Genomic DNA, 144,179 nt, shown 5'->3' with positions numbered 1-144,179 from the left:
GATAGGGCCACTGTACCTCTCAAACAAAGATTGTTCGATGTACCCTACAAAGAGGCAGGCATAGCTAGGGCCCATACACGTGCCCATAGCTACGCCTTGTATTTGGAGGAAATGGGAGGAGTCAAACGAAAAGTTATTAAGGGTAAGGACCAGCTCCGCTAGGCGGAGGAGAGTATCAGTAGGCGGGGATTGGTTGCTTCTCCGGTCGAGTAAGAAACGGAGGGCTTTGAGACCTCCTGGTGGGGGATGGAGGTGTAGAGTGACTAGACATCCATGGTGAAGATGAGGGAATGGGGGCCTAGAAAATGGAATTCATGGAGTCGACGAAGAGCGTGTGAGGTGTCTTGAACATAGGTAGGGAGGGATTTACCCAGGGGGGATAGGGTGGAGTCGAGGTATGTGGAAATAAGTTCAGTGGGATAGGAACAGGCAGAAACAATGGGTCTGCCAGGACAGTCAGGTTTGTGGATTTTAGGGAGAAGGTAAAATCGGGCCGTGCGGGGCTGGGAAAGCAACCTTGTCTTTCTGCCAGTTACTAGACTGGTATAAGAAGCCATGGATAAGGTACGGTACTGAGTAAAATGGAGTATTGGGTAAGAATATGAATCTGCATGAGAAATAGTGAAATGAAATGTATTGTAATGCTCTCAACTATTGCTTGCATATTTTAATCACTTTTATGGTAACTGGGTCATATTTATAACAATTCTTTGCAAAATTAATCAGACAAAAGAACAAATCTGATTCAAAGAAGGAGAATGGGTTACTGAGAGATCAACAGTGAGGTGTTCGTAATTGAGGAGGCAAATGGCAGGCAAGAGGCTGAGTTTTACGATGGAAATTCCAGAGCTTGACCTGCACAGCAACATAATGTGAGGCATAAAGGGGTGAACATGCAGGAATCTGGAGTTAGGGGAGAGACAGAAACTTGGATAGTTACAGACCTTAGAGCTACACTTGAAGGGAGAAGTGGAGCTGTGGACAGCTTTGAACGTAGACAAAAGTTAAAACATTTTAAACCATTGTTGGGCAAGAAGTCTATTTGGGTCTGACTATCAGTGCCTTAGTCCAGTATTTGGTGCTTTCTCCAATCAAAACTTCCCTTCCAAGAAACTACAAATGATGGATTGTGAACTAAACATAAAGTGCTGGAGAAACTTGGCGGGTCAGGCAGCATCTGTGGAGGAAATGGGGAGTTGACGTCTCAGGCCTGGACTCTTCGTCGGGGTCTGTAGAAGGGTCCTGACCCTAATCATGGACTGTCCATCCCCATCACAGATGCAGTCTGACCTGCTGAGTTCCTCCAGCATTTTTTTGTTCTCCTCCAATTTTTATTTGAGTGTTCATGGTCTAAATATACGACTTGTATGGCTGTATTTCTGGATGTCTAACATTATTACTTTGGACTTCTAGAATCCGATGGGATGACATTTGCTTCTGTGCAGCTATAGTTTACCAATCCATAGTGTGTCACCAGGGTTTACCACTGTGCAGTTGCTGGCAGTAATACATCATCAAGTTAACACATGCTGCTATTTGATGATTCATTTGCATTGCTTTAATGATTTGATATTTGGTAAACTGTAGAAAATGTGAATGTAGATTATGGTAATATGCAACTGCATTCCATCCTCTCATTGCACTAGGTCATTATTGAAGTGTAGGAATGAAGACATGTTTCAGATTGAAAGACCATTGGTTTTATAGTGCAGTACTTGTCATTTACCAAATGAACTGCCACACTTCCCTGCCATTTCTTTCTAAATTACCAAATATTGCAAAATATCCATCACAACTTCCTCCTTTCGCTGAACCGTGTGGAGTTTGCACGTTCTCCCTGTGCCCTTGTGAATTTCCTTTGGTTGCCCTTCCACATCCCAAAGATGAGCAGGTATGTAGGCCAATTGACCTCTGTAAATTACCGCTGGAGTGCGGGGAGTGCATGTGAAAGTGGGATAACGTGGAACCAATGTCAACAGGTAATCAATGTTCAGGGGGGACTCAGTGGGCTGAAGGGCCTGTTCCTGTGCTGTATCTTTCAACTAATTCAAATGAAATTTTTAAATTTCAGATATTTACCAGCTTTACTGGACATAGTCAGCTGGCCAGGCAGCAGCAAGAAAAATATGGTTAATGCTTTTGTCAAAAAGCACTTGTCGTGACAAAGGATCTTTGACTTGAAACATTATCTATTCATCTTTCATTTAATGCCTCCAGGCATCTGGATTGTTTTCAACATTCTCTGTGAGGTAGATGTCCAAATTATTCCCCCCCCCCACCCCCCACCTTCTGTATGTATTGAAGCCTGGATTTAATTACATAAGTTCTGAGGCTGTTTAATATTTGTGGTTATCTATATTACTAAAAGTCTGATCTTGACCGCTTTTGGCTCGCTGTAGTGTGATTTCCAAGAGAACGCCGCCACCTATAGCCGTCATTTTTGGCCACCTCGCTCAGAGCCCCCCCTCCGCCTTCCGGGACCGGAGCATTTTTCCCATTGATGAGAAATCAGAGAGATATTAATGTTTTTAAAAAAATCTCCATTCTCTCTGCTGCCCTCGTTGGCAGCATGGGGGAGGGACTATAAAACCCGGAAGTGTAGTCCCTCACAGTCTCTGCCAGACCCAGGAAGCGAGAGGGTCATGGCTCTCTGAGCTGTGAATAAAACTGAACACACGTCTACTCCACGAGTCCCCTCGATGCGGCTGTAAGGTGGCTGCTGCCCAATTGTTTGCCTCGCCTTTTTTAACAAGTTTGTGTTCACAAAATGAATTTTGGTTGTCGGGTGTCTGCTGCCCAATTGTTTGCCTCTCCTGTTTAAAAACATTTGTGTTCACAAAATGAATTTTGGTTGTTGGGTGGCTGCAGCCAAATTGTTTGCCTTGGCTTGGCTTTTAAAATCGTTGCAACAGTTGGCTGCCAGCCCAAGAATCCATTCTGCCCACAATGTCTATACTAGCCCTCTGGAAACCAGTACCTTCAGCTCGCAACACCCATACTAGCGCAACAGAAAGCTCCCCCCCACTGGCGAGCAATATTGGAATTGGTGGAGATGTGGAATATTGCGTTGGTGATCAGCTCTCCCGTGTGATGCTGGGACCCAACGGGTCCCACAGTCTAGTATTGTATATTTTTAAACATCATGTAGGCATTGTTCTGCCTGCTTTAGATTACAAGATTCCTAGTTCTGGAAGTTTCTTGTGATGGTTCACCACATTCATCAATGTACTTGTTCCTGCGAGCTTTTTTCTAAAATAATGGATGACATTTTATACAGATGGGTGACAACAGACAAAAACACTGTACAAAACAATTATAACCATATAACAATTACAGCACGGAAACAGGCCATCTCGGTCCTACAAGTCCGTGCCGAACAACTTTTTTCCCTTAGTCCCACCTGCCTGCACTCATACCATAACCCTCCATTCCCTTCTCATCCATATGCCTATCCAATTTATTTTTAATGATACCAACGAACCTGCCTCCACCACTTGCACTGGAAGCTATTCAACATGCCACTCTCTGAGTAAAGAAGTTCCCCCTCATGTTACCCCTAAACATCTGTCCCTTAATTCTCAAGTCATGTCCCCTTGTTTGAATCTTCCCTACTCTCAGTGGGAAAAGCTTTTCCACATCAACTCTGTCTATCCCCCTCAACATTTTAAAGACTATCAAGAACCTTCTGCGCTCCAGAGAATAGACCTAACTTATTCAACCTATCTCTGTAACTATATTTGAAACCCAGGCAAGATCCCTCTTACTCTCTCTGTCATACAATTGATTTACTACTGCTAAATGTGTCTGAGCTGCAATCTTCCAAGTTTTAAAATTTGTCATCACGTGCATCAAACGTTACAAGAATTTGTGCAAATGTTGAAATTCAATGAGGTGGGAGGATTTTCATTTGTGTGCATCCTGTAGTGGGTCAAACTATAGAAGCCACGCACAGATCCTTGTCCTATTTTCCAGACAGATCCTCTTTAAGTAGACAATGTAATAGCTGCACGTTTTAAAATGTAGTCAAGATCGAAACTGAGTCTCCGGAGCTGTAAGGAGCAGCTCTATCACTTTGCCACTGTGCTGCCTCTATAGGGCATGTGCCAAATTTATGTACAGTATGTTTAAATTGAAATGTTAAACTACCCCAAATTTCATTCTAAAATTAAATTTCATCTTTCCTAAATGGTGGAGAGAGTAAAGTGTTTTATTGTCATGTGTCCTAAAACAGGACAATAATGTTTTTGATTGCAGCAGCACAACAGATACATAAACATGGAACTTTGTAAACACCATAACAAATAATAAAAAATGTAAGTGTATATATAAAAAAGCAAACTAACAATCATGCAAAACTAAATCAATGTCTGCCAAGTCTATGTAGTTAAGAGCTTATCTGGAAGTTGTAGCTGGAGGCCAATTCATTGAATGTATTCAAGAGAGTTGGAAAGCTCGGGGCTAATGGAATCAAGGGATTATGGAGAGAAAGCAGGAACGGGGTACAGATTCTGGATGATCAGCCATGATCATATTGAATGGCGGTGCTGGCTCGAAGGGCCAAATGGCGTACTCCTGCACCTATTTTCTATGTTTCTAGAAGCTGCTCCTGAACCTGCATGTCAGTTTTCAGCTGCTACCCTCCTTCCTGACAGCAGGAGTGAAATGAGAGCATGGCCAGGGTGGTGTGGGTCTCCTGAGGCAGCGACTCCTGTAGATCCCTTGGATGATGGGGAGGTCAGTGTTTCCTTGGACCTTGCTAGCAAAAAGCTTTCTTATGATTTGCTCGGTGGTTGCAAAGGAGCATTTAATTAGTTGTGCTGCTACAGGCTTGTCACTTTAAAATCCAATAGTCTGTGAAGCAATAGGCATTGTGCTATTGAATCATCCATGCCCGAGGTGAGGCCTTTTATTTCCATGCTATATTTGGGTAGAATTCAAAGCCTATATCAGACAAACTGATGTGGGCAACTTTGTAAGTTCTTCCCAGGTATTTTGGAAACCTGCTACCCTGAAGTTGAATCTGGACATGTTACACACTCGGTGAAGCCCCCAACAAATAAATGCAGACTTCATAATCTTTATGGTGTGTCTCAAAATTTTTGTTTGTTTAATTTTCATTAAAATATAATTCCTTGATAAACAATGTGATGTCATAGAAACCCACGACTTGGCTACTGCCCCTTAAAATGAGCAACTCTTAATTTTGCAACTAATCCATCAAATGTAATTGAACATGTCACTGTTTTGTGATGCATATATTAAATACAGGCTCATTACTTCAGCTCATTATGTTTGACGACAATACCTCTATGCTGGAGCAGATTTCTCATTTGGCAATTTATTTTAGACTTTGGAGCTGCAGCGTGGAAACAGTGCTGTAGGCCCATTGAGTCCGCACTGACCAGCGATCCTACACATGAGGGGCAATTTACAGAAGCCGATTAGCCTACAAACCTGCACGTCTTTGTAGTGTGGGAGGAAACCGGAGCACCCAGAGAAAACCCACACAGTCGCAGGCAGAATGTACAAACTCGGTACAGACAGCACCGGAGTCAAGATTGAATTAGATTCTGGTGCTGTAAGGCAGCAACTATACCACTATGCCACTGTACCGTCCCCTAATTATTGCAGTAATGAACTTAAAGTGATGCTTAGTCTTTCTAAATCAGCGGTTACAAAATAAACAAGTAGTTAACCCTGCACACTGGCAGTGGGTTATATCATTGTTATATTTCAGAGCACAAGTATTTAATTAAAAGATACGAGGCAAGCTATGTAACAAGAAAGTGAGGGTGTCTGGGGTTATGGGAAGAAGGCAGGAGAATGGGGTTGAGAGGGAAAGATTAAATGGACCTAATGGCCTAATTCTGCTCCTATAACTTATGAACTTATGAAACTAGTATCTTGGGAGCAGAATTGCATCCACCATCTTTGGAAGGATGGGCGAGGATTTAAAACATATTTCAATAATTATTAAAATTAGGAGTGAGACTGCACACAAAAAGTAAAGTCTTATCTTCATAGTTCCGTTGGAATTAAATTTATTGCAACAGTAAAAATTCAATTTCACTTTAGTTTTAGAGATGCACTTGGGAACAGGCCCTTCAGCCCAGCAGGTTTACACTGACCATCAATCACCCAGCAAGGGCTCTAACCTTTAACATTGCAACCTTGGGAGAAAGGTTCTGACTGCCTACCTTATCCGTACATCTCATAATTTTATATGCAGTCAGGTCTTCCTTTAACCTTGGCAATTCCAGAGAAACTAATCCAAGTTTGTTTTGTAAAGGGAGAACCAGAACTGCACAAAATATTCCAAATGCAGCTTAATCTCCAAGTCATTTATACATATGTTACAAACAACAGAAGTCCCAGCCTTCCCAAAAAACTCCAATGATCACAAACCTGCAGCCAATATTACACCCACCACTATCCTCTGTCATTTGTAGGTAAACTAGTCCTGAATCTAAACAACCAAGCCACCTTGGCTCCCATGCATCTTAATCTTCTGGATCAGCCTACCATGAGGATTGGCATGGTGGCGCAGCAGTAAGGTTGCTGCCCTACAGCGCCAGAGACCCGGGTTCGATCCTGACTACGGTTGGTGTCTGTTCGGAGTTTGTACGATCTCCCCGTGACCGCGTGGGTTTTCCCCGGGTTCTCCAGTTCAACAATCCAAAGATGTACAGGTTTGTAGGTTAATGGGCTTCAGGAAAAGATTGTAAATTAATCCAAGTGTGTAGGATAGTGCGAGTGTATGGGCATCGCTGGTCGGCGAGGACTCGGTGGACCAAAGGCCTGTCGTAGTGCTGTATCTTTAAACTAAAATTAAATTTTATCAAAATCATTGTAAACAACGTTCACTGCACTAACCTCGTCAATCACACTCCTCAAAAAACTGGTCACAATTATACCACTCTTCCAAATGCTGCTAAATTTAGCAGAGATCATAACATTCTTTTTTGGAAATATTGTTACCATCATTTAGCGTCAATATCTCTCCAGTATACATTTTTCCTTTTTTTTCAGACATTTTGAATGATGCTGTCTTCGATGAGGACCACGATGAAGTAGTTATTGTGAAAGATATTGAAATGTTTTCACTTTGTGAGCATCACCTAGTTCCTTTTTTTGGCAAGGTTAGTATACAACTTGAACATCTATAATCTATGCATTTTGCATTAAACCAATACCAATATCTTGATTGCCCTACCCTGGGAAGAAGACTCTTTGCATTAACCCTGTCTATTCTCCTCATGATTTTATACACCTCTATATGATCACCCTCTGCCTCCTGTGTTTCAAGGAATAATGTATTAGCCTGCCCAGCTTCTCCCTATAGCTCAGGCTCTCAAGTCCTGGAAACATACTTGTAAATCTTCTCTGCACTCTTTTCACTTTTTTAATGGCACCTTCCCTACGGCAAGATGATGTAAACTGAACACAAACTCGAACAGTGGTATCACCTATGTCTTGTACAACCACCATTGTCTTGTTAAACTTGCTTGATATGAGTATTTTCTATTTATTTGTTCCGTTTATTATTGTCATTTGTACTGAGGTAGAGTGAAATGCTTTATATTAATATTTTTGAGCACCAACAGTGTGTTTTTTTAATGTACTTGCAAGGTATAATGCAGTCTTTGTAAAAATGCATGTGCTTTTCATTGCATGCAGAATGCAAAACAAAAATGAAAGGCAGAGGTAAATAAATGCGAGGATTTATGCCGGAATCTATCAATGATGCACAATTTTCTAGTTCCAAAATAGCAGCAAAGAAGATTACTATAGTAACACTAGTGTGCCAGTATTCCAGTGTACCAGGACGTACCTTTAGAAAGGAGATGAGGAGGATTTATTTGGCCAGAGGGTGGTGAATCTGCGGAATTCATTGCCACAGACGGCTGTGGTGGCCAAGTAATTGGATATTTTAAAAGCGGAGATTGACAGACTCTTGATTAGTAAGGGTGTCAAAGGTTACGGGGAGAAGTCATGAGAATGGGGTTGAGAGGGAAAGATAGATCATCCATAAATGAATGGTGGAGGAGACATGGTGGCTTAAATTGCCTAATTCTGCTCCCATAGCTTATGCACCTTCTGCCCCCTTCCCATTCCTGAACAGTTACTCACCACAGTGACGTTTTGCCTTCTCTAGTGGTTTCTTAATTTTGTCTCACTGTTTTAGCCAATGTGAAAGCTTTTATAAGCTTTCAAATGAGTCGAGGGCAATGTAACATGAAATCTTCTTTATGATTCTTTACTATATTTATTTCTTGATTGCAGGTTCACATAGGTTACCTACCAAATAAAAAGGTTGTTGGGCTCAGCAAACTAGCAAGGTAGGTAAACTCTAAATGTGATTTCACACATTTAGTTACATTCATAACATCGGTTAATTCATGAATATCCTTTTGCATGAGAAGATGAAGAAAAACGCAAAAGGAGATGAAAAATAAAATTTAGGAGGAATCGTGTTTATTTTGAAACAGAAGAATTACAAATGCAAGGGAGGTGCATGGGACTGACCTCGAGTCCTTGGATCAATAGCGAGGCCTCTTCATTCAACGGGATTCATGGGTTCAGCAGGTTCTCTGTCAATGTGACACTTCAGAGATGCGGCCTGATCCACTGAGTTGCTCTAGCATTTTGTTTCTATTTTCGGTATAAACCAGCGTCTGCAGTCCCTTCCTACACAAAGTGAAAGGCAAGAGCGGAACTCGCTATCAAAACATGGAGGGGACGGGGGACACAACGTTTTGGCGGCCACGCGCGCATGTGCACGCTCACACACGCGCGAGGCTTCGGAGGCTCAATCCAGCGCTAAAAGTGGAGATTTTAAAATCGGGATTACAAAAATTTGGGGGGGGGGATGTCCCGCACCTCTCAAAATAAGGGGGGGGACGTGTCCCCTCTGGCCCCCCCCCCCCCCGGGTTTTCCGCCCCTTGTGAAAGTCGATGGGTGCAGTGGATGGCAGCCATTTGGCCCATTGAGCCTAGCCCGTCTCTTTGGCCAAGCACCCTCCTTTGGAGGGTGCTTGGTCAAAGAGACGGGCTAGGCTCAATGGGCCAAATGGCTGCCATCCACTGCACCCATCGACTCCAGCAGCAATATTGGTGCCAACCGCACCTCCCTGCATGCCACCATCTCCAGCGCAGCACAACCCCTCTTTCCCAACACCACCCTCCTGCCCCAACACCCCTCTCTTCCCCCCCCCCCCCCCACCCCCCCCAACCATGGCGTAACCCACCCACCTGGGGCGCTCTACCCTCCCTCGTGTCATGGAGTACTACATGTGCCACCCCATCTCACTGACGCTGAGCCCCTCCGTCGCCCCATCCATCTACATGCCCGGAAACACAGAGGTAAATGGAGTTGGCGCCGGTGCCCGGTAACCAGTACCTCAGTGACCTGTCGCCCAGACCCCCCGGTAACCGGTTCCCCTGATACCTGGTACCAGGTGGCCGGTGTCCCAGGTAGGTGGGGGATTTATCCCCCCATTTTTTGAGGTGGGGGGTGGCTTGTTATCCCCCAGATGGATTATTATCCCCCAGTTTTTGGAGGTCGAGCAATAACAAAAATAACAATCACCTGTTCCTATCTCTCATGTAGGCTCTACATTATCTTTAAAAAAACATTGAAATCATACTTCTACGATGCACCAAAACATGATTTTAATACATCAAATTTACAAAAGTCCCTACCGTGTGACCCTCTCACCCCTCACCCCGCTCCCTCGCTAGTACCCCCCGAGGCCAGTGATCAGTGGTCGCTCAGCCCCCCCCCCCCATCCCCCCCACACTTTCAAAAACACTCCGCGGCCCCTGTTTATTGTAGATTTATTCAAATTGATTCTCCTATTCTGGCAGCTTCCTGAATTCCGCTGGCTTTTTACATTTTCAGCTCCATTCTCCCGTCTGAAGAAGGGTCTTGACCCAAAACCATTCCATCTATCCAGAGATGCTGCCTGTCCTACTGAGTTACTCCATCACTTTGTGTCTATCTTCGGTGTAAACCAGCATCTGTAGTTCTTTCCTACAGCCCCATTAAAGATGCTTTGTGTCCATTGTATCCTGGTTGCCAGTATGATTGGAAGCAGTGGTAGCCTCAAGCACTCAGTCGATTATATTGTATTGTATTGTATTCAAATTTATTGTCATTGTCTCAATTTGAGACAACGAAATGAATTTCACTTACAGGCAGTATCATAAAAAAAATCACCAAAAAATAAATAAATAAAAAATAAATAATGAAACATATTAAAAATAAAATTGAAATTGAATTTAAAAACAAAAAAAAAAAGAAAAAGAAAATCAGGGCGACTTCTGAACACTGTTCTAAGCCACTGTTCTTTTGGAATCATTTGTTTATGCAGCGGTGGCCGTAAGGATTGCTGATTTCAGTTCATGACGCGGAATAGAGCTACCTCTTGCCGAATACAGATTTGAAAATTCTCTTTTAAGGGGCCTTCTCTTCTATTTCCTTTCTTATACTGCAAGAATGAAGGACTTTCTTATGTTGCCTTCCATAATCTTCCAAGCATCTAAAAGTTCTTCTGCAGTTGTATGGGGATCTGGTAAGACCACATCTGGAGTATTGTGTACAGTTTTGGTCTCCTAATTTGAGGAAGGACATCCTTGTGATTGAGGCAGTGCAGCGTAGGTTCACGAGATTGATCCCTGGGATGGCGGGACTGTCATATGAGGAAAGATTGAAAAGATTAGGCTTGTATTCACTGGAGTTTAGAAGGATGAGGGGGGATCTTATAGAAGCATATAAAATTATATCAGGACTGGACAAGCCAGATGCAGGAAAAATGTTCCCAAATGTTGGGCGAGTCCAGAACCAGGGGCTACAGTCTTAGATAAACGGAGGGCCATTTAAGACTGAGGTGAGAAAAACCTTTTTCACCCAAAGAGTTGTGAATTTGTGGAATTTCCTGCCACAGAGGGCAGCGGAGGCCAAATCACTGGATGGATTTAAGAGAGAGATAAATAGAGCTTTAGGGGCTAGTGGAATCAAGCGATATGGGGAGAAGGCAGGCACGGGTTATTGATTGGGGACGATCAGCCATGATCACAATGAATGGCGGTGCTGGCTCGAAGGGCCGAATGGCCTCCTCCTGCACCTATTTTCTATGTTTCTAAGGTTCAGGAGGGAGGACTAGAAAATTGCAAATACAGGGCAGCACAGTGGCACAGCGGTAGAGTTGCTGCCTTACAGCGCTAGTAACCCAGGTTCGATCCTGACTATGGGTGCTGTCTGTATGGATTTTCCTAGGGCGCACCGGTTTCATCGCACACTCCAAAGACATACAGGTTTGTAGGTTAATTGGCTTTGGTAAAGCTTATAAATTGTCCCTAATGTGTAGGATTGTGCTTGGATCGTGTACGGAGATCGCTGGTCGGCATGGGCCAAAGGGCCTGTTACTATGCTGTATCTCTAGACTGAAAGATCACTCCTCATCCTCCTGCACTCCAAGGAATAAAGTCCTGGTCTGCCAAATCCTATAGCTCGAGCCCTAGATCGTGGCACCAACCTCGTAAATCTTCTCTGCACCCTTTCACAATATCTTTCCGATAATAAGATGACCAAAACTGAACACAATACTCTAAATGTGGCCTCACCAATTTCTTGTATAACTGCAGCATGATCTCCCAACTTCTATACTCTGTTCTCTGACTGATGTGCCAAAAGCATTTTCCCCCCCGGGTCCTATAGTTTTCTCCATGTTATTAACTAATCTTTTCTTTGACATTTTCTCTTTGGGTTTCAATTATACAATTATAGTCCATGAGCCCTTTGAAATATGGGAATCTTGCAATGTAATGTTCAGGCAAATGACGTTCAGTTATTTCACACTTGCACTGAGAGATATTAATACTAATAATCCACAGTGCCAGACTCTGACATGACAGTGTTCTTTTTCTTAACAGGATTGTTGAAATTTACAGCAGAAGACTTCAAGGTACCATTGGTTCAAAATTATATATATTTATCACATATCAATATAACGGCCATGTTTTAAATTTCCACGTCAACCCCTCCTTGCAATATATGGGGGGCCACTTTCCATTTTAACATGGGTCACAGGTCAGTTGCCTAGTACTCTTCTATCCAAATATATTGGCCAATTAGGTGACAATTCAAAGATTTGGACAAGGATCAAGACTTGAACATACCTAACTTTTTAAAAAATGTTCTCATGCTTTCCTCATTCTCTACATTCTTCTTCCACATGTATACATCAAACTTCTCCTTTACAACAATATTGTATACATTTGCTATTAAAAATATGGTTATGATGTATTAATAATGGGGTACTGATTGGGGATGATCAACCATGATCACATTGAATGGCTCGAAGGGCCAAATGGCCAACTCCTGCACCTATTGTCTATTGTCTAATAATATACAGTGACCAGAAAATGTTTTTCCATGGTTTCTGATCCACTACCTGCTTGAAATGTAAACTTTGTGCATATTAACAATGTATAAATGCCCTTGTTGGTTGTCTATTTGAGGCATCTACAACTTTAATATACCAGTAGTTTGCATTTCTAAATGCTTTGGCTCATTCTTTTGCTATTGCTCCTGTGAAAACCTGTTTGTGAATGATAACAAATATAGTTATTTGTTGGCGGTGAGAACTGACAACTTTTGTTTTCTTGCATTCTTTCCTTGCAGTTCAAGAACGGTTAACTAAGCAAATTGCTGTAGCCATCACAGAGGCTGTGAAACCAGCTGGAGTAGCAGTTGTCATAGAAGCCACGTAAGCAAGCCTTGAATTGATTTAAGCTCTCAGTTATACTATGTCTCTGCCTTTGTAATATTTTACATCGCATATGAAAAGGACTAAATTATTTTGATATTAACATATCTTTAAAAAATGTTCTACCAGTTTTGCATGGCATTAAATTCATTACAAGATGAAATACGACATAGATCATTACGGCAGTTACAGGCCCTTCGACCCACAATGTCCATGCCGAACATGATGCCAGGCTCAACTAATCTCCTTTGCCTGCATGTGATCCACATCCCTCCATTTCCTGCATATCCATCTAAAACCTTAACCTTAATTGCCTATCTCAAACCTTAAATGCAACTATCATAACTGCCTCACCAACATCCTTGTATTGCATGCACCCACACAAAAAAAAAACATACATCTTTAAATTTTGCCCCTCATCTTAAAGCTGTGCTCTCTAGTCCTTGAAGGTTCTAACTGTCTACCCTATCTATGCCTCTCATAGTTTTATGTACTTCTATTGGGTCTCCCCTCTACATCTGATATTCCTAAAAAATAATTTAACTTTGTCCAATAGAAAATATAGGATGCCCGGATGTTCCTGGACCCAGCTCACTTCCAGGGGTCATTCTTGTCTGCCTTCACTTCATTCTCTGGACCCAGCTCACTTCCAGGGGTCATTCTTGTCTGCCTTCACTTCATTCTCTGGGGGTCAGTATGTTTGGAAAAGCGACCATTTTTATCACCCATCCCAATTTCCCCTTGAACCTAGTGGTGAGTTTTTACTTAAGCCAGTGCAATCCATGTGGTAAAGGCATTCCTTCAATGCTGTTGGGCTGTGAAATGTTGGATATTGATTTGATGTCTCTGAAGGTATGGTGTTATCCAATGTCAGGATGTGTCACCTGGAACTAGGAGGTGGCAAATGTCTGTTCCCTTTGTCTCCATAGGTGGTAGAAGCTATATGTTTGGAGATGTCATTAGTTGTTAGTGAAGGATAGGATGAAAATTTTGAGATGAATACTTGAGATGTGCTTGAATAGAACACTCATATGTTTTATAATGTGACACCTTTGTGGAAAGATGCACATTTGTGCCAATACAATCTTCCACAGCAAATATATATAATGCTTCTTGTGCCAATACAGACAATGACTCTTGGTCTGGACCTGGCCACAACCAAATAAAGTCCTGCCCTTGTTCACTTCCAACAGCAGCAAAGCAGATTGACCTTTATCCTTAGCTTAAGATTGCTGTTCAGAAAAATCGTAACATCCTGGCAGGAATCCAGTTAAAATCAGATGAGAGCACAGATAAACAAACAGTGCGAGCAGCATTTGGGTCAAGTGTTTTAATGAGTTACCACGAGGAAAAGACCAGTTAAGCAATAAATATATTTACCTGCAAAAGTCACAAGGCTCAGTCATGAAGTGCAGACAAAAGGTGTAGGAATGAGCTGCAGATGCTGGTCTAAATCGATAGACACAAAAGATGATCAGTCTGAAGAAGGGTCTCAACCCAAAACGTTACCCACTCCTTCTCTCCACAGGAACTGATCCTGAATCTATTGAACATTGGAAAATGATTACCAATGCGTCCACTATTTCTAGAGCCCTGAGGACCCTGGGATGCAGACCATCAGGCCCAGGGGATTTATCATCCTTCAGTCCCATTAGCCTACCCAATACTATTTCTCGCCTAATGAAAATTTATTTCAGTTCCTCTACCCCCTTAGATCCTCTGTCCTACAGTACACCTGGGAGATTGGATCATCTAGTGAAGACAAGTACCAATTTCATTGTTGCCCATAATAATTTCACCCGTGTCTGCCTTCAAGGGACCCACATTTGACTTTTCTACTCTTTTTCCCTTAACATATCTAAAGAAGCTTTTACTGTCCTTCTTTATATTCCGGGCCGGCTTCCCTTCGTACTTCATCTTTTCAGCCCGTATTGCGCGTTTTGTTTTCTTCTGTTGTCCTATGAAAGTTTCCCAATCCTCTGGCTTCCGGCTACTCTTAGTTACCATTAAAGAAAGAGCTGCTATTTTAACATGCATTAAGAAAAGAATGTTTCATTGCTTTCTGTATTATCACGTGTATTAAGGTACAGTGGAATACTTTTTTTTTGTGTATAGATCAGCAAGACTATCACCGTACATAAGTACAATCCACCGGTTAGTACAGAATGTACAGAACAGCCCACTCAGTCTCTTTACAAGCGGTGCCATATTTGCATCATTTTACAGTTCAGCCACAGTTAGCTGCAGAGGCTTGTTGTGGCCATCGCCTCCATTCCGGTTGTCAGCCTTTGTTGCCGACTCCCTCCATCCTCCTTTCCGATTCCTGGTCTTCAGGGGCTTGCAGGAGCTGGTCTCACTGAGTTTCGCTCTCGGGAGGGTTCCTGCCTCCGTGGCGGGCGAGCCAGGCCTGCCGTTTGGGGCTGCGGCATTTCGGGGAGATCGTCTCTGGCAACTACCGACTGAAGTAACAAATTTTTTTTTGCAGGCACTTGTGCATGGTGATGCGCGGTGTGCAGAAAATGAACAGCAAGACAGTGACCAGCACAATGCTTGGAGTTTTCCGTGAGGATCAAAAGACACGGGAAGAATTTCTCACATTGACGAAAGAGTAGAAGGACTGTTTTCTAAGCAAAACTCTCTGCAGCATTGGGAATAAATTCTGGCCTGTCCTGAAAATAAGGTGTGCATTGAAATTTCAAAGACTTTCAAAGAATTTCAAATTCCTGCACTGATTAAATGCTGAGGATTCCATTTGATTCAAGCAACAGGCCAACAATTTCCAAAAAAATACTAAAGATAAACACAGTTGTCGTGCCATATCTGAATAATAGAAACCACATTACCACCAGTGTGTAGTGGTAATACACTTTGTACCTGTCAATATCTTTGTTGTGACTCGGTGTATGATTCTGCAGTTTCAGTCAACGTTCTAAAAATATTTCTAACTTCCTACCGTTTTATTTTTTAATAATAGTAAGTATTAAACCAACAGAGCTGGCAGCTTATTTGATTAATTCCCAAGCTTCAGGTTCGGGCATTAGACATAAAACAAACGAATGTGCGATGTCATTGCGTACTAATCTAATCAACTTATTTTTATCTGTTTAAAGTTCAAAGCCAGGTTAGGTGATGGCCGTCTACTTGTATCTGCGTTTACTCAGCCCAAACTGACAAATCAGCAGTTTCATCTTTCTGCTGACTTCAATGCTCTGGATGTGAACCAAATTCTTTATTTCCCACCAACAGGCAATATTTAGACAGAAGGCATGCTAAGTGGAAAAACATCTTGCTAGGTGCAATTCCAGTTAAATTACATTTTCGAGGACCAAATGTAGGAGGATTCATTTAAATCCAGTCATTCTACCTGGAAGCTTTTGACTGTGTACATAAAATATCCTGTGAGCACAAAACTATTTTTTTAAATGAGTGAAATTTTATTTTGAATATTGTTCTATTGGACAAGATTTATTTTAAATGTTTTTAATAGGTTTACTTTTTTATTTGGATGCTTCAATCTTTTTGTGATTTATTTTCAAATTTATATTTTCTTAGCATCATTGCATCCCTGCTGAACCTACAGTTACTGAAAGTATAAGCCAGGGTTCATAGTTTACTCTTCAGTCTGGTGGTGAGTTGGCTGAGCAGTCCCCAACAATCCTGAGGGGAAAACGTAAGCAGAAATCCAAGAATAATCACCCAACAAAGCTGAGCCCAAAGATCTTAGAGCAGAGCTCTTTGGCTGAGCCTCCAGAATATTTTAGCTGTAGTTATAAGGATGACTCTCTCAAAGCAGGTTTTGTGCTCTGGGTCACCATCCACCTACCCAAGCTGAACCTTCAGAGGACAGTGCGAGTCTTGATGATAGTCTCCTCTGTTGTTGAATGAACTAAAACTATTCACAGTCCACACTGACTCAACCTCAGTCAGCGGCTGGTGAATCTGTGAAATTCATTGACACAGATGGCTGTGGAGGACAAGTCAATGGATATTTTTAAGGTGGAGATTGATAGATTCTTGAGTAGTACAGGTGTCAGGGGTTATGGGGAGAAGGCAGGAGAATGGGGCTGAGAGGGAGAGATAGATCAGCCTTGAATGGCAAATGGGCTGAATGGCCCAATTGTTCTCCTACAATTTATGAACTGATGTGTAAAGTGGGCTGTTTAAATGGAGAATGCCTTTCACTTATGGAATTGTAGCTCAACAAGAATTAGAGCCTCATGGAGTGGAATGGAGATAAAGATGAGGAAGAGACAAGTCTTTTCTGAAATTGTTCACTAATAATTCGGCTACAACAGTAATTGGTCTGCAATGACACACAATTTAAAATAATGGCTGGTGATGTTAGAAATTAAGAAATTTGCTCAGCTTGTCACGTAAAATGGATGAAAACCAGTCGGCAGCCTAAATTGCACTGTAAATATTTTCCTGATAACGTCAGTGTCAATGGAAGCTCAACATTTCTGTGTTTTATTGTGTAGTTTTTACTACTTCCCTACCCCCTGCAAAAAAAAAAGAAATCCCAGTCTCTATGTGTTCATTAACTCCTTTGTCTGAATACTTTAATGGAGATATTAAAAGTGCTTTCATTAAAAATAAATTTATGACTCCAACAAAATATATTTATAATAATGGAGGATTATAAATATATGATAAAAGTAATACATGTAATCATTTCTCTCACTGGTCTTAATGCTGTATATCACCATGGTCTTAATGCAAAATCTATCACCATAAATTGGATCAAAAATAGACTGCTTAGTTTCTCCAATTGTACGAAGACTTATGTTAACAGTACATATTTTAAAATTCTCTGTATACATTTTTAGGAGAACATAGCATTTTATCAGTGAAGTAATTTGAACCTCCGTGGTTAATATAACAAATGCTGAGACCATCAATCTATTGTTATGTCTCTTTAAAGAGAAATAATTTGCATTTGCAGAGCATTACTTGAAGGATGTCCTAAAGCACTTTTCAATCCATAAAGTTCCTTTGAAATGCAGTCACTGTTGCAATGTAGCTGTCAATTTATACACAGCAAAGTGACAGATAATCGGGTAATCTGTTAGATATGGTTTGTGGGAGAGGGCAAGGGTAATAGGGAGAACTGCTCTGCTTTCCTTGTGTCCTGGATTCTTTTGCATACACTTCCCAAAAGATAACAAATATAAAATTTACCTTGCATACATGTGGGAATAAAGCCCGAGCCCTTAACCTTCTTATTCAGAAATGAGAGTATTACCAGTAAGCCAATATGCCAGATATAAAGATAACATATATTTAAAGGATAATGCTAAACTGGTGCTTTGAACCATAGGTCATTTTCCAAAATGACGTACTATGAGGCCTTAATGAGTTTTCATCGCATTATGTAAAATGTTTGAACTACAGAAATTAAACAAACATTTTAATGTTCTGTCAGCCACTATCAACTAAATGTTCTGTATTTCTACTGCGGATATTATTACACTTTTCATGATGTGTTATTATAGTACTAAAATTGATTTTGTAGCCTTGTCACCATTAAATTAAAAGGCTTTAGAATTTAAAAAAATGTAATCACTGTATACCTGTGGAAATACGTTGTGCCTTTATAATTTGTGCAATATGGAAAAGGTGTTGATGGGGATTGTTTCATATATCATTATTTATGGGGAAAAAAGTAGAACTATTTTAATTTGCTGTTGCTTGTCTGTACCAATGTCAGTGTTCTCGTGAATTATTGAAGATATACCAAAATCTATGTTGTATCTATTAATAAAATGATTTTTTCATAATTAATACAATTAGAATAATATTCTTATTTTCTTAGGTGAAAACAACTCATAGTTTTACATTTTATAATGGATAGAATTGTAAGATTGTACCATGAGATCATTTAATAAATTCTATTCCTAAATTTATACTAAATAGGCAATTTCATGTAAAATGAGAAGAAATATTTATTTCAAACATATTTGATGTTCATATTCCAATGTCAGAGAGTACAGTTTTTACATTGTTGTGACCTTAACCAATACCAAAGCTTCTTTTTTTTTTAAATTAAAAATATATATTTTATTTTGTTAGAAGTAAGTACAATCATATGGCACCAAAGTGCCTAAAATATATTTTCATAATACATTTTATGTACAGCTTCTTATTTTTTTGTTATAATAAAGAAAGATGAGAATAAGAAAAATAAATTAGATAGTAAAGGATAGAAAGACGTGAGGTATATAGTGTGTGAAGAAAAAGAAAAAAGATGAATGAGTGAAGAAAGTTGAGGAAAAGAAAATAGAAAAAAGAGAATAAGACATAAAGAAAAAAAAAAGTAAGGAGATCATTGTTTATAATCTTGACCATCCCTCGTCCAGTCCTGAAACAGTTAGCTTTTACAATTGTGTTGCACCATATGATTCCAAAAAGACGACAAATGGAGACCAACTCGTTATGAATTGGTCTGATTTATCCATTAGGAGGAATCGCATTTCCTCAAGATGTGCGGTGTCCAACATGCTTGCAATCCACATTTTAAGCGTTGGTATTGATGTATTTTTCCAAAATTTAAGTATTAATTTTTTTGCTATTATTAAACCATAATTAAAAAATAAATTTTGAGATGTGTTCAATTTATTCCCATCTTCCATTACTCCAAATATAATCATTTCAGTATTAGGTTCCATTCTTATCTTGAATAATTTTGTAAATATTTCAAAAATATCACTTCAAAATCTATAAAGTTTTATGCAGGAAACAACGGAGTGTGTTATAGTTGCATTTTGGGATAAACATTTATCGCAAATGGTGGATATATTTGGATAAAATTTATTCAATCTTGTTTTTGAATAATATAATCTATGTAAATTTTTTAATTGAATTAGATTATGACTTGCATTAATCGAACATTTGTGAATATATATCAAGTACTTTTCCCATGTAACCTTCGTAATTTTTATCATTAGTTCCCGTTCCCACTCTTCCCTAAGTACTTCTGTCGATGGTAGGTCTATATTTAAAATACTATTATATAAATATGATATTAATTTTTGTGAGTCAGCTTTAATATTCATTGCTTCTTCCAATAATTCAGCGGTTATTTTTTGATATCCTTGTATATATTTTTTCATGAAATCGCAAATCTGAAGATATTTAAAATATTGGTTGTTTTTCAGTTTAAATTTTAATTGTAATTGTTGGAATGATAGTAGGTTTCCCGTTTCGTACATATCCCCGATCCTTCTAATTACGAGACTTTCCCATTGGTTATATGTTTTATCAATAAGAGATGGTTTAAATAAAGGGTTATTCGCTATTGGCATTAACAATTATAAATTTCTTAATTTTAAAGATAATTTTATTTGTTTCCAAATTCTTATTGTACCATATATAATTGGGTTCATCTTAACAGCAAAGCTTCAAGAACCATATTATAGTCGCTGTAGAATTGAGGAATTTAAGGGAAACAGGAAAGTACTTAGAGAATTAGATGGGCTGAAAGGTACCATGACATGTCCTTGGTAAATAGGACTAAGGAGAATCCCAAGGCATTTTATGTATATATTAGGAGCAAGAGGTTAGGAAAGGGTATGTTTATTCAAGGACAAAGGAGAGGATTCATGAATGGAGCCAGAGGAAGTGGGCGATGTACAAAATAAAGACATTGAAGTGGTAAAGTTTCAGCAAGGAAACTTTCCAAATTAATATAGATAAGTCACACAGGGGGCATGGGTAAATGGAAGTGGCGCCCCAGGAGATAGTTGAGGAAAGTATTATAACAACATTTAAACGATATTTGGACAGGTACATGGATGGGAAAGGTTTAGAGGGAAGTGGGACTGACACAGTTGGAACTTTGTGGTTGGCATAGGCAAGTTGGGACGAAGGGACTCAGTGATGCATGACTCCATGACCTTACGCATTTTGATATTAGAACCCTCAGAACCATTGATGTAGAAAAGGATCTTGTCCATAGTAGGTCCGTAGTTCCCTGAAAGTAGCAACACGTGGATTGGGCGGTAAGGAATCTACACATAATGCTTGCCTTAATCGTGCGGGGCATTGAATATAAAAGTTGGGAAGTCTTGATGCGCCAGTGTAAAACGTTTGAGCAAAACCTTGATTTTGCTAGCCCCAATAGCTAAATGTAACTCTCTCTTGAAAACATCCAGTGAATTGGCCTCCACTGCCTTCTGTGGCTGAGAATTCCACAGATTCACAAATCTCTGCGTGAAGAATATTTGTCCTCATCTCAGTCCTAAATGGCCTACCCCTTATTCTTAAACTGTGATCCCTGGTTCTGGACTCCCCCAACATCAGGAACATTTTTCCTGCAGTTACAGTAAGTGGAAAATCTAGCAGGCAGGTAGGATGCTTTCTCCAACCACCCCCATTTGAATGCTACTATCTTACACTGCTTCTACCCAGTGCTTGGTATCTACTTCCAGCAGCCACTGGTTGTCCTCCAGGATGCACCGAGCCACAGCCTGGTCCATGCCGGTCACCAAGGTGAATTCAGCGCAGAGACTCTCACGGCGCCTCCGACGGCCCGGGTGGCTTGCACTGTGGCTGCTCCATGGCCAGAGCTGCAGCGAGCGATTCGCCAGCCCGGCAAACACTCGCCAGCCCTGGCTCACCGTCCGCATAGTGGTTAAAACCCCCCCAGTTCTGTGGCCCAAGGGGCTTTACATAACAAGATCGCTAACTAATCCTTCCTCATTACACAATACCCAGTCTACAATGGCCAGCCCTCTAGTCAGTCCTCTACATTTTGGCTTAAAAAACCATCCCATATACATTCCAGGAAATCCTCCTCCTCAACACTGTTACCAATTTGGTTGGCCCAATCTATATGTAGATTAAAGTCACCCATGATAACTGCTGTACCTTTGCTACATGCATCCCTAATTTGCTGCTTGATGCTATCCCCAACCTCCCTACAGCTGTTTGGTGGTCTGTATACAACTTCAAACAAGCGTTTTATGCCCTTGGCTATTTCGCATTTCTACCCATACTGATTCTACAGCATCCAAGTTAATGTCTCTCCTTGCTATTGCATTAATCTCCTCTTTAACCAGCAATGCCACCCCACCTCTTCCTTTCTGTCTATCCTTCCTGAATATTGAATATCTCTGCATGTTTAGTTCCTAGCCTTGGTCACCCTGGAGCCATGTCTCCATAATTCCAACTATATCATATCCCTTAACTACTAACTGTGCAATCAATTCATCCACCTTATTACGAATGCTCCTTGCAATAAGCCACAAAGCTTTCAGGTTTGTATTTCTTTTCTCCCATTTACCTTTTGCTTCTGTCCTCCTTTTATGGGCCCGTCTCCTTGCATTGGTTCCCATCACCCTGCCCTGTTAGTTTAAACGTGATCTTTTCACTCTTTCTCGTTAACTGCATGCATACACTTCCATGTTGCTGACCCCCCCCCCCCACCACTGTTTATTGGGGTGGGAGATTGCAACCTTCACGTGGCCCGCCCTGTTTCGATGAATGCAAAGCACAATCAAATAAGATCAAATAGAACAAGTTGTCCTACAACTTTGGGCTGATCACGCCATATGCAAGGAGAAGACTGTTTAGTTTAAACCCACCCGTGTAGCACTAGCAAATCTGCCTGCCAGAATGTTGGTCCCCCTCCAATTAATGTGCAACCCGTCCCTTTTGTACAGGTCACCCCTGCCCCAGAAGAGAACCCAGTGATCTAGAAATCTAAATCCCTGCCCCCTGCACCAACATCTCAGCCACACATTCAGCTCCCCTATCTCCCAGTTCCTGGTACTGGAAACAACCCAGATATAGGCAACCCACCGTAGAAGTGCTGTTTTTCAGCCTCCTACCCAGTTCTATATACTCAAGTTGCAGAACCCTCTTCCTCTTCTTATGGATGTACATTGATCTGAAGCAATAATTTTGTTTCTCTCCAAGGATACTGCCTGACTTGCCTGAGTATTACCACGATTTTCTTTTTTATATCAGATTTCCAGTATCCAATATATTTTGATTCTGTATATTACTTGTTGTCATCTTTTAAACAATGCCTATCAGTCAGGACTTTAATAAAACAGCGCAGAAACCTGCAGATATGGGAAATCTGGTAACAGATCAGATTTGTTTTTTTTTTAATTTATCAGAGCACATTATGAATGCTATTTCTAGGAACTTGATGCATCAGTGGCAGATTTCTTTGTTAATATGATATTAAATAAGCTGCCTGCAGAGTTCATGGGAAGCCTTAGCCAGACCTAACTAATCTCAAATTAAATCACTGCTTTTATTGAAAGCACAAGATAAAAAAGTTTCCATCCAAGAGAAAAAAAACTATTTCACAACCATAAATAGCCCAAAGATGATCATTTCGACATTTGATATTTTCAATTGATTACTTTCAACTTACAGATGTTCTTTGACAACTTTAACTGCTATCAAAACAGTTACGTGCATTACCTGATTATCCTTAATAATTGTTTGATTTAAAGGAGATATACAGCTCCATTTCAGCAGTGTCAACAGATTTACGTGCACCATTTCCAACCTCGTCCTTGGCAAATGGTGTTCCCGATATGGCCTCCTTTACATCAGCGAGACCTAGCATAAACCAGGCAACTGTTTCGCTGAATAAATTTGCTTGGTCTGCCGAAGCCTGCAGCATCGCCTAGTTGCTGACCATTTTAACTCCTCTTCCCATTCCCGTACTAACCTCTCTGTTCTGGGCCTCCTCCATTGCCAGTGTGAGGACGAGTGCAAACTGGAGGAACAGTACCTCATATTCTGCTTGGGTGGCTTACAACCCAACGGCAGGAACATTGAATTCTCCATTAAGTAACACCCATCCTTTCCCTGAAGAAGGGTTTCGGCCCGAAACGTTGCCTATTTCCTTCGCTCCATAGATGCTGCTGCACCCGCTGAGTTTCTCCAGCTTTTTTGTGTAACCTCCCATCCTTTCCCCTCTCTCTTTCCTATGCCCCCTCATCCCAATGCACACCCACTTGTTCCATCTTTCCCCCATTCTTTATCCCATATCCCTCCCACGCGCTTTACATCGCATTCCTCTTCTCTCCTTCTCTGACACCTTTTTGTCTCCTTTTCATCTCAAGCTTTGGTCACTTATTCCACCCATCTGCCCCTCACCTGTATCCACCTATCACTTGCCAGGCCTTATACCACACCCACTTCTTTACCACCTACTACAATCAGACTGATGAAGATCCTGACCCACCTAATCATGCCCGCCACAGATGCTGCCCAACCTGTTAAATAACTCCAGCATTTTATTTTTCAAGATTCCATTGACAGTTATTTTATTCAATACCAAAATCCTTTGCACTAGTATCATTTAATTAATTCTGTCCTCTTGTGTATATTTATTAAGCAAGTAACTGCAAACATTTGGTTCATTCACAGTGACTGCAATGTCACAGGACACAAAGACAAAGTAACAGTTTAATCAATTTTACAAAATATGTAACCACCATGAATCACTGCTTGTGATATGGAGTTTACAATGGGCAGAATCCTATGTCACAACAAGTGCAGCTCCTACAATCAACCTCTAACCCAAAGAGATCAATGCCATGTGAATTACTGATAAAGAAACATATCAGGGTGAATGGGTGGGCAGAAATCCATCGATTTGCAAATGCTAGAGCAGAAATATCACAATGCAGCTGCATTTGCAATCCTGCTCCTAAGCCCGGCAGTAATAAACCATAATCTGCAGCATGGAGTGTAGAAACTAGGAACTGCAGATACTGCCTCACAAAAACAAAACTCAAAGTGCTGGAGTAATTCAGTGGGTGAGGCAGCATCTCTGGAGAACATGGATAGGTGATGTTGAATCAGGATCCTTCTTCAGACTGAGAGTCAGGGGGACCTTTTGTAGGCGGAGTTGGGGATAGGGTAGTGGGAGTGAAAGCTAGAAGAGGGGAGGGACATGACCTTGCCTGCTCGGTTTTATCCGTGTTCTCCAGAGATGCTACCTGACCCGCTAAGTTACAAATATTTGTGAAGATGAATTACATAGAAAAAATGCATAAGAAGGAACTGCAGATGCTGGTTTAAACCATAGACACAAAAAGCTGGAGTAACTCAGCGGGACAGGCAGCACCACTGGAGAGAAGGAATGGGTGACGTTTCAGGTCGGGTCTGAAGAAGGGTCTCGACCCGAAATGTCACCCATTCCTTTTCTCCAGAGATGCTGCATGTCCCACTGAGTAAAGGGCCTGTCCCACTTTCACGATCTAATTCACAACCTTTTTTACTCGTAGACATTTTCCATCAGGCTAGAAAAAACGCCGCGACCTACTTGATGCCACGAGTACCTACGACTAGCATCATGACCTGCTACGACCTACATACAACCTTCTATGACCTGCTGCGGGTACGAATCAAGGGCAAACTCGGCAGAGGTCGAGAATTAGGTTGTGAAAGTGGGACAGGCCCTTTACTCCAGCTTTTTGTGTCTACGTAGAATAGATGCTGCTAAAGTTACCATTATAATGAATATACTGCCATCTTGTGGCAATCCTGGTAAATATTTTCTGCAAAATAGATGGCTCTTGGTGCCCAAAAGTATGAATGAGAGGTGCTCCTACCCAGAGGAGTATTAAAGGGGTATTCTGTAACAATATATGAAGGGGAAAATAATTAACTCGTATGCTTTCTTAAAACTATCCAAGTAGAGGTTAGTGCACTAGAGCACTGTGGCAGTAGATAGGAGGTGGACTGAAATTAGCAGAATGTTCTTTCATGGCAATGAAGAAGCTTCAGGTGTGCTTAACAATTTGAGCACTGAAGACGATCAGTATTAAGCATAGTATTAACATGCCAGAGACCAGGAATACAAAGGGGTCTTGGGATCCAAAAGTTACTTTATTTCTCAAAATGGATAATCAAGAGTCTGTTACATACCATTGAGAAAAATTAAAAACTTTCCAAAATTATTTAGGAATTCTGTAACTCAATAATTCAGCCTCTGTAATGATAAAAAGTTCAAATTACAGAATTCTTGATAAATATTCTCATTTCCCAAACTAGGAGAGACCAAAGCCAAAAAGGAAACCACCATTTATTATTTATTAATTTATTATTTCACAAAATAGCCAATGTTTCAGTAAAGCTAGTCTTACAGCAAAGCAAGTTCCATCATTTGTGACTTCACTAAAACAAAACTGCACTTTCTACAGCTCTTCTAATTGAAGTGTTGACAACCACAGGAACACTCATTTAGAGCTTGCAGGATACGGAAAGGTGGACGTAAGCCATCAAGAATTATAAGCTTCAACATTCAGCTGAGGTAATTAAGTCTCCATTTCACTTGGACACTGCCAATACCACTGTCAAGTCAAAAGCCACGACAATTCAAGGAATATTTTGCATTTAAAATGCATCCACTAATAGATGCTAATAAGCAACTATATTTAGATCTGATGTTGTTTGCTTTTCTTTTTCTGCTCTAGTTATATACATATATTTTATCTTTCAGGTACAAGACCATAAGTTGTTAATGTTGCTATAGCACATTTTTCAAATTATTCAACGATATCCAGAACACCCGAGCATAGTTTATACTTCAGTTATACAGATGTTTGCTTGTAGTTCTTGGTATCCAATATTTTTTTACCACACATTGCACAGATGCCTGCAACAAGAGAAAAATAAACATTTGATAATTCTGTTGACCTAGATATTAAATTTAATCAAAAATACAAAAATATTCAGATTCAGATTCATGATACAACGAGACAACGAAATGCATTGCGAATGATACAACGGTGAAAGAAGAACAGAAAATGGCATAGACATTTAATTAAGTATAATAGGCAGGTTAGCATTCTTAAATTTTGATTTTCCACTGGAAATAGAAAACAGTACCAATTATTCCTCCAAAGTATGGACCAAACATTATTTTATAGCTTTGATCTTAATGCAGCATTTACAGGGATCAATTTAAACATAGTTTTAAATTATATAACATGTAGCTTATTTATGTTAACCTTTAGTTGTGAACAAAAATGAATGAGCTGGAAAACATTACAGAAAGACTATGAAATATTTTACATGTAAACAGCAGAATGAATTGTATCTAAAAACAAGTAAAAGATAATTTAGTTTAATGTTTTCTAAAATTAGTGTAAATATCATGTTCGGCTCAACTGAGAGCACTAATGTTTTCAGCATGATCTTATGCTTGATGAAATTAAATTTGAATATTCCTGAAAATGAACATGTTGGCAGCTCAAAATAATAAAATAAATCAAGACAACCAACCCATACCTTTTTTGTATGCACAGCCTTGACAATAATTGGAACCAGCCTGATGAACTGCACTTTTACAGATACGACACACTGAAAATCTGCTCTTTCCATATGGATCAAACCTAAAGAAAAAGGAATTCTATATTTTTTAATTCAACAACTTCTGACAACAAAACTTTAAATCCTTTATAAGATTCTAAGATTACAAAGGAGCTGAAGAAACTGGAGTGGGAGGGATGAATGGAATTAATGAAAGATGGTCAAAAACAATCCAAAAGATACTTCATAGCACAGAACAGTTATATATTCATTTAAAGGGCAAGACTAGCAGGGATAAAGGGCTGATCTTGGCAACTGGCAAGGTGATCAAACTTAAGATTGCCCTTAAAGTATAAAACTACATTTGAACTAAACAAGTTTGGGAAAAGGTTAAACAAGTTTAAAAAAAAAAGTAAAACCAAGGGAGCATAACAATTCAAAATTAAATAAACTGAATGAAATGAGGTAATATTGTGCATGAAGAAAACAGGTAAATTCAACAGCACAAGAAGGAAAACTGGAAAAGATAAACAGAAAATACTGGAAACACTCAGTCTGACAGCATCTGTGGAAGGAGAAAGACTGAACAGGACATTCAGAGTCCAGGCACGAAATATTAATTGTGTTCTTGTTTTATTTTACAAAAGCAAATATATTGCTTTGTTTCCTTCAGAGAACTTTACTAAACAATTTTTTTTTAAATGGACATAGAAATATCAAGTTGAAAAATACAGGACTAGCAAATCAAGTTGCAGTTTTTCTGGAATCCCAGTGCAAACTTAAATTCACCCCATTGTTGATCTGTAATAGGACAACTGATCTGGACAACTACTCCATTTAAAATATCTCATTCTTCTTTTAAAATCTATTTGTGGCATCATACGTTCTCATTGCTATAATTCATCTAGTCATGTACAATTTGAGATCTCCGAGCTTGCTTAACTCTGGCCTCAGTCTTAAGATAAAGACACAGAAACATCCAACTTCCAGGTTCACAGATCAGTACATCCAAGGGATCACTGGCATTAATGGGGAGTCCAACATTTGCAATTGCAAAGGTGCAAGATTATAATGATACATGGGATTTGTGAATGACTTGAACAGTGGATGGACAACAAAAAGGTATGGGTAATTTTGCTATACTGCACGTTGCTATAATACGAATTGGATATAACATGACTGATGAATTAGGGAACACTATTTGCATTAGGTGGGCCGAATTGGTTATAAATCCATATCAATGGGGAACTAGAGGCCCAGGACAGCAAGGTCGGATTCGGAATGTGAGGGGGAGTTGAAATGCTGAGCCACCGTTAAATCAGGTTGGTTATCGCGAACCGAGCGGAGGTGTTCGGCAAAGCGATCGACAAGCCTACGCTTGGTCTCACCGATGTAGATCAGTTGACATCTAGAGCAGCGGATGCAATAGATGAGGTTGGAGGGGGTGCAGGTGAACCTCTGTCGCACCTGGAACGACTGCTTGGGTCCTTGAATGGAGTCAAGGGGGGAGTTAAAGGGACCCCTCAAGGTATTTCTATTGTCCAGTGTTGATTTTCAAAATTATTTTCAGCAATATTCCAGAGATTCTCTTCAGTGATTATAACATAGCATATACATTTTTTTAAACTTTGGTTTAAAACAATAAATCCATTGTACAAATAATGCAAGTCAAAAGATTTCATTTAAATGTTATTCCAGGGTTATCGATCAAATAGAAAATTGCTGAAATTCCATAATTCTGGCAGGCTTCTCATTCCCAATTTTAACTCTTAGTTCCCACTGTAAAACAAACATCTATACTCCAAGACTGGATGTATAACTATCTACATGGGAGAAGTCCGAAACAAATACTGCTCACTTAGGACCACAATGGGAGTGCTAAAACCTTTTTATAATTTTAGTCAGGGCAGGCGCTGCCTACCTTGCCTACCCTGACGGCACGTGCCAGCTTTATACTAACCTTGCCTTTTTGGAAGTCAAAGCTTTGTTTTCATTGATCTTACGGCCACCACTTTCTGAATAAATAAAATTACAACTTTGATTAAAAAGCCAGTAGAGTAGCACAAGCATTTAAATTCCACATGGAGCCATGCAGTAAATTAATTTCATACCCATTGTGTTCCTTGATCCATCTTTCCAGGTGTCTGGAGTAATAACCCTTCCCAACTTTTTTTCACCTACAAGGATAGAAATACAGAAACAAATAAAATCATCAATAAAGCAGAAGTAATTGACAATTTGTTTCTGATGTTGGAAGACACTTTCTGTCACCAGAATTGAAGTTTTTAAAACAAAGTACAGGCTCTTGTGTGATTAAAAAGTAAACAAATATCAATAATTCATGAGAAATCAGTGGCTGAAGGTGAAGCAATTTTGGGAAGTATTAATAAGATAGGATTGAGTTTTCTGATGAGGGTAGAAGGCATCATATTTGCTTATAGAACTATCTGATTAACAGTTCAATGAGAATGGAGAAAAGGAATACTAAGGGAGCCATTAAAGCAGTGAAATACAGGTCAGAGCTGCTGTTAAAACCTATAATGAAAAGCAGAATGCTGTAAATGCCTGTCAAGTTTCCTCTGGAAAAACTCTCCACAGATCCAGTAAACATCAAAATCACAGTGGTAACCTTGGTTCCACCCAATCAGAAATATTTCCTCTGTTCTATCTCTGCCCCCCCCCCCCAATCACACCTTAAAAAAAACGACGACCCCACCCCCCATCACACCTTAAAACGAAATTACTCCCGCCCCCCCCCTACTCTACTTTATCATCTCCTCCTTGTTCATCCATCTTCCAATCAACCCCTCACCTGTATCCTCAAGTCATCCTATCAGTTCCACTGCCCGCATTCTTCAATGCCTCTAGGTTTACACCGAAGATAGACACCACAAAGCTGGAGTAACTCAGCAGGTCAGGCAGCATCTCTGGAGAAAGGGAATAGGTGACATTTCTGGTTGGAACCATTTTTCAGACTTTAAACATTTGGAGGTGGGTGGAACTGCAGGCAAGAAAAGGCCAAAACAAATCAGGGCCAGTAACAGATGGCAGATGGGTGGAGCTTATAAAGGATAATTGTTGGCTAGGGAAGATGTGCTAACCAAAGATCCTATAGCAGGGATCCTATAGCAAACATCTTTGGTGCTAACTACTCAGTCTGACGAATCCTTACTCTAAACATCGCATACCCGTGTTCACCAGAGCTCAAGATTCAAGAGAGTTTATTGTCAGAGCTGCTGCCTGACCCGCTGAGTTGCTCCAGCACTTTGTGTCTTTGTCAGCATTTCTTGTTCAGTTTTAATTTCAGATCAGCTGTAGTTTGACAGAGGCAGAGGACGCCCCGGTCCTGGGGACTGAGACGTCCCAGGCCCCGGGGGTGGACAAGCTGGACGGGAGGGGGGGGGGGGGGGGGGGGGGGGGGGGCCGGGCTTCGGTCTCCGGGCTGGGTCCCGACCCTCGGTTAGTGGACACGCCGCAGGGCCGGTCTGGACTGGACGGGACGGGACCGTCTCCCAGCCCAGTCTCGGTTACCGTGGGCTGGACTGGGCCCCGGGTTGGGCTGTGCCGGGCTGTGCCGGGCCGGAACGGGCCCGGTTACCGTGGGCTGGACTGGGCCCCGGGTTGGGCTGTGCCGGGCTGTGCCGGGCCGGAACGGGCCCGGTTACCGTGGGCTGGACTGGGCTCCGGGCTGGGCCCTGTGCTGTGTTGTGCCGGGCCGGGCCGGGCTGGGTTGTGCCGGGCCGGGTTGGGCTGGGCTTTGCTGTACCGGGCTGGGCTTTGCCGGGCTGGGTTGGGCCTGTTGTGCTGGGCTGGGCCGGAACGGGCCCGGTTACCGGAACTCACATTTCTCACACACCATCCTCTCCGCTCACTCACTTCCGTCAATACACGCGACGCGCTTCCGCCCCGCGATGCAGCCTCCTCATTGGCTGAAAGCACCAGGGTCGGCCGCTGGGTCCTAGTGCCCCCGGGCTGCCAATCATTCTGCATCATGACGACCATGGAGCAACATCAGAGGGCTTTGCTCTCACAAGAAGAAGAAGCCCTGTTGCTTGCAGCAGCCCTCATCCTTAAAGATCAGCAAGACAGAAGGACAAGAGGAACGGGGAAGAAGAAGCCCAAGAAGAGATCTGTGTGGTTGAAGCCCTTGTCCCTGAAGAGACCCAGGTTGGCCCAGTATGACAACCTGATGACTGAGCTCCAGCAAGAAGATGAGGCTGCCTTCAGAAACTTCACTAGGCTCCCCCCTGAGCTGTTTCAGGAGATGAAGACACGGGTGTTCCCTCTCCTGGAGAAAAAGGAGACCTTCATGAGGAAGCCATTAGATCCAGGCCTGCGCCTAGCCATCACCCTCCGCTACCTGGCATCGGGAGACTCCTACAAGAGTCTCTCCTACAGCTTTCTTGTGGCCCACAACACCATCAGCAAGGTTGTCCGAGAGACCTGTGAGGCCATCATCAGTGCGTATCAAGATGAAGTCATGGACTGCCCTAGTACACCAGATGAGTGGAAGAGAGTGGAGCAGGGCTTTGTTACCAGATGGAACTTACAGCACACGTGTGGGGCAGTGGGCGGCAAGCATGTGGCCATCAGATGTGCACCCAAGAAAGGTTCTCTTTACTTCAACTACAAGAAGTTCCATTCCATCGTACTCCTAGCTGTGGTGGATGCAAACTACAACTTCCTGTTTGTGGATGTGGGCACACCTGGCAGTGTCGCAGATGGTGGGATCTGGAAAGAGACCTCCCTTGGGCAAGCACTGGAAGAAGGAAGAGCAGGCTTTCCTGATCCAGAACCTCTGCCAGGAGAAGCCAACCCTGACATCCCCTACACACTGGTTGCAGATGATGCCTTCCCACACAGGTCATGGGTAATGAAGCCATACCCTCACAGGCAGATGTCAAGGGAGCAGAGGATCTTCAACTACAGGCTGTCATGGGCTAGGAGGGTCGTGGAAAACGCCTTTGGCATCCTCGCCAGCAGATTCAGATGTTTGCTGAATACGATGGAGCAGGATCCCAAGAATGTGGAGACCATTGTCTACGCAGCATGTGTCCTCCACAACCTGATCCGTACCAGAAGTGCAGCAGCAGCCATGGAGGAGGGTGACCAAGTGGACAACCAGACAGGCAACATCACACCAGGCTCATGGAGAACTGGAGGACAGGCTGCACCGATAGTGGGACTGGAGATATTGCCAGAAAACACCCCGACCAAGAGAGCCGAGGACCAGAGAGACCATCTCTGCAATTACTACAACTCTGAACTAGGCAGTGTACCATGGCAGAACGACATGATCTGAAGACCAGCAGCAAACAGCCCACACCACCAACAGAAGTCCATCACTTGGGGACGAGAGGCTACAGATCACAAGATAAGTCGCTTTTCAGGGACACCCACATCCTCCCAAAGGAGTTTACTTTTCAATGCAGTGCACTGCTTGGTGTTTGTTTTCTTTATTGATCAAAATATATGAAAATAGTTTGCTTTTCAATGCAGTACAATGCTTGTGTTTGTGTTTGTTTTATTGACCCAAATATATGAAAGTAGTTTGCTTTTCAATGCAGTGTTTGTTTTATTGATCAAAATATATGAAATTAAAATATTTGAAAGTGATGCCATGAGATTACTCTGAATTATAATATCTCCGTACATCAATTTAACATTAAAATGTCAAGCATTTACTTTATTGATATTGAAACAAACAAAAGTTTTAACAACAAAAAAAGGTTGATGAGAACATACAACAGTGCATACAAAAGTATTATAATCACATAAAATTTGAAATTATCTACAATAAATCTATAAAGAATCATCAACTCAAGGAGGGGTGCTCATTGAGTTTCAATAAACTTCAAACTTTAAACTTTAAACATAATACAAGTACAAAAACATACAAGACTTAACATAATTTATGGACACATTACACTGATGGATGATCTATCCATTAATCCTGTAAAACTCAAACTCAAGTCCCCACTTGTGTCCTGGATCTCTGTTCCGTGGGTACCCTCTGGTGTTACTGGTGCAGGGCTTGGTGTGTCAAGGCTGGGGTAGTCTGTGAATGCAGCTGAGAGTGCAGAGTAGCTACTCAATTTTGCAGGCTGCAAGGCAGTGTATGTTGAAGTAGTGGCTACCTGCTGTGATGGTGTTGATGTGGGCTGCCACTGCTGTTTCTGTGCTGTATCTGTGAGTACTGTGGCTGTGAGTAGGGCTGCTGCTGTCCTGTGGAACTGGGTAACTTGCCCATGGGTGAGGTGGCCATCGGTGAGCATGACAACATTGGTGCTGGCATCTGTGGTGGTCCCATCAGAGACTGGCTGCAACACAGAAACATATCAATATTAAGTAGAAGGCAAATAAATTAAAACTTTTCACAAGCTGTGTGTGACAAAGAATTTTAAGTTCAATTCACAAAATGTATTATCAATTTAGATACCTGGTGAGCCTGCTGATGTGGTGGTCCCATTAGTGGCATCTGTTGTGGTGGTCCCTCCCATCTGTGGCTGTCCCATCTGTTGCTGTCCCATGTGTCCCATCTGCTGCCGAGACTCCAACACACATGAATTCATTGTGAATATTTCGTACAAAAACATAAATTCTAAGGTCAAATATGAAAATCAAATGTTCCCAAAATTCCACAAAAATGACAAAATATTTACCATCTGTGAGAAGTTATGGGCCGTCGCCATGGCAACCATGGTGTAGTTGAACCAAACGTTCTTTGGTATCTTGAGCAGCACAGTTTTTAAGAATCCCTGGAAGGTGTCAACATGCCTCTCATGTTGATGTCTTTATAATTTATTTTACTCCGATTATATGTTTTTTACTCTTGTAAATGAGTATGATACAGGTAAGTAAATTTGGGAAAAAAGATGGATGGATGAGAAGAGAAATCTGCCAAAAAATTCCCCCAAAAGTACTTACCGCCTTGATTAGCTCCTGCTGACTTGCCTTTCTCTCCTCTACCTCAGTTGCTGTTGGGATGGAGCCTGCAGTGGAGCGGGCAGTGGTCCTGCTCCTCTTTCTGTGCTGGTTAAAGTAATATTTAAAAGCTTTAGAATGGATCTCAGGCTTCATGCTAGAATTTGTTTTATTCCAATTAATGTATTTGTAGTTTTCATTGTTTTTCATTGTTTACTTTGTTTTAGCATTGTGAGAATTATGTTTTATAAAACAATCAGTAGTTATTTCATAGTATCAAAATATTCACCATTATTCATTTGTATGAGCAAATACTGCAAGAATTTGTGAAAACAAAATAATTGTAGAATCATAAAATTAACTTGTTAATTCCAATTGATACTTAACTTTTCGCTGCTCATGAAATATGAAATTTAGTCTGCACATGCTACAAAAAAATAATTGAAGGCTCTACAGTGAATAAACTATCTTGGAAGGCCCTAGTCTGATTAAAGTATATATAGTCAGGCCCGAGGTGGCTGGGAGGGGGTGGAAAAATCAATGAAGGAGCTGAAAGTGTGAAAACCCTTTTTCCACATTGAATATGGAAACACCCAATGCAGGAGATCAGGGGAGTCAGGGGAGGGGTTGTCACACATATTACCCCCCACCCCCGTATTCCTGCAAACCTGGCTGTGGCTTATTGAAATTTAAAAGTACTTTTGCTCTCTTGAGGTAGAACTGCATACTGAACTGTCAATGGCCAAGCAGAGAATTTCTATTATAATTCATTTATTCATGATGTAACACATATTTAAAAAATCTAACCACAAAATGTAGACAAAATTGCTTTGTGCATCCTAAGTGCTTTTATATCTTATGGATATACACAGCTTATTTATTTTACTTTTCTTTTTCATCGGTTGGAGCTGCATACTAAATATCGTTGCACTGACGTGCAATGACAATAAAATATATTATTATTATTACTACCTGTATTATTATTATTATCCAAGAAATTAAAATTGAAAATAAAAGAACTGAACATTGATTCCAGATTTAGTTTAACCTTTTTTTAAACTGTTGATAACATGGCATATTTATGAACCAATTTTTCTCGATAACCATTAATTTTTTTTCCAATAATTTGCATTATCAAGTTTCTGATTTTAACGGTGATATTCTAGTTTTTAGCTTCTCACTGCAGAGGAATCAGGAGTGAGCTGAGCTATCACTCCTTAAGACATTTCATGAAATTCGATGAACAAATAGAAGTATACATGCATGTAAAATGACTTACTGCACACACACAAGTCTTTTACTGTAACTATTTATTTAGGTAACTGTTTATCACTATGCTGTAGCTGTCCATGGTCATCACTGGAGCTAGAGAGCGAGCTAGAGGTGGGGACACTACAATTATACTGGAGACAATGGGGAGTGGTTAGTAATACGGGAGGTCACTATGGTTAAAGGAACATGCACTGATCTACATCCTTCCTCTTGGAAACAAAAGCGTGGCAGGTACTATACAGAGTGACCACGGCTCATACGCTACGAACACCAACCGCACCGGCAACAGTACAATACTCTGCGAGTTCCCCGTAGCGGACAGGCGGCCTGACCAGCCGGCCAGAGCGGGTGCGTAAACCGCCCTCCTCCTCATCGTCGGGAACAGAAGGGACGGCAGCCGGGGGATGGGCAGGGGAGGTGGGCGGAGGAGAATGCGGGGCTGCGGTTGGAGAAACAGGCTTGGCAGGGAGGGAGGTTTTGCGGGCGATGCTGGCTTGACAGGCGAGGCAGGGGAACGGGCGGACAGTTGTGAGGGTAGGGTGCGTGGCATGCGAGGTGTAGACGGGGCATGAGGGGCAACGGGAGGTCTCTAGAACTGTGCAGATAAGAGTTGCCTTACCCACGGGAACCAGGACGCCCCCCCCGTAGGCATGGAGGCAGGTGTCGCCAGGAAGAACTTTCTCACCAGATCTGATCTGCTTGAAAAGGCTTATTGACATAACATTGGCGAAGGCGCCAGTATCGACCTTGGCTGAAAAGGAATGGCCGTTCACAGTAACATGCACAGAGGGATCCGTAATCAGAGCAGGTGTACCCAAGAGTGAAAAAATAGTTGGATCTTCACGAGAGGGGAGTGCATCAGAGTCTTGGAGCTCCTCCAGCTCGTACTGAGGAAGCAGAGCGCTATCAGGGAGTGCAATGTTGTGTAGTTCGGCGAGGTTGTTTAGACTCCTTCTTGGAGCAGGGACTGGCTTCCCACGGGAACGGCAGGCGGCAGAAAAGTGGCCGAGTTTGCCACAGGAAAGACAGGTCTTGCCCTGTGCGGGGCAAATGTTTGAGGGATGAGCCGTAAAAAAAAACAGTTAGGGCAGCGTCGCGGGACAGTGGAGGTGGCGACTTTCATGGGGAGAGCCGGGGGGTTGCGTCGTGTAGTCAGGCGACCGGCTTGACCGGTGAAGTTAATGTCCTGGGGAGCCTGTCTGGACACGGAACCAACGGCTTCGGACATGCGTGCAGAATACATAGCATCCCGCAGTGTCAGATCGGGTTTCACTAAGAGCTGCTCACGCAGTCTATCGTTGCGGAGACCATTGACCAGGACGTCCCTAATTAATTCGTCAGGGGTGATTGTGTCAAGGCGGCAGCGCTGAGCCAGGTGATGCAAGGCGGCAATGTAAGTGCCGACAGGCTCGCCTGGCAGCTGCTGCCTCTGGAAGAATTTGAAGCGTTCGATGATGTTGTTGGTGGGTATATCACAGAGGGCAGCGAACTTATTAAGGAGACATACCGGGTCGTTGCGGTCCTCTCCGGCGGCGAAATGGAACGATGCATACTGATCCATAGCTGCAGGTCCCGCGAGGTTAAGCAATAGGTGAGCCTGTACAGCAGGAGTGGCATCAGGATGGGCGATAGCAATGTAATGCTCGTAATCGCGCTGGAACACGGTCCAGCGATGGACAATGTCCGTGTCGAACACCAACGTGTCTGGTCGATGACAGTGGTGGGACATGATAAAAGGAACGGAGGGAAGGACTGGGAGAAAGAAATAATAAAATAAAAACCGATGAACAGGAGACGCAAGTCTACCGCTGTGACACCATGTAAAATGACTTACTGCACACACACAAGTCTTTTACTGTAACTATTTATTTAGGTAACTGTTTATCACTATGCTGTAGCTGTCCGTGGTCATCACTGGAGCTAGAGAGCGAGCTAGAGGTGGGGACACTACAATTATACTGGAGACAATGGGGAGTGGTTAGTAATACGGGAGGTCACTATGGTTAAAGGAACATGCACTGATCTACAATGCACCATCACCCGGCGAAGAAGGGCCTGTAACATCAGCTCCCGTAGCGGAAACTGCAGAGGCCTCAATAGGCCCGACTATGGGTGGACAAGGGGATGGGGATTGGCTTTGTGCCTTCCCTCATAATGGGAACCATTGTGGGGGGATGATTTTTATGTTTATTCTTTAATGTTGTGTCTTATCTTTATCTGTGTGCTGCATGGCAAGACATATTTCACTACACCAATTGGTATATGTGACAATAAATGTCCTTTGTCCTTTTGTTTGTCCAGTCTTCCTCACAGCCTGCGACTCCAGCAATCTTGGTGTTATCTGCAAACTTATAACCCACCCCTTCTACATTTACGTCCTGGTCATATATATATATATATATCAAACAACAGAGAACCCTGCACAGATCCCTTTGGAACTTCATTGTTCAGATCTCCACCCTGAAATCATTGTACCACCTCAACCCTCTGCCTTTTATCAGTAAGCCAATTCTGAACCCATATGACCAAGTCCCTGTAAATCCCGTGAATCTTAATCTTTTGGATCAGCCTACCATGGGTGACTATACCAAATTCTTCCTAAACCCCACATAGATACCATTTACTGCCATACCTTCAATGATCATGTATATCACCTCTGCAAAAACCCCAGTCAACTCAAGTTAGTAAGACATGACCTGCCAGGTACAAAGCCATGATGCCTATCCCTAATTGACCCATTTTCTTCCAAACGGGAGTGATTCCTATCGCAAAAAATCCTCTCCAATAGATTCCCTATCATCTGGCACATGTAGCACACTGGCCTACAATTCCCTGGATTCTCAGTATTTTCCTTCTTAAACAAAGGAATAGCATTAGCTACTTCTCCACTCCTCTAAGGTCCAGGTCAGAATTTGCTTACCACCTTGACCTTCAAGGAGATTGTTGGGAAGGGAGCTCCAGGATATTCACTCAATTCTATGTACATGTTCAAGATATTTTAAGACATTGAGGGTAATCATGCCTCAATGTACCTAACATCCTTATCCCTCAATGGTTGAAGCTGTGGGTTTTGCTGGTGGAAGAATTGGGGCTGTTTTGAAAGCTCAAGAGGTTGCTAAGGGGAATGTTAATGAGGGTGCACTCCAGATGCATTAAATAGAGAAGGAGTGGATGTTTGAAGTAATGGATTAGTGAATCAAGAGGATTGCTTTGCTCCAGATATAGTTGAGGTTATACGCTTATCATTCCACGTAAAATATAATCAACAAGATAATGCCAACAAAATGTTGTATGGTGAAAACTTCTATATAGTGAAAGGTAAAACATGGGCTTTTGTTTGCAGTGGCAACAAAGACAGGAGTGCAACTTTTTGTAGTATGCGTGACATAACTAAAAATCAATAAGCCACTGACTGTGCATGACGAGGATAAGATTACCCCAACAAATGTTGCAGGTTTGAAAAAAGCAGAAGGAGGCTGAAGCAACAGCACCACCCTCCCCATAACAAAAGCTACCGTGTGCGTCTGTGTGAAAGCTGGTTCTCACCTGGTTAGTTCCCTCTCCAGCTGCTTTGTTGTTGGCGGCTGCACATGGACCATGATGCGACACACTGCCGTCAACCAATGGGCTTCCCCACAGACTGCACTGTCGTAAAGCTAGCTGTCAATGTAGCGCAAAGAGTAAATGTGCAAGGGACTGAAGACAGAGCGTGAGAAATTCTGTGATCAGCGTGAGAGCATGAGAATTGTGTGAAATGCGTGAGTCTCACGCTGAATGCGTGAGAATTGGCATTTAAAAATACACCATGTCCACACATTATAGTCACCTGACCACGTGGAGCGTTTCCTGACTTCCCTTGACGCCGGTACCTGTCGCTGGTTGACGTAGGTAGTCACCAATGGAATTCACCGAAGTCAGCACTGGTGACAACCTACGTCACCTGGTGACAACCTACGACAGCACTTACGTCAGGAGAAGTTATGCTACGCTCATTGGCGTCAAACGCACTGTCGCCAAAATGTTTTGAACATGTTGAAAATCCAGCGGCGACCAGAAAGACGCTACGACTCTTTGGGCGACTGAGGAGACGACTCACGACCATGCAGGCGACACCCCAGCGACTATGTGGTGACAGCGTAGTCGCCTGTAGTCGCCTAAAAAATGGCCTAAGTAACAAGACAAGAGACACTTATTGTCACATATACCAATTGGTACATATACCAATTGGAAATTTGTGGTCACCATACAGCCATACAAGTAAAAAAGAGCACAGAACACGATAGTCTTTAACATAGACATCCCCACCCAGCGGAATCAAAGTTTCCCATTGTGAGGGAAGGCACCAAAGTTCAGCCATCCTCTGTTGTTCTGTTGTTCACCCGTGGTTGGGGGGCTCCCGAACCCCTCGCTGTCGCCGCTATGGGCGGCCTGGTGTTCAGGCCCGTTCACCGGTGATGGAACTCCGACGTCGGAACAGGAGAACACTCGCAGCGGCTTGGAGTTCTGAATCGGCCATTTCCTACCAGAGACCGCGGCTCCCGAAGTCCACAGCCCGAGCTTGTCGGAGATTCACACAGGCGGCCCTCGGCAAAGGGATCCCAGGACTCCGCGATGTTGAAGTCAGCGCCGCCCGCGCTCGAAGCTCTGCAAACCACGAAGATGCGACTCGGAGAATAGTCACATCCTCGCCAGGAAGTGACTGAGAAACGGTTTTCCCCTTACCCTACCCCCCTCCCCCACATAGATATACTAAAAAAATCCTCCAAATCTTACTTTTAAACAAACTAAAAATAAAAAATAGAAAAACAGACAGAATGTAGGCAGAGGCTGCCATCATGTGGCACCCATAGTGGCCGACGTAAGACTTAAGGGCCTAAGAGGGACAGCCATTAAGTCTTTTTTGCAATGAAATGCTTTATTGGGAGGAGCATTATTTTTGTCTTTGCACTCTATTGTTTATTTGTTTTTATTGAACTACTTTTTCTAATTTATTATGGTGTCTACTTACATAGAAACATAGAAAATAGGTGCAGGAGTAGGCCATTCGGCCCTTCAAGCCTGCACCGCCATTCAATACGATCATGGCTGATCATCCAACTCAGTATCCTGTACCTGCCTTCTCTCCATACCCCCTGATCCCTTTAGCCACAAGGGCCACATCTAACTCCCTCTTAAATATAGCCAATGAACTGGCCTCAACTACCTTCTGCGGCAGAGAATTCCAGAGATTCACCACTCTCTGTGTGAATTTGTTTTTCTCATCTAGGTCTCAAAGGATTTCCCCCTTATCCTTAAGCTGTGACCCCTTGTCCTGGACTTCCCCAACATCGAGAACAATCTTCCTGCATCTAGCCTGTCCAACCCCTTAAGAATTTTGTAAATTTCTATAAGATCCCCCCTCAATCTCCTAAATTCTAGCGAGTATAAGCCGAGTATCCAGTCTTTCTTCATATGAAAGTCCTGACATCCCAGGAATCAGTCTGGTGAACATTCTCTGTACTCCCTCTATGGCAATAATGTCCTTCCTCAGATTTGGAGACCAAAACTGTACACAATACACCAGGTGTGGTCTCACCAAGACCCTGTACAACTGCAGTAGAACCTCCCTGCTCCTATACTCAAATTCTTTTGCTATGAAAGCTAACATACCATTCGCTTTCTTCACTGCCTGCTGCGCCTGCATGCCTACTTTCAATGACTGGTGTACCATGACACCCAGGTCTCGTTGCATCTCCCCCTTTCCTAATCGGCCACCATTCAGATAATAGTCTACTCACCAAAGTGGATAACCTCACATTTATCCACATTATACTGCATCTGCCATGCATTTGCCCACTCACCCAGCCTATCCAAGTCACCTTGCAGTCTCTTAGCATCCTCCTCACAGCTAACACTGCCCCCCAGCTTTGTGTTATCCGCAAATTTGGAGATGTTGCATTCAATTCCCTCATCCAGATCATTAATATATATCGTAAATAGCTGAGGTCCCAGCACTGAGTCTTGCAGTACCCCACTGCCTTTCACTAGTCACTGCCTGCCATTGTGAAAAGGACCCGTTTACTCCTACTCGTTTCTTCCTGTCTGCCAACCAGTTCTCTATCCACATCAATACTGAACCCCCAATACTGTGTGCTTTAAGTTTGTATACTAATCTCTTATGTGGGACCTTGTCGAAAGCCTTCTGAAAGTCCAGATATAACACATCTACTGGTTCTCCCTTATCCACTCTACTAGTTACATCCTCGAAAAATTCTATAAGATTCGTCAGACATGATTTACCTTTCATAAATCCATGCTGACTTTGTCCAATGATTTCACCACTTTCCAAATGTGCTGCTATCCCATCTTTAATAATTGACTCTAGCAGTTTCCCCATTACCGACGTTAGACTAAGTACTAAGATACTGAGTACTATCTTTACATTTCTGTTGTGCTGCTGCATGTAAGCATTTCATTCTTCCAATTTGGCAGAAATAACAACAAAACACTTGATTCTGTTGGTTGTATTCATAAAAATGTGCAAATATACAACACAGGGCAATCTTCATTTTAACTATACCTACAACTTGTTGTTTTATTTGTTTTTGTTTTATTTCAAAAATAAACTAAATTCAGAATAAATAATGTATGCCTGAACCAAAAACTGTGCAAAAACTGTTCATACATTCTCAGTGCCTACATATATTAAATAGTGTCAACCTCAGTGGTACGTGGAACATAGAGCAGTGCAGCACAGCAGCCGGCTCTCTGGCCTCCAATGCTTATTCCAAAAATGATGCCGTTAAATTGATCTCATCTGCCTGTACATAATCCATATCCCTCTATTCCCTGCTTTTACATATGCCTATCTTTAAGCCTCTATCGTATATGTCTCCAACACCACCCATGGGAAAGTGTTCCAGGCCGCATTACCTCTGTGTAAAAAAATTGTCCTGCAAACCTTCATTAAACTTCCCCCCTCTCACATAGCTATGCCCTCTAGTGTTGGACGTTTCCACTCTGGGGAAAAGTTTCTGATCGTCTATCATATTTATGCCTCATAATTTTATATACTTCTATCAAATGTCCCCTCAACCTCCGGCGCTCCTGATAGACCAATCCAAGTCTATCCAACCTCTCCCTGTAGCTGAAGCCCTTTAATTCATGCAACATTCTTGCAATAAAAAATAAATGCAAATGCTGGTTTATATCAAAGATGGACAGAAAATGCTGAAGTAACGCAGCGGGCCAGGCAGCATCTCTGGAGAACATGGATAAGTGATGCTTTGGGTCAGGAGCGTCACATATCCATTTTTTGTTCAGTGCATATATTCTGAACCTTTTTTTTGTTCATTTATATTGTTTACAGACTACTATGTTTACATATTCTGTTTTGCTGCTGCAAGTAAGAATTCTGTTGTTCTGTTTGGGGTCATATAACAATAAAACACTCATGACTCTCGAGATGAAGCGGAATTTCTCGTCAAAGGGTGGTGAATCTGTGGAATTCATTGCCACAGACGGCTGTGTCTATCTTCAACCAAGATAGTGGGTACTTTTAAGGCAGAGATTGACAGATTCTTGATTAGTAAAGGTGTCAAGGGTTAGTGGAGAAGGGAGGCGAACGGGAGGGAGGTGGGGGGGTGAGAGAGAAAGATAGATCAAGCATGACTGAATGCTGGAATAGACTCGATGGGCCGAATGGTCCAATTCTGCTCCTCTGACTGATGAACAGCACCTTACCCTCGGAGAGCTGTACTGCAACCAAAGATACTGCAGGAGCTATGGGATCTGTGGCTGCAACTGTGACCTTCTCAATGTATCCAATGTCAGTCATCCGTTGTTGCCAATGAGAGGCAGGGGGCGGGCGTTTCCGCTGGGGCCGGGCAGCTTGTTGGATGCATGATGGCGTCAATGGGGAGGTTGCCTTGCACTGTCGAAGAGGAAAAAATAATCCGTGTGGACTAATCCAAGCTCTTTTCCTCCCTGCATTGATCGTTGGTCTAATTTTTAACCGCCCCGACGATCTGTGTAACCAGCAAGATGAAGGACGTTGAGTTAAGAGGCATGTTCTCCGCGCACACAATTCTCATCCTCTCGGTCCTCTTTGCCACTTTTGCACCTTCCTTGTTTCTGGATGACTTTTCTATCATTGGGACGCACCTGCTGTGGCTGTGCATTTGCTCTGCTACCGTGGCGGCTGCTAGCATCATTGTGCATTCACTGCTGGAAACGAACGCTGTACCGAACAAAAAGAATTCTTTCAGTCACAAGGTAAGATTGTTATATTCGAATCGCACATTGGAAAACGGCGCATTTTGTTTTAAATATTTAATGTTCTCTATTTTTTTTTCTGCCAGCTCTCAAAGACCATGAAGTCCTGTTTGTTATTCTTGACTTCCTGTTTAATGTTTCACGGGATTATCGTACTATATGGAGCACCATTACTAGTGTAAGTAGATTTTTAAGACTTGTATGCTGCAAAAGTGCTTGCAATTCGAAAGAAAAGATGTAGATGCGTTTGATCTCCATTTGTTTTGAAAGGAGTAAGGAAATCTATGTAGGCCCTATGTAGTAAGTAAGGAAATCTATGTAAGATCCCCAATTTCAGATACAGATGGTATAAAATAGGGGGATTGTACGTAAGGTCATCGGGTTAAAGGGCATGACACACGGAGCAGCTTAATCCATCTGGAGGACATGACAACTTCCAGCATACACAGTTAACACACGAAACGCGTACTTTCTTACCTGTTTAAAAACTGCCGAAATGGTACATTTTTGCTCTGTAAATAATTGTGGAGGGTGACCGAGCGCTCTGAACCAAATGCTCTAGTATCTTTGCTCTGAACCCGAGCACCAAGGTGTAAACAGCCGAAGGAGCGCATCCCTCGGGACAGCCCCCACTCTCCCCCCAGGGTCAGTGCTGTCCGGCCACGGCCGCCCTCCGCCCACCTTCCCCCTGTGCGGCTGCACTGTCACGGGCTGTGGGTCTGCAGCACCCACACACATGGGCAGGTGGAGCGGGGCCACGGCTCCTGGCAGCGGACACTTGCGGAATAAAACCCGGAAAGGTCCCCGACATCTGCAGCAGAGTTGGGGACAGTCTGGTCCCTCTGCTCACCCAGAGTCACTGACCGCGCTGCATCTGCACCCTGCCCCCCACCATCCCCCTATCATGCTCCCCCCAACCGCGGACCACCCGGCAACATCCCTGTCAGCTGCAGCAGAGTTGGGGACAGTCTGGTCCCTCTGCTCACCCAGAGTCACTGACCGCGCTGCATCTGCACCTGCCCCCTGCCCCCCCCCCCCCCCACCATCCCCCCTATCATGCTCCCCCCAACCGCGGACCACCCGGCAACATCCCTGTCAGCTGCAGCCGAGTTGGGGACAGTTTGGTACCTCCGCCACCCAGAGTCACTGACCACTCTGCTTCGTCCTTCCTCAAATTAGGAGACCAAAACTGCACATAATACTCCAGGTGTGGTCTCACTAGGGCCCTGTACAACTACAGAAAGACTTCTTTACTCCTATACTCAACTCCTCTTGTTAGAAAGGCCAACATGCCATTCGCTTTCGTCACTGCCTGCTGTACCTGCATGCTTACTTTCATTGACTGATGAACAGGGACCCCCAGATCCCGTTGTACTTGCCCTTTTCCCAACTTGACCCACTAGGAGCGCCGCATGAAAGCTGCCTCTGCCTACAGTCTGTCCGTTTTTTCCATCTTTTTAAAAAAAAAATTTTGTTTAAAAGTATGTTGAGGAGGTTTCTTTAGTTTATCCATGTGGGGGAGGGGGGTAGGGTAAGGGGGAAACTGTCTCCCAGCAGACCAGTGTATTCACTGCAACCGGATGAGTCAACAGATGTTGCCTCGTTCCCAACTGCTAGTCTTCGTTCGTTACCTCGACGGAGAAGCCAAGAAGGAGGAGTACCTGTTCTCGGAGCCGTTGGCCACTACCACGTGGGGAGAAGATGTGTTCAGAATGCTGGAAGCCATCCTCATCAAACAAGAGCTTGTCTGGGAACGCATTGTCTGTGTGTGTACAGATGCGGCACCTTCCGCTGCCGGATGCAGATCTGGCTTCAAAGCTTTTGTGAAGGATGTCACTCCCCATGTCTCCTTCACCCATTGCATGATACATCACCATGCTTTAGTTATGAAGACTCTCCCTCTTGGCCTTCGAGAAGTGCTTTCAGATGTGGTGAAGATTGTGAACCATATTCGAGGGTGCGCAACAAACTCAAGAATCTTCAAAGCGATGTGTGAAGAAATGGGAGCCGATTGCACTGTTTTGACATTCCACACAGAGGTGCGCTGGCTTTCGCGTGGTAAAGTTCTCAATCGTGTGATTCTACTTCGAGAGGAAATAGCGCTGTTCTTGGAGGGTGTACCGAGAAGGAGAATCGGCTTAATGAAAAGATGCAGGATGAACTGTTCGTGATGAAGGTTGCTTACTTGGCTCTCTTCTTTGCCGAGGTGAATTCCTTAAACCTCCCAATGCTACACACAGCTCGTGACAAAGTGGCAGCATTCAGGAGGAAGATTCAACCTTGACACGACTATCTTCCCTGAGATGACGACTCTCCAGATGTTGAATGCCACTTCCACGAGGAGATCTCAACCCACCTTCTGGCAATTAGTGAAGCCATCGAACGTTACTTCCCCGGACTGGATGACCGCTCTCGTGAGGAGTGGATCGTCCAACCCTTTTCCATTGAAGATGGTGCCATCAACGATACTGACGTGGTTGCAAAGGTTGAATTTTACTGAATTCGTGAAGATGCGCAGCTCAAGAGTGCTCATGGAACAAGAGCTCGCCATGTTTTGGCTGAAAGTGAAGGACTGTCCTGTTCTTTCGAAGAGGGCCCTGACCCTATTGGCCCAGTCCCCCTCAACCTATCGCTGTGAGGCTGGATTCTCAACCATGGTAACTCTGAAAACGAAGGCACGCAATAGGCTTGTGATCAACGCTAACATGAGGTGCTGCCTGTCGAGCATTCGTCCTCGGTTTGATTGCCTGATGGCTGTGAAACAATTTCAGCCATCCCATTGACTGAGTATTGGCAGACATGTTTTAATAAATCGGGCTTTTTTTTCAATTTTTGTTTCGGGGGTCATGGTACTGACCAAGAATGTCTGATGGGGTCGTGGGACCAAAAAGGTTAAGAACCACTGGTGTAGATAGACACAAAAAGCTGGAGTAACTCAGCGGGACAGGCAGCATCTCTGGAGAGAAGGAATGAGAAGTGACCCTTCCTCAGACTCGACCCGAAACGTCACCCATTCCTTCTCCAAAGATGCTGCCTGTCCTGCTGTTGCTCCAGCGTTTTGTGTCTATCTTCGGTATAAACCAACATCTGCAGATTGCACATTGATCAATGTAAGTAGATTTAAAGATTAGAAGAATAAGATGAGATCCCATTGAACTGACCAAATTGTTTTAACATCCTAGATACAGTGAGGATGTTGCTGATGACTGAGAGCTTTGGAGAGGTGCAGAGTTGGTTTTCCTGAATGCTGCATGGATTAGAGAGTGTCAACTACAGGGAGAGGTTGGATAGAAGTGGATTGTTTTCTCTGGAATGTCAGGTTGAGGGGAGACTTGATAGAAGTATATAAAATTCTGAGAGGCATCGATAAGGTAGGCAGTCAGATGATATTTCCCAGTGGAAATCTCCCAACACTAGAGGGCATAGCTATAAGGTTAGTGAGGGAAAATTTAATGGAGATGTGCCAGGCAAGATGTTTACAAAGAGAATGGTGAGGGCCTGGAACACATTGCCAAGGGAGGTGGTGGAGGCAGGTATTATAGTGGTGTTTAAGGCTTTTAGAGAGGCACATGGAAGTGCAAAGAATAGAGGGATATGGATCATATACAGGTAAATGATATCAGTTTAACTTGGCATCATGTTCGGCACAAATGTGGGCTGAAGAGCCCATTCCTGTGCTGTGGCGTTCTATGTTCCATGTGCAGTTTCTTGTGTCTGCAGCTGTTCTTTATTGCGTTCAACCATTTCCAACTGCATATTTGCAGCTTTTGTTTCCTTTTTCACAATATTATATTAAAGAAGTTGGCAATGATTCCAAAGCCACGTGGAATCCCTCATGCTTGTGTTAACATTCCTCTCATAATTACTAATTACAGATCTGATGACAAGTTTATCTACTTCTGACTTTCATTGTTTAGTGTAAAACTGTGTAGTTATGCCAATGGCTTTGCCTAACAGTAATTTCAAATAAATTGACCTCCTTTTGAAGTAGCTCCATTATAATGCTGAAGCACACCAGTGTTTTTCTTGCTGTTGTCAATTCTAATCGGGGGCAGCCAAAAGAAATAAAGGGAAATGGGATTTGTGCCGGAAACTGAAATATCATTTAAAATTCCTGGGAGTTAATGTTTTTTTGAGACGTGTCCTGAGCCCAGCACGATGTTATCATGAAAAGTGCGGGCAGTGCCTTTACTTTCTTAGAAGTTTAAAGAGATTTGGCATATCACTGAATAATCTATCAAACATCTACATGTGTAGGAAATAACTGCAGATGCTGGTTTAGATCGAAGGTAGACATAAAATGTTGGTGTAACTCAGCAGGACAGGCAGCATTTCTGGAGAGAAGAAGGGTCTCGACTCGAAATGTCACCCATTCCTTCTCTCCAGAGATACTGCCTCTCCAGCTGAGTTACTCCAGCATTTTGTGTCAATCTTTGATATCTGCAGAAAGTCTCCTGATTCATTGCGTCATGGCCTAGTATGAGAATTCCACCGCGCAGGAGCACAAGAGACTACAGAGAGTGGTGGACTCGGCTCCGTGCCATCACAGGCACAGACTTCCCTGACCTTTGAATGCGTCTGCATGGGGCACTGCCACAAGACGGTGGCATTTGCCATCAAGGATCCCCACCATCCGGGCCATGCCCTCTTCCCGCTGTGACTGTTCAACAGGAGGTACAGAAGCCTGCAGTCCCACACCACCAGGTTCAGGAGTGGCTACTTCGCTGGAAACACCAAGTTCTTGAATAGATTTGCTTAACCCTAGTGGTGCACCTCTGTTGCAGAACACTATGCACAGCCTCTTGCACCACCATGGACTTGCTTTTCAATTTTAAATTGCACTAATTACTTTTTTTGCACTAATCTTTCTTTTCACTGTCTGGTAGAATTTGTACAACTTGTGTTTTTGTGTTGTCTGAGTCGCAGTGCCTGCAGTGCTGCAACAAGCATGATTTTCATTGCACCTGTACCTCACCATACTTGTGCATATGTCAATAAACTCAACTTGATTTGGCCATAGGAAAGATCGAACCGATGTATGGGGCTGAATGACTTGTCCTATTATTTAAATGGGGCCAGCCAAGCTTGGAGAAAACTGAAGGAGAGAAGGAAAGATAACGTTTGGCATTTTCACTGGGTCTTTTTGCAGTATTTATACACAAATCTTAAGTATTTTGTTCTGTCTGGGCTCCCTTTTATCTATCAGATTCTAACCTGATTACAGATATATTCAGGAGAAACTTTTTTTTACAGTTTGTGTGCTTGTGAAATATTTTTTTTTCTGTGCCTCCGGCAAATCCCCACTCATTATTTGACATTGTGCACCATGAATTTCACTTTGTGGAGTGTTTGGAACACTTTACATTCCTATTTTACAACTATGATAACTACCTAATTTCAGGAAATGCCCGGGTATGAATCTCAAAACCTGGTCTCGTAAAGACTTGACTGGGCTATACTTTAAATGCAATGACAAAATATGTTGATAAACACATGAAGAGTGTTTGACGGCACAGAGCCTGTACTCGCTGCAGTTTAGAAGAATGAGGGGGATCCTCATTGAAATGTACAGAATAGTGAAAGGCTTGGATAGAGTGGATGTGGAGAGAATGTTTCCACTAGTGGGAGAGTCTAGGACGAGAAGTATTAGCCTCCGATTTAAAGGATGTTCGTTTAAGATGGAGATGAGGAGGAATTTCTTTAGTCAGAGGGTGGTGAATCTGTGGAATTCTCTGCCACAGAAGGCTGTGGAGGTCAAGTCTGGATATTTTTAAGGCAGAGATCAATAGATTCTTGAGGTTACGGGAAGAAGGCAGGAGAATGGGGGAGGAGGGAGGGGGTCAGCCATGATTGAATGGCGGAGTAGACTTGATGAGCCGAATGGCCTAATTCTGCGCCTGTCACTTGTGATCTTATGAAGTCACCAATCATAAAAGAGTTTGTCATGCAACATTTTGTATTTTACAGGTCCTTCAAGGAGACTTTTTTATTTGCTGTTCTATTATCTACCTTCACAACATTTCGATGCCTATGTGTACGGGGACCCAATGTGCAGGCATGGATACGTGTCTTCAGTAAAAACGGGTAAGCAACAAAGTATGTAGAATTGATTAGCTTTCATTGTGGCTTTTTGGAAGAAAACCAGACCAGTGTGATTATTTTACATTCCACAGGCGCTGTTACCCCAATGATCTGAATAATAATTTCTTACCTCCTGTTGCCTCCCCTCTTCTTTCACTGAAGAAGGGTCCTGACCCGAAATGTCACCCATCCTTTTTCTCCAGGGATGCTGCCTGACCCACTGATTTACTCCAGCACTTTGTGTCTATCTGAATAATCAAAGTAGTTTCCATAGCACAGATCCAAGGACAGTCAGAAAATTGGGGAATTAGGTCATTCAGACCACAATGTTCACAGTGGTGCTCTGCCAAAGCAATTTTCTTGTCCAATTGGTCCTTCATATTCATGCAAAATTATATTTGCTGCATTTTATGCAATGGGACCTGCCTCCACCATATCTGCAATTACTTCTTCCATCCACACGCAATGTAAAAGTAATTATCCATTTAATTCTCTATTCATTTGCCCTTAAAGCTGCAGAAGCCACCTGCATCAAAGAGAACAACCTCCAGAGCTGCCAAGTAATATGGCTTTTATGGATTTTGTACGGAAATGCGATTAGAATACGGATGTACGATTTTGTGTTGTTAAATACGGATTTTAAATACGGAGTTCAGTTCAGTCTGAAGAAGGTTCTCAACCAGAAACATCACCCATTCCTTCTTTCCAGAGTCGCTGTCTGTCCCGCTCCGCTTCAGCGCAGTCAGTTTAACGCGTGGGAATTTAAACGAAGAACTGTCGGCTACAGCGCTATGGGTTCCAAAAATAGCGCTACCAGCTGGAGTGCTATGGGCTTTACACATAGAACTATGGGCTTTACACATAATGCTATGGCCACAGCTCTATGGGTCACAGACTGTTCAGGAAAATTCTCGTATAACAATGAGTCTTTGGAATTCTCTTTCACAGTGGTAGTTGACCCTTTGATTTTTCAGGCAGTGGTAGAATTCTGGATAAGCCTAGTGGTGAAAGGTTACCAGTGGGATTGCAGTTACATTGGGATTGGCCTTGATTTTACAGAACGGTGGGTGGGCTCAAGGGGGAGAGGAGGAGTGTGGAGAGAGGGAGGGGTGGAGAGAGGGAGAGGATGGAGGGAGAGAAGGAGAGAGGGAGGAAGGGAATAAGAGGGAGGGGGAAAAAAAGGGAGTTGGAGGGAAAGGGAGAGAAAGAGGGAGGGCGAGAGGGACGGAGGGAGGGGAGAGAGGAAGAAGGGAGAAAGAGAGAGAGGGGGAGGGAGGCTTCCAAAATGGCTTCTACATCATCATCTGGTGCTAAAAGCAGGAAGCAGCCGTTCAAACTGCAGTATACAAGGAGATAGCAATGAATGCACTGTCAAGTAAGGTGCGTAGACGACATGTCAATTGGTAGCAAAGTTATGCATTCTTGTACTCTTACATGAGTATGACTGCACATAAAAAAGAAAAAAACATTCAGCAAAATGGTACTGCGCAAAAATACTGATTTCCTCAGCAAAACTCTGGTTTTCAGGTACTAGAATACTGAAATGCCCTGACAAAACCCGGGCAGCTCTGAATCTCCCACCATCTACTCTGTCCAGACTCCTCATCACTTTATATGTCTGGATGTGTATGCTTCTAACAATATACGCTTAGTGATAAAATAAAAGAGGGCTTCTGTAACATTAACATTTAGCAAGCAGTAAATGAGATAGAGCAGGATTGTTTTTAGAGGTTATAGGTCTGGAAAAAAATTAAGAATTAACCCAGTATTGAAAAGTACAGAAGTGTAGTACATCTCACTTGGCTGATCTAAATTTTATTAATATTTTCAGAGAAATTAGATTACCTATTAAAAAAATTGTTCTATGTAATCCAAGTAAGTGGTGCTTACCATCATTTCTGCACGGTCAGAAAATTATTCAGGAATATAAAACCGGGATGTGAAAATGAAAACAGGGATGTCATGCTGAGGCTTTATAAGATATTAGTCAGACTGCATTTGGGGTATTGTGAGTAGTTTTGGGTCTCATTGGAGGGTGTGCTGGTGTTGGAGAAGGTTCAGAGGAAGTTTACGAGAATGATCCCGGGGATGATTAGGTTAATGTGTGTTTAGTGCTTGACAACTCTAGGCCTCTACTTGCTGGAGTTTAGAAGAATGAGGGGAGCCTCATTGAAATTTATCGAATAGTAAAAGGCCTGGATGTGGAGAGGATGTTAGACCACCAGGGGCGCCGGGGAGATGGCCAGCCCTGCCAGCAGTCGGTTCGTTATTTTCATCTTTTGTTATTTTTAGTGTTCGTTAAAAGTTTGATTTTATGGGGCGGGTGGACCGGGGGGGAAACTTTTTTTTCAAGTTCTTACATTCCCGGAGACGTAATCAAGTTTCGGATCACATTCTCCGCGCTCTGCGGCCTACCATTGCTGGAGCTGGAAGCCTCCTCGGACTGTCTTGAGCCCCACCACAGGGCGCAAACTTAGCATCGGAGCGGATCCCTTGCCTGGGATCGCTCCCACTGCGGCCTGCGGACTTGCCATCAAGGGCTCACAGTCTCGGGTGAGGCTAGTCGGGAGCTCCAACAACACCGCAGAAGGTTTGACCAGCCTCGACGCGAGGTTTGGTCATCCGGCGTGGGGAGCTGACAACTCGCCGATGTGGGACCTGAACGCCTCGACGCAGAGGGCCCGAACGCCACCGGCTACGGGAGTCAAGATCATCCCGTTAACGGGGGCTCGAGGCCTCCAACCAAGGAAGAACATAAGGGAAGAACTTGAACTTTTTTTTCGCCTTCCATCACAGTGAGGAATGTGTAGTGGTGGATGTTCATGTTAAAATGTGTTTTTGAGTCTGTTGCTTTTAATTGTATGACTGACCTGGCCAGTGAAATTCCTCGTATGTTGCAAAACATACTTGGCAAATAAAATCTGATTCTGATTCTGATGTTTCCAATAGTGGGAAAGTCGAGGAATCGAAGCGATTACCTCTGTGTAGAGCCACAGGAGATGGGCAAGCATTTCTCCTCTGTTTTTACCGTGGGGATCTGGAGAGACAGACGGGGATGTGCGATCTTGAGGTAGTCACTGAAAATGTGTTGAGAGGAGTCCGTTTTATGGTCACAGATGTGCTGAAGATCCTGACATATGAAGATAGACAAATCTCTCGGGCCTGATCAGATATATCCAAGGACACTGTGGGAAGCTAGAGATGAAATTGCATGGGCCCTTGCAGAGATTTGAATCATCGTTTAATACAGGCGAGCTTTCAGAAGTATAGCGATACAACAAGTAGACTGGAAGACTGGATGGAGGGGAATGTTGTGCCTCTGTTCAAGAAGGTCTGCAGGGAAAAGGCTGGGAACTACAGGCCAGTAAGCTTAACATCTGTGGTCAGAGTTACTGAGGGATACGGAGAGTATTCGGAGGGATAGGATATACATGGGCTTAGATGGACAAGGGCAGATTAGGGATAAGATCCTGTCAACATAATTTTGTACCTCTGTATGGAGGATGTGTCTCACGAATCTTGAGTTTTTTGAGGATGTGACCATGAAGGTAGACATTGTGTACATGGGTTTTAGTATGGCATTTGACAAGGTTCCAAGTGTAGGCTGCTCTGGAAGGTTAGATCCTATGGGATTCAGGGAGAAATAGCTGCATGGATAGAAAATTGGCTTCATGAAAGGAATCAGAGGGTGATGGTGGAAGGTTGCTTTTCAGACTGGAGGCTTGTGCCTAGTGTGTGTCAGGCCCCAGGTCCTGGGCCCATTACTGTTTGTCATCTATATCAATGATTTGGCTGAGAAAGTACTTGCCACGATTAGCAAGTTTGCAGATAACACAAAAGTAGGTGGTGTTGTAGATCGTGAAGGTGGTTGTTAAAAATTGAAGCAGGACCTTGATCGGTTGAGCAGGTAGGCTGAGGAATCTAATAGCGAAATGTGAGGTGTTACATTTTGGGACCAATAGCATGGGCAGAACCTACACTGTGAACGGTAGGACTCTGGGGAGTGTTGTGGAGCAGATGAATCTAGGTACATGGTTTGTTGAAAGTGGTATCACAGAGAGATGGGGTGGTCAAAAAGGCTTTTGGCACATTGGCTTTCATCAGTCAGATCATTGAGTATAGAAGTTGGAAGGTCATGTTGCTGGTGTATAAGACGTTGGTGAGGCCGCATTAAACTAATTTTCATCTTTGGGCACCATGTTACAGCAATGATGTTGGCAAGTTGTAAAGGGTGCAAAGAAGATTTATGAAATGTTGCCAGGACTCGAAGGCCTCAGTTATAGGGAGAGGTTGAGCAGGCTAGGACTATTTCTTGGAGTGCAGGAGGATGAGGGGTGATCTTAAAGAGGCGGACAAAATCATGAGAGGAATAGAGCAGGTAGATGCACTAAGTCTCTTGCCCAGAGTAAGGGCCTCAAGAACCAGAGGACATAAGTTTAAGGTGAGGGGGGGAAATTTTAATAGAAACGTGAGGGGTAAACTTTTCACGCAAAGTGTGGTAGGTATATGGAATAAACTGCCGGAGGAGGTATTTGAGGCAAGGACTATTGGAACATTTAAGAAACATTTAGACTTTCATGGATAAGAGGTTGAGAGGGATATGGACAAGTGCAGGCGGTCGGACTACCCAGTGTAGATAGAACATGATGGCCCATGCAGGGCTCTCACTTAACTTTTTTCTCTGTGTCCAGCCGGGCAACCTAGGCAGCTTTTTAGGTTGCCAAATGACAGTTTAGGTGGTCATTTAATACGGCTTGTATGACACGTGCGATAATGTGTTCGGACGAAATGCGTAGTTACCAGTCGGAATTATGTTCAATGAAGCATTCACATATTATTTCTACTTCAAATAAAGTCACAAACTAAACATATTCATGAATCAAGACATGGTATATATCACAATGGCATGCAGCAAAATTATAATACAGTATATACAGTATCTCAACTCTTTTTACACATTGCAATGAATGCAATTTCTATTATTTCCACTTCCAAACAAAAATGTGGTTGGATTATTCAGCGTATGACCAACCTCGGTGAGACCAAGCACAGGCTTGGTGATTGCTTCGCGCAACACCTCCACTCCGTTCGCAGTAACCAACCTGATCTCCCGGTGGCTCAGCAGTTCTTCTCCCCCTTCCATACCGAATCCAACCTTTCTGTCCTGGGCCACCTCCATGGCCAGAATGAGGCTCACTGCAAATTGGAGGAACAGCACTTCATATTTTGCTTGGGTAGTTTACACCCCAACGGTATGTATATTGGCTTCTCCAATTTCAGGTAGTCCTTGCTTTCTCCCTCCTTCCCCACCCATTCCCAGCTCTCCCACAGCCTACTGTCTCCGCCTCTTCCTTTCTTTTTCGTGTCTCCCCCACGCCATCAATCAGTCAGAAGAAGGGTCTTGACCCGAAACGTCGTCTATTCCTTTGCTCCCTAGATGCTGTCTTACCCGCTTATTTTCTCCAGCTTTTTTGTCTACCAATGGGATCCCACCACTGGCCACATCTTCCCATCTCCTTCCCTGTTGGTTTTCCGCAGAGACCGCTCCCTTCCATAACTCCCTGGTCAATTTGTCCCTTCCCACCCAAACCGCCCCCTCTCCTGGCACTTTCCATTGCAACCGTAGGAAATGCTACACTTGTCGCTTTACCTCCCCCCTTGACTCCATTCAAGGACCCAAGCAGTCTTTCAGGTGCGGCAGAGGTTCACCTGCACCTCCTCCAACCTCATCTATTGCATCTGCTGCTCTCGGTGTCAGCTGCTCTACATCGGTGAGACCAAACGTAAGCTTGGTGATTGCTTCGCCCTCATCTCCGCTCGATTCGCAATAACCAACCTGATCTCCCGGTGGCTCAGCACTTCAACTCCCCCTTCCATTCCGAATCCAAACTTTCTGTCCTGGGCCTCCTCCATGGCCAGAGTGAGACCCACAGTAAATTGGAGGAGCAGCACCTCATATTTTGCTTGGGCAGTTTACACCCCTGCCGTATGAACATTGATCTCCAATTTCAGGTAGTCCCTGCTTTCTCCTCCCCTTCCCAGCTCTCCCTCAGTCCACTGTCTTCACTTCTTCCTTTCTCCTTCCCGCTCCTCCCCCTTCACCCTCACCCTCACATCAGTCTAAAGAAGGGTCTTGACCCGAAACATTGCCTATTTCCTTCACTCCATAGATGCTGCCTCACCCGCTGAGTTTCTCCAGCATTTTTGTCTACCCATTCACACAAGTTCTGTTATCCTACTTTCCCCACCCACTCCCTAGACATTAGGGGCAATTTCACTGATACAAGTTAACCTACAAAGACGATGCGTCTTTGGGATGTGGGAGGAAACGCACACGCTTGCGGGGAGAATGTGCAAATTCAACACCGTGCCTGAGGACAGGATCAAACACAGATCCCTGGCATCTGAGGCAGCAAGTCCACCAGCTGTGCCACTATATTTTGATTTCCAACACACAAAAAATTATACGTTGATAACTTTGGTTACTAAAAAAAAGAAACTATCCATTTTCAGTCTTAAATCTCTAAGTGACGCTATGTCCCCTTTTACAGCTACTGTATGTTTTAATTCAGTTCAAGACAATGGGGCAGTACATTGGCCATAAAGTTACCGCCTGTGTGCGGCATAAACTGTGTGTCTATGCCGTGAGTGACTAGACTGTGAGTCTCCGTCGTGCTGAGTGAACCGTGAGTCTACGTCATGCTGAATGAACTGTGAGCCCACCAGCCGTGACTGACTGAACTGAGAGTCCACCAGCCGTGACTGACTGAACTGCGAGTCCACCAGCCGTGACTGACTGAACAGCGAGTCCACCAGCAGTGACTGACTTAACTGCGAGTCCACAGCCGTGAGTGACGGAACTGTGAGTCCAAGAATCCATTCGGCCCAAAATGTCCATCCTAGCCCTCTGGAAACCAGTCTCTTTGGCCCACAACACCCATCCTAGCGCTCCAGAAAGCACCCCCCCCCACTGGCCATCAATATTGGAATTGGTAGAGAGGTGGAATATTGTGTTGGGGGACCAGCCCTCCCATGTGAGAATGGGACCCAACGGGTCCCACTTAAGGGCCTGTCCCACGAGCATGCAACTCCATGCAGCAAGCGCGACCTAAGCGACTCCATGCGGCAAGCGCTACCTAACGTGGTCGCTTGAGCCGTAGGGCCACTTGGGGCCGGTCCCACTTCGATTGCCGGAGTCATATGGAGTTGTGCGGAGCTGGTCCCGACATTGCGCAGGGCTCCGACAAACTGACCGCGTTCAAAAATTCCGCGCAGCAGTGGCCTGTCGGCTCGCAGCCGCCTCGACGCCGTACGTCACGCGCGAACTTCCTGCGGACTTCGCTCGCACTTCATGTCACTCACTCAACCTCCGCGAGGCCCCAGCTTCTGGTTAGGTCGTGCTTGCTGCATGGAGTCGCTTAGGTCGCGCTTGCCGCATGGAGTCACATGCTCGTGGGACAGGCCCTTTAGTCTAATAAATTGGAACTCCCAGTTTCAGAAACAATTGTCTTTTGGAATTCACAAAGAAGTAAGGACTCGAGGTTTAATTTTAAAGATGTGTTTAGTAATTAATTCAAAGACGTATAGCATTTGATACATTTCGGTAATATGGAGGCGGTTACAATGTTTAAAAGACATTTAGATGGGTACATGGATCGGGAAGATTTAGAGAAATAATGTAACAAAATAGGACTGGCCCTGCTAGGTGCCTAGGTTGGCAAGGATGATTTGAGCCAAAGGGCGTGTTTCCATGTTGTACAAATCTATAACTTTTTATTAACATCAGTTACTGATGCTTAATGGTGAAGTTAACTTGAATAGGTTATTCATTAATGGGGTAAATCTCTTAACTGCAGCTTCTATGTACATTTCAGATTGCGTAGCCAGGGCCTAGCAAGCAGCAAGATAGTTGGATGCCAATAAAATCTCCTGTCATTACTGAACAGGTAGAATGTCAATTTGATTGAAGGTTTCAAAGGGATAAAAACATTTGCTGGAGAGGGCACCCTAGTTGCTTGTTTGCATGGTCTTCAATGAGATTTTTGACCAGGCCCCACATGAGGTATTTAAAATTAGTTATTTTTCAAATTAAAGAGTTCAGGGGAATCACATACTTTATTGTCACATGTACTTGGGTACGGTGAAATTCTTTACGTTTGCATACAGTACACAAAGTGCGCAAAGAGTCGCCACGCATCTGGTGCCAAAAAAGTTACAAAGTACTCAGAGTAGGGGAAAAACAGGAGATCTCTCCTGAATATCAGCCGTGACAGAATAGAAAACAGCCCTAGTTGTACGTTACTCCCAAAACACCTTTACAAGGTGGTCATCTGAAGCTGTCAGTCTAGGGTTTCACTGTGTTTTGGGTGGCACGGTTGTGCAGTAGTAGAGTTGGTGCCTTACAGTGCCAGAGACCCGAGTTCAATCCTGACTACAGTTCTGTCTGTCTTGAGTTTGTACGTTCTCCCCATAACCTGCATGGGGTTTCTCCGGCCGTTCCGGTTTCCTCGCACACTCGGAAGAAGTACAGGTTTGTAAGCTTTGGTTATATTGTAAATTGTCCCTCGGGCGTATAGGATAGTGTTAGTGTACGGGGATAGCTGGTCGCTGGCACTCGGTGTGCCAAAGGGCCTGTAACCGCCCCGTAACTAAACTAAATCTGTATGGCAACGATAGGCACAAAAAGCTGGAGTAACTCAGCGGGTCAGACAGCGTCATTGGAGAAAGGGAATAGGTGACCTTTCAGGGCGAGACCCTTCTTCAGAATGAGAGTGTGGGGCAGTTTATGGCAATTTGCAGCACAGTTTTTGATGTTAGTGGCAGGTTTTGTGTCGCTTCTGCTTGTGTAGTGGATAAATGTATATAACACATCTGTCTTTGAGGAAGGATGTTCTTCTCAAGCCTGAATAGGTGCTGAACTCACAAGGGCCTTTGTCCCATGGAAGTGCCCTCCACACAAATTCTTGCGGGTTAGGATAAATGAAAAAGATTAATAATGTTGAGTGACCTTTTCATTATCCTACCTTTGATGGGAGGCAGAGGGGATTAAAATGTGGTGGTGGAGTGTTGAAAGGGGGAAGGGATGTGGATAGAATATTGGTATTCGTGCGTGTATGCAGATGCATGCAACTGGATAAGTGTCTCGGAGATGCCTATCTTGCCTTGATGTGTCTTGCAAAATCGTGAAATTACTTATGACATTCTTGAAGTGGTAAATCATGGTCCGGGAGGAAACATCTCAGGCCACCTACTACCAGACTCTTCTAATTTAATACGCATCATTTCACTTGCAGGTCATCCACATAATGTAGTGCATGTTGGCCTTAGAATGTAATCTCTGGTGCATTGGATAAATCAAAAGCAGATTGTATTATTGCTTTGCACAACACCCATGCGGTCCACTAAGTATGATTGAGTTTCTAATAGCTTGTGGTTTTAATTTTCCATTTGACTCCCACGCTATCCTCCTGTCTATAGTCTCTTGCACTATTCCAACAAAGTCCAACATAATCTTGAGGAACCATACCTAATTTTCTGTTTAGACATGTTGCAGCTCTCTAGCAGCTTCAGATTACCATTTTTTGCTGTTCTGTCGCAACTGGCCAATTCTGACGCAAGGCACTCCACATTAAATATTATCTCAATGTTTTCTCTCTTCAGAGATGCTGCTGAGTTTTTTTCTATCCTTTTCATTTCACGTTCTGTGCTGCACCTTGGTGGGGCCAGTCTGTTCCTGGAGGTGCTCCTTAGGTTGACCAGTGTGTCATGGAGGGGGTGAGATGTATTGCCCAAGATGCTTCGCAGTTTGCGGAGCATCCTCCTTTCCGAGGAAGGTTTAGAGGAATAAGGGCCAAATGCAGGCAAATGGGGCTAGCTTAGATTGGCATCTTATTCAGCACGGACGAGTTGGGCTGAAAGGTCTGTTTCCGTGCTCACATTAAAAAAAAAAAAAATTTAATGCGTTGGAGGATTAATAGAATAACACCTGATAGTCCAACATTCGATTCCATACTAACTGTAAATTACTGTAATTTAATTTTCTCACATATGCAACCTTTAATTACATCAGTTATTTGTGCAATAACTTGTCCAAAGACCATCATAAATGTTCCACAATTTTATAAGAAAACAAAATTGATAAAAATGTTCAAAACCAAATGAAATTCCTGATATGTGTTTCAGCCTTGGCCTCTCCACCAGCATGGGAACCAGGGCCCCAGTGAATGGAAGGGACTGCAAGAATCTACAGCCAGACAAATAGGATCTAGACTTTAAAGAAATAGCCCGGAAACAGGCCCTTCGGTCCACTGAGTATGGGCCATCCACGATCCCCATACACTAGCACTAGCCCGCACACCAGGGACAATTTGCTATTTTACCAAAGCCAATAAACCAACAAACCTAATTGTCTTGGGAGTGTGGGAGGAAGCCAGAGCACCCAGAGAAAACCTATATGGTCACAGAGAAAACGTACAAACTTTGTACAGACAGCACCTGTAGTCAGGATCAAACCCGGGTCTCTAGCACTGTAAGGCAGCAACTCTACCGCTGCCACCGTCTGCTCTATTTCTGAATAGATGGATTTCGGATTGTTGGAAGTTTATTGTGATCATAAATATGGCTGAAGTGATAATGATTTCATTGAAGGTCATCAGAGAGTCACTAACCAGGAAATTCACTAAAACAGAGTTACATGGAACTGCAGATGTTGGAACATTGAGCAAAACACAAAGTGCTGGAAGAACTCAGCAGATCAGGCAGCATCTGTGGAAAGAATGGACAGGAGACGTTTGGGTCGTGACCCTTCAGACTGATTGTAGTAGGAGTAAAGAGGCTGGAAAGGTGAGGTGGGAGTGGGACAAACCCTACAAGGATAAGGTGGATACAGGCGAGGGAGATTTGGTTGGCAGATGGTTAGAGTCATTTGAACCAATAATTTAAGCAGGTTTGTGATACAACTGAGCATTGTGATGGGAGAAAATTTGAGAGAGTTCAGAGTGAATTTATATAGAAATTAGCAAAAATTGCTTTTACTATCCAAGGTTGTGTTTTAGTTTTCCCTTTGAATCATTTTATCAACACTGCCTAAGCATTGTCTCGCTGTGCTCAATAGGCTGTTTTGTGGTTTTATTCTCAGTACTTGGCCACTAGGGGGTGTATAGCCCACAGGGATCTTATTATAAATATGTTCATTCTGAGGACTTATACAGCATAAATTGCACACAGAAATGACCAAAGTTTAGCACAGCATCAACATTGTTTTTAAATCCTTTGCTTTTATTTTTATTCATTCACTGGATGAGGACGTAGCTGATAATCACAATTTGTTATCAATCTCTTATTATCCTTGAATGCAGAATCTTTAAGGATCAACAGCATTGGTAGGTCTCGACATGCATATCAGTCAGACCAGATATGGATGGCAGATTTCCTTCATGGTTATTATTAATGAGCTTTTTTTATTAGAGGTCCAGATTAATTTAATTACTTGAAACTAAAATCCTCAGCCTGCACGATGGAGTTAAGACTTTTATTTAGACTTTAGTAATACTGCGAGGAAACTACCCCCTTCAGCCTACCGAGTCCATGCCGACCAGCGGCCACACCCGTCCACTAGCACTATCCTACGCACTAGGTACCATTTACAATTACACCAAAGCCAATTAACCTACCAACCAACGTGTGATTTACCTGCAGACAGCACCTGTAGTTAGGATCGACCAGGATCTCTGGCTCTGTAAGGCAGCAACTTTACTGCTGTACCATGGTGCTGCCCCCGATCTGACCTTGTGTCTCTGTATCAACTATTCTGATGTCTGGCTGTTAGTACAGTAATGTAACCACTAAGCCTCTGTGCTCACTTTGCTGCCTGCAGTATGAAAAAGTATATTCAATTAATTTTTGGCTTTTAAAAATTATGAATTGCTGATGCTTGATGGAGACAAATACTTTCTCCTTTATAATTTGCACTGCATACATGAAGTTTTATTGGCTAACTAATGGGTTCGGTGCGAGTGATTTGAGAGGGGCTCAGCAGTGGAAACTCTTGTCTGTGATGTCTGAACACCATCTGTCGGGAATAGTCTGCCATATTCTGATTTTTAAAACCTGCCCTTTTGTGCATTTTTTACAGTTAACTGTTTTTGTTGAAAAATTGCCGGCACAAATCAAGCGAGTTAAAACTTTCTTTGCGCTTTACAATCTACAAAGCAAACAGAGTGCTTGGCTGGAGTAGAAAAGAAATTGGAATTTTCACTGCATGTGTGATCCTTCATCCCAGGTTTTTTTTTTCTTGCTTCCTTTGCTCAAGGCAAGAGCAGTCTATTAGTCCCAAGTAACTGAAGCTTTACTTGGGAGTAGAGCCAAGATGAGCAATTGAGCTGCCCCATTCTCACTGCAGGACAGCTGCTCATTGTTAATAACGGCATGCACATGAACAGCGAGGGAGCTGCACCACTTCCTGACTGAACAGCAGCAATTAGTAGAACCAAGGTGGGGGAGGAGATTGGGTGGGGAAGTTTGGGTGGCCGAGGGTGGGTGGAGGGAGTAGTGAGAGGGGGCAGGAGGGTGAGGGTGGGAGAGACTGGCAGGGAGGGGGGTGGGAGGGTGGGGAGGGGGCAGAAGAGGTGGGAGAGGGTGGCTGGGGGAGGTGGGTGGACGGGATGGGAGGGGTAGGGGGTAAGAGGGAGGGGTGGACTGGGTTGAGGGGTGGAGGGGGGAGAAGGTTGAGGTGGAATGGGCAGGGTGGCTGGGAGGAGGTGGGTGGGTGGGATGGGAGGGGTAGGGGTAAGAGGGAGGGGTTGGAATGGGGTATACATTTAAGTGAGTGATGTGTTGAAATTAAGTTGGTTCTTGTGCTTTGGACATCAGTATGAAGTTTTCATCTCTACACCTTCATGGGTGGAGTCAGGAGAGTGGGAGGTAATAGGGGGGGACTTGGGCTGATCTTTCTTGGAGTTTACAGATGCCAGGTTCCACTGTTAACAAAATATGGTAATAGTGTTTTATTTTTGTTGATGGACATGGGAATTTGTACCAGGTGCCTGGTTAAACCGATTTAAAATTTTTTCCAGATACCAAAGCTCGCGTTACCAAAACTTGTAAACCCAGGCCTGTACTACTGTGTGCCTCCTCCCCGAAATTAAACATCTGTCATTGCTTAAATGTGCTTTTTGGACATCAGTATGAAGGGGTAAACTTTCATCCCCTACTGGTCGGAGAGGCACCGGTCAATGCCTTACCGGGTCGCCGTGTAGTCAGGCTGTGGAGTGGAGAGGTTGTATAGTCTACCCCTGGCTGCGGGCGCTCCAAATCCAGTCCGCGAATGTCGGGAGTGGCGGCGTGCATGGGATACTTTCTTGCGGCAGTTTGGCGCCGACTCCCAAGATTCCGGAGCGTTTGGATTTGGAGTTTGCCGGGGTCGGAGCTCCAAATTGAAGCCCCCCAGCTTTTTATATGGTAATAACCAGGTAGGGGACTAAGAATTAAAGTTTCCCCCTTCACCCCTACTTAAAATTCCAAACTAACTGACTGACATTTATGCAATGATGGGATAGGAAGACTTTTCAAGCCGGGCTACCTGCATACGCTAAAAATCTTCCATTCGGAAATCCGAAAATCCGACAAGTGTCTGGTCCCAAGGCTTTCGGATTAAAGGTTGTGCACCTGTAGCATGAAATAATGTTTCTGCACTTTAATAAGAAAAAATAGAAAGACGTGCATCCCAATCATTTTGAATGATTTAGATCATGAGAAAATGCAGAAAATTTGAAAAGCGCTGGAATCGGGTCGAGTGAATTCTCATCATTTATGTCTGGTTTTCTTTATACCTGTATATTCCAGGAATGTAAAGGCTATTGATAGTATTATGCTCTAACCTTGGAATAGTATAGCAAAGTACGGAGTGATGCATTTTGGTAATAAGAATAAAGGCGTCGATTATTTTCTAAATGGAGAGAAAATCCAGAAAACGGAGGTACAAACGGACTTGTGAGTGCTGGTGCAGGACTCCCAAAAAGTTAATGTGCAAGTCAAATTGGTAGTAAAGAAGGCAAATTCAATGCTAGCATTTATATCAAGAGAACTGGAATACCAAAGCACTGATGTAATGCTGAGGCTCTATAGGGTGCTGGTCAGGCCACATTTGAAGTACAGCGAGCAATTTTGGGCCCCATATCTATTTACAAGAATGATTCCAGGAATGAGTGGGTTAGCATATGATGCGTGCTTGACAGCACTAGGCCTCTACTTGCTGGAGTTTCTGAAATTTACAGAATAATGACAGGCATAGATAGAGTGGACATGGCAAGGATGTTTCCACTGGTGGAAGAGCCTAGGACCAGAGGTCATAGCCTCAGAACTAAAGGATGCTCTTTTAAAAAGGTGAGGAACTTCTTTAGTCAGAGGGTAGTTAATCTGTAGAACTCATTGCCACAGAGGGCTATGGAGGCCAAGTCAGTGGATATCTCTTGAGGCAGAGATGGACACATTTTGATTAGAATGGGTGTCAAGGGTTATGGTGAGAAGGCAGGAAAATGGAATGAGGAGGCAGAGATCAGCCATGATTAAATGGCGGAGTAGACTTGATGGGCCAAATGTCCTATTTATCCCATAAACTTGTGAACTTGTGGAATGATTTAACTTGTTAAATTATTGGGAGGAAGTTCCATTGCCAATTTTCTCCCAATTTCTCTTTCTCAAGTTATTCAGTTGATTTTTAAAACTTTCAATGAAAACCTCCCTATCAATGGAGAAGCTTGAATAGACCTTATGTTTATAACTGTGGGAAAGAAATTGAGATAATGATTAGATGTGGATTAGGTTTTTTTAATCTTCTGGATGTTTAATGGAAAGCTGACAGGTGAATATTTTGAAATTCTTGGTAAGGAATGATAGAGCAAAACTTTATTTTGAGAAGCATTTAGAGCTGGGAAAAAATGATAAGCAAAATCTCACAGGTCAGGGGCAACCAGAGTAATATCAATAAAGCCAAGATAAAAGGTTGCAATTTAGTAAACTGTCAACTTCAACTGCTTATGAATTTTCTGTGTTATCCTTTTGAATTTGTCTGCCTCATAACTAAACTGAGGCACATTTTGCTCATCACTTATTTATTCATTCATTTATTTATTCATGTGTGTATATATTTATATTACGGTATATGGACACACTGATCTGTTTTGTAGTAAATGCCTACTATGTTCTGTGTGCTGAAGCAAAGCAAGAATGTAATTGTCCTATCAGGGATACATGACAATAAACTCACTTGAACTTGAACTTCTGTTATTTTCCTTTATTTTTGATGCGGCATCAAATACTTTAAAACAAAGTGAAATCGTTTTTTTTTCAAATTGTTTTCATGATTTGAAATTGTAATTTGCTCGTTCTAAGCTTCCCCACCAGTCTAGTTTCAGCCAAAAATCACTGAGTCAAGCGCTTGCACATCTAAACTTTATTTTGACAAAACACAATTATAGTTCCCACTACTATACCTAACCACCTCACATCTGCCTGATCAAGCACTCTTGGCCTCGCTCAAACAGAGACACTCCAGGCGGTCACGTAGAAGGAAGCGCTCTCCCAGAAGATCAACACAGGAACTCGTGGAAATGGACTTTTATAGGTCCCCGGACTTCGAGGGCCAAACCACAAAGGGGTGGTCTCTTTACAATCCAATAACAGATATCGATTTGCCCCATACATGACAGACATTTCCCTAACCCAATAATAGTGTCTAATACATTGTATTCAAACAGTGTTTCTCTGAGGAAAAGAACATTGCAACATGTGTCCTGATATGCAAGAAAACCAGACAAGGCAAAATACTTAATCCAATCAACATTAAGCAAAGTAAAGCTTTGCAACATTATTTACAATGTGTATGTCTGGTTTGCATGCATCCAATCCATTCTATGCATTTTGCACCTAATTGTCAGGGTCTGCAGATGTCCCATTCTCTTCCTGCAGCTCTGATCTAGGCTCTAGACAAACAGGCACCACTCTGCTGCTTGTCCCATTTCTACAGAGAGCACTTTTAAATTGACCAAATGGCCTAGCAGCCTTTACTCAATTTTAGGGTCCTAACCTCCCCGATTTGGCCAGGATTAACACAATTCTTGCTGATAATTCACTGTAGCTCAGCGGTAGAGTTGTTGCCTTACAGCACTGTAGACCCTGGTTCGATCCTCACCATGGGTGCTGTCTGTAAGAAGTTTGCACGTTCTCCCTGTGACCACATGGGATTTCTCAGGTTTAATCCCACTTTCGTGCAGGTTTCTAGGCCTCAGTAAAAATTGTATATATTGTCGGTATATATTGGTTTAATATTTTTGCCTGTACTGAGATACAGTAAAAGCTTTGCAAGCTATCCAGGCTAGTCATACCTTACACAAGCACATTGAGGCAGTGCAAGTATGCAAACAAATTAGAATGTAGAATATAGTGTTGGAGAAAGTGCAGATTAAAAATAATGCAAGGCATCAATCGACAAGGTAGATTGGAGATTGGGAATTAATCTTTAGCATGTGAGAGGTCCATTCAGGAGTATGACAACAATGGAAAAGCTGTTCTTTAATATAATGGAGCATGTTTTGTATCTTCTGTCCAACAGGAGAGGAGAGAAGGTAGAATAACAGGTGAACGTGGTCTTGGGAGGTTAAGATTCTTCCCTTCATTAGATGGACCATAGAATATAACTGCAAGTAGATCTTGGTACTTTATAAAACATTGGTAGGGTAACATCTGGCTGATGTGTGTGTGGTTCTGGTAACCACATTACAGAGAGTTCTGATGCAGAGTCTTCACCTGAAACAACCTCTGCCTGCACAGGTGCTGCTCAATTTGATGATTTTGTCCAGCAGTTTTTATTGTCTTGAGATTCGAGCATCTGTGGTATCTTGTCTCCAAAGAAAGGATGTAATTGCACTGAAGAGAGTAGAGAGGGACGTCACCCAAATGTTGCCTGAGACGGAATGAGGTGCAACTCGATAGATCTGGGTGGGCGGAAGGGGCGATCCTGAGAATATGAACAAAATTATGAGATAGATAGTAGAAACCTTTCCGCATGGTAGAGGTGTCCAAAACCAGGGAGCATAGCTATAAGTTCAGAAGCATAAGGTTTTGATTTATTTCACCCAGAAGGTGGTTGCAGTTGAGAATGCTCTGCATTAGAAGGTGTTGGAAGCAGGTATTCACACATACTTAAAAAGTAATTGATGAGCACTTGAATTGTCAAGGCATATTGGCACATAATGGTCACAATGGCCATGATAATCGAAGAAAAGGGTCCATGACTCTGTGATTTGATGCAGTTAGTTGGTGGTTTGGGATCACATGAAGGCCAGTCTGCAAGATTTTTTAATACATTTTCCAGCTGCTGGTGGGATTGGAACCTGTGCTTCTGGATCAATAGTCCAGGCCTCTGGGCTCTAGTCAAGTAACATAACCAGCAGGATACTGTATCATAGTCACATACCTTCACCGTAAACAAGATTGATTTGACATAATATTGAACACCCTTTCAAACATTCGTAATTTTAAAATGTTGTTTTTTGACAGATTGTATATAACGTTGCAGTAAAGGTCAGGCAATCACAGAATCTGTAGACTGATGATATCATAAAGAATTTTAAACTCAAGATTAAGATGCCGTCTGATTTGACCGACTCTTTATGCATTGGTTAATGTAGTATAAGATGTCAAATGAGAAAAAAAAAATTAATAGTCCCTGCATATTTAGCCATGAACTACTCCTGCTGCTGAAATAAAATCTCCCAATATTTAGCTTCAAATTGTGGAAAGGTTTTAGTCATAGACTTTTAAGGATGCAGGAGATGTTATTTGGTCCATCGTTTCTTTGCTAGGAGAGGGGGAGAGGGGGAGGGAGAGGGAGGGAGAGAGCGCGCTCAAGATGTCAGATGCTACTCCAGGTATATTTTACATGTTCTGAGGTTTCTGCCTTGACCACCATTGACCAAGAGACATAACTGAGGTGGTCATTCAGATTTTGGATGGTGGTGGGAGAATGTTCCAAGTGCTGACCTTATGCCCAACCAGGGAGGTTGCAGCCAAAACAAGTGGGTCAGCAAATTGTACGTGTAAGTTAGTGGGCAAAAAGTTAGGAAATGGAACAAATTCAAATTTCACTGTACCTTAATTGGTACATGTGACAAAACCTGACCTTGAAACCTTGAAATTGTAAGTGTAAGTTAAAGGGCTTTCTCACGGTGCGACCTGACACAAGACTTAACAAGAGTTTAACATCGTGGGAACCTCTTGCGATAACAGTACGGCATTCGTGGACCACCGAGGACCTCCGTGGCGCTAACGGCAGGTAGTCGTGTAACTTTGTACAGTCGGGAGAAAATTCAAACATTTTTGAATTTCTCCAAGAGTGACTTGAGCACTTTTTGGTGAGCGTTGCAACATTGTATGAACGCAGACGCCAGTGCGATATCCGTGCGATATCCGTAATGACTCTTGCGGGTACCGTGGGAACTCCTGCGAATGGTAAACCCGGAAGCTTGACAGAGGGGACATAAGGTGAGTAAAAAAGGTGGTCTCAATATCGCCAATGGACCATGTGTCCATCGAGGACGTCCCACCTAATTGTCATTGTTTGAGAATCTTTTTCACAGTAAGACTTGCAGAGATGCCTCTCAGAAAAGCGCAAAGAAAGGGGTCAAAGAAAGTCAGAAAGTTTTTAGACATGCAGGTAAATGAGGCGGAGACTCAGCAAGAGAGACAGGTGGAGAGGCAAGAGGAGATGCCAGAGATACCACTGCCTGTGGGCTCCTTGGAGCAGGGAGAGGGTGATCAAGGTGGATTTGAGATTGCCTCCCCAGTAGCTGTTGCCTCCCCAATAGCCTCAGCAGACGATAACATAAAGGGAAGATGGCAGAAGGTAAGGCCATATAACTTCAACAGGGAACAAGAGGGGGAACTGGTGGAGTGGTACCAATGCAATGAGATTCTCTATGACAAATCCAGAGAGGATTATAGAAATAGGGAGAGAAAGCGCAACCTGCTGGAGACGAAGGCTGCGGAGTATCCCGGGTGCTCATGTGAGTATCTATAACAATATATTAGTTTATGTAGAGCTAATGCATACAGCGCGTCAATGAAAATAACAACCAGCCTGTACTCGAACCAACTTTGTATAGGCATGTCTGCAAATGAGCCAATTCTACGAACAGAGGATATTTATATAGTGTGTGAAAAAAAGTGACATCATTTGTGCCACGTGATTAACTACACTACAGTCCACGATGTTCATTCACGATTAACGGGAAAGATCGGGAGACGGACAAGTCACTCGCACAAATGACAGAATTGCCGAGTACCGTGGGAACTCTTTATCTACCCCCCGTTATATCGTGCGGAACTCGTGCTGGACCACGACCACTTCACTCTGGTGACATCTTGGGTCAGGTCGCACCGTGAGAACCGGCCATTAGTGAGCAAAAAGTTAGCAAATGGAGTATGATGTGGGAAGATATGGGATTGTTCATTTTGGAAGAGAGAATGAAAAAGTAAATCATTATTTAAATAGAATGAGACTAGAAATGGTGTGGTGCAAAGGCATCTCGGGGACTTTGTGCATAAAACACAGAATCTGCTTACAGATGGAATGTTGGCCTTTATTGTAGGATGTAGGCAGTATTCAAGTATGAGGCCTCTGATGCTACTTTATAGCCATGTCTGAGACAGCACCTGGAATCCCGTTCTGGTTTCCAGATTGAAGGAAGCATACAGGGGGGTTGCACGTAAGGTCACTGGGTCCTAGGGCTTGACGCACGGAGCCGCTCAATCCATCTGGAGGACATCGCAGCTTCCGGTATATGTTGTTAATACACGATACGCGTACTTTCCTACCTGTTAAAAACTACCAAAATGGTGAATTTCTGCCCTGTAAAAAATTGTGGAAATCGGGGTAAGCGTGAGGGACATGTACCCAACTTCCAAAAGTGAAGCTAAATGAAGGTAAAGAGAGCAAGAGCTGAAGGGACAACAACAGCTAAAGTGCTTGGCGAACATTGGCCGTGCAGCTATCGAAATGGAAAATATTGGGAATTATCGGGTTTGCTCACTGCTTTTATCAACAGTAAGGCATTATTTGTGTTTTTTCTTGATTCCTTTGGTATTTAAAAAGTCTCAGAAGTGATAAATCTGGCTGTAAAATTTTCTTCAGAGGCGTTTTCATTTTGTATGTAAAAACCCACTTGAGAACCTTGGGTGATTTAAAAATTTTACAGCCAGATTTATCACTTCTGAAACTTTTTAGATGCCAAAGGAATCAAGAAAAAACACAAATAATGCCTTACTTTTGCTGAAATGCAGTGAGCAAACGGCCAATGTTCACCAAGCACTTTGGCTGTTGTTGTCCCTTCAGCTCTCGCTTCTATTTACCGTCATTTCTCCTCACTTTTGGAATTTTGAAGTAGGCTAAATGTCTCTCATGCTTATCCCGATTTCCATAATTATTTACAGCGCAAAAATTGACCATTTTGGCGGGTTTTAACAGGCCCGCTAATCTGGAAACAATGGTCAGTGCTTACCTGCAGTTCATCGCGTGTACTCCAGTTGGCGTAGCGTAGCAACAGTATGGCTCATGGGTTGTGACCCGACTGCCGTGCAACCTCCCTATACTTACCCTGGAGGCAGGCAGAGAAGTTTCTGAGGTTGATTCTTGGCATGATCATGTTGATGTACGAAGATAGGTGGAGCGGCATCGATCTATGTTAATTGAAGTTTAGAGAAAAAGTGAACAAGAGTCTTGACCCAAAACATCACCTTCCCATGTTTTCCAAAAATGCTGCCTGACCAGCTGAGTTCCTCCAGCACTTTGTCTTTTTGTATATTAATCAGCATGTGCAATTCCTTTTGTCTAATATTCTTCCATATCTATTATCAGCCTCATTTTACATTTTTCCACCTCTCTTCCAAACAGTATCCACTTTTGTTTGCATATTTAACTTCACCACTTTATAGCCTAGCCTTCAAGTTCACTACATTAAGAATGATCTTGTGAATAATATCTCCTTTTTCTCCTGCAGGGCTTTGTCTATTTGGGATACCAGTCTTCAGATCACCACAATTTCAACTTTGTTTGGGGCTTGGCTTGGAGCGTTTCCTATTCCACTGGACTGGGACAGGCCTTGGCAGGTATGTAAATGCTTCATTGTGAAAAATATGGTGTACAATCAAAAAATCCTTGGTGTCTCATTGTTGCAGCTGTATGCGCTACGGGAAAGAGAACAAGATTGTTTGAAAAAAAACTAAATTTGTCGAGCTCTTGCATCTTAAGTAGAAAAATAAATAGCCGGTGAACGAAGGCATGCTTTAATTTCTGAAATAGGTGATGGGATCAATTAGCACGCAGTTTGTTAAAATCCCAGATGCTTAGAGCAAAAGTATCGCATTGTGGTAAGTACCCTTGGAGAATTATATTTCAAATTACATGTATTTATCTACAAGACTGATGAATGTTTGAATGTTTTTAATGCATGGATAATTTGCACTGAACTAAGAGTAAACTGTTAAGCTGCCTGCCTCTTTAATTTATGGGTTTGCAAATTCAGATCTCCCAACTTGACGAATTCTATGGAATCATCAAGTTTCCCTATTAATCTTGTTAACTGCTTCATAGCTTGAATGTATTTCATCCACATTTGTAATATTTATTTCTTTACTATTTTATGGATTGCATATGTGACATTAGTAAAAGATGGTGTTGGTTCTGCTGCTTCTCTTCCGCTGAGGGGCCAGGTGGCAGCTGATGGAATAGGTAGATGGGTGGGTCACGTGACATAGTAAACTGCTCCTATCAATTACACAGGGCTTCTCTGTGCTCCTGTTGAATGCCCTCCAAGTTTTCAGTGCTATTCTTATTGCTCCTTCTCCACTTTGAGTTGAGAAGGCAGGAGAATGGGATTGATGAATGGACAAGAGAGCGAAAGATATATCAGCCATGATTGAATGGCGGAGTAGATCCAATGGGTTAAATGGTCCATTCTCCTATAACTTCTGAACTTATGACCTGGACCAGAGGTTCTCAGGAGTCAGTGACTTGAAGAAAGCATTGAGCGCATCCTTGAATATTTTTACTGTTTTGCTGGTAATCTCCTTCTATGACAGAGCTTGTGTTTTGGGAGACTGCTGTTGGGCATCTGAGCAATGTGGCCTGTTTACCATAGTTGACTGAGAGTAATTAAACATTTCACAATATCACTGACAAAGATGGTTATATTCAATTTTGTATTTGTTTTCTCAGTTAGTATATTTGGGTGATGGGGAGGGAGCTGGTGAAAAGTCATCATCATTATGAAAAGTTTATCCTGTTTCTCTCTCTCTATAAATGCTGGCTAACCTGTTGAGTATTTCCATTTTTTTTTTCAAATTGTTTTATTTCATATTTCTAGTGTCTGATATATTTTCCTTTTATGAACGTAGCAGTGGCCCAGTGATTCTTTTCTTTCAGATCTATTGATTCATTAAGTTAGACCACAGCCAAACAAGGAAGCAGAGAACAGGGTATTGATTGTGGATGATCAGCCATGATCATATTAAATGGCTGTGCAGGCTCGACGGGCCAAATGGCCTACTCCAGCACCTATTGTCTAATATCCTTGGATCCAACAAGTAATTTTTACTGATTGGCCTTTAAATAGATATAGATTTTTTGCATCAACATCTGAACATTTTTTAATGCAATGGGCTCTGCACCCAATCTATTGGGATGCCTTTCCTTTCTCCTCTGGGTATAGGCATTCTTAGATTTTTTTTAGATATCTTAGTGAGTGTGAAGAAGGGTCTCGACCCGAAACGTCACCAATTCCTTCTCTCCAGAGATGCTGCCTGTTCCGCTAAGTTACTCCAGCATTTTATGTCTGCCATTCTTAGATATTGTTAGTTTATGAATTAACATAGTTCACAGTAATAAACTTGGAGAGGTGCCATGTGTCACAAGGGCGACACTGGCGCCATGAAGGGTTCTGTTCCATCGTTAATCTGACACTTTGTTGGGGGAGAGGTTGTGAAATTAAAACATTTGCAGCAGATCAGCATGAAAGTAAATTCTTCCAATGAGCTCATTCATCACTTTCAAAAATTAGCAAGCAGGAATTTGGTTAACATTTGTGTAATTGTGCTTCGTGATTAGATAGCTTTGGCATATCCATCCCAGTAATTTAAAATAACTTGACTAAGCTCCCAAACCAGATCGGCCAACATGGAATTCTTCACAAATGAGAATTCTTGGCCAGTTTTCCTTTGGAAAATGAGGACTCCAGAGACTTGTGCTTTGTTTTAAACTTAAGTAGCACTGCTCTGCTGTCTCTGACATTGTTCTCCGTATTCAAATATGTAAAGGAAAGAACTGCAGTTGCTGGTTTAAATAGAAGGTAGACACAAAATGCTGGAGTTACATGCAGCATCTCTGGAGAAGGAACGGGTGATGTTTTGGGTCGAGACTCTCCTTCAGACTGATGTCAGGGGAGTGGGCCTACCTGATCTCCCGGCTGCTCAGCACCTCAACTCCCTCTCCCATTCCCAATCTGACCTTTCTGTCCTGGGCCTCCTCCACTGTCAGAGATGAGGCCCAGCACAAATTAGAGGAACTGCACCACATAACTTGCGTTGGTAGCCTACACCCCAGCGGTATCTAAAAGTTGGCACTGACTCCTTTAAGGAGAGGATTTCCTTTAAGTGGGCCCAAGTTTGAATGATATATACATATTTTTTCACATTTCATTTGTTTTTCCCAATGTACCTTTCCCAATGTTCCTAAATTGCATGCCTTTCTGATTCCCTAATTGGATTTTCCCCTGCATATTTAGGAATTTCTTTATAATGAAAGTAAATGTTCACTCCAGACACTTTTTCCGCATAACATTTCCTGTTTAGCCCAAGCAACCCACTGTGGCCTGGCCAAATGAACAAACGTAGATTGTCATGCGGTCTTTGATAACTCCAGAATGCTCCAGGACACTTAGTTAATGAACTTCTTTTAAAGCATGGCTGCTGCCTGAGTGCGAAAATACAACAGAGTTATCACTAGAGCCAGGATTTTTGCCATAAATGCCATGTGCCTTTTCATGCCTTTTTTGGTGATTTCACCAGGATAATGCCTTTTTCATGATCGAGTGCCTAAATCAGCCTTTTTTTTGCTGTTTTGCTAAAAGGTTGTGCTATTTTCTCTAGTTGTACCGTGATTACAATGACGTTTTCTATGTTAACACACTAATATTAATGTTATTATTAACATGCTAACATAGAATAACTTACAAGAAAACTTCCACCACCGAGCGAAACCGGGGCCGCCACCGTCGGTCGTTCATTTGTTCGTGCCACTGCCCGCTGGTTCAGTCTTCCCCAAGATCTATTTTAGAAAGAACTGCAGATGCTGGAAAAATCGAAGGTTGACAAAAAAGCTGGAGAAACTCAGCGGGTGAGGCAGCATCTATGGAGAGAAGGAATAGGCGACGTTTCGGGTCGAGACCCTTCTTCAGACTGATGTGGGGGGCGCGGGAAAAATAAAGGAAGAGGCGGAGACAGTAGGACTAGAAGGAGAGCTGGGAAGGGGGAGGAGGGAAAAGACAAGGGCTATCTAAAATTAGAGAAGTCAATGTTGATATTGCTGTAATGTACACTACCCAAGCAAAATACCCAAGCTAGTCCCCTCACTACATTTACAGCTGGCTCAAGTTGCAAATCTGAGTTTTTGAGTGATCTGTGCAAGGCATTCATTGATGCTGGAATTCCACTGTGGAAATTGGGAAAACAAATCTCTCATAGTTTTTTTAGAGACATACACAGAGGAACATATACCAAACAAGTCATCATTACGGAAAAATTATGTTGACAGCAACTTCAACATTGTGCAGAAAATTAGAGATGAAGTTGCATGCAACAAAATATGGATCTCAATAGATGAGACAACCGATGCCGTGGGGAGATATGTTTCCAATGTGGTCATCGGTTCACTGGAGGCAGGTCAACCTTCAAAGGAGTATTTGTGGACATCAGAAGTATTGAAGAAGTCAAACAGCTCAACTATTGCTCAGTTGTTTACATCTTCACTTGCTGTACTTTGGCTAGAAGGTATAAAACACGAGAATGTTCTTCTGTTTGTGATGCATTCAAATGTTGTATTTGGCATGCTTAGCTCAAGGACTTCATAGAATTGCCAAGCACTTATGTATCTTGTTTCCAAATGCGATCGCCTAGTTTCCAATGTCAAGAAAATCTTCCTCAAAGCACCATCACGTGTGTAGTTGTTCAAGGAATGGCACCCGCAATTCCGCTACCTCTTCAGCCCGTTTTGACTAGGTGGGGTACATGAATCTCTGCTGTACTCTACTATGCTGCAAATTTTGAAAAGATAAAATAAATCGTCAACTATTTTGAAGAAGAATCTGCTGCAGGCAGGATCGTCAGGGAAATTATGCAGAAAAAGTCCCTCCGTCGTGATTTTGTGTTTATTGCTTCCAATTTTGCAAACTTCCCGCAAGCTATCACTTCCCTTGAGGAACGTGAATAAATTGCAGGTTTTCAACAAAGTAACTGACAATATTCGTAAAGTTCCTGGTGATGTAGGTAAAGACATACAAGGAAAATGTGAGTGATTTTAGCTAACAAAGATCCTGAAGAAATACAAAACACAGCTAAAGTTCTCAAAGGTAGTTGTAATGCACAAGATATCGACATGAATATAGAGTCTGTAGCTAGTTTCGGGTATGCACCAGTGACCTCAGCTGAGGTAGACAGATGTTTTTCAGAACTGAAGCATATTCTGTCTGACAGACGGCATGGTTTAACACCAGATAATTTGAAAAAAAATGCTAGTAATTATGTGCAACCGGGCAGATTTTGTCATTTAATGTAGTATACCTATATATTATTTTAATCTATATTTTGGTGGTGGAAATAAATGCCTTTATTTTGTCAATATATGTCTTTTTTGTGCCTTTTTTTGTAATTTTATTATGCCTTTTTGCCTGCCCATTTCAGTGTTTTTTAGTGCCTAAACATCTTGGCTCTAGTTATCACAATGTGAAAGAACACAAACAGCGTTGAGATAAATAATCTGATAACCTATTCTATTGGTTTTGGTTAAACCATTAACTGTCCTGGGCCCCGCTTCCATTACCAGAGCGAGGCCACATGCAAACTGGAGGAACAGCACCTTGTATTCTGCCTGGGTAGCTTACAACCCAACAGTATGAACATTGAATTCTCCAATTTTAGTTAACAAACTACCTAAAGGCTGCACGGTGATCAGCAGTAGAGTTGCTACCTTACAGCTCCAGAGACCTAGGTTTGATCCTGACTAACATATAACATATAACATATAACAATTACAGCACGGAAACAGGCCATCTCGGCCCTACAAGTCCGTGCTGAACAACTTTTTTTCCCCTTAGTCCCACCTGCCTGCACTCATACCATAACCCTCCATTCCCTTCTCATCCATATGCCTATACAATTGGGTACTATGGGTACTGTCTTCCAGAATTTGTACATTCTCCCCCTGACCTGCTTGGGTATTCTCTGGGTGCTCTGGTTTCCTCTCCCATTCCAAAGACGTACAGGTTTGTAGGTTAATTGGCTTTGGTAAATTGTCCCTACTGTGAGTAGGATAGTGCTAGTGCACAGCGATCTCTGGTCGATGTGAACTCTGGGTTGAAGGGTCTGTTTTACCTCAAAACGAAACTAATCCCCATACCCCACCCTTCCACCCCCATCCCCTCCTATTTTTGTCCTTCTCCCCTGCGCGCCCTACCTGGATCGTACCTAATTCTTTCCTTCCCTCCCTTTCCACCTCCATTCCTTCCTCAAGTGTCACAATTCTCTTTTGTATTCCTCTTTCTGTCTTTTCATTTCTGGTCTTTGTCCAACCATTTGTCAATCACCCCCTCCATCGCCCATCAGGTTCTACCTACTACTTAAGGTAGACACAAAATGCTGGGACAGGCAGCATTTCTAGAGAGAAGGAATGGATGACAGTCGGGTCTGAAGAAGGGTCTCTTAATTGCCAGGCTTTTGTGTAACTTCAAATAGCCATTGCTTTCCTTCCCTCTCTATTAATCCTCTCCCCGTTCCCAGTTCTCCCACCAGTCTAAAGGGCCTGTCCCATGAGCATGCGACTCCATGCGGCCAGCGCGACCTAAGCGACTCCATGCGGCAAGCGCTACCTAACATGGTCGCTTGAGCCGTACGGCCTCGCGGGGCCGGTCCCACTTCGATCACCGGAGCCGTATGGAGTTGTGCGGAGCTGGTCCCGACATCGCGCGGGGCTCTGAAAAACTGACCGTGCCCGCAGCGGCCTCGACGCCATACGTCACGTGCGAACTTCCCGCGGACTTCGCTCACACTTTATGTCACTCACTCGACCTCTGCGCGTGGCCCCCGCTTCTGGTTAGGTCGAGCTTGCCGCATGGAGTTGCTTAGGTAGCACTTGCCGCATGGACTCGCATGCTCGTGGGACAGGCCCGTTACTGTCTCCGACTACATTCTATCTCTGTCCCGCCCATTCCCTGATATCAGTCTGAAGACCCGAAACATCACTCATTCCTTCTCTCCAGAGATGCTGCCTGTCCCGCTGAGTTACTCCAGCATTTTGTCCTACCCTTCCTCGTTTCCAGCTTTCTTTGTTTCTCCCTACCCCTATCAGTCTGAAGAAGGGTACTGACCCAAAACATCGCCGATTTGTGTTCTCCAAAGATGCTACCTGACTCTTCTTCTAATGGTTTCAATGTTCAGTTTCAATTAGATCATCTTTCATTTGTCAAAATTCCAATCTTGCTCATGTCAATCCGTTTATTGCAATAGTCAACTTTGTGAATCTTTTCTGAACAAATAAAACATAAAAATGACGTAGTATTCCATGTATGGTTTCATCAATGCTGTTGAGGCAAGACTTCCCTATTTTAATTCTTCATCTCCTTTGCGCCGAATGGCAACATTCCTTTTCCTATCCTAATTAATTGCTGTCACTTGCACAATGACCTGTGTTTCACATACGAGGACATCTAGATCCCGCTCTGTCACATTCAGTAGTCTCTAGTCTCTCAACATCTCTGGCTGTTGCATTTTTGTCATGCACCTCCCACCCATCCCATCCCCCTTTTGCATCGCCCATCAGGTTCTACCGCCCTACTACTCAAGCATTTCACTCACTGGACCCTCTTTCCCACTCTGGTTCCATCTGCCCATCGCCTTTCCTCAGTGGTTCGCATTATCAATGTCCTTACTTATCAGGGTAGACACAAAATGCTGGAGTAACTCAGCAGGTCAGCTAGCATCTCTGGAGAGAAGGAATGGGCCACATATTGGGTCGAGACCCTTCTTCTGACTGATGTCAGGAGAGAGGTCGGGACAAAGATCGAATCCGCTCTATGTAATTGAAAGCCAGCCAGTTGCAGCGCATTGTCCGGGTCGACTCACACAGCCAGGTCTCGGTGAACTTATTTGTCTGCTTCCACCTATTACCCACCTGCCTCTGTCTCCTAACTCTAGCCCTCCCTGTTCCCCACCTGACTTCAACTGAGTCATCCATTCACACCATCCTTGGTCCACCTATTGCCCACTGGCCATTCTTGTGCCTCTCCATCTCTCTTTATACTGGCTGTCTTTGCTCTCTCAGTCCTGCTGCTGTGCCTCGACCCAAAACATCGACATTTCCTTATGTACCACAAATATTACTCGACCCACTGAGTTCCTCTAGCAGTACGTTCTTTACCAAAAAAATATTTGTTTAAGGGCGGCACAATGGTGCAGTGGTAGAGTTGCTGCCTTACAGCGCCAGAAACCTGGGTTCGACCATGTCTGCGGATGCTGCCTGCGACCACTGGGTTTTCTCCAGGTGCTCCGGTTTCCACCCATACTCCAAAGACATGCAGGCCAGTAGGCTAATTGGCTACTGTAAATTGTAAATTGTCCCTAGTGTATAGATAGTGCTAGTGTATGGGGTGATCGCTGGTTGGTGCAGACCACGGTGGGCCGCAGGACCTGTTTCCACGCTGTATCTCTGAACTAAATTAAAGTCAGACTCATTAATTGCTGTCTACATTGGGCACAAAGAATTTGCTTAATATATGTGTTGAATGAGAAATGCAATGACATTTCTGTGCGAGAGAGATTATTTCCACTTCATAAAAGTTCTATTAGCATTTTATTTAATTTCATTGGTCCAGAGGTGATTCCCATTTAGACTTCTTTTTCATTTAATGGTGACGCATGACAAGCTGCATGTGTTAACTGTCGTGAATCTGGTCATGAGCAAAAAATCAGTGAAGGTTTAATTAGATATCTTCCAAATGATATTTCACAGAAAATAGACAAATTCAGATGTGCTTTTTAAATGGTTTTATGCCTTCATTGTTTTTACAGTGTGTATGAGGCAATCTCTCAGCTTGCTGCAGCCATTTAATTAAGGAACTGCGATAGTGCTGTTGTGCAATAAAGATGAATGCAAATGGGAACCATGGGTGGGACAGCTCGTTGCCTTGCAGCACAAGCGACTTCGGATCAATCCTACCCGCCGGTGATGTCTGCGTGGAGTTGTTGATCTCAATGTGACCACTTAGATTTCGTCCAGATGCTCTACTTTATTAGTTTAAAGATACAGCGTGGAAACAGGACCTTCGGACCACCAAGACCTCAGTGACCAGCGATCCACGCAGATTAACACACACTAGGGGCAATTTTACATTTATACCAAGCAAATTAACGTACAAACCTGTAGGTCTTTTTGATTGTGGGAGGAAACCGAAGATCTCGGAGGAAACTCACGTGGCCACGGGGAGAATGTATACATTCCGCACAGACAGCACCCGTAGTCGGGATCGAACTCTGGTCTCTGGCGTTATAAGCGCCTTAAGGCAGCAACTCCACTGCTGCTCCACCGTGCCGCCCTTACAGTAAATCGCCCCACATATGTAGATCAGTGATAGAATATAAGGGGGAGCTGATGAGAATGCGCAGAGAATAAAAGGGTCAGGATGGAATTGGTGTAAAACTGGGTGTTTAATTGTCAGCATAGACTTTATAAAAATATGAGATAGGGTATTGAGTCGTGTCCAGAGTGGAAATGTCAAATACTGGAGGCCATAGCTTTAAGATGGGAGGGGGCAACTGAAAGGAGATGTCCATGGCAAGTTTTTTACCCAGTGGTAGGTACTGGCGTGGTGGTGGAAACATATGATAGTGACGTACAAGAGGCTTTTAGACAGGCACATGGATATGCTGGAGGGATGTGATTCACATGAATGGAGGGATGTGATTCACATGTAGGCAGAAGAGATTTGTTTAATTTTACATCATTTTTAACCTAGCCATTGATGGCAGAAGGGCCTGCTCCAATTCTGTATCGCTCAACGACTGAAAAATATTGTAATATATTAACTAATCGATTGAATTGAATACATTTTATTAACAAAGTATGTATACATACAAGGAATTTGCCTTGGTGCTTTGCTCGTTAATTATATGTATACACAATTGCTTTCCCATGTAACGTCATCTACACACATGAATTCAGATCCCATGTGCCAATTGTATCACTCCAATATTCACCTGATCCTTCTCTCCTGTCTGTTTTCTTAACCTATAGGCAGAAGTTAATCACCCAAGATGACCGTTGGCTGGTTATCAATGTGGTGCATCTGTTCAACATCTTGGTTGGACTAGTTCACCAAAATTAGTTATTGTAGTTTTGCATTTCTCCTTGTCAGTGTGTATTAAAAGTTAAGATATTGTGCATTTTGCTTTCTCTAAAACACAACAAAGTGTGTTTGGCCAACAAATTGGTACTAAAATTTAATGACGCAAAAATGTGCTCTTTTTGCAACTAAATCGTTATGGTGATTTGCCTCTTAAAATTAATCTCCCACTGCTTTATAATCTTGTTTCCATTTTTATACCTATCTGGAGACAATGATTAGTGTTAGGTATGATACTGGTAGCCATCTGGTGCCGAACTCAGTTAACTCATGGTGGCAAAAAAGGCTACTTGGTTTTGTCCATTGCAGTTGAGTCTAATCCGTCTTTAACAACTACGTGTGTAGAGGAACTGCAGATGCTGGTTTATACTGAAGATGCACACAAAATGCTGGAGTAACCCAGCGGGTCAGGCAGCATCTCTGGAGAAAAGGAATAGGTGATGTTTCGGATTGGAACCCTTCTTCAGTCTTTAAAGACCAAGCATACACAATAACAAGGTTCCCTGTTTAGAGGTCCAGTGATGGAATCTCCTGACTCTACTACAACCTTGTAAATGAAACAACATCAGTAAGGGCAAATGTAAGAACAAATGAGGACTGTAGGGAAACAGATTTAGAAACAGATGAGTTGAATAGTTTAAAATTATGTGGCAGTATTTACTGAATTGGTAAAAAGGACTAGTGATGCCTCCAGGCAGAACGCGTGTTAATACACTTGCAGAGAATTTGACCAGTTTCCAGCAAGTCAGTGAGAAATAATTAAACAAATATCCCCTCACAGTTTCGATTTGTGTGAAAGAGCAATCAAGGTTCTCAACCTGCAGCTCATTTGAAGCAAAAGTGGTTTTGTAAGCAAATCATACACAGCATGCACTTGCATTCACCTCTCTACTGCTGATCAGGTTTCATGAAATGCAAGTGGGAGTCCAAATGTAACCTTCCCCTCCCACTGAGCAGAAACTCCACCAAAGGAAAGAAACACAATCCCGTCCACACTGGCTGCACAGGCATATATCAGTGCCGTCCAAATTTGGTTGGGTTCTCCACCTCAGGGGAGAGATTACAATCGAGCAGCTCCCCACCCAGAACAAAAATATTGCACAGGTTACATTCTCATTTAATTGCTGTTCCCCTCAGCATTTTGCCTTTTGTGACCTTTTTTTCGTTATGAAATTCTCATCAAAGCTGTGAAATTTCTTAAAGATAGACAAAAAATGTTGGAGTAACTCAATGGGTCAGGCAGCATCTCTGAAGTAAAAAGAATTGGCGATGTTATAGGTTGGAACACTTCTTCAGACTGGCAGTCTGAAGAAGGGTTCCGACCCGAAACATCGCCTATTCCTTTTCCCCAGAGATGCTGCCTGACCCAGAGAATTATCCAGCATTCTGTGTCTATATATTCGGTATAAACTAGCATCTGCAGTTCCTTCCTACAGCCTTGAAATTTCTTAAGCTGACTGACCAAGTGTCTCGACCCGAAACGTCACCCACTCCTTCTCCCCAGAGATGCTGCCTGTCCTGCTGAGTTACTCCATCTTTTTGTGTCTATAACCATTTTCTACACTGAATTGCATTAGTTTACAATATAGAAACATAGAAATTAGGTGCAGGAGTAGGCCATTCGGCCCTTCGAGCCTGCACCGCCATTCAATATGATCATGGCTGATCATCCAACTCAGTATCCCGTACCTGCCTTCTCTCCATACCCCCTGAACCCCTTAGCCACAAGGGCCACATCTAACTCCCTCTTAAATATAGCCAATGACTGGCCTCAACTACCCTCTGTGGCAGAGAGTTCCAGAGATTTCACCACTCTCTGCGTGAAAAAAAGTTCTTCCCTGTGTGCCAATGGGTCAGAAACTGATTTTAAAAACAATCCCAATGGGTAATGGTTCTTTAAATGCTCCTCCAAATACCTTTTTCAAAAGTGATGAGTGTTTCTATCTTCACCAGTGAGTTCCAGATCCCTTCTATTCAGTGCGATTTTTAAAAAATTTTTTTTACAAATCCTCCCAAATCTTACCATTTAAGTTAAATCTATTTACTGTCCTCTCTGCAGGGACATGAATGCTTACTATTATCTCAATTGTGCTTCACACAATTTTAAACCGCTCAATTAAATCTCTGCCCAGTCTCCTGCATTCCCTATAGAAACAAACCCAGCTTAAGCCGCCGCTTTGTAACTTTAATTCTGCTGCTTTGATTCGAGAGATTGAGGGATATGGCATTATTGATTGTTAGGTAATGGACCTTGTTTTGATCTTGTTGAATGATTGAGCAGCAACATATTCCAAATGGTCTTGTACTGCTATTTCTTGTATCTCTGTGAACCTGCCTCAAATTTAGAAAATTTAAGAGAAAGGACAAAGTGGTGGTGTAGGATAGGAAAAAAGGCGAATGACAACCAGTCTGTGCGTATGAGTAGATGGGGATATAAGAATATGAAGATTGAGTTCAATCTGAAATCAGAGTATCAGTGATGAGAAGAATTTTCATTTCTAGAGTAGTGAAACTTGGCTCAGATAATGAATTTATTGAAGACAGATCCTAGATTTTTAGATATTAAGGGATGTCAAATGTTAACAGGACATAGAGTAAATGTCAGGTACCTCAAGAGTATTGATGTTCAGAGGGACCTTGTGATGGCAAGACAGATGGGTAGGATAGCGAAGACAACATTTGACATGCTTGCCTTTCCAGGCCTGGTCTTTTGAGTATAAAGGTTGGGATATCAAATTGCAGCCTAAGAAACATTGGTCAGGCTGCAGCTGGAGTGCAGTGCATAGTTCTAGTCTCCACACTACAGGAAGGATGTGATGACATTAGAAAGAGTGCAGAAAAGATTGACCAGGATGTTGCTGGGATTGGAGGGCTCCCTTTATAAGGAGAGATTGGATCAGTCAGGATATTGAGTACAAGAGTTGGTACATAGTGCTGCAGTTTACGTCATTGTTTGATAAAGCCACATTTGTAGTAGAGTATACAATCTTGGCCGCCCTGCTAGAGAACTGATATCAACAAACTGGAAAAGTGCAAAAAAAACACTTACAGGAATGTTACTGGATCTGGAGGGGTTGGGTAGTAAGAAGAGGCTGGATAGGCTCTGACTTTTTTCCCTGGAGCATAGGAGGCTGAGGGATGATCTTATTGATGTTTATATGGTGGATAGCCACTGTCTTATTCCCAGTATCGTGGAATCTAAACTAGAGGGCATAGGTTTAAGGTTAGAGGGGAAAGATTTAAAAGGGATCTGAGGTGCAATTTATTTCACACTTTTTCTAGCTCCCTTGATTTTAAAACCTTGCTGGATTATCTGTTTTACCAGACCAACGGAGGTCATAGCCATAAGGGGACGAGATACCCGCCCGTAAAGTCGGCTATGTGAGTGGACCTGCAAGCTCTAGCCAGCCTAGAGTTCCAGAGCGTCAACTTCGACCTGCCGGCTGGCTGTGAAAGTCATCTATGTGAATAGATCTGCTGGCGTGGAAGTCCCAATGAGGTTGAGATCGGCCTCACATTTTCGGGGGGTCATCCGGGGTGGAGGGGAGGGGGAGAGTTTGTCCAGATTATATGGGGGGGGAGTGGGGGGCAGACCACCCGTTTCCGGAAAATGGATGGTGGACCTGTGCACAGAACGAGCTTTCACTTGGAACAGTGCGTGAACAGAAAAGGTTTGGAGGGATATGGGCCAGGTACAAACTAATGGGACTAGTTCAGTTAGGCAATTTGGTTGGCGTGGACAAGTTGGGTTAAAGGGCTTGTTTCCATGACGCATTGTTCATTGGCAAGCATAGCTTGGGTTCTTGCAGGAACCTACAGCTTACACATGGAATTGAAGGAAGTGAGTGGAGTTAATGGAGAAGTTATTTAATATGAGAATGAATTCCGAGTTTCAGTATCGGCACTTGATTTATCGAGGAAGGTAGTGTATCTGACAGAAATTGTATCAGATGAGTGGTTTAAAACAGAGAGGTATATTGACTTCATGTGAGAATTGAGGTGTGGAGAGTCCATGCAGGGAATATAAAGAAAAATACTCAATTATAATTCACACCTTGGTTTGCCTTTTCAAAGTATTTTGCAAAGAAATGCAGAAGTTTGAAGTCTGGGACTGAAAGCCATTAATGAAGCAGGAAGTTTAAATCTGACCAATTCTAGTTTTAAAATTGCTTAAATATGCACATGACACCAAAGAAGAAGTGAGCTATTATCCGTCTCTGTGGTAGCAACAGTTCTAAAATAACCGTAAAATTACTCATAAGTTACTGGACATCAGCAAAAATTTCTTCAAGCTGATCATCAGTATCAAAATTACTGTACACAAGCTGCTTGAAGGTCCCAATGTGAAACATCACATATCCATTTTCTCCAGAGATGCTGCTTAACCTGCTGAGTTACTCCAGTATTTTGTGTCCATCTTTGGATTGGATTGGATTCAATTTATTGTAATTGCACTTTTCAGTGCAACAAAATGGTTTAGCCTGCAGTCATAACATAGAATAAATAACAAACACTCAACACAGTTTAACGTCCCGAAGTCATTGTCTCTTCCCTCCTTGCTCTCCCTCTGCGCTGAGGCAATCCAAGCCTCCGATGTTGTGACCCTGCCGGGTGATGGGAAGTAAGTCTCGCGGCTGAATCCGTGCTCCGCAAACGGGCTGGTTCAAACTCCGCGGCCCGGGGCAGTCGAAGCTGCCGCCCTCCAGTCCAGCGGACGCATCTGTAGTTGCGGGAGCTCCGGTAAACAAGAGAAGCATTCTCGCTATCCACTTAATCTATGCTCTCATAATTTTGTATTCCTCTATCGGGCCTGCCTTTTTCCTCCTTTGCTATAAGGAAACCAAACCTAGCTTATCCAGACTCTCCTCATAACTGAAACATTCCATCCTAGGCAACATCCTGGTAAGTCTCCTCTCCACACTCTGCAGTCTACCTGCATCCTTCTAATCCTCTGGTTGTGGCCTAACTAACGTATAAAGCTACACCATGACTTGTGGCAATAAAGTTCAGATGAGTTATGCCTTCTTCACTACCTTATCTGCACTGCCAACATTAGGCATACATCAATGTCCCTCTGTTTCTCGGTACTCCCAGGGGTCATGGCTGATCATCTAAGATCTGTGCCATGCTCCTGCTTTTTCTCTATATCCCTTTATTCCTTTAGCCCAAGAGCTAAATCTAACTCTCGCTTGAAAACATCCAGTGGAATGGCTTCCACTGCCTTCTGTGGCAGAGAATTCCAGATTCACAACTCTCTGGGTGGAAAAGTTTTTCCTCATCTCAGTCCTAATTGACCTATCCCTTATTCTTAAACTGTGACCCCTGGTTCTGGACTTTCCCCAACGTCGGGAACATTTTTCCTTCATATAGCCTGTCAAATCCTTTAAGAATTTTATACGTTTCTATAAGATACCCTCTCATCCTTCTAAATTCTAGTGATCCTCTCTCATCTTTCTAAATTCCATCCTTCTAAATTCCATGTGTGAATCCCGTCATCCCGGGAGTTAACCTGGTGAACCTACGCTGCATTCCCTCAATAGCAAGAATGCCCTTCATCAAATTAGGAGACCAAAATTGCACACAATACTCCAGGTGCAGTCTCACCAGGGCCCTGTACAATTACAGTAGGATCTCCTTGCTCCTAAACTCAAATCCTCTTGCAATGAAGGCCAACATGCCATTAGCTTTCTTCACTGCCTGCTTTACCTGTATGCTTACTTTCAGTGACTGATGTAGAAGCACACCATGGTGCATGCCCCACTCTTGGGAGTCCTTCCAAAAGGCATCACCTCACACTCTTCTTTTTTTTCCCCCCCCCATCCTCACATCAATATGAAGAAGGGTCTCGACCCGAAACGTTGCCTATTTCCTTCGCTCCATGGATGCTGCCTCACCCGCTGAGTTTCTCCAGCATTTTTGTCTACCTTTGATTTTCCAGCATCTGCAGTTCCTCACACGTAATGGGGGTTAAACTCCACCTGCCATTGCTCCACTCAGTGTACCAGTTGATCAATATTGTTCTGTCATCAAATACTCCTCATTTTACAACACCACCAGTTTTTGAACCATAATAACTTGAATGCTTGGGCAATATATACAAAGCTAGTTAGTTTACAAAAAATGAACAATTTAACTGCTTTTGTGTTTTGTTTTCTTCCTCACTGGCCACTCTCTTACTTCCTCCCTGCAACACCTTACCCCTGTAGAAAATCTGAAAGGTTGATGCCTCAATAGATGGACATTGTATGTTTTTTTTTATTGGATGAATGTTAGATGAGCAATTGGGCTGAAGATTCATCAGTAGGCACAAGCAGATTGAATGTTTATTGAGCACATTTAGTGAGCTGTCGACCCCAGTCAAATTGAGTATTGTAGCTTTTCATATGAAATCAGGTCCTGCAGGTTTTATTTAATTGACTTTCTGGCCTTCATTTTGTAAGATGATCTTTGGTCTCCATAGTCTACTAGTTCTGTAACCTTCTGGGGAAAAAATGCCTTCCATCAACTTTGGCTTCTTGAATATTCCCAGATGTTAGTGTTAGTGGCTGTACTTTCAATTGTCAATGTCCTTTCTTAACTCTCCTTTATGGCACATCTTAATACATACCTCTGTATGTATTAAGCATTTTTTTTTCTCATTTCTTCTAGTTTCCCCTTTTTATATATAGTTCAATTTCAGTTTTGTGTTTCAATTTCTCTTCTAAAAATAGCTCTGCAGTGCCTTGGATGATCTTATTTGCTACATTTAAAAAGATGTTTCAAAATAAAAAGTGTGCTTCCTTACTTTTCACTCCAGACATAAACTGAGAACAATTTAAGTCAGTTGAGAAGTAAAATTGGGTCCAGCTTTTTTGTTCTTTACCAAAAGCCACACAAATCCACAGTTTAGGCATGGCATATATTCCTGTGGGGTATATAATATTTCTGTTGTGTTCTTTTGAGTTATGAGGGCATATTTTGGGTTTGTTTTTTTTAAAGTGGTTGCAAAAAATGAAATTTAAAAAAATAATAATCATTCACATTTTTGGAACAGTTGGATGCATGTAGCATTATACAAATTCCATTAGAGGATTTTTCAAAATCTCGAACTTCTTATGAATTAAAATTTATTGCCCTTGTACCCATTGAGTTTGCTATGATTCTATAAGACATTGGTTGATCTTATTGCAAACTCAATTCCATGTTCGCCTCCTTGTTTATCAAGAATGCATTTACATCTGCTTTTACAATAATCAGCACTTATTTTCCGCTATCCTGACATTTCTCAAAAACGGATGACAATTTTAAAAGAACAAACCTTGATGAAATAATTTTCCAGTTTAAATACTCAAAAAACAAAAGTAAATGGCCCCAAAACCTCTACGCTGCCAAAATCTGTCTGAATCTTGTACCCTTCAATCAAGATACTGGAGATGATGAGAATTGCCAAATCTGAACTAATCATTCAAGAGTCAAGTTTTATAAATTCAAGGATATTGAGAGTACATGCTTTTTAAAATTTGAAAGAAAACACGTACAATAAGTTAAAGGCAAATGAAGCAGACCTGAAATTGGATCACGGTCATTAGTTGCTTGTTCTGGTGAAGTGAGAGGGGGTCTGAGAAACTGGGTGCCTGGTTTTGATCTGCATCAAAGAACAGTTTCTTCAGTTCAGAGTACTTCAAAATATGTTCTGAACTAAAGGTTTAGTGTAGTCCTGTGAATACTTGAGGAACTTTTTACTTTTCCATGAAAGTAATTGAAATCCTTTGAGCTGCAAATCTTAGTTTTTCTAACTTAACACATTGCCTTTATTCCAAAATCCATTAAAAAATGCATTAGGTTTTGTTTTAAATTACTTTAATGTATTTGACTTTCCTCTTGTGCATCTGGATCAACATGGGGAGCAGCTTTATTTCCTGTGCAGGGCTTGTACTAATTATATTTCATTGTGTGCACTGAAATATTGAAATTCCTTATCCCAACTTTTTTTGAAAAAGGGCAAAAACTGATTTGCAGCAATTTGGTAAAATCGATCAGGAAAAATATATACCTGCATGAAACTGAAATAAAACACGTCTTCTGTGCTTTGTTTAAAATCTCAGAAGAACAAGAAAGATTGGGAACACTAGGCTTTGGCTTGCTCATGTTTTTGACAGTAGTATTACTCTACATGTTAATATATATTTTTTTAATACTTTATTTGCCGACAATTTCAACAATATACCTTCAAAGTGTCCTATCATGGGCATGAATACATTTTCTGACCATCGTAAATGAGTGTATCCCGCTATAGATTGAGATAATAAAATTTATTTTCGTATCAAACAACATTACAAAGTTGATTCCTCAGCATGTAGCTTATTTACACTCAAAGGATAGGGAGTGGGAAGAGGGTGGTTAAACTTCAGCTGTAGCTTAACTCGTGGGAATTGTTTCACGTTCTGTACCAAGAGGATCGACCCGATATCTTTCAAAATCAAGAAGGATCTTGATTAATACAGGCATGGCATAAGTTAGTGTTTAACATTTTTTAAATAACATGAAGTAGGCAAAATCTACAACAAAAAAAAATTGTGGTCTTTAAGAAAATTTCTGTGCATGAATAAGTGGCTGCAGTGATGAAAATAAAACTACAAAAGTCATTTAAATCTTTCCGTTTTCCCATGAGTGCAACAATATGGAACAAATCTGACTGTTCTAAAAAACGATTTAATTTTGCACTTTAATTAGAGCCAGGTTAAGCCAAAAAAAAGCTTAAGAGTTTCCTCATGTGCAACCTCAACATTATGTATTTGTTACTTTTCACAGGTGTGGCCAATTTCCTGTACACTTGGAGCAACACTTGGATTCACTGTCAGTCTTGTCGTTGCGCCTTTGTGGATATACTGGAACAGGAAGCACCTCACATACAAATGCAGATGATTTCAAGTTGCCGAAAATGCTGTAATATTTGGTTAAACTAGCTCCATTTTGTACTGCATATGTGGGCATTTGTCATCCATCCAAGGTTATGTTTGCAGAGTTAAACGTCTACTTGAACGCGCGTGTTCCAAGACAATAGATTTTTTGTGGAAATCCTTGGATGATTCGTTTCCCGATTTCAAGGGGAAATAAAAATTGTAACTTGCAAGTGAAATGACCCCTGAGAATCTTAACATTGTATCTTCCAGGAAAATAAATTCCTCCATATGATATTAATTTGTTGTTCTTTTTCCCTCTCTGGACAGTTCAAAACTTGTGCAGTTTGATGATAAATCTAAATTACTTTCTTCTTTAGCCGTAATGCACACATATGTAATACAAGCACTTATTTAATAGTTGGAGGGTTCTTCACAGTGGACTGGATCATCCTTGTCTGTATCCTCATGTGATCATACAGCAGTTTATACATCTTGATCCAAGTCTTTTTTTCAAAACATTTTTCTTTGGAGTTAGAATAGCTATTATGGCTTCATCAAAAACAGTCTTCAGTCCTTTCTGTGTTAATGCTGAACACTCCACATAGCAATATGCTCCAATCTGTCATAAAAAAAGGAATCAGATTTGTAAAATATTGTAGTTGCAGAAAAATTGTTCAGAATACAAAAAACATTTATATTCCAAACCTCAAGCACATAAAATTTGGACCTTCATTTTTTAATCCACTTATAGTGTACAAACATCACAATATTTAACTATAGCCACTAATTTCTCATACATTTCATCTGGTAAATTTGTGTGTCTATTTTCTAGATATAAAGTTTGGACAGATTATGCACTGCAAATAGTGGCATAAATACCACGATCCTTAAACCAGCAGCTAACGTTCATGCCTGTTCCAGATGGGTGCATTTGTAACTGCCCCTCAGGCTATGCAAACTATCCCGAGATCTCTCTTTGAATTATATCAGCCATGGTCAAAAACCAAATAGGGTTTTATTCCACTCCATTCAAATCCTGCGCAAGTACCAAATTGCAAGGAAGGCAAACTGAACCCAAGCAATATGTATAATAAATCTGAAGACGGGTCTCGACCCGAAACGTCACCTATTTCCTTCGCTCCATAGATGCTGCCTCACCCGCTGAGTTTCTCCAACATTTTTGTCTACTTAGGCAATATGTAGGGCTTTTTTGGGAAGGTGGGGGAGAGAGAGAGATGAGGAAAGACAAGTGTGAAATGTTCCCATTGCAATTAAAATGATTTTTGGTCAAACAAGGAGAAAATGAGGATTAAAATTATAGATGACTCTTACATCGATCCAGAGGTATAGGGCTGAATGTGAATATTACTAGAATTTGTGCTTTTGTATCTAATATTCAGCTTCCTCCTTTAGTTACTCATGCACTTGAACCCTGGCTGACCATTGCTCTAATTAACTAGCTTGCATGCTTGTGTCAATTTACCAGTTTTAGATTAATGTTGGAGATAAACAGTATGGTCAACTGAGTAATGAGGCATGCTCTCACCACCATTCCCCATTGACATTAAGGGTAAACCAGACAATAGCAATCTGTGGACTGTAGCAGATAGTCTGGCTTTTTAACCATCGAGTTGTGATGAAACCATTGTGATGAAAATGGAACTTTAGAAAATATTAGGTGTTTATTTTTGTAACGGTGGTGAAACCATTATAGCAAAAACTCATCCGATAAGGAGAAAAGTAAAATGCCAATAAAGGAAAAATAGACCTTTCAAGGCTGAATCTTTCAAAACTGAGAAAGTGATATACTTTAATGCACAAATATCAATTGCTAATTGAAACACTGTACCCCTTTTGCCAACTTTTCCCCTTGTTCTGTTGTCACAGGCTTTTCCTTCAAGGTATTTAGTCTCGTCAAAGTTCTTGGGTCATCACGAAGGTCAATCTGAAAAACAGCCCATGCAAAATGTGAATTTGCAAGATATCAAACTCAGTTTCTGTTGAACAATGATATTCTGAAATTCCCCTGAAGTAGAGTTTGGTGCAATGTACCACTATCTTTATCCTTTGACAGACTTCCTCACTGTCTGTAACTCCACTAGTATTTGTGTCTCGTTATGCAAACTTGCTAACCAAATAATCTATATCTAAGTTAGTCATTTACATAATCATAAACATAGTCCCAGTACAGATCCCTACAGAACACCATTGGTTACAGACCCAATGTCAGGATGATACTCCCCCACCCTCTATGTTCAATGCGTTAGCCAGTTGGGAATCCCAACTACAACGTCAGCATGGATCCTATGTATCGCAAAATATCCTGAGGAATTTTATCAAATAGCTTACTAAAATCCACAAACAACATCCATTACCCTGTCCTCGATCATCTTTATCAACTTCTCAAAAAAAAAATCAAATTAGTAAATCATGATCTGCTACAGACAAAGCTATGTCCATAATTATCGCATTTTCCCCATATCCTGAAGAATCCTCTTCAATAGCTTCCCAAACTACCAGCCTATAATTTATTGAATCATCACCAGTTCCCTTTTAAGCAAAGGAAAATTATCGGCCACTGTCTTGTTCTCTGGAGATTAACATGCCAAGATAAAAAAATTACATATTGGGAAAAAAAAATCTGCTTGGTATTTCTTCTAAAGACTGGAATATGTGGATAGCTTTCGAACACAGTATTAGATTAATTAAAAATACAGATCATGCAAAAAACACAGTTCTTGTCAGTTTGAAGATGATTACAAAGGTCTTCACAATACAATCAATGTAAGTGTTCTATACGAGGCCACAAAATATGAATAATTTATTCAGTCGGATAAAGATAATTCGAAGTATATCACACATTTTAGAGATTAGTTTATTGTCATATACTCTAGGGTGCAATGGAATTTCTTGTTCACATGAAGCAGAGTAAACATTCAGAAATGATAATTACAATAATAAATACAAATGCAGAACAGCAGAATGTGCAATAAAGTACAATCTCATCCCAGAAGATGAGAGAAAGGGGAATGGCCAAAAAGGCAGGCATCCTTGCCAATATATCCAGTTTTCCTGATGTAACTGGATGGAAGGAAATTACAAGCCCGCCATGGACTGGGCTCTTTTCACCGCTCTGCAGGTTCAGTGTGGCCTAAAGGAACTGCAGATGCTGGTTTACATGAAAAACAAAGTGTTAGAGCAACTCAACAAGCCAAACAGCATCTCTGGAGAACATGGATAAATGTTGTTTCGGGTCGGGACCCTTCTTCAGACTGATCAGTCTCTGCCTGATTCTGCAGAGTAAAAGGCATAAAAAGCTGAAGTAACTCAGTGGGACAGGCAGCACCTCTAGAGAACATGGATAAGTGACGTCACCTATCCATGTTTTCCAGGGATGCTGCCAGACCCATTTAGTTACTCCAGCACTTTGTGTTTTATTTACTAGGTTCAGACTGGCAAAAGCAGAGCAGTTGCCATACCAGGCTGAGATGGATCCTGTCAAGATACTCTTTATAGTGCATCTATAGAGGTTTCAGAGAATCCTTGTGGATTTGCTGAATTTTCTCAGATACATGAGAAATATGTCGATGCACTTTCTTGATGAGTGTGAAAGGACTGGGTTAGTTTGCTGATGATATGGATGCCTCAGAACTCGATGCTGTTGGCCATCTTCAACGGATGAGAATAGGGTTGTGTTTATCTCCCCGTTTCCTTATTTCACAACCAATGTTTTTGCCTTGTTGATGTTAAGGGCGAGGTTGCTGTCCTCGCGTCACGACTCTAGGTTCTCGATCTTTTTCTAGTACTTTGTCTCAGTATTGTAAATTTGACCAGCAGTATTGAAACGTTCGAGCTCCTTCCACACAGCGCCGGAGACACGGGTTCAATTCCGACTATGGGTGCTATCTGTAAGGATTTGGGATGTTCTTCCTGTGACAGCATAGGCTTTCTCCAGGTGTTCCAGTTTCCTCCCGTATCCCAAAGACGTGAAGGTTTGTAGGTTAATTGGCTTCTGTAAATTGCCACTAGTGTGCATGATGCAAAAATGGAACAACGTAGAACTAGTGTACGGGTGATTAATGGTTGCCATGGACTTGGTGGGGCAAGGAGTCTGTTTCCACACTCTCTGAACTAATCTAAATCTAATATATCAGCGGTATCATCATGATCTTAAAGACCGAGTTGGAATTGTACGTAGCCATGTAGTCATGGATGTACAGGGAACAGAGAAAGGGACTGAGCGCTCTACCCAGAGGTGTACCAGTGTTGAGGGTCAGAGTAGAGGAAATATGACCGATCCTAACCATAGCGGTCTGTCCGTCAAGAAAACCGGAAGCCAGCTGCAAATGGCAGCTCCAAAGAAAAGGGTCAGAAGATGAGGGATGAATTTATTTTGTATTTTGGTGGTGACGATAGAGTTGCTGTCGATGAATAGCATCCTGGCATGGATGTTCTTATTGTTAAGGTAATCCTGATCCGAGTGTAGTGCAAGAGGCATGGCATCGCTTGTAGACGTACACAAACTTCCGGAACACAAATTGGTCTGGAAGAATGGCACAAATGAATCCAATCTTTCGAAGCACCGCTCGCTGGTTAGTGTTAAGAGCTACTGGGAACGATGATGAAACACTCCAGACCAACATCAACTTGATTTTAAATCTTGATTTTTTCAGAATAAGTCTTTTGGAAACTTGAAACACGAGCAGTTCCCAGAATATCATATTCAAATTTTAGTCTGGTATCTGATGAAAGGCGGGCATTTATGAAGCAGTTTCTTTTCTGTAGTTATAGATGGGTGGTCTCTTAACAAATGTGAACAAAGGCACATGGTACCGAATGTCCACATATAGAAAACTGATACATTCATGACTTACAGAAAAATATTAGGCAATAAGTTCATGGTAATTATGCAATAGTCATTTGACAAAAATGCAGTATTTCCATTATTTTGGAAAGAAACATGCAAAAAGGTGAAAATAGATAATGCACTATTACCCCAAAGTAACATTGGGTAAACATTAACTTCTCTGTGGTGTTTTGGGGGTGATGGTCAGCGAGTCAAAATGAGAATAGCTTGACATGCTTAGTAATCTGCCTTATGAAGCATGTAACTAATACATGTCACTAAAACCAGGACTCAAATGTGTTTTGAAATTGAATACTAGCAGCAGAAAGTTGTTGATGTGCACATGGGCATATCACAATTGATGATACCAAAATGTTGTTATATTCAATGGATACTTTTATTCGCGTGTGATACAGATTGAACAATTTTTTTTCCAACCTCTATGATTAAAGTTCACTGACATTGCACTACAATTTCTATCATGTTCTGTCATATCATCTGGTTATAGTTTAGTTTATTGTACTGAGTGAGGTACAGTGAAATGCTTTTTGTTACGTGCTGTCCAGTCAGCGGAAAGACTATGCATGATTATAATCAAGTCAACTCAGATACATGATAAAGGGAATAACATTTTGTGCAAGATAAAATCCAGTAAAGTCCGATTAAAGATAGTCCAAAAGTCTCCAATGAGGTACAATACCCATGTCCTGCCATTTCTTACAGGTTAAATTCAGACAAGACGTTGAAGTTGGTGGTATTTACATTCTGATTAAAGTATTCATTTATGTAAGAAAATAGCATTGAATGCAAGCTAATGCCCATGTTTTAGTTTTCACAAAGAGAGTTACCATACATTTACCGTTTAGTTCATGTAAACATTACTATATATTAAAAATGACATTGACAATGAAAAAAAATGTGCAAGTTCACTGTTCAGATTTTTTAAACACCGATGCTCGAGTTGATGTGGCTACCGGGAAATATCAATGAAACATGGGTCTGGAGAGGTAAAGTGTTTTATTGCCTTTAACATTACAAATCACTCAAGTGGAGGAGGGGGAGGGAAAAAAATGCTGGAATCTAAAAAAAAACCCAAAATCACTAAAATAGGAAGTAGTTCAGAAATAAACGTGGAGCATTAGTCTCCAACTGAATTTACCATCCTCTTTGCCGCAAATACACCCTTTTGAGTTGAGCATTACTTTGCCCATAAAGTACACCTCAACATTATTTGGATAGAAGCTTTGTGTCAATTTATGCTAGGCCGCTCATTGGGTTGAACACTGAAGTGTGGATTCCTGAGTGTGTACAACCTAAATGCCTTGCCTTTGATTGTCAAATGTTCCTTGGTCAAAATCTCTGACTGAAGCTGTTTATTCAAAAGGTAGTTAACTTTATAAAAAGTTTTCAAAGAACTGTACTTCTAATTATTTTAAATATCTACTTTAAGAAGTTTATCAATTAATTCATGTACTTTTCTTTACACCATCTCTTACCTAATTTAGCAATTTTAGAATTTAGAAATTGTCTGCTATTTTAATATGCAGTAAAGTTTAGATGAACTAAAAGGTTTATGGTAAGGCTTTGTGAAAGCTAAAAATATAGGCACGAGGTTGCATTTAATATTATTTAATTGCTCACACGAGTACTTTAATCAGAATGCAAATACTACCAACTTCTACGTCTTGTCTGAATTTAATCTGTGATTCTGGGGTAAAATAGGAATTTTATCTTATTCCTAAAGCAAAGAATAAATGAGCTGTATGGACGGAATTATGAAACTGGACAAGGCAAGGATATTGGGACTGCCACCCGTGCCCGTCTATTCTCCCGACCTTGGGCCTTTCCATCATTTGTAACAGGATTGTAATTATCATTTGCAATTTCACGCAGGAATTGCCACAAAAAAAACAACTTGTTAATGAAACTCCCAGATGGCTTGATCTGCTAATGTGTTAATGTTTATACTTTCGATTTCTGCAAATTAGAGACAATATTTTGATTGAAATATTTCTCACTTTGACTACTTAGAACTGAAAACAAAATTCTCACCATGATAAATAATCACGCGTCTGTTAACTTGTGACTAAATCTGGTATCCTGGGAACCTGATACAACACAAAGCTCCTTACATCCATGCAGATGCTGGCAAACTGTTAGTCAACTAACTTCAGTTGGGGAACTGCAAGCAAGTACACAATCAAACTCCCCCCCCCTCCCCCACCCCTAATCAGGGTAAACATTAATAGAACGTTTGAAAAAAATACTGCAGTTGGAATTACTTTCTAAGCAAATAAATAACTTCAACTCTGTCGTTTAAAAGCTTAGCAAAGATTATATTTCAATTCTATCTTTATAATGACCTCTTCTCTAATTTGAGATCTACTAAAATAAACAGTGCTCAGCTACAGTCAGTGAGATACACAGCATTGAAATAGGACCTTCTGCCCATTGAGCCCGTCTTGACCATCAACCACCCATTTTACATGAATTCAACATTAATCCTATCTTTTCTCCCCACATTCTCTTTAACCCCCAACCTCACACACAATGGATAATTTACAGTGGCCAATGAACCTACCTTTGGAATGCGTAGGGAAATCAGTCACAGCCAGAATATGCAAACTCCACATAGCACCCAAGGTCAGCAGTGAACCTGGATCTCAGGCAGCTCAAAGCTGCAGTTCTAGCTGTGCCACTGTGTGCTGCATGTATTAACCAACTCCTATTCTATTTACATCATAACAGACGATTTGTTCTATCAGTGCGTGCAATTGGAAAAGTGTTTTCATGATTTAAAGGATGCTACATGATCCTTTGTTACACCAGACCAACTCACAAACAAAATACCCTTTTCACCTCAATACTATTTGCATTCTCCCAATGGCAAATATAGGAACTGGTATTTACATAGCCTTTCAGTGTGCTCTTACTGAATGCAAAAATAATCAAATCAGAAACCAAATGCAAAACAGGGTGCAAATACTCCAAATACAGGCTGCAGCCCAGCCCACACAGAAAGTGTAGGGCCATCCAGAAATTGGACTGGATTCTTTTAAATTATTTGGATGAGCTGCTGGAACAGGTTGCAGTTCAAATTATTTTCTCACCTGTATGAAGATAAATGGTGGACCCACTTTCTCCTCCCTCAAAAATACAATGAAATTATCCCACAACATTCAGATGTTGGGAGTTGAAGGCAATGGTCTTCAGGAGTACCGTGGAACATATTGCTCCCGCTGGATTGATGTCAAAGCAGCATTTTAAAAATACACAACATTTTTTTGGTGCAGAATCTGTGCATAAGATGATCCATCAGCTAAACCTATCAATGCAGCCCAACTTCTACAAGGATCTTCAAAATAGCTAACATATGATGAGTGTTTGATGGCACTGGGCCTGTACTCACTGGAGTTTGGAAGAATGAGGGGACCTCATTGAAACGTACTGAATATTGAAAGACTTAGATGGAATGGATATGGAGAAGATGTTTCCACAAGTGGGAGAGTCTAGGACTTGATGTTATAGCCTAGAATTAAAGGGAGTTCCTTTAGGAAGGAGATGAGGAGGAATTTCTTTAGTCAGAGGGTGGTGAATTTGTGGAAATCTTTGCCACAGAAGGCTGTAGAGGCCGTCAATGGATATTTTTAAGGCAGAGACAGATAGATTTTTGATTAGTATAGGTGTCAGGGCTTATGGGGAGAAGGCAGGAGAATAGGGTTAGGAAATATAGATTGAATGGCAGAGTAGACTCGATGGGCCAAATGGAATAATTCTGCTCCTATCATGTGAAATGATAGATATTGGCCATCTTCCACATGTGAATGAATCATAACTTAAGCCTTAACATCCACGTACATACCCAGAAATTAGATCTTTTTGTACCAACTTTAAAATGAGGTGTCCATTTTTCGCACCTCAATTCTTTCGCTTCCAAAGAATTCATAGACTATTTGAAAAAACCCTCAGATTTTATGTTTTCTTAGATATCGAAGCCATTTGAATCTACGCACATATAAGCAAGACCAAGTTTCTTAATTTAGGCTGATAATTGATAACATTAACACAAGTTTAGGAAGGAACTGCAGATGCTGGTCTGAACCAAAGATGGACACAAAATGCTGGAGTAACTCAGCGGGACAAGCAGCACCTCTGGATAGAAGAAATGGGTGATGTTTTGGGTCAGTCTGAAGAAGGGACTTGACCTGAAATATCACCCATTCCTATCCAGAGATGCTGCTTGTCCCACTGAATTACTCCAGCATTTTGCGTCTACATTAGAACAAGTGTCAGCAATATTAGTCTTCAGCCTCAGACCCATCTCAACACAACATTATCATCATCGAGTCTCCGACAATCACCACTTGTGCGCAGAACGCAAGAGCATAAAGTAATTATTATCATTTTCCTTGACGACTGCCACTTGCAATAAATATTCAAAAAGTTCTATATATTTGAGACAAAGCTGCTTGTCATATTACAATCTATCCACCATTTACTGTGGCTACATGATAAATTGAAGCAACTGCCAGGACTACATTGATATCTCCAAAAGCTAGCATCTCACAAGAGCAGCAAATTAGTGAGATCACCACCAGGCATAAAATCATAAGAAGATTTCTACTTGGGATAAAAAAAAAAACTTACTTCTACTAAAGCGAATGGTGGAAATTGCTGATGCACAGATTTCTCCTAACATGGATTGTTTGTTGAACAGCAGCTGCCACAAGGTTATGACAGGGAAAAGTTTTTGTCTATGGTCAAAGAGATTTAAGATACATGGACTCTAGAGACTCAAACACAAGATGCCTATTAATTCCTTCCATGGTCTCTGGATATCCCGACAATGCATTCACCATTGGATATACAGCAGTCATTCTGTGCAGAGAAAACCTCTTGCAAAGAGCCAATGTGACGAAAAACCAGTCAAACTACTTCCATGATGCACATGAAAAAAGAATATTGTGCAGGGACAGTGTGGGGAGTGCACTTGCTCTTCTGCCCAGAAACAGTGATATGTGACCTTTCATATCCTACCAAGAAATTAAATGGGACTTAATTTAAAAGTTCTGAAAGATGTACCTCTGATAGAGCAGCATTCTGAAGTAAGCTGGGTGCCAAACAATAAGGGTTTATGGTATAATTTTGTTGAAAGCCTTTTGAAAGTCTACATAGACTTATTCCCTCATCATGTATCTGTACACTGAGAATGGCTCGATTGTAATCGTGTATTATCTTTCCTCTGGCTGGTTAGCACGCAACAAAAGCTTTTCACTATACCTTACACATGGCAATAAACTAAGCTAAACCAGACAAAAACAACAACTTCTCCCTCAACACTCTTTCTCTATTAATAATCATTGAATATTTATTTCATGTTATAATAGCTCCATGATGGAATCTCAAATGTATCCTTCAACATGGCCTCCATCCCCATATTCACACCAAGACCAAACATTTGCACTTCCTTAACTTTGTCTCAGCACATCTGCTGCCAACATCTTCAACAACTCTGTTGTTGCCTTTACAGCCAACTATTATGATCCTCCCTGGGCTGGCCTCCCAATTTACACTCTTTGTAGGTTCACTCTCCCACATTTTGACCTTTAATGTATTCCCCTTTTTATTTAAACAAAGCCCAGTTCATAGAATTCCCGAATTCTGAGGTTCGCGCTCACCGACTATTACTTCTCCGACATCCTTGGAGACATACAGCGCGGGAACAGGACCTTTAGCCCAACACATCCATACCGACCATGATGTCTATCTCTGCTGGTCCCATTTGCAGGCATTTGGCCTGTGTTGTAAAAAATTTCTATACATTCTATTAAATCTTTCTTAAAATGTTCCTTTCAAATAAATGCACCTTTAAATTAAATGTACCTTTTAGTCAGACATAGCTTGATGCCAATTTCTGCAAAAAAATTGCCCTGGGACATTTAACTATGTTAAAGATGCTATTCAAATTCGAGTTGGCATTGACATCACTGATAGCTTCCTTTCTAATCTTGTTTTTTTTTACTGCAACTCGTACTTTACATCCTTGTTCCCCATTGTCAGCGACTCATAATTTTGAAACTCTTTGCCAAACACAATTAGCATATTCTTGCTTCAGAGTGCTGGCAAGTGTTGCAGTGGTTTACACCACCATAACCAACGTCAGGCATAAGCAATAGAATCATGGATTCTTACAGCGTAGAAACAGGCCCTTTGGCCCAACTTGCCCACACCAGCCAACATCTATACTCTTCCCATCAGCCTGCATTTGGCACATATCCCTCCAAAGCCGTGCTATCGATGTACCCATCTTAGAAACATAGAAACATAGAAATTAGGTGCAGGAGTAGGCCATTCGGCCCTTCGAGCCTGCACCGCCATTCAATATGATCATGGCTGATCATATTGATGTTACTTAAACTCAATAAATGTTGCTTTGCAGCCGATTAATGAATCTATTTCTTTCAATAAAATTACAATAATGCAATTATCGATATGCAATCCAAAATTAATCTACAATGAAAATGATTTTTAAAAAAAAAACTAGGAAGCTCTGTCAGTCGGGAAGAGCGTATAAAGGACTTCAAGGAGATACAGGGCAAGCTAGCATCAAAGGTGAAAACATGGCTGGTGGGACAGAGGAGGAAAATGCCATGTCATCTACTTTAGGTATACAAAAAGAAAAGCATGCTGAGAGACTGGGATAGCAAAAGGAACACAAATATCTTTGTGCACAAGTCATGGAAGCCAGGATGCTGGTGAAGCAAGCAATGAGGATGGTGAATTTTATGTTGGTCTTTTAAAAAAATAAATCAAGAGCTTGAGTACCACAGTAAATCTTGCTGCATGCACAATTTTATTTATGGTTCATAGTTGAAGATGCAAATCCAAAATCTCCAGCTTTAAAGTTTTCATAACAGCTCACTCCTTAGTCACTTTTTAGTTCTCTTTGTCCACTGTGCCAATGCCACACAAGGCAGCAAGCAAGAGACTAGAATAGTCACCATGAGCCACATCAATTTTTAATTTCAATTTTAATTTACAGTTCAAAATGTTCTTATTAATAACTAAAACCATAAATTTATTCTTTCAAAATACAGCGCGTGAAAATGCTGTCACTGCTTCGTGGGTAACTGCTGACCACAATTAAACAGTCTCACAAGCTCTGACGCACCAACCATGTTTACTTTAAAGACAGTGTGGAAACAGGCCTTCAGCCCACCAAGTCCACACCAACCAGTACACTAGTTCTATCCTAATCACTAATTTACACCAGCCAATTAACCTACAAACCTGCACGTCTGTGCCCCACCTGATCTTGCAACTATGCTCCCTTCCTCTAGCATCACAATTCACAACCCTTCAATCCTTTTGGCTTACGCCTTCTATCCTTTCATTACTGGCCTTTGTCCAACCATCTGTCTATCAGAAGCTTCACCTCACCTGTATCCACCTACTACCTGCCATACTTTGTCCTGCCCCTCTTTTCCAACTTTCATTCCCCCCCCACCACAATCAGTCTGAAGAAGGGACACGACCCAAAACGTTACCCATCCATGTTCTCCAAAATTGATGGCTGACCCGCTGAATCATTCCAACACTTTGTGTCCTTGTTTTTAATCTACTGTTCATTGTTTCTGCAGTAATAGTACTGTAGCTCTACCCTCTGGAACCAGCCAAGTCTGGTTCAGTAGCAACATCAGCATCTACACAATATGGTGTATTGCCCAGGTATATCCTCCTCTCTAAAATCAAGCCAAAACCAATCTAGTTAATTACCACTCAGTCATGAAGAGTGTAACATAAGAGGTCACTAATAGTACTATGAAGTGGCACATACCAATAATCAGCTCAGCAATGCTGTCTTCAATGTTTGCCAGGACTAGTATGCTCCAGATCCCATCACAATCCTAGTCCAAACGTGGACCAATGAGGTGAATGAGTTATTAAGCAAGAGGAACGCAAGCAATCGAGCATGGTATCAAAGAGCCCTAATTAAGTTGAAGTTGAGAGGCATCAGTCATAGTCTGCCATCATTAGTCAACATTCCTATTTCTGATCAATAATATTTTGAAGGTGGTTGTTGAAGGCAAATCATACCATTCCCTGGAGATCTCTACAGGGACTCTTCAGGATGGTGTATTGGGCTCAAATATCTTCAGCTGCATTATCATTGACTTTTCTTTAATCACAAGGTTAGAAATAGGAATGTTGACTAACAATGGCAGAGTTTTCAATCCCATTCACCACTCCTCAACAAATAATATAATCCACTACTGGCAGCATAGTGGCAAGTAAGATTCAAATCACAAAATTGCTTTACAATGATCATCTCTAACAGTGTCTAATCACCATGACACTCAATGGGATGATCATCATCAGGTCCTGCATCACCCATCTTCAAAATGTTATTGACCAGAAATTCAACTGGATCTGCCACCTAAATACTGCAGCCAGGAGAACTGGGTACACATCAGCTAGTGACTCGTCTCCTGGCTCCCAAAACCCTTTCCACCATGTACAAGGCAAATTAGGAGTGTGATAGAAAACTCCACTTGCCTGGAAAAGTTCAGCTTCATCACACAAGCTGAATTCCAAGCAAAACAAAGCACCATTTGTTTATGTGCCATCCGTCATTGCATGAAGTGGCTGCAGTTCGTATTACAGGTCCACCACTGATTTTCCGCAACAGATAGTCAGGCACCTCCTTTAATCCGGACAAAATCAGAAAAATGCACTTGGCTTCAAGTGCATTTTTCTGATTTTGTCCGGATTAAAGGAGGTGCCTGACTATCTGTTGCGGAAAATCAGTGGTGGACCTGTAATACGAACTGCAGCCCAGGGCGGGTGTGGCGGCCGATCTTGACCTCATCGGGACTTCCACGGCTGATCGGCGGGTCAAAGTTACCCCCTGCTGCCAGGGCTCTGGAACTCCGGCCCAGCCGAAGCCAGAAGATCTGTTCCCATAGCTGATTTCTGTAGCCGGCTTTGTAGGCCAGTATCTCAGTTCCTTTGCCAGATGGGTGGACAGTTCTAGTACCATTGAACTCCTCTTGGAGGCCATGCCCTCTGCTGGTTCAGCAAAATGGATAATTCAGAAATGCTCTGGGACTTAGGGTGCCAGAAGAAAAAATATTGGTGGTGTGCGCTTGCATCTATATTGCACTGCTGTTATTTGCATAGGCTGCTTCAACAGCAACATCCATACCCACAACCTAGATCCCCATAACAAAACAAGGTCTACGGGCATTAGGCAACAAAACTATCTGCCTTCTAACTTTTAAAATGTCTACTCTTTAATGGTACAATATGTAATGAAACACTTAAATGTACAATCCAGAGCATCTCAAATACAACATTAATAAAACAATGGATTGATTGGGTATTAGTAACGCATTGATGTATACTATATTGCATCACTTGCCATGTAAGGTCATAAATGATAGGAGCAGAATTAGGCCATTCAGCCCATCAAGTCTACTTCGCCATTCAATCATGGCTGATCGATCTCTCCCTCCTAACCCCCTTCTCCCCATAACATACTAATAAAATGTAGTTTTGTTCTAATGGAACATTTCCGTATTAAACTGTCATTATCCCAAAAGTTCAAGACATACTTTCATAGAGTGATACAGTGTGGAAACAGGCCCTTCAGCCCAACTTGCTCAGACTGGGCAACATGTCCCAGCTACAATAGTCCCACCTACCAGCATTTGGTCCATATCCCTCCAAACCTATCCTATCCATGTATCCGTCTATGTTTCTTAAACGTTGGGATTGTTCCAGCCTCAAGTGCCTCCTCTGGCAGCTTGTTCCTACATCCACCACCCTTTGTGTGAAAAAGATACCCCTCAAAGTCTGAAGAAGGGTTTCGGCCCGAAACGTTGCCTATTTCCTTCGCTCCATAGATGCTGTTGCACCCGCTGAGTTTCTCCAGCTTTTCTGTGTAACCCCCTCAAATTCTTAATCTTTTCCCCTTCACGTTAAATCTATATCCTCTGATCTTTGATTCAATTACTCTGGGCAAGAGACTCTACCATATACGAATCTATTCCTCTCATGATCTTATATTTTATTTTATCTTTCATTTTATTTTATATTTTAATCTTAATATTTTATTAATCTTAATTAATCATAATTATATTTTATTCATCTTTATTATGTTTTAATATTTTATATCTTTCATTTTAATTTTATTTTTCCTGTCGCCAGCACAGCCGGCTGAAAAGTAGTGGTTGAAATACTTTGGTTATGAACTTGCTTTCTTTCTCATTTTGTTATGCACAGGAAGTTGTTCACCCTAGCAAGGTCAAGCCAACTCTTGTGGAGCTATCATATCAGTCCCAATCAGTCTACTTTCTCCACTATTCTGTAAAATATTCCCTTTTTAATATCCATCCAATCACCTTTTGAAGTCCCTGATTGATTCTGTTTCCATCATCTTTACAGCCAGTGAGATCAATATCATAACTCCTCAGAGAGAAAAATAGTTTTTCCTTATATTTCATTTAATACAATTTTTTTTGCATTCTCTGATCCTTAATCCATCCATTAATAAAAATCTTAACATAAAATGAAACCTGCCAGTCACCCAAAGAACTAAACCAGGAGAATTAAATCCAGCAAAACTAAACCACTGCCAAGGTCATGGCACTGAAGATTTATTGTACATCATTAATTTGCATACTTGCTATATTAACCAGCATTGTATCCTTAAATCATAGGAATCGGATAATGCGGAGCATTTATGAAATTAATTAACAGTACTTTGGATACTCAATTTGGCACCAGTTCTTTTTCCTATCAGAAAAATTGTGTGATAACCAAGTTTCTATTTTATAATTTGATGTTCAGCATTAAACACCTACTTCTGTAGAGGTGCAAACTGAGCAAAAACTATTTCCAATCCACCATTCCTTCCCCCAAATCCATTTGATCTGCCACTGTTGTGGATTTGTGTTTCATTGATCCATACTTGACGAACAGCAGCTCAAAAAAAGGAAACACACACACACACAAAAGTAAATGTTCAGTTCGGTACATCTAACACTCATTCCTTTTGTGCTAAATGATGAAATCAACTCAGCCATCAAACGAAAACCATCTGGTTAGAAGGTCAAAGCTGCTAAGTAAAGACATTTCAAGACCTGACGGCCAAACTCAGGGTAAGGGAACCCACAGTCCACTTTGTTAAGACAGGAAATAACTACTGACCTACGTATAACAAAGCTTTCTTTCACTTGCTATTTTTAAATTGAAGACACATTGAATAAATCTTTGCAGGGCAAGTTATTTCATGCTGCAAAATTGGTGTACCTGCGTTCCAACTAACAGGAATGGAACATTTGGTGCATATTCTTTAAGTTCGGGGACCCACTCTTCCCTTACATTCTGAAACGATGCTGGATTCACAACCGAAAAGCAGATCAAGAAGACATCGGTCATAGGATAAGACAGAGGTCTCAGACGGTCGTAATCTTCCTGTGAAAGAAAAGTAATTGTAAATGTTATGTAAAGGCCAAAATAAAAACTGTAACAGAAGACAATCTTCATCCGCATCTCTGACACAGGAGAAAGATTACCATGTTAGACACTACTTAATGCCATTTCTCTGCACAATTCTCGCTAGCCTCTGGAAATGAAAACTATTTTAATAAAAATTAAACAATCTATTTAAAATAAATACAGTGAGATATTTCTTTAATGAAAATAAAGAATGTTAGAGGCATGCATAGAACAGAACAGCATAGGAATAGTCCCTTTGGCCCACAACGTCCATTCTATACATGGGGCCAAATTAATCTTCACTGCCTGCACAGGATTTATATCTGTGTGTCTATCTAAAAGCCTCTTAAAAGCCACTGCTGTATCTGGCTCCACCCCCACCCCATATTTATTCTATTTGTATCTCTTCATGTTGAATAGGTTTATATTATGAAGTGTAAAGATAGAGATGAATATCTACGAGTGTCAGAAATAAATTAATATAAAATTTATTGAAGGCAGCTTCATTTACAATCTAAAAAGCTAATTCTCAGATACAAGCTATCATGCAGCCAGTGACCAGAAATAATGACTAAACAAGCTTTGAGTAATATGGCTTGGTAAGTTTTTTCATGGTACAGGTCCACCACCAATTTTGTAGCAGCTGGTGGTCCGGCATCTCCTCTAATCTACACAAAATTACAGGAGTGCACTTGAAACCCCCTCCCCCTCCAGAAATCCAGTGCCTAGACCACATGAGGCAGCTGATCATGACCTCATCGAGACTTGCATAACCTGTCGGTGGGTCGAATTTGCCACTTGTGGATGAGACTCTGGAACTCCGGCCCGGCTGACTAGTTTCCGTACCCAACTTACGAGACTAATCAGCGTGTAGAAACGCCACTGGCAGCCAGGGCTCTGGCACTCTGGCCTTTCCCAGAGTCGACTTTGCGTGCCGGTAATCCGGTAATTCTGATATGGGCTCATAAATGGCAGATGGAGTATAATCTGGGCAAGGGTGTTGCACTTTGGACGGTCAAATGCAAGAGGAAAATACACAATGAATAGCACGCCCCTTAACAACATTTTTTTTTTTTTTTTTAAATACAGAGGGATCTTAGGGGTTCAAGACCATAGCTCCCCAAATATAGCAACACAGGTAGAGTGGTATGCTTGTCTTCAACAGTTGAAGCATTTGATTACAAGTCATTATATTGCAATTTTATAAACCTCTGACTAAGCCACATTTGGAGTATTGTGTGCAATTTTGGTTGCTCCATTACAAGGAAGATGTGGAGGCTCGGAGCAGGGGCAGAAGGAATCTTGTGTAGGAAGGAACTGCAGAAGCTGGTTTAAACCTAAGATAGACTCAAAAAGCTAGAGTAACTCAGCAGGACAGGCAGCATCTATGTAGAGAAGGGATGAGTGATGTTTCGGGTCAAGAGCCTTCTCCGTCTCAAGTAGGGTTTCAACCCGAAACATCACCCATTCCTTCTCTTCAGAGATGCGGCCTGTCCCGCAGAAGGAATCTTAGCAGGATATACCCTCTAATCTAGGCTGTTAGCTAAAAAAGTGAGATTTGACAAGCTTGAATTGCTTTGTCTGGAACGTCAGACACTGAGGAGAAATCTCAGACATTTATTAAATCATGAGAGGTATAGATAGACAGTCAGAACCTTTGTCCCCTGGGTAGAAATGTCAAATACTAGAGCCCGTACCTTTAAATTGAGTGGGCTAAATTTTTAATTAGATGTATGGGCCAAGTTTTTCTTTGGAGAACAAGAGTGGTAGGTGCCTGGAACGTGCTGTTAGGGGTACCTGCAGAAACAGATATGATAGTGGTGTTTAAGAGGCTTTAAGATAGGCACATAAACATACAATGATTGGAGGGATATGGATCATGTGTAGTCAGAATGGATTAGTATAATTGGGCTTTATGTTCTGTTGGCAAGTATACTATTTGCCATCTTTACCATCTACTGTTAAAAGTCTTGATGTTAACTATATTTTCCCCAATGCACTTGACCTCCCAAAGTGCAACAGCTAACACTTGCTTGGATTAAACTCCATCTGCTATTTCTCCGCCCATATCTGTAACTGATCTCTATCACACTGTATCCTATAACAGCTTTTCTCACTGTCTACAACACCAATTTTTGTGCTGTCAGCAAACTTACTACCCAAGCCATCTACATTCCAAGGTCATTTATATTCATCACAAACTGGAGGTGCCATCACAGATCCCAACAGAACATCATTGTCACAGACCTCCCACCAGATGACCTTATCTTCTATTCATAAACTAGTTCTACATCCAAATTACCAAAATCATGGATCACATGCATCTTAATCTATAGAATTAGTCCACTGTCAAAGGCCTTACAAAAATACATTTAGACAATATTCACTGCCCTACCCTTATCAATCACCTCTGTCACCTTCTCAAAATATTAAATTAAGTCTGTGACCTGCTGGGGACAAAACAGTGCCCCTAATTAGCCCATTTTAGACTTTAGAGATACAGCGTGGAAACAGGCCCTTTGGCCCACCGAGTCTGTGCTGACCATTGATCACTCCACACACTAGCACTAGCCCCCACACACTGGGGACAATTAACTTTTACAGAATCCAATTAACCTACAAAACTGTACTACCTTGCAACATGGGAAGATACCGGAACACCCGGAGAAAACCCATTCAGTCACAGGGAGGACGTACAAACTCTGTACAAACAGCACCCATAGTCAGGATGAAATCTGGACCATGGCACTGTAAGGCAGCAACTCTACCACTGTGTCACTGTGCCGCCCAAGTCTTCCATATCCAAGTTAATCCCATCACTAAGATCCATTTCCAATAGCTTCTGTACCAGTGATCAAACATTATGCAATTAATTTTCCAATGGGTTCAGGCATGGTGTCAGAGCCCCATAGTATTTGTATTTCTAGCTTTTAAGTATCTCTTTAAGAACATTTGTTCTTGGAGTGCTGCCCAAAATAATTCTAATAAAAATCAAATTTTTTAAAAATATACTTGAGAAATGTAGCTTAAAAGATGTCAACTGCTTAGCTATGAATAAGAAACAAGTGAATGATGTTTTTAAATAAATTTTGATAAAATGGACAGATTCCGCCCTAAATTTCAGCAACTCACATAAAACTTCCAAATTTTGACAATGCTCATTTTCACTCAAACCCAACAGAAGTAACACAACAAGCATGTCCCACAACAAGTAATCAGGCATGTCCCATGCTAATCATCTTTGCACTGCAGAAAGGATTGTGTGGAGGAAGTATTTATGTTGAAGGGGCAGTCAAGAATGTGACGCAACATCTTTCCTTGTGACCAGACTTGGTGTGGGGGGGGGGGGGGGGGGGGGGGGGGGGGGGGGGGGGGGGGGGGGGAGAGAGAAATATGGGAGTAAATACAAACCATGTTCCTTAAGGAGCTCCAATTAATTATTGCTATGGTATCAGACAAAGCTGCTGGTCAAAGTGAATCTCAACATAACTTTCTAACGGTTTTGAGAAGGGATTAAAGTCATTGCAACTGAAAAGTACAAAAGGATTTAAGTCTATGATTTAGATTCAGATAATTCGAAACATTCTAAACTAAAGTGATCAGAATTACTACAGTTTAACGTGAAACTTAAAAAAGACATCTAATTAATTTACATGGTAGATTCCAGATTAAAAGCTTGCTAAGCGTATGCTGTATCATTCAAAAACAGATATTTAAAACCCTTCTCTGGGGCTTAACATGGGAAAGTGGTGAAAAATAAAACCTTATATTAATAGGCATACGATTGCTCTGAAATATGATACATAAACATTAAATGTATAAATATGGTTCAATATAGAAATTATTAGTGTCATCTTTTTACCTTCAAAATAAACCCTACCAAAACATAAATAAACCTAAAATTGTTAGGTTACCAATTGTAAAGCAATAGACCATCTGTTGCTTTCATGCTTGTAATCTTAATGATGGCAGGGAGAGTCAATCAAAACCATCTGCATGACAAAAATAGATGGAGAGCATGTGTCCTACAAATATCAAAATGTCAATTCAGAGGTGGCTAGGGAAAGAATAACTTGCAAAGCAATGTTTAAAAAGTAGAAAATGTTTGAATGTTTATCGTCAAATCCAAATATAGTACATATTTCTAAACTTTTCACGGCAGCAGATGTATAAAATATTCTACTCTCAGTAAGATGGTAAATTTAGTTTCTTTGAAAAGTTTCCAGGATTTTTTTTAATGTGTGGTTTGAACTTCCAGGATATGGACAACATTACTTTAGAATTAAGGTAAGCACCGTGACTCCCATCTATAGTTTTATTAACCAAACCTACACCGAATGAGATCATGCTTTCTGCAGATGTTGATGAATCAGAATCCAGTTTCAGCTGGATACATTCCCTTGAAACAAATGTGTGCTGCCTGCCATACTTGCAATTTTCTCTGCTACAACCTGGAACTATTTTAAAGAGCGGTGGGGGTTGGCGATGGGGAAGAAAGGTTTCTGCCTCTTCATGGAAAGTAACATGAACCATGAATAAGATGAATCAATGCAAAACATGATGGAATTTTAAAGTAGAGTTAATCAGTAAAATAGTTGAGTTTACAAAAACCTTTACTGATTAAGGATTCAGTTTTATCAAAACAGGCCCCACCTAAAACAAAAATGACCACACCATAAGATTAAAACACACCATAAGATTATTAGTGAATGATTTCACTAATTATGCTGTTAGGAAATTCCCTTCAATAATACACATTTTTAATTTAAAGCAAAAATATTGATAAAAAGTATGCACCGTTGTAACTGTTCAGTAACAAAGTTTCAAAAGTCAATTAATTAATTTTAATCCTCGCTATCTCACAGATAAAAGACTGTACATGATTATTAAAATCTCAGTTTTAGCAATAAACTTTGACAGTCACATTTTATCTTGAATATGACAATTACAAGTTGAATAGTCAGGTTCTGATGATTTTTTTCTGCCGCTTGAAATACATTTGGTTTTTTAAACAACTTCTTCCTAAACAGTTTAAGCTTCAGAATGTAAACCGATCAACTGCATTACCATTTGACAAGGCTCACTCGAGTAAAGACGACAAATAATAAATACAGTATGAGCATGCACACAGATTTGTCACTAAAGCAATTTAATAAATAACACCAAAACCAGGTAATATTGGCCACTCAAGTAAACACTTCAAACATTACAAAGTGCTTACAGTGATGTGAAATAGACAGTATTGTTTGCACCCAAGTACATTGTTGCAATCAGAAAAATTTGGACATGTCCTCTATTAAGAATATCTGTCAGCAAACATCCAAGTAAAGCTGATTTATTTAGTAGTCTTTTTGTTTTTTTTAAATCGGCGTAATGTCACTATGGGACATTTGATTCCATGCTTATTTGACTGGCAAAAGGTTAGATATTGTCATATTTCAAGCTCCCCATCTCCCCCTTTTCCCCTCCCCCCCAGAGTTGTTGCTGGGTATAGTGCTGCAGTCTACTTTTCTCATTTCAAAGCGACTTAAATTGAACCGTATAAACATATTTTACGTGCAAAATTCCAAGTCCGTTAAATCCATCAATTTTAGATTGATTCAAAATTTATAGCAAAACACCTCCACTATTTCTGCGAATCATTTTAAATTGGGAAACGATACCATGCAACACTTAATAAAAATGTCAGTCAAAGCTTGCATGTCAGCCGGCTCTGCAGGTGAGGTAATACCCACATAATTAAAACCTATTGCTTGATTACATAACATTATTGAGTTGTATTCAAATGATTTGACTGAATATTTATTGATACTGCCAGTTTTCTTTCAGCACAATAGCTTTTAGATTTAATAATCCAAATGTGCAACTCTACAGATACCAAATTTAATTTTCTTCGTGCAAGTTATACTTTTAGTGTAAAAACATTAATCTATGAACAGATATCATCCATGTTCATTCAAAGACTAGTTCAAAAAATAAGAAATTAAAAGTTTATTTCTTTGTAAGGATTATTATTGTAAAAAAATCTAACAAAGAATATTCCGCTGTTATAACTTCTGTGCAGTTTTCGACATGCCACCATGATCATTCGGCCCAACGTGCCCACACCAGCCAACATGTCCCAGCTATAGTCCCACCTGCCTGCGCTTGGACCATACCCCTCCAAACCTGTCCTATCCATATACTCTGTAAATAATATCCCAGTGTTCTGTAAAAAATAAACAAAATTCTACACACACACATGAAATCAAACAACCAATAATAAATAATTCAAGAGGTCAAAACCAATGCCCCCCAAGTATATGTAGTTCAGAGCTTATTTGGAGGTTGCAGTGTTTAATAGTCTGATGTCTGTAGGTCCAATACATGTTCCTCCTTACTTGTAGCAGAAAAATATTTTGTATTATAAACTGCAGGAGGTACAAGATCCCACGCAGTAAAATATCTGCAAATAGTCTTACCAATGAAATTCAATGATAGAGACACAATCAAGCAAAGGACATGGACAGATATGCAACAAAGTAATGCTGAATTTGATACAAAACGAGAAATAAAGTGAAAAAAGCAGGCGGGATTAATGAAGAGCAGTGAGAACAATATTGAAGCATTTAAAATTGTAAAAGGCCCTCTGGGAACAATTTAGTTCCTTCACTACTGAGACTCTGCAATTTCAACTGTTCTGTTTCTGGGTCTCCAAGATTATACAACATTACATGAACTTCAACATCAATTGATAATACTTTATTATCATATTCAACTTCACCGGGATTCAGTAAAGGGTCCTCACGCTGTGAAATACCACCCGCAATGCTCCGTAAATAACTTAATTTGTATTTATGGCACAAATCCAGCAATATCTTGAAACTCCCGGGGAGGCTGTCACTGAGGTCTGGTTTTTGAGAGGCCAACAGCGATTTATAACTCTCAGCCTGTCCCTTCCTTGCCGCAGATTGCTGAAGCTCAGAAGATGGGTAAGATTATATTTTTCGTAACACCAAGAGCTTTGAACCAGCCGTCATTTTTCCAATAATATATACATCATTGACAGGAGTACAACTTAAATAAACTACCTCCCCGAGAAAATTTGCCCAAAGAAATACTTCAAAAAATATCTCCTCTCCGATAAAATGAAACAGTCTTCCAGACTTTCTCACTAAAAATATATAAATTCTTAAGTAAAATAGAAACTTAATTAAAGTAGGTTTAAAAATGTGAAAAAGATCATCTTACCTGCCCTGCAGTGTCATAAAGTCCAAGGAGATACTGTTTACCTCCCACCGTGACAGTCACTGTTCAAACAGGAAAAGAGTGTATATTTTACTAGTTTCAATGAAACGCTATCGCAACGTTAGAAAAGTGTCGCGCATGTTTTTAATTAATAGCGGATGGATCATGCATCAAAAAGGCAGACGCCTGGTTGAAAAAGACTCAAACCAGACAGTGGAACTTCATCGAAACTTTCCAAAAAGTTCGCGTTCAGCCTTTTACGGCTGGGATTCGTTTACAGAGAAAACGGGGAGAAAAGAGAATTAAATATATATACATTTTATATATATATAAATTGTAGATATGAACATAGAGTACCCGCATAATGGTCGAACACAGTTGGCACATATTCCTCTGGAAAAGCGTCGTTGGCGTAGCTCATCAAGAGACAAGTTTTGCCCACCGCTCCGTCACCGATCACCACGCACTTTAACATACTCTTCGGACCGGTTCCATTGGCCATGGTCAGGGCAGCTCATTGCTTCCGAATCATCTTTCCACCGGGACATGTCAAAGGTGCCATTTTCCACATGTTTAACCCGTCCAGCGCTTCTCAAACAGTTGCATTCCCCGAATAACAAATATAAACAACTCTTCTTTGAGCAAACGAAAATAACTGAAAGCGACCCCCCTCTCCTTCCCTCACCCTTTAATCCAACTGTGAATGTATCAAGAGGGCAGGCGGTGAAACACACAGGCGATGGATCTCCGCTGCTCGTACACAGTTATTCTAAAACAAGAGTTTGATACAATTGCACTTCCTCCACATGTCAACATTTATAACTCCACAGTTCTGCAGTTTGCCTTCTCTTCGCGCCGCCCCTCTCGCTGTCCCACGGTCTACTGGTGCCTCCACTCCAGTGGCATTGTACAAGCAGCCGAACTTAGACTGGGCAAGGAGGGGTGGGTTTGGACGCCAGCCGATTGACGTCCCCTCCGACCAGCCACCGAGGCGGATGAGGCGGCGGCGACCCAATGGTGAGAGGGAGAGGGCGAGTGCTTCCCATAGCACAAATCGGGATAGTCATTGTATCATTGCTGCAGATGCCATGTGACAATAAAGTGACCTCATCTATTCAGAGCAGCGCTGAGATTTAAAACGGAGGCACAGCGACACCGAAAAAAAAGCCAGAATGTAATTTGCGAGCTCTCCTCTTTTGAGAAAAAAAACGTCAGATAATTCCCCGTGGTGTTATTATCCATTGTATTAATGCTAAATGATCATCTTAGTGTCAAGATAATGCTAAATTATCATCTTAGTGTCAACGAAACGCCTCACACCAGAGGTAGGTTATTTTTTTACAGGACAATACCACCCATTTTTAGGCTGTGTTTACAGGGCAGCCCCACGTTATTCGTGGCAAGATCTTGCTTTGTAAAGACTGAAAACAACCCTCCCAATTTTCCCGAACAAAAGAATTTCATTGTTCCATTTCGGGAATGATTACAATAAAACACTCTGGTTGTAACTGGGAAAATCTCAGGCGTTGTGTACTTTTCACCCTGAGACCTGGTGCCAAAGTTAGCCTTGGTAGCTGGAGTGTTTACATTCAAGTGATAGGGAAATTAATTTCTAAAAATCGATTAATACGATTAATAATATCGCTGAAACTTCTGGATGTAGTTAAAAACTTACCAAACTGGCTCCAGCTATCTATTTGGATAGATCATGATGAAACAGTTTGAAGTGGAAAAACAAAGCTGGCAAGAAAAAAGGCAAAGTGCTGGAGCAGGCAGAATATTTAGAGAACAATCAGAGGTGCATTTTCTACCTGGGACCTTTCATAAGATTAAAGGGGGAGGGGCGAGGTGGGGTGGTAAGAAAGTCGTAATTGAGGAGTAGCAGGACAAAGCTTGGGATGCAATAGGTGAATAGAGTTGAGGAGGCATTTTGGTAGGCAGATGGTTGGACAGTGGCCAGAGATAGAAAAGACAGAAGGTGTAGGACAAAAGTTCATGTTCTAGGAGCAGAATTGGGCCATTCGGCCCATCAAATCTACACCACCATTCAATCGTGGCTGATCTATGTTTCCCTCTCAACCCCATTCTCCTGGCTTTGCCCCGTAACCCCTAACACCCTTACTAATCAATCTCCGCCTTGTCCATTGACTTGGCCTCCACAGCGTTCGGTGGCAATGAATTCCATAGATTCACCACCCTCTGACTTAATGAAATACCTCCTCATCTCCTTTCTAAAGTATGCCATTTTATTCTGAGACTATGGCCTCTGGTCCTAGACTCCTCCACTAATGGGAACATCCTCTCCACATTCACTCTATCCAGGCCAAATCCAAAAGGACTGAAGAGTTGAGAATTGTGAAGTTAGAGGAAGGATGGAGGAGGGGAGAGAGTTGTCTCTGACTCCTCTCACCTCTCTCTTGATCTCTGTCTCCATCGCAGAGAACAGATTGCCGTCTACCTCAAACCTACTAACTCCCACAGTTAACTGGACTGCACTTCCTCCTATCCTGCCTCATGATAAGACACTATACCCTACTCTCAATGTTTCCATCTCCGCTACATCTGCTCCAGAGAGGAGGATTTCTATTTTTAGGGCAACAAGTTTTTCTATGTGGTTTTCCCTCTATTGTCATAAATGAATCCCTCACCTGCATCTCCTCTGTATCCCAAATTTCTGCTATCACTCCCCCCAAACTGAACAAGGATAGAGTTCCCCTCATCCTCACCTTTGACCCCACCAGTCTCCACATCCAACACATCATCCTCCAACATTTCTGTCACCTCCAATGTATCATATTTCTGTCACATTTTCAAATTGGCCTTTCCACCTTCCACAACTCCTTGGTACCCTTCGCATCCAAGCCACCCCGTCCACAGGTACTTTCCCCAACAAATGCAAGAGGTGCAACACCTGTCCTTATGCTTCATCCCTCACATCTATCCAGGGACCCCAGATATCCTTCCAGGTGACCCCAAAGTAGAAGAAGGAATATAAAAACTTTTTTTCACACAGAGTGAATCTCTGGACACAAGCCGAGATGAGAAGAACTTTTTGATCACACCCCGTCCACAGACGGGTAGTTGAGGCATTCATTGGCTATATTTAAGAGGGAGTTAGATGTGGCCCTTTGTGGCTAAGGGGGTTCAGGGGGTATGGAGAGAAGGCAGGTACGGGATACTGAGTTGGATGATCTCAGGTACTTTCCCCAACAATACAAGAGGTGCAACACCTGTCCTTATGCTTCATCCCTCACATCTATCCAGGGACCCCAGATATCCTTCCGGGTGAGACAAAGGTTCATGTGTGCATCATTTAACTACATCTACTGCATCTGGTGCACCTGATATGGTCTTCTGCACATCTGCAGGTCCAAGCATAAACTTGGCGGACATTTCACTGAACATTTGCACTCAGTGCGCCAAGACCTACTGGACCTACTAGGCAAACTGGAGGAACTGCATCTCATAATATGCTTTGGTAGCTTACAACCCAATGGTATGAACATTGAATTGTCCTATTTTAGTTGACTATCAAACCCCACTCCACCCCATCCCACTTGGACTTGCGCCAATTCCTCACCTCCCCTGCTGCTTTCACCTACACTCCTTCCTCTAGTTTCACAATTCGCAACTTTTTGTCTCACACCTTTTGACTTTTCATCTCTGACCTTTGTTTGTCCATCAATGCCACCTGCCTCCCCTCACCTGTATCCACATATTACCTGCCAGGCTTTTACCTGCCCCTCCTCTCTTCCAGCTTTCTTCCCCCCACTCCCCACCATCAGTCTGAAGAAGGGCCTGGACCCAAAAGGTCATCTATCCATGTTCTCCTGAGATGCTGCCTGACCTACTATGTTACTCCAGCACTTTTGTTTTTGTAAACCAGTATTTGTTTCTACAATAAATGCTTGCTTTCATCTTCAAAATTCACATTCAGATTTTTTATAATTCTCTTTTTGGTTTTCATTCTGATACATTCCTTCTGGTTTGAACTGTTGTCTGATTTTTGTTCACGGCCTCCTAACTTTTTAAAATAAATCAGGAAATTATTAAAATCTTGAGATTTGGCTATAAACTAACAACCACATATTTTAAGGATGCCTTTTTATTATTCCTTCTTCTGGAGGAGTACACATGAAGTTGTCCATTTGCTGATTATTATTCGTGTAAAGAGCAGCACCTGGAAATTTGTAATCAACAATTTGCCTATATTGAGTAAGTTATAAAACCCTAGAATAAAATCCACTTCTGTTTAATTTTTGAAGGACCAAATCAATTTTCTTCCATTTACACAAAACACAAATCCCCACCTTAAATCCATCCATATTCCCAGCTGTCACTTCAGGTTAAAGTCAGTGGCACAGATCATTGAATACAACTCAATGGTCGATGAACAACTCCATTTCCAATTGCAAAACTGAGCCATATACTGTAATCTCATCTTTGCATTATTACATGTCCCTGCTCTTACACTTGTCTTATTACCACATTAGATTCAATTCTCTAATCTTTTAATTGCCACATACATAGAATTACATCAAATGGATGACTCAGAACCAGGCTACTTGGTCAATTTATTTGCATTCACTTCCATTCACAGTCATCCAATTCTGCCTGCACAATCCTATTTTTTCCACTCTCAGTTAAGAATTTGAATAACTTCCCCTAGAAGTTTACATTATTTTGTTCAATTGCTCCATGTCATTGCAAATTCCACATTCCAACAACTTCTTCATTGTTCTTCCATCATTATAAACAAGTCAATCATTACCACAGGCAATCTTCCTGCTGCTCTAAGAATCATATTTTTAATCATATGCGCTCTTGCTACACCACATTCATGTAGTGTAGAAACTTCTTGATTGCTTTTCCATCATTATAAACAAGTCAAACAATACCACAGGCAATCATCCTGCTAGGAAGATTGATCAAAATGCTCAGGTACCCACAATACCTGAAAATCAACTCTAATGAATGTAATAAAGATTATGCCCTTTAAAATGTTGAAAATGTAATCTTCAACCTCCTTTGCTTGATTCAAATCTTGACAGTTAAAGTTTGCTTTATGACAGCACATCTGGTATTGGCACTTTGCACATATCCCAAATGAACCAATCTGCAGGAGATCATAAACATTTGAGAATGTGTACACTGTAGCACTCTGCCAGACAATAGAGATTCTACAGAATACAAGAGACTACAGATGCTGAAATCTTAAGTAAAAAAACAAAGTGCTGGAAGATCTTAGTGGATCAGGTAGATCTGTGGAGGGAAATGGACAGTTGACCTTTCAGGTCAGGATCTTTCTTCAGATTCTAGGATCTGCTGAAGCGAATTCAGGCAAGTTATCAGCAGAGGTCTTCAGAACAAAGGCTGCTGCCAATTTTTCATTACCTATTCTCACTATTTTTCTAAATGGTTGAACAGAATGGGGAGAAATATAATTAGGAAGGAAGATCAGAAACTGAAAGATGCAAAAGTGGCGGCGCTGTTGAACGGCTGCGACACGCCTGCAGTCTGTCTGTTTTACTTTTTTGTTGTTGTTTTTTTTGTCTTGTTTGGTTAGATTTTTGGTTATTAGGTTGTGTTATGTGTGGGGGGGGGGGGCGACACATGGTTTTCTGTCTCTCCCTTCGGGGGAATGTGACTCTTTCTGTCGTATCCCGCCTTCTCTGCCTCCATCTGCGCTGAGGCCTAATGGCGGAGCTGGCGGCCTCCAACCTGCGACCGACCTCGAGGCTCCGGAGGCAGAGCCAGCTAGGACTCACCAACGCGAGGCTGGCCGTCTTCGAGCTGTGGCGGCGTTCAGGCGCTCCAGTGGCAGCGGCATGACTCGGGGCTGGGACGGTGCTCCGGTGAGGGCGGCCCAGCGCAGGGCTGAGACGGTGCTCCGGTAGCTGAGGCGGCGTTCTGGCGGTGGCGACCTGAATCCGGGGCTCGGCCGCGGGCCAGTGGACGACATCGTCGGGAGCTCGCAGGTCACAGGCTGGTGCCTGTTTTCCGGAGCTCCCGCGGCAACAGCTGCATCCGCTGGACTGGAGGGCGGCAGCTTCGACCACCCCGGGCTGCGGAGCTTGAACCGGCCCGTTCGCGGAGCTCGGTGAGCCGTGGGACTGACTTACCATTGCCCGGTGGGGTAACACCATATTGCCTCAGCGCAAAGGGAGAATGAGGAGGGAAGAGACAGTAACCCTAAGATTTTTGCCTCCATCATAGTGAGGAGGTGCCTGGTGAACTCACTGTGGTGGATGTTAATTTGTGTTTATTGTGTGTTTTGTTGTTTATTATTATATGTATGGCTGTAGGCAACGACATTTCGTTCAGACCGAAAGGTCTGAATGACAAATAAAGGGTCTAAGTCTAAGTCTAAGTAAAAAAAAACCCCTGTTCAAATCAGTAATGCAATGCTTGGAAGACCTCCCATAGAATTAAAATTGTTATGGAAATTGTTAAAATATTATATAATTCCAATGAAACTTTAATAACCTGTTGTCTATTGTCTATTGTCTATAGTGTTGTTTAATCAATTTCTGGAGCTCATGAAGCAGAGAAAGAGAGAAACCTCAGGTTTGTGCCTGGCAAGTGGAAACTAAACTGGATGATAAGGAAATAAACGCGAGACAAAGTAGTGATTTAAAAAAAAATGTTGCTGGAACGTGAATAATGTTAGTAAAACTACATTTATTGCCCATTTACAGTTTCCCAGTTCTAGATAAGGTAGGCTTTTTCTTCTTCAGTGCAGCTCATGGTAAGAGTGCCTTCATAATAATGACAGGAAGAGGATTTGAGAATATACAGCAGATTGTTAGAGTTTCAGTGAAACACTATAGTATTTGAATAATCTCCACATTTGCTTACATTTTATGGAGGGGTTTCCAAGCATTACATTATTGATTTGAACTGTTGTTTACAATTTAGACGTTACTTTAGACTTTAGAGACACTGCACGGACACATGCCCTTTGGCCCACCGAGTCAGCCCTGACCAGCAATCCCTGTACACTGTCCCTACACACTTGGGACAACTTAATTTTACCAAAGCCAATTAACCTACAATCTTGGAGGGTGGGAGGAAACCGGAGTACCCGGAGGAAACCCATGCAGTCACAGGGAAAACATACAAAATCCATACAGGCAGCACCCCTAGTCATGATTGAACCCTGGTCTCTGGCGCTGTAAGGCAGCAGCTCTATCTCTACGGCACTATGCCACTGTAGATTAGTATGTCTTAAATTGCACCACACCTTTCAGTTTCTGACCTTCCTCCCTAATTGTATTTCTCCCCAACAGGGCAACATTGCGGGTCAATTTCAGGATGCTGTGTGAATTGGAGGGGGATTTAATATGATGTTTTCCCCTCCCATAGAGTGATATCATTTTTGGTAGTACAGGTCACAGAGCAAAGGAACTGTCAATGAAAGCCTGTCAAATGCCAGAACTGAATAATTTTGGTAAATCATTTCCACATTGAAGTGTACTAGAGTCATACAGCACAGAAACAGGCCCTTCAGACCAACTCACCCATGCCACCAAGGAAGTCCAACCTAGCTAGTCCTATTTGTAGGCGATAGTGACATGCTTAGCTGTCGAGCAAAACACAAAATGCTGTAAGTCAGTGGGTCAGGCAGCATCTGTGGAGGGAATAGATAGGTGACAATTTGGTTAGGACTCTTCATCACACTCCAAGGTTAAGATGTTGACTTCAACACACTGGTACTGTTTGGCTGGCCAGCCTCATCGTGCATGATGTTACAGTGTTGAGCATCTTAAGGGGAGATCTGGCAGCATTTATCAATTTGAGTGGTGCCTAATCCATCACGTTCCTAATGACAGGGATGTTTTAAAGGATCTGGAACATCATGTTGTTTAATTGGCAGCCATCGAGCTTTTGGGTCGATATGTCTGGTCAAGCCAAACATTCTTTCAATAATTCACCCAAGCTGTAACATGTTGATCATGAGAACCTTGGTTACAGTTGTAGCACATTGATGACCAAAGGCATGTCAGTGAACCAAGAATGGTTGCATCTGATTCAGGAAATACATCTCTAAGTAGAAATAGAAATTTGAGTGCATGATCTAGTCAGCTGTCTCAATGCAGTAATGAGTGAGTGATACACTACTGAAGGTGCTGTATTACATACAACTTTAATTCAAAGCTTACAAGGCCCTTTCCGATGAAAGTAAAGATCCCACTGCCCTATTCTAAGATGAACAAGTATATTCACCCAATAATGTGATTATTCTGCATTCCTGAACCTCTGTCTGTTCAGTTATTTCATTGCTGCATGAGGAAACTGAATGCATTTTGGTTTCCTGATACATTCCCTATATTAGAACAGTGACTACACTTTAAAAGTCTTATGCAACCCCTTTTCCCCCAATTGAACAAAGGGTATGTTAGTGCATTGATGGAAATGGTGAATTTTATCATCACCTTTGCTAAGAGTTGGCTCCAAGGTATGAGATGTGATCCATTCTCCAGAGATCCCCAAAGAATCCTTATTGTCAGAAAGCAATGTCAGATATTGGGAGCTGATTGACTGAGGACCTTTGACCGGGGATTTTGTCTTACAATTGTTAAGAGTTGAATATAGTTGAGGTGATGGATAGGTTTCAAGATACAAAATACATCAAGGAGTATGAGCAGAGTATGGGAAGATGGTATTAAGATGGATGATAGGCCATGATCATATTGCTTAGTAGAGCAGATTTAATGGCCAAATTGCCTACTTTTGTACTTACTTTCCTATACTTGTAAAGGGCATGTCTGTGAAAGGATAGTGATTAAGGGAAACAGAATAACATAGATGGTGTGGGAAAGCTTGTTAATTCAGCTGATCTATCTGGAGAATGTGTAAATATCGGGAGATGAAACATAAGAGAAGAGAAAAATAGAAACTGCTGGAACTGAGGTAACTGAAGTAAAGGAAGGAGAAAGAAAACAGGAAACTACTCATGTATTAGCATGATATCAATAACAGAAAATGTTGGAAATGATAATGAAGGATATAATCACAGAGCATCTGAAAAAGAACAGGGGGGTTGAATTTGGATTTTCAGAGGATCTTCAATAAGATTCTACAATGGACATTGATCAACAGGGAAACAATGATCACCAGTGTAACTGTGGGACACCAGTCATTGAAGGTAGGCATGCATGTGCAGCAGGCAGTGAAGAAAGTGAACGGTATGTTAGCTTTCATAGCAAAAGGATTTGAGTATAGGAGCAGGGAGGTTCTACTGCAGTTGTACAGGGTCTTGGTGAGACCACACCTGGAGTATTGCATACAGTTTTGGTCTCCAAATCTAAGGAAGGACATTATTGCCATAGAGGGAGTGCAAAGAAGGTTCACCAGACTGATTCCTGGGATGTCAGGACTGTCTTATGAAGAAAGACTGGATAGACTTGGTTTATACTCTCTTAAGGGGTTGGACAGGCTAGATGCAGGAAAATTGTTCCTGATGTTGGGGAAGTCCAGGACAAGGGGTCACAGCTTAAGGTTAAGGGGGAAATCCTTTAAAACCGAGATGAGAAAAACCTTTTTCACACAGAGAGTGGTGAATCTCTGGAACTCTCTGCCACAGAGGGTAGTTGAGGCCAGTTCATTGGCTATATTTAAGAGGGAGTTAGATGTGGTCCTTGTGGCTAAGGGGATCAGGGGGTATGGAGAGAAGGCAGGTACGGGATATTGAGTTGGATGATCAGCCATGATCATATTGAATGGCGGTGCAGGCTCGAAGGGCCGAATGGCCTACTCCTGCACCTAATTTCTATGTTTCTATGTTTCTATTATTCTGACATGGACTGATCTTGTTATTAGCCAGACAGCAGAGTTGGAATACATAGATCTTCCTCATGTGGGCAGGTTGTAAACAGTGGGATACCACCAAGATTGATGTGTGGTCTCCAGCTGTTCACAGTTTATTTCAACAATTTGTCCAAGGGGTCCGAATGTCACATTTCCAACTGCTGACAAAACACAATTTGATGAGATTGTGAGGATACAAAGAGGCTTTGAGTGGATATAGCCAAGTTGTGTGAGGGGGTTAGAATATGGCAGGTAATACAGTGCAAAAATATTAAGCCATCCACTTAGATGCTATGATCAGAAAAGCAGAGCATTTGTTACATTGAGAGAGGCTGGGTGATATTGATGTACAAAAGGATCTGGGTGACCTAGTATATGTCACAAGTGATCTGGAAGGCATTTGACCTTTTTACAAGAGGATTTGAACACTGGAATAAAGTTATCTTGCTGCAGTTTAACAGAGTCTTGTTGAAATTACAGTGTGTGTAGTTTTGGTCTCCTTATATACAAAAAGAACATATTTGTCAAGTTAGTGCAGTGAGGATTCACTAGACTGGTTCCTGGCATTCACTGGAGTTCAGGAGACGAGATCTCCATTGACATTTAAAATGATTTTAACAGGCTTGATTGAATGAATGCAGGGAAGATGTTTCTCATTGCTGAAGAGTCCAGAATCAGGGGTCATACTCTCAGAATAAAAGGTAGGCCACTTAGGTCTGAGATGAGGAGAAAAAAAGCAATTGACCTGCATGAAGTCATCATTATTTAATGGCAAAACATTATGCAGAGTTAAAGAGAAAATTGACAAGGCAAAACAGTCCATTAAGTCAGCCGTACATCATCACTAACACTGAACAAAGCTGGTTTTATTTTCTATCAGACAAAATATGCTACACTCCTGCCTCCTTGTGGCACAGAGTTAACAGCAACAACAAAACATGGTGAAGTTCGCAAATAAGCAAACACCTCAAGCTTAATTGCTTCAATTACACATGATACAGAAGATAGGGTCATATTACAGTGTTAATTGTATATTGAGAAGTGTGAAAAAAATACTCCAATAGTGGTTTAACATATTTACCTAAGTTGGACCCCCACCAACCTCAGTAATCACTTTATCCCAACCAATCAGAAAAAAAACCCTATATCTTCATTTTGTTTTGACTTCCAAATAAACTTGATTTATGTTTAGGAATTGTTAATTACCATTACTGTCTTGCAATTATAATTTGAGCCTTTCCACACTTCCATGGCTTGAAGTGTGGAAAGGCACAAATCTATATATAAAAAATAATGTTTGCAGCCATATTCTACTTTTTTTAACGTAACAACCTGGAGAATCCCCAACACAATCATACAGATAATTCATTGCAGAATACATTGAAAATAATATTCTTTTACTGCAGATCCAAAAGTTAAAGGCAATCTAATTCACATCCATGTGATTGATAAAACTGCCATGCAAGTTATATATTGAACTTCAGAATGGTCAGAAAGGAAATAATATTATTATTTTTTTGTATATTTAGAGAAAAATAATTAGTTTATACATTTCTGCAGTTCCCAGAAAGAAATATACAAGTTGCCCTCTGATTTTCTCAATTCAGTCAGGAAAAGATTTATTCTGCCACTTCTTGGTTTTCTGGTCTGCCTGACTTCTTTGATCTGTTCTTTGAAATGCTTCACTCCAACTTTGTTCCTTACCATTTGAGTGAACAAAAACAGAGCCATTTCATCCCCGTTCTTGGTCGGAAACCCTTTGGTGGACCGTTGCTACAACAGTCCCTACATCCATTGGTGAACAAGTTACTACTAGATTGTGATTTTTCCTTTGTTTCATTTCCAGCCCAAATAATTTAACGCTTAAGGACACAAAATGTTGGAGTAACTCAGCAGATCAGGCAGCATCTTTGGAGATCATGGGTAGGTGACGTTTTGGGTTAGGATCTTTGTTCAGACTGATAATTGAACACCTAAATTTAGTTCTCTTCCCATCTTCGCTGGCAAATGAATCCTTTTTTTAAACAAAGCTTTCCTAATGTTACCCCCTCACATGTTTGGAGATGGGGAAGCAGAAGACAGTTATCATAGTGAATGCATTAAAGTCTGCAATAATTCACCTAGGACTTTCCAAGTCATATATATTTGCTTTTACTTCTAACTCCAGTTAGTTGCTTCCTGTCTAGACAGAATTTAGGTGATGAAAGTTGACATATACGCAGATCTGAAAAGAAAATAATGATCACAAATTTATCTAAACATCTTAATTCATATTATAAATTAGCATAGTTATTGTTGCAAAGTGATGAGATTAGATCAGTATGAAAGAATGTCAGTATGAATGATTCATAATGCAAAACTACTAAAACTTAAGTTAACTGGAAACCAATGATGACAATACACAAAAATAATACCCAAAATATTTTTGAGGTCGAGATTCCTCATGGTTTCTCCATGTCCACCACTGTAGCTTTGACAAAATCCTGGTACCCACATAAGTGATGAACTTTGATAGAAAAGGAGATTATGGCTGTGAAAACAAATGTCTCCCCACTGCTTACAGCTAGACCACACACACCTTTTAACTTTCCATGTCAAACGCAATAATAACTGAAAAGAAAAAAAGGAGATTCCCTCTCCCCTGAATCTCAGTGTGAAGAAGGGTCTCAACCCAAAACATTACCCATTTCTTCTCTCCAGAGATGCTGCCTGTCCTGCTGAGTTACCATTTTGTGTCTATCTTTGGAGTAAACCAGCATCTGCAGTTCCTTCCTACACAGTAATAACTGAATTTAGGTTCAAGGTAACACATATATTGAGCAAAGCATTACGGATGCCTCCACAAAGTACAACCAATATGCACAATAATCTTCCACATATGGTAGTGGAAGTAAAAACCGTGGAATCAATTGTGACCGACTATTATGCCAAACTGTTCTTTCAGTCATATACTCCTCTCTTGTAGGACTGCAGTAGCACATGTTAACTTTGCCAAACATAATACGAGATCAAATTTCTGAATATTATATAAACATTATAAATTGATGGCACATTGCGATCTGGCCATAACATTCTGTACCCACAGTAAAATTTGAAGGCAGTGTCATGTTTAAAATATACGTAGTATTAGATTACTAAAAATAGTAATCAAAAACTTGTGAGTATTCATACTTCAAAAACAGTGGTGAGGAAGAATCCTTATAATACAGACAGCACATAATTATGTTTTGCCCTTATCCAAAGTTGGTATAAGGGCTGGATTGGGAATTAGATATTTTTGTTATTTTACTACCACAGATCCCATTATGGATTAACACCATGTTGTAAACTAATGCATGACCAGCTTGGCTTTGTCTATTCTGAGACAAGGAAGCTTCTCTGTATCACTTTCAGCAACAATAACATACAATATATCAATAATTGTTAGCACAGGACTCCTGAATTCGAGCTACAACCTCAGGGACAGAAATATTAAATTAACATAGAAAAGATGTAAGGTAGATAGGTAAAAGTGCTGGAAAAACTCAGCGGGATGAGGCAGCATCTATGGAGCGAAGGAAACATTTCAGGCCGAAACGTTGCCTATTTCCTTCGCTCCATAGTTACTGCCTCACCCGCTGAGTTTCTCCAGCATTTTTGTCTACCTTCGATTATCCAGCATCTGCAGTTCCTTCTTAAACATAGAAAACTGGCCATTTGTACATTTTCTGGTCAATTTCCAGTGATCTATTGGTTAGATAGAGATCCAGGTATCATTGAAGAAACTCTTATCTCAAGATGTATTTAGTTTAGAACATGGCAACAAGCCCTGCGACCCACAGGTTCAATAGAAGGCTCTTTTCCTCTCTCTCTCTCTCTCTCTTAGTCTAGTGCTGAATGCTGAAATAAAGTTACCTATGTTGAATTGCTAATAAAACACTTTGGATTCCATTCACTTTGTGTGAGCCTTGTCAATTCAACATGGTGTCTGAAGTGGGATAGGAACCCACGCCTCCACTCGCTGACCTCTCGGATTGGGTCTCGACCATGGTTGTAGCAATGAAGAAGAATAAGGATGAGATACAGATTTGCATCAATCCTAAGGATTTAAACACAGCCATTAAGCAACCTCACTATCCCATGCACACAATGGAAGAGAATGCAACGCAGCTGGCTGAAGTGACTGTATTCAGAGTGCTAGATGCCAAGAGTTCTTTCTGGCAGATTCCTCTGGAACACAACTCCTCCAAGTTAACTACCTTCAGCACACCCTTCGGGCAGTACAAATTCCTTTGTATGCCATTTGGCATAAGCTCTGCTAGTGAAGTATTTCAATGGGCTATGGAACAATTGTCTGCAGGCTACCTGTGCTCCATTGTGGTTGATGATTTCCTCGTTGCTGGACGAACTATCCAAGAACACAACACAAATTTAAAAAAGGTCCTGGACCGTGCCAATGCAATCAACCTCAAGTTAAACTCTCAAAAGTGCAAATTCAGAGTAAGTGAGGTGAACTACGTGGGCCATGTGTTCACTAAAGATGGCCTAAAAACTGATCCGGCAAAAACCATGGCTATCAACGAGTTACCAGCACCTATAGACGTGCTGATTCTGCAGAGATACCTTGGCATGGTAAACTACCTGGGTAAATGTATTCCAATCTTCAGTGAAATAATGGCCCCACCATGCCAGCTTACCCACAAAGACACTGTTTGGGCTTGGCACGAGTAACAGCAGAGGGCGTTTGACAACCTTAAGCAGCAAATGTCTTGTGCACCCACTGTAACTTATTTTAATCCTAAACTACCGGTCACACTGACTTGTGACGCTTCACAACACGACTAGGCGTAGCCTGTCTCCAAGATGATGGTAGCGGCAAGAAGCCTGTCACCTATGCTTCGCGCACCATGACTGACATGGAACAATGCTATGCCCAAATTGAAAAGGAGCTGCTAGCAGTCGTTTTCGCATGTAAGAAGGCTGGAAAATCAATACTGCACTCATAATCTACCTTAAAATTATTCATCGCTATCTGGTCTGTCATAAGAAGCATTGTTTGTCTATTTGTTTATTGTACTCTTTATTGTTATTTTTCTTATTTTATTGTTTATGTTTTTTTGATTTTCTTATTGATTGATTGTGTTGTGATGTGTTTAACTTGTTTATTTAACATCAACCTGCCAAAGGGACTAAAGATGGAAATTAGCTACTGACTATATAATCTTGCATATTTACATGTAAAAGTTTATTAATATGCACTGTCCCTATTTTAAAAAATAAACAAATTAAATTTAAAAAAAAATTAAAAATGACTTTATCTTTGGACATACGGTCACGATTGAAACTGACCATCAACCCCTGGTCAGTATCTTTAACAAACTAATACATTCCTCTCCAGGATGCCTTCAACGGATGTTACTTCAGCTTCAAAAGTATGACAATGCTCTGACCTACAAACATGGCAAGGACATGCACCTGGCTGACACCCTCTCGCGTGCTCCCCGAAAGACCTGCAAGGGTCCGCCCTCACTGGATGATGACTTTGTGACAATGACTGTGTCCTTTATTCACTCGTCCTCTGTGGAGGACCTGGTTACCCACACTGCTGCTGACAATACCTTATGGTCGCTCGCCTCCGTCATTAAGGCCTGACAAGCATTACAATGTACCGTCTGTGATGAACTGGTACTACAAGATGGCATTATCGTAAAAGGCCACAAGGCTGTAGTCCCTGCTTCTTTACATAGAAAGTATTTTGATGCTGTCCATGCGGTGCACCCAGGCGCCGATGCAACTGTCCTGTTAGCAATAAACATGCTTTACTGGCCTGGTATGACTGAATACATTCTTGAGAATGTTGCATCCTGTGCAGAGTGCAACAGGTTGGCACCTCATCAACAAAAGCAACCACTTCGCGCACACCCGGTTCTTGCCCTCCTGTGGTCTACAGTAGCAACTGACATATTTGTGTGGCATGGCAAGCAGTACCTGGTTCTTGTCGACTCGTATTCCGGTTGGTTTGACATCGATCTTCTTAGTAGCCCCACTTCTCACGGGGTAGTTCTAAAACACGCTCGCCACTTCGCAGACGACGGAGCTCCTTGTCAACTGCTATCTGATAATGGCAGTCAATTAACCAGCAGCGCTTCAAAGACTTTGCTGCACGCTGGGGTTTTCGCCACATCACCAGCAGCCCTGAATATCCTCAGTTGAATGGGCTAGCTGAACAGGCAGTCAGGAGTGCCAAACAATTAATGGAACAATCCTATAGAGCTAAATCTGATGTGTACCTGGACCTGCTCAACCTGCGCAACATTCCCGCGACCCTATCTTGGGTTCACCTGCTCAGCGTTTATTGTCAAGACAACCCTGAGCCACATTGCCTGTAGCGGATCAGGCACTAGTCCTGCAGGTAGTCCCACCATCAGAGGTCCAGTGCAGGCTGCAACAAAAGCGCGATATTCAAAAAGAGTGGTATGATAAAACGAGCAGACCACTGCCACCATTAACCGAGGGGCAAGTGGTTAGTTTGCAAACCAACAAAGGTCAAGACCGTATCGGTGTCATTTCTGGAACTGCCTCCGAGCCACGTTCATACTTGGTCAATGCTGATGGCGGCACCTACAGACATAATAGGCAACATATCCTGCTTGAGAATGAGCCAGCATTACCTCTGTACTATCCTGACCGCACAAATGTACTTCCATCCACATCCAGCGGCATCGGCCCGCCTACACCAGCACAAGATACAAGATAGATTTATTTGTCACATGTGCCAAATGGCACAGTGAAATGAAATTCCCATACAGCCATACAATAAAAAAAAGGGACACAACACACTATAGGGTTTGACATAAAACATCCCCACACAGCAGAATCAAAGTTTCCCACTGTGTGGGAAGGCACCAAAGTCAGTCTCTTCCTCCATTGTTCCCCATGGTCAGGGCCTCCCCATGCCCTCCGCAGTTGCCCCTAGGGGCGGCCCGATGTTCACGACCGCTCGCCTGGGTGTTGTAAGTCCGACGTCGGGGCTGCGGGACGTCCTCAGCGGCGTGGACACCAGAGTCGGCCCCTCCTACCAGAGTCGGTGGCTTCCAAAGTCCGTAGGCCGCGCCGAGTGGAGACTGCTGCTGGAGACCCTCTGCAAGGTGCCCCATGACTCCACGATGTTGTTCAGCGCCGCCCGCGTTGGATGCTCTCCGCACCAGAGCTCCACGATGTTGGAGCAACGGCTCAACGCTTCGGAGCTCCAAACGGCGACCCAGGTAGGCATCGCCCGCTCCGCGGTGACTCCAGCGCTGCGCCGCCGCTGTAGCATCCCTGGTCCGGTTCCCAGGAAAGGCCGCTCCGATCCAGCAGGTAGGCCGCAAGGGGGGGGGGGGCCGAGGATGCGACTCGGAGAAATAGTCGCGTCCCCACCAGGAAGAGACTGGGGAACGGTTTCCCCCTTGCCCTGCCCCCCCCCCCCCCCCACATAGAAAAGTTAAAGTTTCCCCCAACACAAGACTTTAGACTAACTAAAAATTAAAAAAAAGATAGAAATAACAGACATGTTGTGGGTAGAGGCTGCTGCCAGTGCAGCGCCCCTAGTGGCCAACCTGTTTCTGAAACAGTTACTTTGCCATTGGCTACACCACCTCCACCTGTGCCAAAGTCTCCCGTTTCATCACTGGGAATGCTGTTTCAATCCCCGACACCAATTATACAACCGATTGTGTCCCCGGTAGCGAATAATGGAAATGATCTATATCGTACACGTGCTGGTCGTGTTTGTAAGCTCACCGTAAAGTACACGGGCTAAGTTTGACTTTTACTATGTATGCTTTATTTAGTCAGTAGTTTTGTATTTGCATTTACTTCTTTAAGAAGGAGGATGTAGGTTAGTGCTACTCATACTGTGACATACTGTGGCTCTGCCCACAAACTTAATGGAAAGCTCTTTTCCTCTCTCTCTCTCTCTCTCTCTCAGTCTAGTGCTGTATGTTGAAATGAAGTTACCCATGGCTGAATTGCTAATAAAAGACTTTGGATTCCATTCACTTTGTGTGAGCCTTATCAGTTCAACACCATTTAACCTACAATTCTGCATGTCTTAGGGATGGGGAAGGAAACCAGAGCACACAGAGAAAACCCATGCATTCACAAGGAGAGCGTGTAAGCTCCACATGTTAATATTGGCTAAATTAAAGACACCATAACATGTAGGATTCCTGCACTTGTCAGAATAGCTCAACCCTTATCAGCTGAACTTTACAGGCTTTGATTGGCTTCAGCCAGTCTAGGCTCAGACTGATATGCAGGATGGTAAAGGGGTCCAGGTGTTCTCCATGTTTCTCTTAAATTGATAACATATATAGTGATTTTGCAAACGGACCTTAAATGCATAATTTCTACTGAGCCGCTGCAAAAGCATTGTAAAACAGTTGTAAGACGGTATAATGTTGAAAGACAGTCATCCTGTTAATTGATGATTGGTCAAACTGTTGAGCCTTGGAGAAGTTGTTTAATTTCCAGGGCACATGTTTCAATGTTTGTTCTTGTTAGCTTCCTTCGAGAGCTTTCTTTCTTATACAATGTCTTGAACTGTTGCATCATTGGGTTAGGGGGTTAATCGATATCTGTAATTGGGTTATTGAGAGACCACCCCCGTGTGGTTCGGCCCTTCGAGGTCCCTGGACATATAAAAGTCTGCAACCACGAGGCTCAGTGTCGATCTTCTGGAAGAGCGCTCAAACTGCGTAAACTTCTGGAGTGCCTCTGTCCGAGTGAGGCCTAGAGGACTTGAACAGGCAGATGCGAGGATCAAACCCGCGGTGGGATAGGTACAGTGTGTGATCTGTGACTCGCTTTTGGTAAAATAAAATTTAGTTGTTTCAAGTGCTTGATTCAGTGTTTTTACTGAAACGACTGGGTGAAGCTTAGAAACGAGCAATTATCATTGGGGGCTTGTCCGGGATCTCAAAAGACCCCCAAACACAAATTTGCAATCAAGGGTGTTGATCGTGAGTGCAGAAATTGGGTCCACTGTGCGGTTTTCACATTGAATTTCAGCATTCATTGGGAAAGGTGCTTGGGAAAGGTTCTAATCTAGATCATTAGAACAGAGTCTAGCAAGCACGGGGTAGTGGTTAGCACGCCTTTGGGTTGGAGGCCCATAAAATCAAGCTGGGGTTAGAGGCCCTGGTGGGGATGGGTTAGAGGCCCTTTCCTGGGTTAGAGGCCCAAAACTGGTCGTAGCTGGGCAGACTGCAGCTGCCTTTAACAAGAGCCAAACGAGCTTCGGGCGAGGAGTGGCCCAAGGTTAGACTTGGTATCCGAATTGGTGGGGTGTTAAAAGACAGGTCTCGCCTTCGATCAGATCGCTGACTGGAGCGCAAATTGAAAAGGTGCGCTTCGAGAAATGGCATCGATAGTACACAGCGCGAAGCAGCTAGGCGCTGGATCATCGGTACTTAGTAGAGGGTGTGTCTGTGTGAGGTATCTGAGTCTTTCCCTGAAGTGACGGATGAGGAGCCTCGAGAAGGTACTGTGCTTGGATAAACTGGGTATAGATTGGCCGGAATACTCTAGTTTGTTCAAGAATTTAACTGGGCAATTTTAGCTGATTCGAGAGCCCGCGTCTTAAGAAAATACGCACTAAAAATTAGGGGATCGAGTTCGACTGAGTCCATATTTGCTGCGAAATTTCCAAATACTGGATTTCATATTGGTTCTGCATAAGGTGGGATTCAAATTCCTGTATATAGAACTTCAAAGTTGGTGCATGTCCGTGATCGATTCCGAATAGCGGCTGATCAACAATGAATAGTAACCCTCTGGTCGATTGTTGACTAGTACCCGATAGCGAAGAGTACCTGAGAGACGAGAGTCTCCCTACTTGATGAAAAGTAATCCGAATAGCGAAGGTTACCCCTAATTCTGTCGAAATTAGAGAGGAAGGATAGAGGTTCCCCTATCGAAGTCCAGTCTTAGCCGAGGGATAGTAACATTCGGGAGGAAAAGTAGTCATTTAAGGAATAGTACCCCTCAGCAAAGAGTAAACTAGGAAGGGGAAAATCTTCTGTATCAGAGGGAGAGGTGCACTGTGTGATAACAGCATGACGCGGCTTTGAGATCGAGTGTTTATGAATTGTGCGCTAGTGCTTTAAATCATTTTGTAAATTGTAAAAATAGCTTTCCGTATTGTCATAGGATCCAGATTTGGTAAATATTCTCTGTATGTAAATAAATTTAGAGTAATTAAAAGTTAACATTTAGATAGTGGTAGTCCGCGGACCATCATTTGTGTTGCTGCTAGTGCGAGTGTTTACAGATTTAAAACTTGAAGCGAGAGTGTGTTTAAGTTAGATATTCGTAGCGTTTAATTTAGATACTCACATTTGTTTATGATTGTTTTGTAAGAATCTGAAATGAGGTGGTTTGATCAGGGTTTGTACTTCTTTGATCGCTGTGGCGGGGGAGGAGTCATCCCGCTGATTGATTGCGCCACGAGGAGAATTTCTTAGAGTGCGTGATTTGATTTGTAATAAGTGAATGTTTTTTGATTTTGATTTATTTTTGGTTACTGGTTAGTTATACTTCTGATAAGTGGACTAATTTATTTTTTGTGCTCAATTTTGCTCACGTGCTTGGAGTTCATTTACATGCGTTAGGATTAAGATTGAGGATAGGAGATGGGCTGTGAAACGTATGCGAGTGTGATTGGTTGTTTCCCAGAGCATTTTGATTTGAAAATTGTACGATCTACCTGCTAAACAATCCGAAATTACAGTTTAAACACTTTACATTAATTAACCCAGCCTCTTTTCTTATTTCACCCCCAGAAGAGTGAGCAGAAGCAGGACATGACTGTCTATTTGTTATAGAGGAGGAAACATCAGTGAGAGAGGACTTGAGGGATGTACCCATGGAAGACCCTGACATCACATTATATGTGGACAGTAGTGCCTCCATTGGCCCACGGGGTGAGAGGTTGTCTGGGTATGCAATTATTAATCAAAAGACGGAAATTGTAGAAGCAGCTACTTTTGAATCACCATATTTAGCACAACAAACTGAATTATTCACTTTAATTAGAGCTTGTATTATTGGGGAAGATCTAAAAGTAGACATTTACACTGATTCTCGATATGCATTTGGGGTGATGCATGATTTCGGACAATTATGGAAAAATAGGGGATTTCTAACTTCTGCAGGAACCCAAATATCACACAAACAATTGGTGATAAATTTATTGAAGGCCTTAATGCTACCCAGACAAATCTCTGTAATAAAATGTAGTGCCCATACTAAAGGACAGATCCCAGTAGACATTGGAAATCGTAATGCCGATTTAGTAGCTAAATCATGGGAACATAAGGTGGTGGTGTCTAGAATGATGAGGCAGACTAAAAGTGTAACTAACAAGCCCCCTTTGGAGAAACTGACGCCGACCATCCAAGAAATTGTTTGATTAAAAGAAGAGGCTACTGAAGGAGATAAGGAGAGATGGAACCAACTAGGATGTGTACTCGATTGTATGACTGGGCTGTGGACCACTCCAGCAGGGCAAACTTGCATGACAGACTCATTGGCCGTATGGGCTATTGAGTGTATGCACTATGCAACCCATTGTGGTGCACGAGCAGTAGGGGACACTATCAGCTACTTTGCGGCATCCAAAACTACAATATTTTGCTCAAAAGGCGAGCAGTAATTGCCTGGTCTGCCAGAAATACAATCCAGGGAAAGGAATAGGATGTGAAGCAGGGAAAACAGCATTGCCGATGGGTCCTTTTGAGACATTGCAAATGGACTATATTGAATTAGAAAGATGCCAAGGATACAAATATGTTCTTGTCATAGTCGATATATTCAGCTGGTGGATCGAAGCCTACCCAACCCTTGACAAAGCGGCTACTGTTGTCAAGGTGCTAATGAGAGAAATTGGCCCTAGATTCGGTATTCCCATTCGACTTAGCTCAGATAATGGTCCACACTTTTTTGGACAAATCAATAAAGAATTCTGTGAACAGCTGGGGATCCAGCAGCAATTACACTGTGCTTATCGACCACAGGCTGCTGACTTGTAGAAAGGGCAAACCAGACCCTTAAAACCAAATTAGCCAAATTAAAGGTGGAGACTGGTCTTGGATGGATCAAATTAATCCCAATAGTCCTACTTCAGATGAGAGTCACGCCTGCAGGAATATCTAGATTAAGAGCAGCTGAAATTTTTAACGGTAGACCACTGAAAACCCCTTGGAACCAGAATGCAATGAAAATAGTTAATTTCCAACTTATGACTGCAGAGATGACCGACTATATCTTAGCCTTGCCAAGAGCCTTAAGGGATTCACATTGTAGAGTGAGAGCAGCCTACGAAGATATGCCTTCACTAGTAACCCTCATTAAAGTAAAACCTGGAGACTATGTCTTAGTGAAGAATTGGGTAAGGAAAGGATCAGAAGTTTGTTGGGAAGGAACGTACCAAGTTCTTTTGATGACTCCGATCACAGTAAAGGTAGAAGGAAGAAATGCCTGGGTGCATCTTCATCATTGTAAAAGTATTAGTGAAAGTATCAGTTGATAACTTGTTTTCTCCCAGGTTTTCTTAGGAATTCTAATCAAGGACCAATGGACTATCAAATCGGATGGAGGGAATTCGCGCACATGAAAACTCGGGAGGTGAAGACTCCTCAGACAGAACTTGTGAAGTTATGCCCATGAAAACTTGGGATGCTTAACAAGATTTTGAGAAGCTACATAAACATCTTCTTGTTAGAACATTGTTAAAGTATAGTATACATCAAGTAAAGTAAAGAATACATCATTGTATTCTGGAGTTATCATTTATGATGAGGGTTATCATGAATGATAAAACGGGGGAATGTTAATATTGGCTAAATTAAAGACACCATAAAATGGAGGATCCCTGCACTTGTCAGAGTTGCTCAACCCTTGTCAGCTGAACCTTACAGGCTTTGATTGGCGCCAGCCAGTCTAGGCCCAGACTGATATGCAGGATGTTAAAGGGTCCAGGTGTTCTCCATGTTTCTCTTAAATTGATAACATATATAGTGATTTTGCAACTTGACCTTAAATGCATCATTTCTATTGAGCCGCTGCAAAAGCATTGTAAAACAGTATACATAATGTTGCAAGACGATCATCCTGTTAATTGATGATTGGTCGAACTGTTGAGCTTTGGAGTAATTGTTTGATTTCCAGGGCACATGTTTCAATGTTTGTTCTTGTTAGCTTCCTTCGAGAACTTTCTTTCTTATACAATGTATTGAACTGTTGTATCATTGCGTTCGGGAAATGCCTGTTATGTATGGGGTTAATCGATATCTGTAATTGGGTTATTGAAAGACCACCCCCGTGTGGTTCAGCCCCTCGAGGTCCCGGGACATATAAAAGTCTGCGACCACGAGGCTCAGCGTCGATCTTCTGGAAAGCGTTCGGGACCGTGTAAACTTCTGGAGTGCCTCTGTCTGAGCAAGGCCTAGAGGGCTTGAACAGGCAGACGCAAGGATCTAACCCACGGTGGGATAGGTACAGTGTGTGATCTGTGACTCGCTTTTGGTAAAATAATATTTGGTTGTTTCAAGTGCTTGATTCAGTGTTTTTACTGAATCTAGACTGGGGGGAAGCTTAGAAACTAGCAATTATCACACACAGGCAGCACCCAAGGTCGGGATCAAACCTGGCGTGGTGAGGCTGCCCCACTGTGCCACCCATGGTATGTTGCAGTTTCTTCATTTTTCTAAGTTTACCCTTTCCCTATCTTCCACCACAAACCTTTACTCCTTGGTGGAGCATAGCTCATGAGTACTGAGCAGTTAAGACCAAATGCAGCATCCTATCATACTCCAAATTGAGACTTGATAACTCAGCAGATTAAATCTCAAGCACTTCTTGGCTGTTTCGCAGAACCATGGCTCCTGTGGATGCAGACTAACCTGCTCAGTATTATCAGCATTTCCTGTTTTTATTTTATTTCTTCCCGCAAGGTTTTGCTAACAAAATGAACCATGTGCTGAATTTCACAACAAGCAAGAAGAATGTTTGCCAATAACCAATGCCAGCTTTTAGTAATGTGCGTATTTATGAAGTGCTGCATCAAATTTCACTTGGCATTCACCACATCCAAGTAGGCCAGTGAATATTTTAGCTGCCTCAAAGTTCAAAAGGAAACTCCATAAAATTAGTTTCACTGGAAAAAAAGTTCTACAGCTGTAGTATTTTTAGCAATAAGCATCAATATTTAGTTGCAGTTTCTTTTCAGAGAGATTAAGTGGGGAAACAGGCACTTCGTCCCACTGAGTCAGCGTCGACCAGCGATCACCCTGTACGCGAGCATTCTCCGACACAGGAGGGACAATTTACAATTTTACTGAAGCCAATTAACCTATAAACCTGTACGTCTTTGCAGAGCAGGAAGAAACTGGAGCTCCCAGAGAACAGGGGGAATGTAGAAACTCTGTACAGACAGCACCCATAGTTAGGATCAAAGCCAGGTCTCTGGTGCTGTAGGGCAGCAACTCTACTGCTGCTCCACTGTGCCCAGACGTAACATTCACAGGAAAAATATACCCGACAACTACAAATGTTGCTTCCTTTTGTGATTTAATTGCTTTGAATAAAATACTGAAGATGGGATTTCTGTAGGATTTCTCCTATCTTTGTGCAATCTATACTATTACTAAAACTCTCATCTTGACTGTTGTATTAACATTTGTGCAAAATGATCCCCAATGATTTTTCACCACCTTACTCACCATTCTCCTCTGCTGAAAGTCAAATAAGTTTTGTTCCGATCAGTGAAATAGTACAAAAGTTATGAAGGTTTTAAAAATTGTAAAAACTGCCCTTTCCGGAACCCGCTGTCAATAACGCAGGGAGGAGAATAAAAAGCTGAAGAGGCGGAGTGTGTTGAGCAGCCCGCGGAGAGTGCACAGCCCCAGGACTGCTTCTGCGGAGACCAGCACGACCAGCCGGAATCTGCTGTTGAACCGGAAGCCTCCGAGTGAAGCTGGAGAGGGACCTGGATCTGCTGCGCGAGGCTGATAGCTGAAGGTGCAGGGTGAGCAGAGTGCAAGCTGAGTCTGCTGTGACCACGCCCCCTCCCCACATCCTCCTTCCCCCAATTGAAATTTGATGTATTAAAATCATGTTTTAGTGCATTTTAGAAATATGATTTCAATGTTTTTTGTTTGAAGCAAGGGACACAGAGAGGGACACAGAGAATCAATAAATTCAATGCTATGAAGAAAAAGAAATAAACAATGCTTTAATCCACGGGGGGGGGGGGGGTGGGGCCAGGAGGCAGGCGGGGGGCTGGAGGCATGTGGGCCTCGATTGGTGGGCATGTGGGCATTGTGACGTCAGCAGCTGGCAAGCAGCGATTATTTTTTAAAAAGCGACTTTTGTGATCAATTTTATTCAAAATCTGGGAAAATAATTGACCAAATTGACAGTGGATTTCTGAAATCATGGTAAATCCCAACCAAAATGTGTAAAATTCTCCCGATTTTTGCATCTGATTTTCGAGGAGATACATTTCAAAGGCAAAATGACACACACACACACACTATTAAAAGTATATAGATAGATAGATATGACATAATTGCATGGAACCCATAAATCAGCAGCATTGGTTTCCGTTATCAATTAACAACAGTTAATTTAGGATTTTACTTTTTAAAAGTTTAGATTGCAGAATATATTGTTACATCTACCTGGTGGTCAGAATGATGTGAGGTCTGTTATATTAATTCATTAGGAGTTATTCTCATTGTTGACATAATACAGGTGACAATCATGGAGAAACAGAAACAGTCTGTGTTGAAGTTTCACTGATTTGAATATAGTTGAAAGAAAACAAAAAGCAACTTACCTTAGCCTATCATTTGAAACCATGTTGGAGGAGTACCTACAGTAACACATTCACCAGCCTCGTTTAATAGTTTAAGACATACGGGTTAATTTAAATTCTGCTGATCAGCGTTTAATGGGTAAAAGGGGGGAAGAGGACACACTAGAGGCAGGAAACATGTTACCGATGTTGGGGGAGTCCACAACCAGAGGCCACAGTTTAAGAATAAGGAGTAAGCCATTTAGAACGGAGACGAGGAAACACTTTTTCTCACAGAGAGTGGTGAGTCTGTGGAATTCTCTGCCTCAGAGGGCGGTATAGGCAGGTTCTCTGGATGCTTTCAAGAGAGAGCTAGATAGGGCTCTTAAAAATAGTCAGGGGATATGGGGAGAAGGCAGGAACGGGGTACTGATTGCAGATAATCAGCCATTATCACATTGAATGGCGGCACTGGCTCCCCGAAGGGCCGAATGGCCTACTCCTGCAACTATTGTCTAAGAGAGAATGTAGAATTCTCTCAATCGCTCAAACTCAACAGCGATAAGGCAGAATTCCTCTTCATAGGCTCCAAAGCCACACTCAGCAAAATCAATAACCCCACTCTCACTATCGACGGCACCACTGTCTCCCCATCTCCCCAGGCCTGCAACCTTGGCGTGATCTTTGATTCCACCCTCTCCTTTGAGCCTCACATCCGCCATGTCATTAAAACCTCCTTCTTTCATCTCCACAACATCGCCAAACTCAGACCCTCTCTCACACCGCCCGCTGCTGAAAGACTCATCCATGCCTTCATCTCCTCCCGACTGGACTATTGCAACTCACTTCTCCTTGGCATCAGCTCCACCTACATCAACCGACTACAACTGGTCCAGAACGCAGCCGCCCGACTCATCACCCACACCAAATCCTGGCATCACATCACTCCAGTCCTCAAACAACTTCACTGGCCTACCATCTCCCACCGGATCGCCTACAAAATCCTGATCCTCACCTACAAAGCTCTCGACCATCTGCCCCCCCCCCCATATCTCACTGACCTCCTCTCCCCCTACCAACCCTCATGGTCCCTCAGATCCACATCAGCCAGTCTCCTCTCCATCCACAAGTCCAACCTCCGCAGTTTTGGGGACAGAGCCTTCTCCATGGCAGCTCCCAGTCTCTGGAACTCCCTCCCCCAACTGATCCGCAATTCCATGTCCCTCACCATCTTCCAGTCCCGCCTCAAGACCCATTTCTTCACCTCTGCCTATCCTTAGCCCCACGGCCCCCTCCCTTTTCATCTGTGTATTAATTGTGTTTTGAATTGTATTCTGTCTTCACTTTGTGTACTAGTCATGTCTCTACTATTTATTTCATTCCCCTTACATGTTTTTCCTCTACCTGCTAAATTTTTGTAAGGTGTCCTTGAGACTCTTGAAAGGCGCCCATAAATAAAATGTATTATTATTATTATTATTATTAGAATGGTTATTTGGCCAGCAGTTAGATGACATGGATGGAATTTCAAGAAGACTCAAGCATTATGAGAACAGGCTAATATTTCAGGAATAAACAGTGATATGTGACACTGCATCTGCAGCTGTGAATACTTGCGCAAATCAATGATGATCAAGTCTTACCAGGTGAGATTTGAACCAGTTCTTAACCATTGACCTACAACACAGTGTAACCACAATTACACAGATTAATTTTCATTCATTCCTTCACATTTACATCAGTACTTTTACCAGATTGTGATTTATTTTTGAGACAGCCACAATTGTATTACCGTTGTACGGCATAGAAAAGGCAAATAAAAATCTATCTTTGTCCTGTCCACTCTCCTGACATTAGTCTGAAGAAGGGTCTCGACCCGAAATGTCACTCATTCCATCTCACCAGAGATGCTGCCTGTCCCGTTGAGTTACTCCAGCATTTTGTGTCTACCTTCGATTTAAAGCAACATCTGCAGTTCTCTCTTACACAAAACACAATATCGGTGTTTTATGTTCTAAAAATAGGACCCGTTTCCACAAAGACGTGTGTTTAACACACTCCAGCACAAGCGCAGGCCAACACGCTCCCAACAACAAAAAATACCCGTTTAGACTTGCGGTGAAGAACATGCAAAGCAGATAATTATTCATGCGTTCGTGCGGCGAGGAAGCTGCTTTCGCTCACGTACACGCCACTGAATTAAAGCCACCAAAAAGGACGACTCCGAAACCGCACGTAGACGGGGAGCGATTTAAGACTGCGCCGGCTTCGACATCTCGGCGTGGAGACTGGGATAGGGAGCCGCCTGTGCTGTGACCATCTAATCTGCAACAGTTGGGAGGGAAAGAGTGGGTGTCCACTCGCCTCTGAAGACCCACCCACCCACAGGTAAGATCACTCGCTGTCCGGGCGCATTTTCTATCATTGCCATCACCGGTTGCACCTGAGAACGTCTTTCGTCTCAAAAATGCTATTCTCAGAATTGGATCTCTTCGTTTGGTCTCGTAAAGAGTTGCCCCACGCGTACAAGTTAATACATTTCAGAAATACACAAAAGGACGCAAAGAGCTGGAGTAACTCAGCGGGTCAGACAGCAGCTCTGGAGAACATGTGCAGGAAGGAACTGCAGATGTTCGTTTACACTGAAGATGCTGGAGTAACAACAGGTCAGGCAGCTTCTCTGGAGAGCATATGTAGGAAGGAACTGCAGATGTTGGTTTATACGGAAGATAGACACTAAAAATGCTGGAGTAAATCAACGGGTCAGGCAGTATCTCTGGGGAAAATCTCTGGTCGGCACCCTTCCACAGACTGGACAGGTGACGTTTCTGGTCGAGACCCTCAGTCTTGTGAGTTACTCCAGCACTTTGTATCGTTTTATGTATTAGCCACCACCTACAGTTCCTAGTTTGTACATTTAATAAAAACTTCATCAGCTGTGAAGAGTGTTGGGATATAGTAAAGGGGGGAGGGGGAGATGGGTGTAAATGTTAGACTTTTCTTTTGAAAATGCTTTTGGTACTTTAAAACATGTATGGAGAATTTTGAAAAACTAAGCCATGCAATGAATAATTCCTTATCTTGGGGGACATGTTGGGTTGTGCCAAAAGAAAATATTGAATTATTTTGAGGAGACTGGTAATTGTGTAAAAATCTTTATCGTTTATAAGTGTTGGCAGATAAAATGTTATTCTCAAAACTGAATCTCATGTCTTGAAAAGATTTGCCCACCTAACCTAATTTTCTCCATTTGGGTCTACCATGTTGCCTATCTTATGTTGTTACTTTCTGACTGTTGGAGATCTTGCTTGACTATTTGCCTTTCCCTTGAGCTCTACATCAACTTCCCATTGCGCTGAACTTTTACCAGCATCCTTAATAATACTATGGTTAACCTAATCAGCAACTCTATGCATCTGATCTCCAATGTACTAATTCCAATTCCAGGCACCATTATTGTTGGTATTAGTTTTTTATTGTTTCATGGACCCAGACACAGTAAAAAAAAACTGTGTGTATTTGAATCAAATTGTATTGTAGACCTGTACATCAGGTATTGCATAAGAAAAAATAATCAGAGTGCAGAATGTAGTATTACAGCTATAAAGTGCAGGTTTAAAAAAAAACAAAAAAAAAAGCAAGGTTTGCAACAAGGTTAAGTGGAAGATTGGGAATTCATCCTTGGCACATGAGAAGTCCGTTCAAGAATCTGATAACAGTGGGAAAGAAGTTGTTAGTGAAGCTGCTGATCCTTCAATTCAAGCTTTCATATTCATTGCAGGTAGAAGAGGGGGCAAGAAAGATTGACCTGAGTGTGAGTGGTTCTTGACCATTACCTGAGGCAATGCAAAGTATAGATGAAGTTGATTGGGTTGGCGGTTAGGTTGAGTGGAGGGGCTGGTGTACTGTGAGGCGTTCACAACTGTGTGCAATCTATTGTGGTTTTGGGGAGAGTAGTTGCCATACCAAATTGTGATGTATCCTGATAAGGTGCATTCAACAGGATTCTGTAGAAGTTGGTAAGAATTATTTGAGACATGCTAGTCTTCCGAGAAGTGTTGGGGTGCCTTCTTGTAGTTGGTCCAGGACAAGCTGCTAATGATATTTGCATCTGGGAACTTGAAGGTTGCGATCAGTATTGATGTGTATACACCAACTAATTTCTTGAAGTCAAGAACTAGCTCGTTTGTCTTGCTGACATTGAGAGGTTGTTGTCTTGACAATATGTTATTAAGCTTTCTATCACTTTACTGTACTCTGTCTTGTCATTGTTGGAGATGTGGCCCACTACAGTGGTCTTATTGGTAAACTTCTAAATTGAGTTAGCACAGAATTTGACCACACAGATGTGAGTGTGTAAGGAGTATAGTAAGGGATTGAGAACATATCCTCTCAGGGCACCAGTGTTGAGCTTGGAGCATGTTTTGTCACCAATCCTTGCTAATTGTGGTCTATTGGTCAGGAAGTCTTGGATCTAGTTGCGGAGGTGAGTGCTGATTCCTGGGTCCAGTCATTTGGAAATGAGTTTGATTCAGAGTATGGTGATGAAAGTGAATAAATAGGAGTCTATCATGGGTGGCTTTGTTATCCAGATGTTTCGATGATGAGTTCTTCGTACAGTTTTAGTCTCCATAAATAAGGATGTCCTTGTATTGGACCCAGTGCAGAGAAGGGTCAATAAATTGGGTGGTGGGGGGGGGTGACCAAAAACTCGGCAGCTTACGGGATATGGCACCATCCATTCAAGTCCTGAAAAATGTATAATTTTTCTGTCATGCCACCTATAGATATCTCTTCCCAGAGAGCTGTGGACATGAATTATTGAAAGCAGAGACTGACATGTATGACTACAAGGGAGTTGGGTGGCATGGAAGAGGGCAGGTTAGTGGTATTGAAAACAAGATTGGATTATTCGTGATCATATTGAATGGTAGGGCAGACTAAATGGGCAAATTTTGCTCCTATTTCTTGCGTGATGAATCACAAAATAAGTAATTGGGAAAGCAAAGGGAACATTAATGTTTATTGCAAAAGGCACTGAACATACTGTACCTGCAAGGTTGTTGTGCACAAACTGCATAGGACAGGGGTGGGGAACCTGTGGTTGCGATGCTAGTTGAAGGTGGTTGCCGGAGGTTGCAGGTAGTGGAAGATCTTACCTTCCACTACCTGCAACCCGGCAACCACCTGCAACCTCCGGCAACCACCTGCAACCTCCGGCAGCCACCTGCAACCTCCGGCAGCCACCTTCGACTAGCATCGCAACCGGCTTCGACTAAAAAAAAATACCGATTTTTAAAACGGCAACCTATTTTTAGTCTCGGCCGGTTTTGAATTTTTTGAAATAATCGCCGGAACATAGAAGAAGTGGAAACCACTTTCAACCATTAGGGAGACTGAAAAAAACCTCCGGAAACCGCACGGAAACCTTAGGTGGGGCGCAAAGTCTCCAGAGATTTCCGTTCGGGTTTCCTAAGTGGGACAGGGGCATTAAGGACACCCTTCTAGAAGATCAGCTGAAACTGCGTACCTCCATGTTGCAGCCAAATATCAAAAGCTTTCCCACAAAAAGCAGTCACAACAAAGTCATTAATAGGTTAGTTAACTTTAGAATGAACAACTTTTCATTTTATTGAAGTTAGTTCATAGTAGTTAGATGTTTACAAAATAATGTACATTTTGAAGTATAACTAATTGAAGTACATCTAATAAGGATGCGGCCTTATTAGATTTCAGCTAACAATGCGGCATTCCAACTTGAAAAGGTTCCCCACCCCTGGCTTAGAAGGTTGG

The 144,179-nt window shown here is 42.0% G+C and overlaps 4 protein-coding genes across 5 annotated transcripts in view; 2 read left to right on the top strand and 2 right to left on the bottom strand.

Annotated features, from left to right (window-relative positions):
• The window catches only part of gch2 (GTP cyclohydrolase 2), a 25,203-nt gene extending 6,579 nt beyond the window's left edge, over positions 1 to 18,624 (top strand). The window contains exons 2-6 of the mRNA XM_055639650.1: positions 7,030 to 7,139; positions 8,284 to 8,339; positions 11,935 to 11,966; positions 12,686 to 12,770; positions 15,256 to 18,624. Coding sequence (XP_055495625.1) covers positions 7,030 to 7,139; positions 8,284 to 8,339; positions 11,935 to 11,966; positions 12,686 to 12,770; positions 15,256 to 15,382 — 410 coding nt within the window. The 3' untranslated portion in view covers positions 15,383 to 18,624. The remainder of the gene's footprint in view (positions 1 to 7,029; positions 7,140 to 8,283; positions 8,340 to 11,934; positions 11,967 to 12,685; positions 12,771 to 15,255) is intronic.
• A 6,983-nt stretch (positions 18,625 to 25,607) lies between these two features.
• Positions 25,608 to 30,982, bottom strand: cript (cysteine-rich PDZ-binding protein). The gene is made up of 5 exons (XM_055639649.1): positions 30,897 to 30,982; positions 29,165 to 29,230; positions 29,014 to 29,068; positions 27,033 to 27,136; positions 25,608 to 26,397 (listed from the first exon to the last, which is right to left on the bottom strand). Exons 1-5 carry the CDS (start codon positions 30,910 to 30,912, stop codon positions 26,333 to 26,335), a joined length of 306 nt encoding a protein of 101 aa, XP_055495624.1. The 5' UTR covers positions 30,913 to 30,982; the 3' UTR covers positions 25,608 to 26,332.
• Positions 30,983 to 43,087: 12,105 nt separating this feature from the next.
• Positions 43,088 to 89,482, top strand: pigf (phosphatidylinositol glycan anchor biosynthesis, class F). The gene is made up of 5 exons (XM_055639645.1): positions 43,088 to 43,502; positions 43,589 to 43,680; positions 49,470 to 49,586; positions 70,637 to 70,745; positions 89,093 to 89,482. The coding sequence occupies exons 1-5, from the start codon at positions 43,272 to 43,274 to the stop codon at positions 89,204 to 89,206; spliced, it is 663 nt and encodes a 220-aa protein (XP_055495620.1). The 5' UTR covers positions 43,088 to 43,271; the 3' UTR covers positions 89,207 to 89,482.
• Positions 88,579 to 113,655, bottom strand: rhoq (ras homolog family member Q). 2 transcript variants are annotated; one of them, XM_055639647.1, is made up of 5 exons: positions 113,117 to 113,655; positions 112,763 to 112,821; positions 105,344 to 105,508; positions 91,034 to 91,129; positions 88,579 to 89,803 (listed from the first exon to the last, which is right to left on the bottom strand). In XM_055639647.1, exons 1-5 carry the CDS (start codon positions 113,259 to 113,261, stop codon positions 89,648 to 89,650), a joined length of 621 nt encoding a protein of 206 aa, XP_055495622.1. In that variant the 5' UTR covers positions 113,262 to 113,655; the 3' UTR covers positions 88,579 to 89,647. The 2 variants fall into 2 exon arrangements, with proteins under 2 accessions (XP_055495622.1, XP_055495623.1); XM_055639648.1 differs by having other exon boundaries at positions 105,416 to 105,508.
• Between the last annotated feature and the right edge of the window lie 30,524 nt (positions 113,656 to 144,179).

Source organism: Leucoraja erinacea, chromosome 8 (genome assembly GCF_028641065.1).
Source record: "Leucoraja erinacea ecotype New England chromosome 8, Leri_hhj_1, whole genome shotgun sequence".
Classification (NCBI taxonomy): domain Eukaryota; kingdom Metazoa; phylum Chordata; class Chondrichthyes; order Rajiformes; family Rajidae; genus Leucoraja; species Leucoraja erinaceus.
Note: the sequence above shows the minus strand (reverse complement) of the source record. Positions and strands in the feature narration are given on the sequence as shown.

Excerpts from the sequence above, each read along its gene's own strand:
- cript (XM_055639649.1), bottom strand. Across the intron at positions 29,069-29,164 it reads TGGATCAAGGAACACAATGG|AAAGTGGTGGCCGTAAGATC; the intron begins GTATGAAATTAA and ends TTATTTATTCAG. Across the intron at positions 26,398-27,032 it reads AGGCTGTGCATACAAAAAAG|GCATCTGTGCAATGTGTGGT; the intron begins GTATGGGTTGGT and ends CTCTTGTTGCAG.
- pigf (XM_055639645.1), top strand. The coding sequence starts at position 43,272 with ATGAAGGACGTTGAGTTAAGAGGCATGTTCTCCGCGCACACAATTCTC. Across the intron at positions 43,503-43,588 it reads AGAATTCTTTCAGTCACAAG|CTCTCAAAGACCATGAAGTC; the intron begins GTAAGATTGTTA and ends TTTTTCTGCCAG. Across the intron at positions 43,681-49,469 it reads TATGGAGCACCATTACTAGT|GTCCTTCAAGGAGACTTTTT; the intron begins GTAAGTAGATTT and ends TGTATTTTACAG.
- rhoq (XM_055639647.1), bottom strand. The coding sequence starts at position 113,261 with ATGGCCAATGGAACCGGTCCGAAGAGTATGTTAAAGTGCGTGGTGATC. Across the intron at positions 112,822-113,116 it reads TGTGTTCGACCATTATGCGG|TGACTGTCACGGTGGGAGGT; the intron begins GTACTCTATGTT and ends CTGTTTGAACAG. Across the intron at positions 105,509-112,762 it reads TTTATGACACTGCAGGGCAG|GAAGATTACGACCGTCTGAG; the intron begins GTAAGATGATCT and ends TTTCTTTCACAG.